The following is a 119,982-nucleotide window of genomic DNA, read 5'->3' on the forward strand; positions in this document are numbered from 1 at the left end:
GGGAAAAAATAGAATAAAATAATGCAGGGCTAGTTTAAGTAATGTTAATACATTTAATTGAATAGATAAAGAAAAATATTTAAATGTTGGTGATGTAACGTTAGTTTGCTGTATTATTTGAGAAAACCTGTTCTGCTAGAGAGCACAAAACAGGATGGATGAATCCCATAGGTTGTGTTAAGTACAGATAACAGAGTGCAGAGTAAGCAAGTAGCTTGTGGGACACAGGCAGAATTTATAAGATATGCTAAGTATAGTTACTAAGTAACTCTGTAACCTGAAAGCTATAAAGCTAGACAGACTCAACGAAATATATGATGGAACAAACAAGAGTGTTATTTATAGATGGAAGGGGATAGAAAGATCAAATCACGATCATTCTACCCCTGGACTGACAACCCTGTCACCATTTCATCAGGCATCCTTGGTCATATTCTGGACTCAAATACGGTCTACCTAAGAATTGCTGATAGTATTTATAGCTGTCGGCAGGAATTGGCAAGCTACAGCAATGACCAGGCATATTTTCACTGCTTCTCTTTACAGAGCAACTATGTATCATTGGCCCCCAGGTACCTTCTGTCTGTTGACCTTGCTCAATGTCAGTCTGTACCCCAGTTATTAATGGCGAAGGCTGATGTAGCAGAGAATGAGAAGGAAGGAGAGAGAGAGAAAACATGAAGATTGCATAATTTGGGATTTGTGTAGTATGGTGTTTCCTGTTAGCACCCTATCCTAAGTGTGTAATGTATCCTTTTTCCTCTTGCTTTAAAGGGATATGTGATTTGAGAATCTCCTTTTGATCTATGAGCCTGTCTGTCCCATGACTTCTGGGATAGCTTGGCTTGTAGTGTACTTGGAGGCCACCATTGCACCAAGGTAATAACCCATGACAACTTCTTCTAGAGAAACTTAAAAAAATAAGAACACAGGACTGTATAGTGTAAGCTGAAGTAATATGAGGAGGGTAAAGAAAGACTCACAAATTTGTAAGTTTTTCTTTAATGTTTATTATATTTTAAAGCATTTAAACTATCAAGAAGAGAGAAGAGTAAGAGGCTTTAAAAATACTTCTAGATAACTAGCAGAAAATGCATGTATAGTTCTACTTTACATGAATGTTTTTATTACTGCTATACAATTTCTGAAACATTCCCTGTAAATTAATTCCTATTTTAAAAACACTAAGAATTCAACTACTTTAAAGATCTATGAGATAAAAGATTTGGTTAAATGAAATATCCCTTTGGAATGAAAGTAATTTCCCCCTAATTTCTCTTTTATAATTTATTTTCTTTAACAGGTCACTGTATTGCTATGTATTACAGAAAATGTTGATTTAGAAACTTGTCAAGGTCATACAAATGGCCAACAGACACATGGAAAAATGCTCAATATCACTAATTATCAGAGAAATGCAAATCAAAACTATAATTTGTTATCACCTCACACCATTCAGAATGGCCATTATTAAAAAGTCCACAAATGATAAATGCTGGAGAGGCTGTGGAGGAAAGGAAACACTCTGACACTGTTAGTGGGAATGTAGTTTGGTGCAGCCATTATGGAAAACAGTATGGAGATTCCTTAAAAAACTAAAAATACGCTTACCATATGATCCAACAATCCCACTTCTGGGTATATATCTGGAGGGAACTCTAATTTGAAAAGATACATGCACCCCATTGTTCATAGTGCACTATATACAATAGCCAAGACATGGAAACAACCTAAATGTCCATTGGCAGATGACTGGATAAAGAAGCTATGGTATGTTTATACAATGGAATACTACTCAGCCATTAAAAATTCAATTTGCAGGAACACGGATGGATCTGGAGATCATCACTCTAAGTGAAGTAAGCAAGAAAGAGAAAGAAAAATTCCTCATGATATCATGCCTGTGTGGAATCTAAAAAAAAGAAGAAAAGAAAAAAGATGGTAATGAACTTATCTACAAAACAGACACAAACTCAGACACAGTAAACAAAGTTATGGTTACCAGGGGGAAAGTGGGTGGGAAGGGATAAATTGGGAATTCAAGATGTGCAAATATTAACTACTATATATAAAATAGATTAAAAAACCAAATTTCTTCTGTATAGCACAGGGAACTATATTCAATATCTTGTAACCTATAATGAAAAAGACTATGAAAATTATATGTATGACTGAAACATTATGCTGTTCATCAGAAATTGACACATTGTAACTGACTATACTTGAATTAAAAAAAAAACAACTTGTCAGGTAAGTGAAATGCCTATAACAGCATGTAGGGTTTTCTCTAAGAAAACCACCATACTTACATAAGAAATGAAATTGTTTATGAGGCAAATACTTCCTGGAGCTTACTCTGTGGTTTTATTAAAAGAGTAGGAAGTTTTGTGGTGTTCCTCATTGAAACTAATAGCCTCAATACTTTATACTGTTTTTTAATTTGTTTGTTTTTATAGCTTAATTCTTACTTTGAAGTTGAGTATTCTCTCCCTCCAAAATTTGAAATGTTAAAAACAACTAGAAGAAGAAAGTGCATTCTGTGATGAATCAAAATAAAACCTATATTCAAAGGGAGATTGATAATATAATAGCATTAAGTGCTGCTTATTTTTTAATGATCTGTTTGGGATTTTAAATATTTATATCATTTTGTAACATATACACAAAACCAGTAGAAACAAAGTACTATTATAAAGAAATCCACTATTCTAGATATTTGGACCGTAAAAATACTAAAAATTATTTTTGTAACTTTATACCAAACTACCATAATGATGGATTTAGTTGTATACATTCTTTAAAACATGTGACATATTATTGTACCCAATGCAAATATTGCAATGTTTAGAATATTTAGAATTAAATTTCTAAATTCCAAAAAATTAAGTTTCAAATGAATATGAAAAGACAATCCTTGTATATATGCTCAAAAATAAAGATATTGAAACCAAATCATAGTTAACATGGTAAATCTGTTTCAGATTATAAATCAGTGCATCCAAGAGAAATCATTGGAGTTGCCTTACTTTCTCCATTCCTGGTATTCTCCGGGCATTTGTGTCAAATAACTTAGGAATGTGCAGAATTAGTATTCACTGGCTACTCACTGGTTGTTCAGAATTTCCTCTGATTTGAATCATCTCTGCATTTTTTTCCTCCCATCCATTTTTAGGTCAGATGTACAATAAATCAAAGCATGTTGATCCTAGTGAAATTTAACAGAGAAAAACAGCTTTGGCTACAGAAACTTGAAAAGCTTTACTGAAGGGGAAAAAATTGGACATTTTCTCATCCTGGAGAGAAACTAGATTCTAACTTAAATTTCCAACTGTAATAGTTTTGCTATTTCTCTAAAGGCTGAACCTTGCATATAGTAAGACTTACCTTAAGCCAAAATACGTAGTTTCATATTTGTAGCACAGTAATACTGCTATGTAAGTTAACTAATTCAGGAAAACTGGAAATCATATTACAAAGAAGCAACTCTCACATCTATATCCAAGTCTAGGCTGCTAGTTGCTGAAAACAGATACTATATTCATACTAGGGTCGGGGAACACATGATTCTGTATATATGTATATATACACATGCACATATGCATATATAGCAATAGTAAAATTTGGAAAATTTTTGCTGAGTATATAGGAAGAAGACCTTTGTATTCAAAATATTGAATACGGACTTGTAGTATACATTCATAAAGCAAGTTAATTATTTTCTTCCACTGACCTTTCTTTGAGGCTGGTTCTCCCCCTGTGGCTGGATACAAACTTAAGCAGTCTTCATGCTTTTTCTGGTTATTTTTATTTATTAGAAACAGTTATTTGATTGTTTAAGCTCCAGTCTTGGTTTAACAATCAAAATATGAGGTCAAAATTTAATTTCAGCCTTCAAGTTAAGGAATATCTCCTTACGTGGTCTCCAGGCCACTTGCAGGCCTGAAGCTAACACTTCCGGAGGTAGAGAAAGGAGGACACAGTCTGCTGCTTCTCTCTTTCCATTGGGGATGCTCCAGCTCCATCTCCTTCAGGCCTACGGACCCTCCCAAGGCTCAAGTGTGGAGGCTGGGGGGATTTAATGGAAGCCACTTACAGGAAAAGTTCTTACTAAATTGGTACTGTCTTCATGACCTAGCACTGACACATTTTGGACTTGGCAGATATTTAAAACTGACTCTTTCTGGTGAGCATTTTCATGGGTTCTTCCAAAACCCACTGTACTCTCCCTGTGGGTTCCCATGACAAGAGCTGATGTGTTTCTGTTCCTGTTGGTCCTTGGCTTTATTTATTTATGTGGCTTACTTCTTCAGAGGACTATTCACCCCCTCTTGGCCATACTTTTGGACATAAACTAAAAAGACCCCACTCTGGCTTTCTTAAGTGAGTGGCCCACATTTGGTTCATGGAAAATCTCATTGTTTGCCCCAAAAGACTCTGGGAGCAGTAATTTACTGCTGGAACTCAGGAAAACCAGATATCCTATTACTAAGTGGTCACTTTACCCCTTTTGTGTCTGCTTTCTGAGCAACTAGCCAGCCATTCCAAATGGGAAGTAAACTCTCCCACGTCTCCCAGAACTTAAGTTCTCCCAGTGGTCTCCTTAAAGCCTCCTTTCTTGATTTAGGTAAAGGGGGACTAGCCTCTACCTCTCTTCCCTGAGGGGAAGGGTGATATTGCATCACAACAACAGTAAACTCTGAAAACTCTCTCCTCCAATCTGTAATTCCTCATCATTTGAGAACTTTGAAGTGGGTTAAGTAATTCAGAGCCTTACAACCAATTATCCTCTACTTCTTGTATAAGCCCTACGGGGTGGTTGTCATCTTCACTTGGGAATGTTGTATTTACTCTCTTGAGGTCCTAGCCAAAACTCCCACAGGTACTGTTGTACACTTCAATGAGAAATATATAAGTATATATACACACCCTGTAAAATAGTTCAATTTTTAAATTAAACTTTTTATTTTGAGATAACTGTAGATTCTCATGCAGTTGTAAGAAATAATAGAGATTGCATGTACCATTTACCTGTTTCTCCTAGTGGTAACAATTTGCAAAACTGTAATTCAGTATCACAACCAGGATATTGACATTGATAGAACACTTCTATCTCCACAAGGATCCTTCATGTAGCCCTTTAATAGCCACACCCACTTCCCTCACACTCCCACCTCCTCCCTTAACCCTTGGAAACCACTAACCGGTTTTCCATTTCCATTATTTTGTCATTTCAAGAATATTATACAAATGGAATAATACAGTATGTAACCTTTGGGGATAATTTTTTTACACTTAGCATGATTCTCTGGAAAATCAGCCAGATTGTTGCCTGTATCAATAGTTTATTCCTTTTTTATTGTTGAGCAGTATTGCATGATATGGATATACCGTAATTTGCTTAACCATTTATGTCCAATGACAAGTCTGATGATATGACCAATGAAGGACATATAGTTTTTTTTCCAGTTTTTGCTATTATTAATAAAGCTACTGTAAACATTCCTGTGCAGATTTTTGTGAATATAAGTCTTCATTTCTTTGGGATAAATGCCTGGGGTGCAATTACTGTGTCATATGGTAATTGCATGTTTAGTTTTTTTTTTTAAACTGTTTTCCAGAGCATTTGTATCATTTTATACTCCCACCAGGAATGTATAAGTGGTCTGGTTTCTCCACATCCTTGCTGGCATTTGATAGTGTTATTATTTATTATTTTACCTATTCTGATATTTTATTTACATACACACATACACACACATAGTGTGGCTTACATACCAATGTGATGAGAAAAAACACTGCAGACATATTTCTTATTTTGAAGTGAAAAAACTTTCTAATACTAAAACTATCTCATTGTGGTTTTAATTTGCATTTCCCTAATGAATAATGATGTTGAATGTAATTTCATGTTTATTTGCCATCTACATATCTCTTTTTGGTCTCTTCATGTCTCTTTCCCATGTATTAACTGCACTATTTGCTTTTTACTGTTGAGTTTTGAGAGTTCTTTATATAGTCTAGATATTAGTCCTTTGTTAGTATGTGGTTTTCAAATATTTTATTTCAATTGGCAGCTTGTCTTTTTGTCCTTTTAGAAGAGTCTTTCACTGAGTGAAAGTTTTAATTTTGATGAAGTCTGAGTTTTATTTTTATGGATCGTACTTTTGGTGTAAAGTAATAGTTAACATTTTTGTCTGTGTGGAAATAAATACATCATCTTTTTCCCTCACTTCCCATGTCGAAATCATTGGCAGTTCCTGTAAGAAACAACTCTATAATAATAATCTAAATATATCTACTTTTCCCTGTTTTTACAGCTACCTCTTTTCTGTTTGTCTTTCAGACACAAGTGCCTTTTTACTCTTGGCCCCAGCATCTGCAGGTCCCTCCTCCAATGCTGGTAGCTTTTCCTTAATAGGTCTCTCCACAGTCAACTGTTCTAAGGTGACTTCACTGATGACCCTATTCAAAGAATCTTATGTTTCTTCTATCACTTTCTGTTATTACTCTTTTTCATAATTATTTTATTTTGCACTTGACTAGCTGAAGTTATTTACTTCACTTGCCCCCACTCAAAGGTAATCTATCAGGGCAGTGGCCTTGACTGTCATATTCATCACATCTCAAACACCCAGCACATAGGGATCACTCAATTAATATTTATTAAATGTTTAATATTTCTATTTTCTGCTCAACAAGCAAATTGCCTTTTGAATATTCAACTCCTGCTAGTGGATGCAGTATGTCCTCAAAAAGGACTATTTATAATATTGCTATTGAATTAGAAAAACAAAGAAAAGTGAGTTCTAGTTTCTGATAAATTCAACTCATGTTACCACTAAGTCATGTTTTTTATTCCTGGTGCATGAAGCACACAAACGATGTAGGACAAAATATATCTCAAACATATCTTGATTCTAACTGCAAGAGAGGATACCATTATTGTGTTTCCAAGTTCCAGAAACCGTGGAAATTTTTATCCTTTGACTTCACCAGTAATTCTATGATTTAACATAAGCAAGTCTGAACAGATCTTTACTGCTTAGTGTCTTGTTCTGTTAAAAGAATATAAAGCAAGCTTACCTCATCAAGATGCTATGTAAAAGTTTCTATTTATTCCAAGTACTGTAGGATTTTTGTGTCTATATTTGTGTGGAACAGCACATTTATTACATGGTGGTATCAAAAGACTTTGTGCCACAAAGGATGCAACATTCTTAGAGATACTAGGGGATTATATTACATATGTTCGATTAATTTGGGGGATTGTGTTGCAGATAAATCTAAAGATAAAATTGGAATTTAGCTAGACTGAAAAATTGTCTTAGATTATTTTAAATTGTGTTTTTAGAATACAACTCAGATATCTCAGGATAGCCTCAGTGAACTATACCTTATAAACTTAAAAGTTTATAAAGTTTATGTGTGTGTGTATATTAGAACATTGAAGACATTCTTTATTTTGAAATGAAAAAAACTTTTTGATATTATTAGTATTCATTTACTTGAGACCCCGTGGAACTCAACACAATAATAAAACACAAGAATAGGGAAAAAAAATCATCAACTTATCCAAGATGTAACTCGGATTCTTAAATAATTCTAAAAGAAAATGAAATTTGAAATATACTATATAGTTTCATAAGATACATTGTGTATAGAGTTTTTAAAAGAATTTTAAAATGTCAAAACAGTCTTATAGTTACCTTAATATAACTAGGAGTATTTTAATAGAATTCAGTAAAATAAAAAATATAATTTAATTTATAAAATTAGAATTTTTATTTATAAATATAAAGTAGGCTTTTGAAATTCTGGAGCCATGAAAATGAACTAGCTTTATGACTTGGATAAAATCACCTAACCATTTTGTATCCCAGGTTCCTCAACTGCAATTCAAAGGGCATGAAATAATTCAGTGGTTCTCAGACATTTTAGTCAAGGACCCCTTTATCCTCTTAAAAACTGGGAACCTCAAAGAGCTCAATTTATGTTTGTGAGGATTATATCAATCATTATTTACAAGGTTAGAAATTAAAACCGAGAAAAACTTAAGAAATTCATTCATTTAAAAATAACTATCCCACTATACGTTAGCATAAACAATATGTTTTATGAAAATAACTGTATTTTCCAAAACAAAAGATTCTTTTGAAAAGATTGGCATTGTTTTACATTTTTAAAAAATCTGTTTAATGTTTGGCTTAATAAAGAATGGCCAGATTCTCATATTTTTTTCCTGCATTCACTTCGCTGTGTTATGTTGTTTTGGTTGAGGTATATGAAGAAAATCTGGTCTCGTGCAGATATCTGGAAAGGAATGTAAGCCTTTAAAACTTCAATATTCTTTTCAGATAATTATGGATATTCTTCTTCATACTACATGGAAACTTGACATGTGGTAATTTTTTAAAGCCTAGTTGCTATGTGAAATCTGAAATCATAGCAATGAATTTTTCATATCAAGAAGTTTGCCTTTTGTTAAAGTTTCATACCTTTTTGGGGATTGGCTTGACAAAACTAATAAATGTTATGCCACCCTTTAGTATACCACTGAAGAATGATGTGATAAGAGTTTTTTTCCTTTATCTTTATTTGACTACTTTTCATTAATGAATATTCTTTCATTGTCTTGAAAATATTTATTTTTGGTGAATTTTCTCAAGGCTAGATGATAGATAGTTAAATAGATATCACAGATTTCATAGTAAATAGATACCTTAGTAAAACGACGAACACTGAATATCATTAAGTTAGTTAGAAATTCTGTGAGTCTCTTCAAACTGAAAGATAGAAGTAGATTGGTGGGGGAGGGGAGAAGGTAGAACATTATTATTAATATATTATTCTCAGGGTTATATTTTCAGATGCCTATGGACCTATATTGAATATCCTAGTGTGAACATCTCTGATGGGCAGGACAAAGAGGAAAGAATAAGAAGACATTGCCTAGATTTATAATAATAGTAGAAAATGAAACTTGTGTATTTGAGAGCCGTATGACTCATGGATAATTAGTATGTTTGCCTTGATTGGGCAGAGGAATAAGTAATGTTGCTAGCAAAAGGATGCATGTGTTTTAAAACAGATTCTGGGAGGATTTGAATGGCTGTATGTAGAAGACAGATGGATAGCTGATTAGCATAAAGTATTGCTTTAAATATATTCCTCCATCAAAAGTGTTAGAAGTCGATCTGAAATTTGCCTCCAGCAGTCAGTCTGGGAAAGGAGAGGAAATGTGAAAATGTGATTATTTAATATTCAAAGAGGATTGCTCTGCAAATCTGGAAAATACAAAGATTCTCTATCAAAAGTTTGCCTTTTGTTAAATTTCATGTAATCTGTGAGGCAGTGGTTTAAAAAGCATCAGTTTGTTCTGATAGCATTATCTCATTGTACATACTCACTGATTAAACCTTTTATTCACCAATAAAATGTTCCCTATCATTAATTTTCGTCAGAACAATATACTACAAATGGTAGCTTGTAGATTCTGCTCTGTCATGCTTAACATATTGCATTATTCAATTGCTTTGGTATTCTCAGTATTAATCTTAGACTCTTAAATAATATCTTCTGGGTATTATGTCATTTCTATCCATATTGTACTTAATAAATCATAGCAATTTGAACTAGATAATTAAATGAAGGTTGAATACTATGGACTAGAATATTCGAAGGGCACTACTTTTTGTTGACCAACCTTATTTAGAAGGTTTCATGGATGTTTTTCTTGGTTAAAAATAAATGTTCAACATAACCACTTTTTCCTATGACTCACATTTTAGAAATAATAAGATCTTCATTATTAATATATTGAATAATATTCTTTAAATCATAGTTAAATATCTCTACTAAAATGTGTTGGAACTTGTCAAAAATGTTCCTAATACAGTTTTTTAATTATATATATATAATTTTTTCAGAATTTTGTGACTTTTTATTCAATATTTCATGTTCTTTTCTAACTTATGGAAAAGTGGGTCAGTATACAAATGTTCTGAGCATATTAATGTTTTTCAATTGTTTTTCACGCCCTGGCAATAAATGTGTTTGGCCCTGTGCACTTTATTTTTTCCCAAGACATCTTGTTAACCCCTTCCGGATACTGGAGTTTTTTTGTTGTTTTTTGTTTTTTCAGTAAGAGTAGGCCTACCTTACTGCCTTAAAGTGTATTATTAGGAACAATATATATCAACTTTGAAGACTCTAAACTGGTAGTGGTAACCTATCCTTGAGCTAGATCAATAGAAATGTTTTTCCTTTTTTTACATTTTATTTGTCTTCTGTCTCTGGTCAATATCTTTTAATACATCTGTGACATGAAGTAAATTGATCTGTAACATGTTTCTCAATTTATGTAGCTGATTTCATACATTTTAAACACTGTAATCAATCTTTCTAGTAGTTGCAATTTTTCCCTACTCAGGGAAAATGTTGGTGGAAAGTTATAGCCATATAAATATGGCTTTTATACCCTTCTAGCATTAATTTTATGTGCAACATTTAATTTTTTTCTAATATGCTTAAGAAAATGTAGAGGATTAGAAATTAATAAAAACTGATTAATTTAATTTTACTTTACAGTAAATTTAAGTCATTAAATTGTTTTGTATTTTTGATGATTTATTCTTTTTATGTTAATGTTACAGTTTTTCTAAATTTTCTATATTACGTTCACAGTGAAAAATCAGACTTTATTTTATTTTGCTATATGATATGTAAAATATAAGGTCCTAAACAACTGAAAGGAAATGTGCAAAATATAACCTCAATTATCTTGGAGTGGTGAGACTTAAGAATTTTAAGAACAGATAAACAAGATTATACTGTATAGCACAGGGAAATATACACAAAATGTTATGGTAGCTCACAGAGAAAAAAATGTGACAATGAGTGTATATATGTCCATGTATGACTGAAAAATTGTGCTGAATGCTGGAATTTGACACAACATTGTAAAATGATTATAAATCAATAAAAAATGTTTAAAAAAATAAGAAAAAAAGAATTTTAAGAACATATAACTATTCTGGATGAATAAGGGGGAAATGTCTTTTAAATTTAATTTTATATATGCAAGTCTTATGTCGAAATAATCAGAGAAAGTATCCTGAACTGTTTTATTTTACTTAGTGGTGTAGAAATATACAGAAGGAAATCAGATGAAGATTACACTTGTGGAATTGAGATAAAGAAACGAAAATACTCTAAAATTCTTTCCTACTTTATCTGGTGAATATTGCAGTTCATTACTTTATATCTTTTCAGTGATTATTTTGCTGAAGACACAGATCTCACTTCTGAGAGTAGGTAAATAAACATAGTCAAAGACCAAAGGTATTTTTGCGTTAATGTGGCTTATTCCAATGCTTCAGGAATTAGCTTGTTTAAAAGTAATTTATCAAGTACATGAGAAGTCATAACTTCAGTATGGCATTTCAGAAGTTCTACCTAAATATTTTAGTTAGGTATTTCTTTTTATAAGAAATATACCTCTTCAGTTTTGATCATTTTGACCCCAATGTTTTGGCCCTGAGGAAATATTAAATACAATTATTATAATTGGAGTACACAACTTGTGAACCAACTTAGACAATTTTCCAACCAGTCAGTACTTTCAACATTACACTACAAGCCAGTTAGTTCCTCCATCAATTTTCTATGTAACTTAGTTAACATTTCCAGTTTTCTCATTTTTAGTTTCACTTTCACTGAAGTTACTCTCACATTTTATAATCAATATTTTTAATTCATCTAAATTGATTTTTTTCCTAAATAAAATGAACCATAATTTTACTGTGAACTTTCCTTTTGTAACTGTTACAGCCATGCCATTTTTTTCTAGCCTAAATTTTATTTGATTTTTCTATATAAATGATTATTTTTGAAAAGATTATCTTGGAAAGAGTCACTCAATGCCTCTTCTCATAAGACATGAAGAAATATAAGAGACCCATGGAGAACTGTCTTCCAACAATAAGGCAAGAGGCCGAGAGGCTGCAGCTGTTCTGGTAAATTGACTGCTAAACTTTGGAATTAAGGGTGGCATCAATTCTTCCTTTTTTTTTTTTTTTTTTTTTTCTTGTCTATTTCTGTTTCCCAGAGGGGAGGGTATAGCTTAGTGGTAGAGCACATACTTAGCATGCATGAGGTCCAGGGTTTAATACTCAATACCTCCATTAAAAAAATAAATAAAAACCTAATTACCTCTCCCCTCAAATTATAAAAAACAAAAAAACAAAAAAACCCCTCTTTCCTTCTGTGTGTCCCTTCACTACTGTTTCTTGCATCTAGCATAATGCCCCAGCACCTAATACACTGCCTGGCATAGAGAAAGCCCTTATTTTTTTGAAAGACTAAACGAAGGAATTCAGTTTCCTTTCGCTGCAGCAGCAAATTACCACAAACCCAGCAGCATAAAACAACACAGATGTATTATCTTACATTTCTGTTTCAGAAGCCCAGCATGGGTCTCACGGGGCTAAAATCCTGGTGTTAATAATGCTGACTTCCTTTCTGGGGGCTGTAGGAGAGAATCTATCTTCTTGGCTTTTCTAGCTGCTTGAGGTCACCAGCATTGTTTGGTTCATGGCTCCCTTTTCTCCATCTTCAAAGCCAGCAACATAGCATCTCTCTGATCCCGCTTTCCTTGTCACGTCTCTTTCTCACTCTCTCCTTTTTTGGCTGACTTCCACTTTTAAGGACCCTTGTGCTTACATTGGGCCCACATGGATAATCCAGGGTAATTAATGTCAGCTGATTAGCATCCTTAATTCTATATGCAGCCTTCATTCCCAGTTCCCATGTAACATAAGATGGCAGCAGGTTCCAGGGATTAAGTTGTGGACATTTTTGAGGGGGGTCCATGTTATGCCTAAATCCTGCAGAACAATGCCTATTTTGGCCAGTCAGATCTAGCTAGGGGGCAAGGTAGCAGCAGAGAAATTTAACTGAAGAAACCACTTAGAAGGATGTTATAAACAGGGCAAGCTTGCTGTCTTTTGCTTATCTAGTGAACCCAGTCATTGCATTGTGATTTTAAAAATACCACTAAACTAAATGATGCATAAATATATTAAAATGATTATCCCTTGTGTTAGGATTATGGATTACTTAAGTGTTTTTTTTTAATGTTTTCTTGTATTTACAAAGTTCTCCACAATAAGTGAGTTTTGCGTTTATAATGAAAATAATTTTTCAGAATTGCCAATCTCCACAGACTGCGAAAGTTACAAACACACAGAAAAGAAATAAGTGAAATCGCACATATAAAATTGCTATAAATGACAAAGGCTAAATACATATAATGACCACAAACTCAACATAAGTTTGCCAATAAACATATTAAGAACACTGTGGATCACATTTCAAAATATGGTAAGATTATCAAGTCATCCTGCTCTTACACTTGGCACAAGTTATTCATAGCATCCTATTTCTTTTCTGAATTTCTAGTAAATGTACCATGTAGAGGCATTAAAATGACTTAAAAAATTAGATGGAGTAAGTAAGAATTATTTCTTCTGATAAAGAAATTGGTGAACAATGGGTTAAAACATGGTCAGAGGACAAGAATAAACTTGGCAAGCACTGGGCTTCCTAGTGCTTGTCTCTGTCTTAGGTTGAGTTGTGAAGGGATCAAGAAGTAACCAGGTTCGGCTTCTAAAGATGCTCTCAGCTAGACTCTGGCTGCAGGTTATGGTTACTGAAAGCCCGCACATGCAAGTTTTGAGCCATTCCAGATGAAGCAAGGAATGTACCCCACTGGCTGATGAGACTCGGGTTTTGATGATTGATCCAGTACTTGGAGTGCCAGGGATAGGTGCCTGGAACATGGAAAACTGGTTTTATGCCTCAGTTTCCCTGTTCAGCACTCCTTCCCCGGACTAAGACTAGAGTTCTACCCAGAACCTCAGCCTGTCCCAGATGGACTGGATCACCAATGCTATGCCAGCACCAACCCTAGAGCACTGATTCAAATCTGTCCAGGACAGCTGAAGTCACGCCGTGGAGGGTATAATTTTCCAGAACCACTATGCTTTTCTTAAATATGGCTATAAGTTTTTTTCATTTTCAAAGTCATATAATTACATGACAGAACCTTAGAAAATTTAGGAAATAAGGACAAATTCAATACACAATACCCCAACCCCAACACAATCTTCTCATGGAGTTTGGTATAGTTATTCCTAGAAAGTTTTGTATGGGTAGTCATTTTTATAAGCAGGTAGAGCAAAGTTCCCAGCTTGAGAATAAACTGCTTACCACATAACTCAGATACACTTAGCATGTCCCTAAGTCCTGCTGAGACCTGCCAGGAGACAGAATTGGGAGGAGGACTCTCAGATGGGATTCCTTCCAGCCTCATTGACCCATAGATGAGTTCTAGGGAGAGGGGACAGCAACTAAATATCAAAAACCCTTCTCACCAACCAACCAACCAACCAACCAACAAACAAATGGAAGCCAGATCTCATTACTGTTTGAGGCCCAGGTGTTACTTTATCACTAAAGTGAGAGAAGAGTGATTCTCACAGCTTCAGCAGTGAACGCAGTGGAACTTCTACATTAAGGGCTTGGGGACAGCTTCCTAGGACACTAATATGGAGGAGGAGGAAGAGAAGAAGCAAGATCTGATAAATGAGATGACTGAGTTCTTGAGCACACAGGTGATAACTTCTGAGAATGTGCAGAGATGGGCCTTTTGAAGAAGGACAGCCGGCCTCACAGTTGAAGATAGAGGAGAGGACTGTTACTGCGAACTTGTTATTCTGCCTCCAGACTGGAATGGCTTGAAGGAACTCGGGTCCATTTTGGAGGCTTTGGAGGAAAATGATATGCCAGTGCATTGTGCATGTGCTCCAACGACTGCTTTGTCCCCTAGAATTCATGGATATATTTGAGACAGTGGTGCAGACGTGATTAGAAGTCTGCCCTGTAGGCTCCTGGAAGGCTGGGACTGTGCCTACCTCATTTTCTATCCCAGCCCTTTGCACAGTGCTGCACACAGGAAGTGCTCAGTAAACATGTGCTCAATAAATGCCAAATAAATGCCAAATGAGGCCTGGTGCATTTAGTTACATGTGGAACACTCAGAGGTTATCACTGATTTGGGGAAACCAGTGAATGCTCTGTGACGAGGCTAAAACTAAAGAGATCCAGTGGACTGCTTTAAGCTCCTCAGAGGGTGGGAACTGATCTAACGGCCACAAATCACTTGTGTCCTTGGTGCAGATAATCTGCACAACTGTGATGGAATACCGTGGCTGGACGTGGTGGTTTTGCTCTGAGAACATTAAAAGAAGACTCTTTGTACAGTTAGAAACCTGAGAACCAGGTGCTGATGACCCAAGCAGGATGTCCACTGCCAGGAGGGAGGGTTTGTGGGATGAATGCTCTCTGATATGTCTGCCACCGCCGCTGTGTCTGTGTCCCTGGGGTGAGCTGCGGCCACCCCTTGCCTCCCCGGGAGACCGTCCAAGACCAGCAGATGATCTTGAGCTTCATGAGGTTAAGAAACTGACTTGAAAGCAGAAGAAACAGAAATGACCACCACATAAGACTACTTCATGCAGATTCTACGACTGAGGTTGTATGAGTCAGAGAAGTAAATTTAAACTCAAAATTTTAGCAGCTTAACGTAACAAAAATACTTAACTTCTAGGGAGTGCAAATTCATACACACTGTCTCAAGGGTAATTTGGTAATGTCATAATAATTCACCATGTGCCAGTCATTAAATGAATTTTCTCATTTGCTTTTCTCAATAGTCCTACATAGTCCTGCATCATGTACTAATATTAACTCCATCATGCAGATGGGGAACTGTGAGATGAAGTAAGTCATCCAAGAATGGACAGCCAGTGAGTAGCAGAGTGAGGCTTTACATGCAGGCAGCCAAGCTTTGGAAGCCAAGTTTTCAGTCCCTACACTGATCCATCTCTTTCTGTAGTGAGAGGTAAGGGCCCTCTGAATCCCTCTTCTGTGTTTTAGGAATTTGTTATAAGCACAAATAAGTATGTTTCTGAAAAGATTGGTGTTGCAACCCGGACTATAGTGGTGAAAGACTGTAAGCATCTAAAGTGAGGAAGCAGCGGGTGTGGGGGGAGGGTACAGCTCAGTGGTAGAGCACATGGTTAGCATGCACGAGGTTCTGGGTTCAATCCTCGGTACCTCCATTAAAATAAACAAACAAACAAACAAACAAGCAAACCTAATTATCTCCCTCTCCAAAAAAAAATTTAAAAGAAAAGAAAAAGAAAGTGAGCAGCAAATCTTAGATATTAAGCCTCTGCAGGTCCTACAGTCAGTAGATCTGATCACCTACCATGGGACTTTGTGCAAGTCACTGACCTGTTCCAAACCTCTTCTGTATTGGAACAGTAATGTGCCAACCTCACAGGAAATTAAAATAGGAAAATACTGCTTTCTGGATGGCTAAACTAAAGATGTGACTGCCTGCATTAAAATTAAAGTCCTTTAGAAAAATCTCCAAACTTATGATAATATAATTATATAAATAAAGCAGTGTTTTGCTACGAACATGATCAGTTCAATCTTCAGTGAATTATAGTTTGAGAAACCTAGAGGGAAATTGTAAAGAGTTAAATTTCTAAATCTGCAGCAGCTCTGATGAAACGATGGCTGTCCAGCCTGCCTCCCTCTGCTGTCTATCTGCATTTTTACATAAAGCAACAGTCTACGAAGGCAGAGGTTCTACAGGGTGTGTGGTGTGTGTCCACTAATACAAGGTCTACTGTTGTTTGACTTTAGTTCAAAGACGGAAGGTTACTTTTTTGGTTTCGATTCTAGAAATCATCCCATCTGGTTCTACACCACTTTGACATCCAGGTAATTGTTCATGTTCCACCACAAGGGTCGTAAAAGGAAGTACACAGCCTTGAGGCAGTGATGTTTCAGACCAAGGGCAGCTTTGAATCTCACCTCTCTCACACTGGCCCACCAAGTGAAATACTGAGTTCTCTGTGTACTGGTAAAACAAAATGAAGGACACTTCTTTAAACCTTTTATCTTTACTGGAACTAATTTTTACTATTATGTTGTCTTTCTTTTCAATTTAGAAAGGTAATAAGAGAAAGAATTATAGGGGGAACTATGTTTCTGTTTCAATGTTTTGAACAGAGTAATCTGTTGAGTCTGACATTTTTTTAGAAACCTTGCACATGATTTTTAAATAAAGTTTGCTGCTTCTTAAGGCTCATTTAAAGAAACTTCAAAATACAAAGAAATGTATGAAAATTATCTTGTGATTTCTACAATTCAGTGGGACTTATTTAAGATTAAAGTGCCAGTAATAATTTTTGCTGCCCAGCGGAAACACAGAACCTAGATCAGATGGTCCTGACTATGTATAACACTGACAGTAGCGTGTAGGAACAGGCACTGTATTCTGGAACATGCTGCTCCTGTTTTGAAATTTTGGACAACTTTCAAGAGAGGGTTTTTTTCTCCATAATCTTTCTGAGATAGAGTCAAACTTAAAAAAAGATGTTTTTTTCTTTTATTAAAGTACTGTTGATTTACAATGTTGTGTTAGTTTCTGGTGCACAGCATAGTGATTCAGTTATACATTTATTTATATATATATTCTTTTTCATTGTAAGTTATTACAAGATATTGAATATAGTTTCCTGTGCTATACAGTAGGACCTTGTTGTTTATCTATTTTATATATAGTATCAAAGTCTTTTTTGATCTCAGTCCGGATTTTATCCTTGGTGGGCCCCTGGTTTCTCACTGAAGATAGCCAGCAGCAGATGCAAAGGGGAGACATTGCACAAAGGCAAGAGCAGGCGGTGTTTGGTACCCAGGAAGAGACAGAGGAGTGATCAATATACAGTTAGGGGTTTTTGCACATCTAATTTTTGTTATTCAGGAAGTACTGCTTCTTAGAAGAAAAGTACCACAATTAGTCAGGATCCAGTCAGGAAAATAGGGCCCACACCAGGTAGTAAAATAGAATGTGATATAGGAACCTGTTACAAAGGTCCTGAAATCTGAGGCCAACATGAATTTTTGCACATAGTGTCTTTAACGTGAGGCTGTTTCTTTCATTTAGGGAAGAATGTAGTAAAAACAGAACTTTTTCAGTTATTTCTTTCTTAGGACTATTATTTTCCCTGTACATTTTTGAAAATATGTTTAACACAGTTATTCTAAAACCCTTTCCTTATTTACTTTTCCTACTAATGCAACTCATACTCTTTAAAATATATAAAATATATATATTTAAAAAATATAAAAATTAACAATGCAGATTTTAGAAATAAAAAATGTTGGGGCGGGGACTTTAAAATACCAATTATTCTATACCCAGAGATAATACTTTCAAATTTTTGGTTGAAAAATTTATAGAAAAATCTGTATAGTGTCATATAGCTTGTTACTAGCTTTTTTCCCCAGTGAACTTATTTTGTTTTTTCCCTACTTCATTAAATATTCTTCAGAAATTTTCCCTTTGGTGGGTTCAATATATTCCAATTCTAAATTTCTTTACCCTTTTATTGCTTTGGACATTGAGTTCATTTCCAGCTATGTTATTTCAAATAAAGCTAAAATGTAAAATTCTTATAAGCTTTTTCCTGCCTCTTTGATTATTTCCAAAACTAAAAGGAGTCCTACCTTCTTTTTGTCTCTTCTTAATTTGCAAGAGAAAAATCAGCTCTACTTGTGCCTTAAATGACATGGCTTCTTAAAAGTTAAAGAAAATTGTAACTTTAACATACAATTATATATAAAAATAATCAATTTCAGCAACCTCAGGCTTTCATGCCCCTTAATCCCCTCAATAGCCTCTTTGTTTTCTCTTTGTTTTCCTCTTAATGAACCTGATATTCTGCAGTATCATTGTTCAAGAAAAAGAATCTGATTTTTTCATATAGACTTTCTACTTTATTCAATACTCTAATTGGAGATAATATTATTTTCTACTATTTCAATAAACTATATTTCAGCTAAGTAATAAGCTTGGATATATATCCTTATACTTGATATTGTTTCTGTGGGAAAATGTATTCAGAGATCCAAATGCATATACATAAATGAACTTTAACAACACAATTTGCTTTTAAGTAAAGGACTTCTAGTATCTCAAAAAGTAAACCATATTAATTAACCTCATTTCATAATTCATATACTACCAAATAGCATTGTGCTTGAATATGTAATTCATCATCTGGTCAAATATGACAAAACATCTTTTCTAAGGAATATACGTGTCTGTGTGTGTGCATTAAATATTAGATATGGTAGATTCTTTGAAATCTAGGCATTGGAATTATTAGCATGACCCTTAAATTATATTGATCTCTAGAAGGAGACTATAAACTGTATCAGTGAAGGTCCTGAGCAAACTATATAAAATAGCATAGTCACCTCTGTTGTTACTGTCCTTTTGTCCTGCTTTATTTTCTTTTTATAACATTTATCACCTGGCTTATAATATATTTATATGTTTTATATTTTTTGTATGCCATCCTTCACTAGACTGTAAGCACCAGAACAGGACATTTCTTTCATTCTCTGTTTTATTCACAGGTACATAGTATGCGCTCAATAAATGTCTTATATGAGTAAATGACTATTATGTGAATAAACTGTAAGATTCTTTGTTTCCCGATTTGATACGATAAAAAAAAATATGACAAAATATTGAAAAATTTGTAAAGAAGCCCAAGTTTAAAAACTTGCAAGTGTCATATTTTTATTAGCCTTTAAAATATTGAATGTGTCACATCTTGAGCTAAATCTATACAAAAAAGAAATATGAATCTCAAAGCCTGTATAGAAAATACATATTTTTTCTTTCCAAGTGAACTAAAGAGTTTTGTTTTAAAAAATATGAGAGGGACATAATTCTTTAAACCAAGTAGCACTGCTAATGACTTTAGAAAGTGGTTGCCCTGAACTTCATTGAAAGTCACAAATATGTTTTTCATCTAATACAGACTTCACTTGCTTTATTCTTAATAAGTTAAACCTCCCACACCATAGAAATTATCCTTGGACAATGCATAACATGTAATTCAAAATTTCTGAAAATGAAGAATTCTCAACAATTCAAAGATAAACTGCTTAGTCTTGTTTTTTGGAGGAGCAAGGCTACAAAGAAATAATAATAAGATGACCAAGGTCAAACCTCGTCTGGCTCCCCACCCCCAACAATTCTTAGGCATTTGTCACAGTGTTTAACAGAAGTTCCCAAAGGTAAATGGGGGAATGGAATTAGAATAGATTCTAAACAAATATTTATTAAGATCCACAACTGTATTCATTGTTAGTAACTGGACCTCCAAAGCAGAGTAATGAATTTAAATACAAAATAACAGGAGTAACTTTTTAATATTCATAAAAAGAACTACAAGTTGGGTTGGAAACAGTAGAGAAAGAATCATCAAAATCAGTCAGTCTTACAACCGAAGACTTTGTTTCATGCATCCCTGAGAGGTGAGCTTGTTAATGTACCAATGCCTGCACATTTCTATTATCCCTCTTTTCTCTCTTTTTCACTCTACCCTTCCCCTTCCAGACCCCTTCCATCTCTCTCAACACAGCCACACCACACACCGATGCACATGCTTATCTGTTTTTGGTATGAAGCTATTGTCTTAATTTTATTGTTGGCAAGTTATCTTTACTAATGGATCTAGTTACAATTATTTCATTAGAACAATTACAACAATAGCTGCCTATTAGCACAGAAAGGCATAGGAATTAAAAAAGTAATTCCCTTTTCTTTTTCTAAAGTACATACCTCTTAACAAAAGCAATTATTTTTGCCATTTCCTGCAGATATCAGAATGTTCGTATCACTAAAGAAGTAAGATTTTTTGTTTAGTTTGGCCTCTGGAAACACAAGGAAAGATATTTATATCAAAGACCAAAAAACCACCAAGAAATTTTACTCAATAATACTAATGCTAGCAAATCTATCCTAAGAAAATATTCTAAAATATGGAAAATTTTGAATGCAATTATTGCTGTAGGCAAAAAAACAAACAAACAAACAAACAAAAAAACAACTCTGGCTAAATCTAGCAAATAGGAGAATTTGTTGGAAAGAGAAATCACAAATTTGATGGCACATTTGTAAAATAGCTTCAGGAATAGACAGGAGCTAAGGAACAACACTAGAATAGGTCCAAGGTACAGGAATTCCTAGAATCTCTTGTCAGTGTGCAACCACTGAAATTAGTCAGTTCCAACTACTTTTTCTTTCTTGATTTCAGTATGCTTAAGATTCAAAAAGAGAGAAGGCTGAATTAAATAAAATCAGAAATGAAAGGGGAGATATTACAACTGATATCACAGAAATAAAAATACTATGATAATTATATGTCAGCAAACTGGATAACCTAGAAGAAATGGATAAACTCCTAGAAACATGCAACCTACCAAGACTAAAACATGGTGAAACAGAAAATATAAACAGACTGATTAACTACTTAGGAGATTGAATTAGTAATCAAAAACTTCCCAATAAACAAATGTCAAAAAATTCACTGGTGAATTCTACCAAACATTCAAAGAATTAATATCAATCCTTCTCAAACTCATTTCATGAGGCCAGCATTACCTCAATATCAACATCAGACAGGATGACACAAGAAAAGAAAACTACAGGTCAATGTTATTGATGAACATAGATGCAAAAATCCTCAGAAAATATTAGCAAACTGAAAAATTCAACAATACATTTAAAGACTCATACATCGTGATCAAATAGGATTTTTTCCAGATGTGCAAAGATCATTCAACATCTGCAATGCAGTCAATGTGATATATACCAGATTAACAAAATGAAGGGTAAAATCATATGATCATCTCAATAGATGCAGAAAAAGCATCAATTTATTAAAAGAATCAATATTATTAAAATGTCTATACTACCCAAAGCAATCTGTAGATTCAATCTAATCCTTATCAAAATTCCAGTGACATTTTTCAGAGAAACAGAAGAAACAATCCTAAAATTTGTATGGAATCACAGAAAAACCTGAATAGCCAAAGCAATCTTGAAAAAGAAGAACAAAACAAGGGGCATCATGTACACTGATTTCAAACTATATTACGAAGCTACAGTAATCAAAATAGTATAGTACTAAGTGGGGATAAAACCAGACACATAAATCAATGGGACAAAATAGAGATCTCAGAGATAGACCAACACATATATGGACCATTGACTTATGACAAAGGAGCAAGGATATACAATGGGGAAAGCACAGTGTCTTCCGTAAGTGTTGTTGGGAAAACTGGACAATCATATGCAAAAGAATGAAACTTGACCATTATCTCATACCATCATAAAAATTAACTCAAAATGGGTTGACGACATGAACATAAGACCTGAAACCATAAAACTCCTAGAATAAAACATACTTGATAAACCCCTTGACATAGATCTTGGCAATAATTTTTTTAAAAAAAAATCTGGCATCAAAAGCAAAAGCAACAAAAGCAAAAATAAATAAGTGGAACTACATCACACTAAAAAGCTTCTACACAGCAAAGGAAACGATCAACAAAATGAAAAGGCAACCTACTGACAGGGAGAAAATAATTGCAAATCATCTACCTAATAAGAAGCTAATATCTAGAAAATATAAAGAACTCATACAACTCAACAGCAAAAAAAAAAAAAAAGAAAAAAAAATCTGATTAAAAAATAGGCAGAAGAGCTAAATTGACATTTTCCCAAAGAAGACATATAGATGGCCAATAGGTACATGAAAAGATGCTCCACATAGTTAATTATCAGGGAAATGCAAATCAAAACCACAATGAGATATCTCCTCACACCTGTTGGAATGGGTGTTATCAAAAGGCAAGCTATAACAAGTGTTACGAGGATGTGGAAAAAGGGGAACCCTCATGCACTGTTGGTAGCAATGTAAATTGATGTAGCCATTTTGGAAAACAGTTTGGAGTTTCCTCAAAAAACTAAAAATAGAACTAACATACAATATAGCAATTCCACTTCTGGGTATTTAGCTGAAGAAAATGAAAACACTAATTCAAAAAGATAAACAACTCTACCTTCATTGCAGCATTATTTACAATAGTTAACATGTGGGAACAACCCAACCATCCATTGATAGATGAATAGATAAAGAAGATGTTTATATATATATACACACATACATATAAATATTATTCTGCCACAGAAAAATGAAAAAAAGAAATCTTGCCATTTGCAACAACATGGATGGACCATTAGGGTATTATCCTAAGTGAAATAAGTCAAACAGAGAGAGAGAAACATTGGTATGATCTCTCTTATATGTGGAATCTAAAAAACAAAGAAACAAAACAGCTCATAGATGCAGAGAACAGATTGATGGTTGCCAGAGGTGAGGGATAGGGAGGGGAGAAATGGGTGAAGGGGGTCAAAAGGTAAAAAGAAATTGAAAAGAATTATTTGAGAAATAGCCAATAAAGTCTTCTTATTCTATTCGTAAAATTTCTTTATTTTTATCAAGAGGGACATTATTAATTTAGACTTCCTATAGGTATTTAGATGTAGAAGAACATGATTTATAGACTAATTCTTTAAAACATACTTTTATAACTTTGAAGTACACACAATAGCTAGAATCCATCTAGGAGAGGATCACAGAAGACCCATTGCTTCATTAATGGATTAAGCTGCTTTGTGATGACAATTTAAAATTTTCATTTTTTCAACAAATGATTATTGAATTTTTTCCTATGGCCAGTTTCAGAGGTAACTGCCAACATATAATTGTTTTATAGAGGTGGTTGAAAAGATAAATATTATAAAATGCTTTTTGGAGGCAGGTTTATATGCTTAATTTCTAAAGTATTTTTTTTTTAAAAAAAGGTAATATCAATATAAATTTAATTTCACTCTATGAATTATGATGGTTATGCAGTCTGAATTAGTAAAACCTCAGGTTCTCAAAAGTGTTACCGAGGTTATTCTTGGTACAGGAATACCTTGTTTTATATATTACACTTTGCTTTGTTGTGCTTCAAATATAACTGTGGCAAACCTGTGTCAAGCAAGTCTATTGGCAACAGCATTTGCTAACTTTGTTTCTCTGTGTCTCATTTTGGTAAATCTCGTAATATTTCAAACTTTCTCATTATTATTATACTTGTTATAGCGATCTATGATCAGTGATCTTTGATATTACTACGGTAATTGTTTGGAGCAGGGGGCACCATAAACCACACTCATAAAGATGGCAAACTTAATAAATGTGTATTCTGACTGTTCCACCGACTGTCCATTCCTTTGTCTCTCTTCCTCTCTACTGGCGTCCTTATTCCCTGAGACACAACAGCATTGAAACTAGGCCAATTAATAACCCTACAATCGCCTCTAAGTGTTCAAATGAAAGGAAGAGTCCACACTGCTCACTTTAAATAAAAAGCTAGAAGTGATTAAGCTTAGTTAGGAAGGCACGTAGAAAGCCAAGACAGGCCAAGAGCTAGGCCCCTTGCGCTATATGGTTAGCCACATTGTGAACACAAGGGAGGCTTTCTTGAAGGACTACTCCTGTGAACACACAAATGATAAGAAAGCTGATACGGAGAAAGTTTTAGTGGTCTGGATAGAAGATCAAACCAGCCACAACATTCCATTAAGCTACAGCCTAATCCAGAGCAAGACCCTAACTAGGCTGAGAGAGGTCAGGAAGCTGCAGAAGAAAAGGTTTGATGCAAGCAGAGGTTGGTTCACGATGTTTAAGGAAAGAGGCAGGCTGGCTGACTCTGGCTGGTTATCAACAAGGGGCAAAAAACACCACCCTTTTGAAAAACAGGACATTTTCTCTTATCCCGCAGCTGGCTCCTCGGTTCCAAGGACACAGCCACACAACAGGATGTTTTATGTTCCACGACTGCCGCATCAATCCCAAGGACGTACCCCTCTATCTCTTTCTTTGTTCTCTTTTTCCTGCGAAAGTTTCTATTTTAGGGCTGAGCTCCACGGGAGGAAAGAGCCAATAACAGAAGATGACTGGTATGAAGGGAAAATATTGCAAACCTTTATCAGTAAACAAAGAATGCTGAAGCCATCAAGTCATCAGTGGCTGCCGCCCCCCCCCCCCCCCCCCCCCCGCAAATGAAGACAAGCCTGCAGCCTGGCCTCCAGCCACCCATAATGGTGCAACCTGAGGGGACTCAGAATAAGAAAGGACAGGATACTGGTCCTAGATAGCTAGATGCTTGTCAAAGGAATGAATTCAATAAGCCCATACGCCCATACGTTTGCTCCCTCCCATACACAGAAAAACGCTAAATTCTTTAATTTGACATGTCTGGTTTTCTTCAGTTAATTAAAAATAATCTTTTAATGTTCCAACTATCTGGTCTTTGTTGTAAAACTCCTATATATCCTGGCTCCTCCCCTACCTCTTTGGAGCAGTCCCTCAGAGTGATCTGGGAGGCTGTTATCCAGGGCTCAAAGAGGTTTGGGCCCTCAGAAATGCCTGCCAAATAAAACACAACTCAACTTTTTGGCTGTGCGTTTATTTCAGTCAACACTGGCACCACTGGAATGAAGACAACGATAGCAGAGCCTTCAATAAAAAAGACTCCACACCCCGATTGAAGATAACCTCATTGTGTAGCCTGAATGTTGTCAGTGATCCTGCTGCTGCTCATCCTTCGGATGTTACTGATTACACTCCAAAATCGTGTGACACTTTAACTCAAGCAGCTCCACTTAAAAATAATAACTAAAATTATAAATTAAAATACACAATTGTTTCATGAGAAGAGGAAATGTTTTCAGACACTATGGTATCTATAAAATAGATTTTATCTAAACTGGCAATTGCATTTAAATATAAAAGGCATGAATCCTGCTATAAAAAGTAACATCAAAAGTACAATCTTGATTTCTTCTCATAAATTTTGGGATCTTGAATGCAAACAATGGTCATATGTTGCAGGAAATAGATCTTAGAAGTTAAGGTAAATTTGCTTTTCCAACTTCCTGACTGATTGCTGGACTGGAACACCTCTCCTCTCTCTCTCTCTCTCTCTCTCTCACACACACACACACAAGTAAAAACATTTTGGATACATTTAACTTAAAAATTTTAGAAAATGTGATAGGAAATTGTTAGTGGGTTAGCAATATACATTTCATGTCTTCAGAGATTCAAAGTGGGAAGACCCAATAGGCAGCTCTGTTCATTAAGAAAATAGTGGGTTGTGACTCGATGAGGTAAAAAGCTTTGATTTACCGCACTTAAGTTCCATTTAGGGATACTTGTACAGCTGTAAAGTGCCTTTTGTGGATGTAGTTAGTCTATTTGATTTGTTACCATTTCTCTATAGGAATAAAGATAACATAAAGGGAGTCTCTGAAGAGGTATTAGAGACTTCAGTACTAGCCAACCATCTTTCTAATTATCCTTTTTCTCTTCTCTGTATTTAGACCACTTAATTCATTTAGAGTCCCCACTGAAACTCCCGCACACCCTCTACTGTGAGCCATCTGTGGAAAGACTTCCTCTATACAACCCATTTTGCATGATATAATGAAAGGGCTGAGCAGAAGGGATTTGTTAGGCATAATTTACATCTACTGCATAGTCAAACCTTAATTATTTAGTGGCTGATTGTCCATTTAGGGGATTATAAAAAGCATTTTGTTTCTACTCTGTCTCGCTGTTGCTAACTGTTTAGCCATTTCACTAATTATTGGCATGTCTCTTAAGAGTGATCTGGGGATACAGTAAAGCTGAGAATCACATTGTGATCCATCATTTTGCTACTTCTTAGAAGATCTAATAAAATCTTTAATGACTCAGGGGATTGAAGCTTGTGTGTAAATCAGTGGACTTTGATGTTTTCATTATCCGTGTTATTCTCTGTCTCCTGAGAACAATTAAAAGTTTTCTTTCTATATGTTGAAAACCTTAAGAATAAGAACAGGTATCTTAGTGGGTATCTTAGTTTGTTCAGGCTGCTGTAACAAAATACCACAGACTGGGTGGCTTATGAAGGCTGGAAGCCTGGAAATTCTGGAGGCTGGAAGTCCAAGATCAGGGTGCCAGCTCTCTCTGGATTGGAGACATCTCTCATTGTATCCTCCTGTGGCAGAAGGGGCTAAGGAGCTCAGAAAGATCTCTTACAAAGGCACTAATTCCACTCATGACAGCTCCACCCTAATGACCTCATCAACTCCAAAATGCCCCTCCTACTAATACCATCACCTTTGTGGGATAGGATTTCAACATATGAGTTTTGTGGGAATGCAAACTTTCAGACCATAGCAACATAGTTATGCACATTTAAAATTTTAATGAGTATTGCTATATTGTCCTATAAGAAAGCTTTACCAATTTACACTTCCCATAAATGGTGTATGAGAGTGATTTTCCTCTCTAAACTTTTCCAAACAACACTATATTTTTTCCCAAGAAGACAGGTGAAATGATCTTTAACTGTTGAATCTTTCAGGTAATATATTTTTCAGAATACTTACATAAATGCACAAAGACATTTCCATTTAAAGGGATAAAATATATAGTAGAGAAGTTTGGGCAGGGGGAATGTTAGAGGGAGAGGAATATTAAATAAGGTAAATTTATTTTATTTTATTTTTTAAACTATGGAATGCATCACAAATTTACATGTCATCCCTGTGCAGGGGCTTATGCTAATCTTTTCTGTATCATTTCAATTTTAGTATATGTGCTGCCATTTCAGTGATAGAAAATGTTTCCTTAGAGATGCATTTTACGTTAAAATTTTCTTTCAGAAGTTGAAAAATCAAGTGAAGAACTATAATTTCACATTGTTACAAATATTTAATATGAATATATAAGCTTACATTAAGTTATACTGTCATTTTAATATAAAATGCCACTAGTAGTTAATTCAGTAAAAACCATCCAGTTATATAACAGGATTATAAACTAACTGGAAAATTAGATAAAGGCTACTTGCTATTTTGTAAAATGAGTGAAAGGAATATTTCACAAGCTCACCGATATTCATACTAACAGTAGCATTTTCTTTCACCATCTAGATGCTTTTTCTCTGAATCATTTCCTTATTATAATTGTTTATAACAGACGACATTTGGAAATGGTCAAAATATTCAGCAAGAGGGCAATGTAACTGAATACCATGGAGCCATTAAAATGGAGGTTTCAAAGAAATTTTAATGGCAAGGAAAAGACTCTATGATATAATGAACATAAAAGTCAGAACAAACTGGAAGTACAAGGTGACTTCAACTTAGTACGCCCATGCACGACTGGAAAGAGAGAAGCTAGAGAGCATGAAGGAGAGAGAGGTAGAAAGGAAGGAAAGAAGGAAGGCAGGCATCTATAAAGCCTAGAAAAAAGACTGGAAGGAAATCAAGTCGACAGAATGTTAACAAAATTATCTGTGAGCGATGGCATAGAATAATTTTAATTATCTAAATTTTTCTTTATTTTTGATATTTTCTATAATGTTAGTAATTTTTATTAACAAAATTCCCTCCCTATTTTCTGTGTATTTTTTACACCTATATTTATGCACACTCATCAGCATATACTACAGCACTTTGATCATGTCATCTCTTCCACAAAACTAGGATTTCCTTGAGGAAGAAAAGCTTTTTTATTTATCTTTATACTCCCAGCACATAGTGCTTGACAAATGTTTCTTAAATTTTAACCCTTCAGAAACAGTGAAAAAAACTCACAATGCAATGAACACCTGTCAGAGTACTCATTCCCTGGTTCAAGTGTTAACATTTGCCACATTTCTTTTATCTATCTATCTGTCTATCTATCTTTCTATATCATTGCTGAAGTCATGACATGTCACCCTCACAGAACACAAACACTCTTCTACACAAACACAATACCATTATCACAATGAAGAAATATAATACTATATAATAACATTCTATTCAAATTTCCCTAATTGCCTAAATAATATTTACAGCTTTTTTTTGTTTAATCCAGGACCCAAACAAGGATCAGGCATTGCATTTAGGTGATAGATTTCTCTAGCCTCTTTTACTCTAGGAATGTTCTGGTTTTTTTTCTTTGACTTTCATGACCAATATTTTTTAAGCATCCAGGATTGGTCCACAATTTCAATTATTCTGATTGTTTCTTCAAGATTAGAGGCAGTCAAAATATTTTCAACAGAAATATTTAAAAAGAGGATACGTCTTTCTCAAATACATCACATAAGAAGGCACATAATATCAATTTGTCCCATTATATTTGTTATTTTCTAATGTATGTTTTTACAGTTTTGTGACTCCTTCCAACTGCCGTCATGGCTGTATCTCACAAATTTGGATAAGCAAACTCATTTCATTCAGTTCTAAATCTCAACTTCCATTGTCACTTCTTTAACCTGTAAATTACAGAGATACGTGATTTGACATTCCAAACAAATTTTCTGGTTTTTAAAATTATTTTTTAGACTTCATATTTTGAAATAATTGGAATTACTGGAAATTTATCTAACAGTTTCAGAAACAAGGCTCCATACACCCATAGTTTTGAGCCCTTCCTTGCTATCTGGCACATCCAAGTATTTAAAGCTTGTACTTTCCCCTAATCTTAACCTGAAAATACACAGTATGCCAAGGATCTTGGCCCCTTTTATAATGGGATTTAAAAAACAAGATCTGGGCACTATGTGTTTTCTTCTTTGTGGTTTTAAATGAGTATAATGAGGCAGCCTAAGAGGGAGATGAGTGCCTGAATTTCTAAGTGAAAGCACAGGGTTCTGATTTGGACCAGCTCCGTTACTAGATGTTTAACCCAGGGGCATTTTCCTCTCTGAGACTTGGTTTCCTTATCTTTAAAATAATAGCAACAACAAAAACAATAACCATAACAAAGAAGTGAAGGATAATGGTATATGATTATTGTAATCTCATAGGTACTGCTCTAAATTCTTATATAGATACATTTAATTTTCACAATTGTTATTATATCCATTTTAAAGATGAAATAATGAGGATCATAATAAAATATTCACATCAAGAGGTTATGAGGATCAAATAAAATGAAATATGTGAAAGTCCTAGGTAAAAAGCACTATATATGTATATGATAGATATGTATGTGTATATTTATACAGTTGACCCTTGAAAGAAATGGATTTGAACTTAATCCACTTACATGTGGATTTTTTTTTTTCAGTAGTAAATACTACAGTACTACACGATCTGAGGTTGCTTGAATCTGGGTATGAGAAACTTCGGATTCAGAGAATAGCATATTTGGACGGCTAACAATAAATTATACAGATTTTGGACTTAACTGCTATGTTGTTCAAGGGTCAACTGTATATGATTACATATAATCAATTATTTATTGATTCAATCAGTGAATATCTATCTATTCAGTATCTACTAAGTACCATATGCTACATTTATGCTAAGTATAAAATAAAACAATATATGTGTTGTTTATTTACATACATATTCATATGTTTTTACCCCACAGAAAATTTCTTTTAAAGTGCTGCACAATAGAAATACAATGTAAGTCACATCTGTTATTTTAAATTTCCTAGTAGCCATAGTAAAAAGGCTTTATTAAAGGTGAAATTAGTTTTCATTATGTATTTTATTTTATGCAATGTGTCAAAAATATTATCATTCTTACATGTAAATGGGGAACAATTATTAATGATATATTTTACACTTTTTTATATTAAGTCACAAAATCCATTGTGTATTTTATTCCTTCTTTTTTTTTTTAACATTTTTTATTGATTTATAATCATTTTACAATGTTGTGTCAAATTCCAATGCATTGTGTATTTTATGCTTAGCATATCTCAATCACAACAAGCCACATCTCATCCGTTGAACATCTCAGGTCTAAAGTAATATACAGAAAACTGGTTGGGAGATGAGAGAGAGAGAGAGATTTACCTTTTACTATATATCCTTTCGTACTTTTGATTTTTACATTCTGTGTACCTGTTGCCTATGCAAAGAGATTTGAAAAAGTAAATTAATAAAGTAAAAACGTCATGTTTTTATCTATGGATGTGCGTGAATTCTTCCACGTCAATGATTTTCAAGTGGGGGTGATTCCTCCCCCAATCCAGGGGACATTTGGTAATGCTGGGGATACTTTGGGTAGGTGGGTGAGGACCACTGGCATCTAGTGAGTAGATGTCAAGAATGCTGTTATTTATCCTACAATGTATAGCCCAGCTCCCCCCAATCCACTAATTAAGAATTATATGACCCAAAATGTCAATAGTGCTGAAGTTGAGAAACTTTGTTCTTGTGTATGTTTTAAAATGTAAAAACTTCTTACTAGGTATTCTCATGGTCCTGGGTGTACAAAGAGGGATCGCACCCAGCACCTGCATCCTGATAGCTTACAGTCTAGTGAGGAAGAGAGATGTAAGTAAGTACTTGCAGGAATGTGCTAAGTTCTAGAGCAGAGTAGAAACAAAGCATTAAGCAAGAACTAAAATAACTGTAAACATACACCTGCACTGCAGTGTTCATAGCAGCACTATTTACAATAGCCAAGACATGGAAACAGCCTAAATGCCCATCAACAGATGACTGGATAAAGAAGATGTGGTGTATTTATACAATGGAATACTATTCAGCCATAAAAACTGACAACATAACACTATTTGCAGCAACATGGATGTTCCTTGAGAATGTCATTCTAAGTGAAGTAAGCCAGAAAAAGAAAGAAAAATACCATATGAGGTCGCTCATATGTGGAATCTAAAAAAAAAGGAACATAAATACAAAATAGAAATAGACTCATAGACATAGAATACAAACTTGTTGTTGCCAAGGGGGAGGGGGGTGAGAAGAGATAGACTGGGAGTTCAAAATTTGTAGATACTGACAGGCCTATGTAGAATAGATAAACAAGATTATACTGTATAGCACAAGGAAATATATACAAGATCTCGTGGTAGCTCACAGAGAAAAAAAATGTGACAATGAATATATGTATGATCATGTATAACTGAAAAATTGTGCTCTACACTGGAATTTGACACAACATTGTAAAATTACTATAACTCATTAAAAAATGTTAAAAAAAAAAAACTGTAAACATGCTCATTAACTAGAAATGAGAAAGCCACTTGTTTGAAACGTCAATTTGAATTGAATAGTTGGAATTGAAACATCAACTTCAGAAGTTATTTTTGACCAAATCCTCTAGGTTGAGAATGGAGCATTTTATTCAAAGGCTTTAATGTCCCTGTATGCCAATCTACTGTCAATAAAAGATGTCTGAGAGGAGCCCTTAATTTGGTAATAACATCTGTTACTCTATTTCTGTGCTTAGTAACACATTTTAGAACTTTAAATGGACTCTGACATATTTTAAAAAGAATGTGTAAGTCATGACTAATATCGTTGCTGAGAGAGATGGCTATATTTTATAAGAACAACAGTCCAAGGGATTACCATGTTTTGCATATTTTCTCCCACAAATGTCTCTGTTTTTCTGAGAGGCTCACGAGTTCAACCATATTTCATCACCAATCAACGAAACCAGAAAAAGCTCAGACTCTGAAATCTGTTGTCTTTGTTTAGGTTGTTTTAGAACCTCAGTGCTCTCATATTTTTGCTTTGGTTTAGTTTTTCACTGGTGAGCTCATGAGTACTGTACACATCTGTTTAAAGGTCAGAAGTAATCTCATGTCCTCACTGCAAGTTGCCTACACAGAGGAAGGCAGCTCAGGGCAGTGGTTGAAGCCCAAGCCCTTTGGCAGCTGGGAAGATCCAGGTTCAAGTCCTGGCCTCGCCTCTTATGGTGCAGCATATCACTTAACTCCACCAAACCTCAGTATCCTCACATAAAATGTCAATCTTGCAAGGGTTGCAGGATTGATTAAATGAGAGGACACATTAAGTTCATTTATCCTTGCTAGGAATTAATCAAGTGATGGGAACTGTTATTATCCAAATGGCGCAAAACAACAAGCAGACCTTTAAGCCACCGGTCAGAATAGAGCTCATGTGATTTCTCCACTAGAATTTATTTATGTATTTATGATCATCATTTTTCTTAGAAAACAAGTGATTCCTGATCTTTTTATTTGACATCTTAATTAAATGATGAAATTTGAGAACTGTTTTGGCACTCTCGGTTGAATTATTTCACATTTATATACATTATTCATTTCCTACCACATTTCACCACTGTGCTGTTAGAACACTGAACCAGCTCTTGTCTTATGATGTCTATGCCTCTTCCCGGCTAAGTTAACTTTGTCTACTTAAAACGCAACTTTTTTTTTGAAGATTTCCCTTGTGCCCTCATTATCTCACTAACCCTCACTAAATAGTAACCCAAATCTCTTTAGCAACAAGCCCATCCTCAACAGCTCAAGGAAATATGCTGCCGTTCTACAGACTTCATTTAGAGACAGAGACAAAGGCTTCTCTTTGATTGTTAGTTTCAACAAAGTGGTTGCAACGTTACTAAGGTAAAAAAAAATGCAGCTGCATTTTTTCATGCTTTCTAGAAAAGTTGAGATAAAATCTTATGATCAGACCACACATATTTTATAATTTAAATTTCAAAGAGGTTTTGTTTGATTCAGAAAGCCGAAATTGTAAATTTCATTTTGTTCCTACAAAAAGCTATATTGTAATCAATTATTTTCGTAGAAAATCTTACATTTCTCTTCTACTATGTCAAAATATCCACTGCATGCCTAACTAAAAGATGCAATTGTTTTCTTAATCTTTTAATGTGTTGATATTTTATACTACCCTACTTTAGTGATGGCAAAAACTTAATGAACGGATTAGAGATTAAAGTTAAATAACAAAGAATACAGGTAATTTCATTGCTTTTCTTTATTATGATCGATACTAATAATGATCATATGAATAGAGTAGAGCACAAATAAAAGGCAAACTAATTCTTTAATAGCCTAGTGACTTGAGACTGATAATTAAGGGTCTAATCCGTCAGGGGAGATGAGGAAAACTCCAAGGTTCGTAGGTTTTGCATAGAGAGGGAGGGCTTGGTTTCTGTCTTCCCCTTTGCCCCACAGAGGGAAGATGAGATCCAGGCTCCTTTCACTTGCCTTCCTTCTGTTTTTCCCTTTATTCCATGCCTGAGGGGAAAATTTCAGAGCTGGTATGTCCATTACACGTTCACCAGATTTCAAAAGAGGGATTTTTCTCCCCCAGTGGTAGAGCACGTACAGGAACAAGGAAAATCCAAATGGAGCAGGGGAACAATTTCAGGCTGAGTAAGCTCCATAGAAAAGAAGTATCACCGAAATGGGCGTGGGAAGAGACAAAGAGAGCATTCAAGGGGAAAGCGGCTGAAAACAACGAGGGGAGAACCATTGAATGTAGATGTTTAGAAATCACCATAGAAAATCTAAAGCATCAAGTGGATCATTTTATTTTTTTCCCAGAAGGATGCGCTGGAGTTGATTCTTCATTCTTCAGTTCGGAAAGCTGTGGGAGAAAACTGTTGGCCACGTACCCAGAAGCACTGGAGCTGCTGAGCAAGCTGCTCTTCAAAAGCGTCTGACTCAGCCTGTTACTCACCTTCACTTCTTAGCTGGTCTTGAATGTTAACCTCTTCTCTCATTCCTTTGGGTGACACACCAAAGTGGATGGTTACCTTACAAAGCTACAATTAAGACTACTGGAGGTAGAGGAGAGGCCCTGAGGGTTCTTTTAGTCTAGCACAAAGGAATTTACCAAATCAACTGCTGGCAAACACCAAGAGCCTGAGATTGTCCTGAGACAGTGTTTGTGATAAGGGAGCTGCAGGGAGAGGAAAGTTTGCAGCCCAGAGGGTGTACTCCTGCAGCCATTGTTCTGGGCATGAATAGCTGAAAACCGCCACACCTAGGAAAGCAGACTCAAGATCCCATTTAAAAGGCGCACTCCTATAAGGGCGGGAGGGTGCCCAAAGTGAAGAATATGGAAAAGCAAGAAGTGCAGGGCTTATTGATTTCTTTTTGACTTACCTATTTTACATAGGGCTTACCTTAGTTTGATGTTAGTCAACAGCCCAGATGGGAATGGGACTGGATGTGACACAGGAAAAATGGGGTGAGAGAGGATGGCCATGTCCCAGTTCCCAGGCAAGTGCAGGGTAGGCCCCACCAAATGAAGGTCCTTGGCTTCGCCCAGGAAAGAATTCAAGACGAGCCATAGAAGAGTGAAGGCGGCTCTATTCAGAGAGATGCACATTCCACAGAATGTGGGCTATCTCAAAAGGCAAGAGAAAGGCCAAGGAGATACACATTCCATGGGCAGAAGGAGGGTCGTCTCACTCAGAAGAGAGAGCAGCAGCCTCAGAGCATGGGATCGGTTGATTAATTGGTAAGATTTAGCTAGGTGGGGAAGAAGATAAAGGCAGTCATTGATTCATTCATTTATGCCTTCAAGAAATTATTTGTGGGGGGTGGGGGGTGGCTCAGTGGTAGTGTTAGAGCAGGCACATAGTTAGATATGAGCAGAGAAAGGGGGACACAGATCAAATGGCAGGGATTGGGCAGAAAGGAGGAGCACAAGCCAAATGCAGGAAACCATACATTATGTAAGCACCAGGGGGTCTCTGGGCAAAGAAAAGCAGGAAACTTTGAGCTGATAAGTGGTCATATATTTCGAGGTGATAAGTGGCCTGGAGACCGACAAAGAAAGGTGAGAAAAGGCAGGAATTTCCAGTGTACGAATGTAACCTTTTGCTCATTATGCCGTCATTTCAATAAAATTAGCCTTGCAGATTAGAAGTACCCATTATGCAGCGACACCATGACACTTCCTATCCAGACTAAATAAGGACAAAAATCCTTCCTCCCTTTGGGAAGGTGGAGTTGGGGTGATAATCAGGGAATATGACCCCAAACCCTTCCCTCCCCAATGAATATTCCGCCCATTCATTTTTACACCCTGCGTAACTAACTTGCCAAAGAAACACAGGGCATCTGTTCACCTGAGCCTGCCTGCTCTCCCCTTGAGAGTGAACTATCCATCCTTTAATAAATTCTCACTTTACTTTTTTAACCACTATGTCTTGTTTCTGAATTCTTTCTGAGACTGGGACCAGACAAGAACCTGGAACACCAGTTGCATCTACTGGCAACAGTAGAGTGCGTGCTTAGCAGGCATGAGGTCCTGAGTTCAATTCCCAGCACCTCCACCAAAATAAATAAGTTAATAAATAAAATATTTGAAGGAAAAAAAAACCCAGAAGTTATTTGTGAAGTCTCTACGCGCAGGCACTCTTCCAAACAGCAGGGTTTGTGGGGACAACAAAAGTGACAAGATTCTTGCCCTAATGGCGCTTACCTTCCCGAGTGTGGAGTCAGACAACAAACGTAGTAAAAGACAAAGATCATTTCCAATAGCAGTAGGTGCTACGAAGGAACGAGAAAAATTTAACGGGCTAGAGAGTGACTTAGGGGGAGGTTTGATGGCACGTGTTTTCAGTAGGGAGTGGAGAGACTTACCCGGGGATGTGATATTTGACTGAGATTTAGGTGTTGAAGAGCTGGCCCTGTGAAGAGCCACAGAAGGGACATTCTCTGAAGGGGGAGTAGCAAGTACAAGAGGCTTGTAAGAGCAATGAACTGGATACATTGGAAGGACGGTAACAACAACAATGAAAACACAGTGCCAAACACAGGGGCCAAAGAAAGTAAACAAAGGACAAAAAGTCCAAGACAAAGTCAGCAGGATAGGCCACACGGAAACAGTTTCTTTGAAATGCAAAGAGAATTTAAAAGGAAGATTAAAGTAGAGGACAATTTTGGTCTGGAGAAGATTCAGAAAAAGTCAGAATCCCTTACACCAGCACTGTTCTATGAGGGTCTAGAGGAAAGAGGGCAAGCCTGGGTATAGAGCCCCCATAAGGTAAAGACAAGAGCTAAAAACTGGGTGACACTCAGGGTCAGCAAACTTTGGTTTAGAAATTTGTGCTCCAGAAGAAAAGGCAAAACCCTTACTGCCACTGTTGGCAGTACGTAGGGAATCCCAGCGATCAACCCAAACTACAGTGTTGTCGGTGCCACAGTTGGTATCTGAAACCCAGAGGAAAATGGAGATGATTACCACAGATACAGCCATTAAGCAACAGCTAAAACTACATAGAGAAAATTTAATAGCCGAAGTGTTTTATATTTTTAATAAAGTAAAAATGTTAAAACTCCTGTGTGAGAACTTGAAAAATCATCAGAGCACAATTTAGTCCTTAGAGGTAATATTTCATTTGTTTTATGTTTCAAAGGCTTGACAACACTTTAATCTGGTCTGAATTCCTTTGTCTACCAATTTAAAAGGCAAAGAAAGTTCACTGCCTTCCCAAAGAAGCGGAGATTTTAATTAAGTTCACATTATTTGCTGGACTTCACATACACACTGGGTGAGATTTTTTTTTTTTAAGGTTAGTGAGCTCTTGAGGGTCTGTAACTTTTCCTGACCAGTTCTACTGCGGTCTGGATTGTGAAACTGTCTTGACTCAACATGCTCTGGGAGGGAAAAAACTGTTAGTCCTTTAATAATATTGAACAAACCTTGAGCTTAGACAAAGGGGAAGAAATGAAACAGAAAACATACTATCTGTTGAGTGTCCATGAAGTAGCCAACACAGCATTTTTCACGTCCCTGCACAACGTCACTTCGAGGTGGCATTGTCACCCCCAGATGCAATTCAGAGAGAAACTAGCAAAGGTCTGGGCTGTTAAATGGCTGAGAAGAATTTGTATAATGTCCATTGGTTCACAGTCTACATTGCCCACAGGACAACACAGTATCTCTTTATTTAGATGTTAACAGTGACAATACAAAGAATTTATTTACTAATGCTAGGAAAAAATTAGTAAATTCAGCATATAAATGGTTACCTTAATTGTAACACCCACCTCCTTTTCCAATGGAAAAGTTACCTGTTAGACATTTGCAGAGTTGGTGATGGAGAAAGAGAGGAGAATAAAATGGACGGCAGGTAGGCAGAGCCTGCATGGAAGCTGTGGAAACAGTATCCATCAGAGGGTGAGGAAAGGGAATTTCTTCCAATCCCTCTGGCCTGTTATTATTCAGGAATTCATACAGAAACCTAAGGTGGGCACCTCAAAATTTTCAGAAACCAGCCATCTGTTTTTCCTTTCTTCACGACAAAATAAGTACAGAAGTGTAGGAGTTCTTTCAGGTGACATTTTTGTTTATGGATGAATATTTTCCCTTGGCAGAAGATTGCTATGCTTGCTCTTAAGTATCTAACCACTTGAGATCAGAGAGCCTTGTGTTTACTCAGCAGGCTGAGTCTAACTGTTACTGAACCCGAGACTTCACTAAACCATGTCTAAACTTCTCTGCCCTACCCTCTTCTCAGAAGACAGCCTAGTGACCTAGTCTGGGACCAAATACAATTGAAAGTAGTAGAGAAAAGCCAACGTTCTTTTCATATTCCTTCATCTGAGCTTTAGAGGTCCTTTCTTGTACTTGTTTTTTTAATAATAATATTAATAGCCGTCATTTATCCAGAACTTCCTGTACAGCAGGTATTTGCTGTTATTGCATTATTTTATTTATTCATCAAACAATGATTGCCCTGAGGCAAGTATTAGTTATCTTCATTTTATAGTTGAAGAAACTGAGCCAAAAGAAGTAAGTGACTTGCCTTACGTGATAAGTACATAACTTCTTCAAAAAACGTTTCTGTTAATGAACAGCAGTTTTCAAGTAACTATTTTTACTATTTTCAAGAAGAGCAGTTTATGAACTAATACTTCCCCCTTTCTCTTTAATAAGTACTCTTTTGATCCCTTTCTCTCTCGAACAAATGAACAAAAGAGCCAGACCCAAATAAATGGTTTACAAAAATCATCCCCCTTAATTCTCATAACAATTTTAGAAAGCTTATAGAAGCTACGTAACTTGCCCAAATGGTCAAATTGACAGTAAACTACTAAGATGGATTTGAACCCAAGCTGTCTGAGCCTGGAGTTTGCGTTGATAATAGCCAAATTACGCCACTAAAACTTGCCTAGGTGATAAAATCATAACCAGGTCAGGTGTTCAGCTCAGTGGCCAGTGGTGGTTTCCCCTTAACTGTATTATTCTCCATTTGGTTTTTCAGCTTTTCAACAGGTTAGATCTATATATATTCAGCTGGTGCTAAAGTGTGAAAATCTACTTGTTAAATTCAGTCACTGAACTCAAATTAGACAAGTCCCTGATATCTACATTTCTATGGCTGCACAGCTGCAATTAACTGAAGTCTGATTCCAGCCTTCAGTTTAATACAGCTTTGTAGGTTAATGAAGTCTACTAAGATCTTTGCTTTGCCTTTGAGAAATGGCAAATTGAATGTCTGTACTGAAATTTATTGTGGAAGATAACTATTAGGATAATTCTGGTGAAAATAAGACTTTTCTATAATATAGTGGTTAAGGGCCTGCCTAGATCTGATCTTAATCACTTACTACCTGTATAGATTTAGGCAAGTTAATTAAACTCTCTAAGCCTCAGTTTTCTCTTCTTTTCTCTTATCAACGGGATAATAATGCCTGTATTACGAAGTTTGAGAAATATCAATATGTATTAAATGAATGGTTGATAATGTGGTTAGTGCAGGAACTTGAACATAGTAAGTGTCCAATTAATGTCAACTCTTATTATTTAACCTACATTGTGAAGACAGTTACTTTGACTCTTCCCCTGCCTATAAATTATATGCTGCTAACATAAGCTTTGAATGTGAGGGTTCAATAGGCAGGCAAATCTGAAGGAATAAGGATGTATTTTTTAACCTAGTGTTTATTTATTAGGTTTATTGTTTATAATTCTTCTTGATACTCTGCTCCTTATTAGTTCAATTAAAGTTTGAGTTGGCATTCATGACACAGTTTAGTTTGGAACAAACCATGGTAGATACTTAGTGAGTTATACAAAAAGAGAAAATCTTGGCTCTATTATTTGCAAATAAAAAGTAAGCAATCATAAACATTCTCAAGCTGTACTACAGAGTTACTGAGGTTTAGGGAGAGTCAAGTATCCAGAATGAGAGTTTCTCTTTGAAATACAGATCTTCCTGGACTTACCACGGGGTTACATCCAGATAAACATGAGTTGAAAATTCCGTACATCAAAAATGCATTTATAACACCTAACTTACTGAACATCATATAGCCTCATCTACCTTAAACGTGCTCAGAATGCTTATATTAGCCCACAGTTGGGTAAAATCATCTATGCAAAGCATGTTTTATAATAAAGTGTTGAATAGCTCATGTAACTTATTGAATGCTGTACTGAAAGTGAAAGATGGTCATTTTTCTGTGGTTGTGTAGGGACAGAATGGCTTTAAGTGTGTTGTTTGTTTACTGCGGTGATGGTGGGGCTGTGGTCCCTGCTACCCAGCATCATGAGATCGTACCTTATAAGCTAGCCTGGAAAAAGATCAAAGTTCAAAATTTGTGGTTTGTACCGAATGCATATCGCTTTCACACCACCTTAAAGTCGAAAAATCATTACATGGAACCATTGTAAGTCAGAGACGATCTATGTCAGCATTGTTAATACCACCGCTTTCTTTAAATACAGCAGCATTGTTCATAACTTTTCTTTTTTCAGCTTTATAACTTCCCAAAATATCGGATCTGTTTATTTGCTTTTCCTGAACATAGTATATGTTCATTTTTGCTGATTTAAGTAGAACAATTTATTTTTCATTCATAATCGTGTGTAAGATTGTTTAATATTCTGCAACTTCACGAGCCCTGCAGGCTAGAGTGAAGCTGTATAAAACACAGCAAAATCTCAGCATTCTCCAGTATTTGCAAAAAGAGAAATACAGTGTGATTGTGTGAGTTCCCTGACTGATTTTGTATTTGTATGATTTACTCTGGTCACCAAAGTACTTTTCAGAAAATTGTTGTTGCTCCAAATTCATCTCCAGACACTTACAAATTGTGTTGGTCACACTCTCTTGAGTTATTAATTCAGTCCATTTTCTGAGGGAGTCAAAAAGAAAATGTAATGGGAAAATGCATGTTTGTAGCAAAATAAAGTGTTCTAAAAAAAGTGAGCTTTCTTCGTTTTTATTAATATTTTCCATGAAAACCCATTTAATTTGCAGGGGAAAAAAACTGCAGTCCATTGTGTCCTGTGCATTTAATTACAGCCAACCATCTCACAAAGGTAAGCCACTGACCATCAAGAGAGCTAGATAAGAGAACTAGATAAGAGACTAGAGTCAGTGGAAAATATTTACGGAGAAGCTTGTACTAAATAATGAGGATCCAGAAATGAGTAAGACCCAGTGCCTCATTCAAGAGCTTACTTAAGGCCAGCAAAAATCCATCCAGCCACTTGAGAGAAATTCTTCATTATTAAAAAGTCAGTTTATTTTAAGTGATCAACTGGATGCTATGAAATTAGTGTACATTAAAGATCCGTTTACTCTTTGTCCTCTTTCTTTCTAAATATCAAAAATATTTTGAAAATAAAAGAATGCAGAAAATTATGAAACGCAAAATCATAGCTTTCAAAGATTGTTTTGTACCACAGTCAAAACTGAGAATCATGGCATTATTTATATTCTTAAAACGGATGTTACTGTTCAGTTTTTGTGTGGCTTTTCAGTGTTTAAACATTTTAAACACTTCAAAAGATCTATTTCTTAACAGGTTTCTTCCTTCTGCTTTAATTATTATATGCCCTGTTGAGCTAGTTAAGTTTCAAAGGTTAATATTGTTCAAAGTTATTGTTGATTCTTTGAAATAATTTACCTAAAACATTTCTGGAGAAAAGCATTCCACAAGACCTATGTGTTACATTAACAGCCACTCTCTGGCAGATCAAAACCTTACTAGTTAACATGTCTTATTTTAGGCTCCTAGATGGAACCCAGCATCTTCCATATCTTCCAGCCTGTTCTTAGACTCATCTGTGAGCTCCAACAGAACTGATGTTATGTGCCAAATACTGTTTTTCTAGTTGATCGACTGACCATATTTCATTTTTCTAATGACCATTTGATAGCAAAGAACATTTAGTCATACACAGAGACTTTTTACACTGAGTAGAGGTTTCTAAGCCTTCTAAAAATAAAGACTAGTCTAGAGTAGCATCATATTTTTAATGCTCTGAGTTTGTTTTATTATACAACTCAGCTATAACTACTGCCAATGAGCCTCTGTTTCAAAACTGTATCTATCTTTCAGTCCCCAAATGAGGGCATATGTCCTTCACAATGTAACTGCTTTATGGAAGAGGGAGAAAAAAAGAAATTCTTTCTGATTTCAGCTCCACCAGTAAATTTTGTTTCTAGTTTTCATAGCAATGTTATGCATAAATGTAAGCCTTTTGAGTCTTTGGGGTTCGTTGGGTATGTCAGAAAGCAACAGTAATGTACGTAGCTAATTTCTTGGACAAGAAACTGTTGCATTACCAGATTTTGGGAGTTGTTTTACAGAGGGTGAATACAATTTAACTGAAAAAGTTTGTAACGTTTTCATCAAATTAAATCATGGCTATTTTTGTTTTGCTTTCTGTTACTTTGTCTTCAGCAATATTCTAATACAGACAGACTTACAAGTGATATAATTGCAGCCTTACAAGTGATACAAAGGCATCTTCCTTATCCAAATTCCTACTCTCCTGGAACTCAGTTCAGAGGATGCCTGAAAGTCCATAATTCGTTTGTCCACTCCATGCTTTCTTTTGTCCCTGTTAAAATGTTAATAACTCCAGCCCTGTTGACACATTAAGTCTTATTAGGCAACAGGTACACTTGGGAATCTTTTGCTAGGAGTCTGGATACCTAAATTAATTGATTAAAAAAAATTTTTTCTTGCAACCAGACGAAAAACAAGACCGAGTCTGCTAATATTGTAAACAGAGATTCTGGGGAAATTAAGACATCTTTGCTTATAGCTGACCCTGTGTTTCTGGTAAAGTGATTGTTTTATTGACAGTACACTCCCAAGATATTTGGCATTTGGAAAATTCTTACAGTCACACTACAAGTAAGTATCTGTTTAAATTCTCTGTCAATAGAGCAATTTTACAGAACATATCTGTGGTAGCCAGCCTCAAAGATGGCGCCTAGTGATCTCCACCTCCTGGAATTCACACCCCTCCTGCACTGTACCAGGGCTAGGTTACTATGTGAGTAATAGCATATGGCAGAAGTGATGGTATGTCACTTCTGAGATTAGGTTATAAGAGTTTTGGTCATTCTCTTGCTCTCTTGGATCATTGGCAGTGGAGGAAGCCAATGCCATGTTGCGAATGGCCTTATGGAGAATTCTAAATGTTGAGAAACTAAGGCCTCCAGCCAACAGCCTCATCAGTGAGCTTGGAAGAAGAGCCTCCAGCCCAGTCAAGCCCTTAGATAACTGCAGTCCCATCACCACTCATTCATAAGAGACTGAGCCAGAACCACTCAGCTTAGGCACTCCCAGATTCCTGACTCCCAGAAGCTCTGTGAGATAATAAGTGCTTATTGTTTTAAGCCACCAAGTTGTGGGACAAAAGTCTGTTACATTGCTATAGACATTAACACAATTACCCATTCATCATTAGTCTCTAGAATCTATAGACTGAAATACCTGTGAAATATAATTTAGCATGAAATTCCTGCCAGATAAAAGAATACAAACTAGGTGTAGTAAACTCAAATGCTTACAAAGTCCAGGCAGGTAGTGCTGAACTGAGGACTGTTTCTCTAAGTCTAAGGATGGAAACAGCTATAGACATTTATTGCTATGTGGGAATTAAGGTTGCAATGTTGCCAGATCTTCTGATTTTTCAAGATGCGGTAAGGGGTTAGGGAGGGATAAACTGGGAGTCTAGGATTTGCAAATACTGACTACTATATATAAAATAAATAGACAACAAGGTCCTACTGTATAACACAGGGAACTATATACAATATCTTGTGATAGCCTATAATAAAAAAGAATATGAAAAGAATATTTATGTATAACTAAATCACTATGCTGTACACGAGAAATTAACACAATATTGTAAACCAACTATACTTCAATTTAAAAAAAATGTAGTATACATAGGTTGACCTTTTCCCAAGTTCCCAGATAATTAATCCAAGCTAATCATAGCAAGTCTATCCTCCTAGCAGTGAATGTTTCAGGAACAGGCATGTGACCCAATAATGGCCTATAAGGTGTGAGGGGATATCTCCTAGGAAGCTTCTAGGAAAGATTACTTGGCTCCTGAAAAAGAGGCACAGAAAGAACAAGTCTCTTTTCCTCTTCTGAGCAGGGGCTCTATCTACATGTAATGTCTTGTTATTTGCCGGCAGTCTGAAGATGAAGTCAACACTAAGATGATCAAGCAGAGAGATAAAGGGCCTGGCAGCTCAATGGCATGGTTAGGCACTGAAGCAACCAACCTGGAGGACTTGGTGCTTCCTATTGCACCAGATCATATAGTCCTTTAAAATACCTGATTTTAAGCCAATTTGAGTTGAGGTGTCTCTTACTTGTAGCCAAAGCTTTCTAACAGATATACAAGGGAAGCTGGTAATCCATTATTTTGTGGATGAGCTACTGATTTTTAAATAATGCATGAAGTTTAAATATTTTTAATACTTGAATCTCTACCAAATAAAATACATCTGGATGGCATGCCCATCTTGCTGGCTGCTAGTTTGTAATCTCTCTCTCTCTCTTTTTTAAAACTAATTAGTTAATTTTTAACAAAGTTTAGGATTTTGTGGGGGATTAATTTTATTTATTTATTTTTTATTATTATTAAAAAATTTTTTTTTAAATGGAGGTACTGGGGATTGAATCTAAGACTCATGCATACTAAGCATGCACTGTATCACCCGCCCCCTGTGATCTCTCTTCTAGACAATACACTACCATATTATAAAAATTTTAAAAAGCTCATTTGCATTTTTTTAAGATCTCATTTGTTCAATGACTGCCATTAAAAAAATAAGATTTTTTTGGTGGGGAGCAGTTTTAGATTTACAGCAAAATTGAGGGGGAAGGTACATGGACTTCCCATGTATCTTCTGCACCATTCATGCATAGCCTCCTCCATTATCAGCATCCCCACCAGAGTGATATATTTGTTACAGCTGATGAACCTACATCATCACAACATAATCACTGGAAACCCAGAGTTTACAGTACAGTTCAGTCTTGCTGTTATACATTCTGTGTGTTTGGACAAATGTATAATGACATGTATCCACCTTCAGAGTATCACACAAAGTATTTTTACTGCCCTAAAAATTCTCTATGCTTTGTCTGTTCATCCAGCCATCCCCTGGCCCATCTCAACCCTTGGCAACCGTTGATCTTTTTACTGTCTCAATAGTTTTGCTTTTTCCAGAATGTCATATGGTTGAAATCATAGTCTTTTTCAGCTTGGCATAATTCACTGAGTGATAAGCATTTAGGGTCCCCTTCATGTCTTTTCATGCTGAGTAATTCTTTTCAATGCTGAATAATATTCCATTGCTTACTGGCTGCCATTTAAAGGCCAATCACTATGGAATACATAATTCTTTCCATTGCAGAGTTTATAATGAAGAGGAGTCTGAAACAATGTGACTGTGATTGTGAAAATTCTGTGTGTACAGCATGCCAGGCTAACACACATTTCAAGAGCAGAATTTGGTTAGGGAAGATTTCAGTTTGAACAGGGCTTTAAAGGATATGGGAAATTTTGTCAGACTGTCAAGAGTTTTGGTAACTTTGTGTTTATTGCAAAGAGCCAAGTGTCATGTGATTGTAGAAACGTTAATGTAATCATAGTGTGGTATTTGAAGCAAGGGTGACATTGTTTTCCACTGAAATCTGCAATGGGCAAACATCTGAGTTATTGTTTTCAATTCTATGAGCTGCAGTTTACTGCCTTGATAATTGTCTTCACATACTTATATGATAGTCATTTGTTCTTTGTCCAGCACTTAACATACTATTTCTAGTTCTTACAACTTTGTAAACTAGAACTATCTCCACATTATAGACAGGCAAACTATATTTAAGAGAGGCTAGCAGTGATTGATGGATGACTGGGGAGCCAGGATCCCTAAATCCTATCTCCACGTCTGCCCGCAGGCCCCTCCCTCCCTTGCCCCAATCCTCAGGCAATAAGTTTCCCAGAGGGCATTTATGTGAGCAGGACAAGCCCAGGCAAACATAGGCTTTTACAATTAGCTGGGGCTTTTATCCCAAACTCCAAAGTAGTTTCCTAGTAGTATGCCAAAAGCCAAATAGCTGAAAAGCTTCTCTCTCTCCCTTTCAACCTCAACCCATGCCCCAATCTCACCTTTATGGTCCTTAAGATTGCAGTGATGAAGCAGGAAAAACACTAAGCAAAAGGAGGGAAAATAGTGCATTGATCATTTATGCTTATGCAGACTTCTTTATGTCTCATAAAATAATATTAATAAGGGAGTCTAGTAATGTGAATCAATTGCTTTTCTTTGGATTTGTCTGCTCCAAATCAGGGCATCTCTTTCCTGAAGATGGATAGAAGTAGGGGAGAAAGGAGTTGTTAGTGCCCTCTGCAGGCGAAGAAGATAATAAACAATTTAACAGGGATTTGAACTCAGGTCTGCTAGATTCTAGATTGACAACAGAATTTGGGATCAGTAGGAGGGTAGAACCAGAATTACAGCTAGATAAAAGTAGCTTTCCACCTAGAGGCAACTTCTGGCTCAGTAGATGGGAAGATTTTCCCAACAATTTGGATTTTCTAGAGATGGAGTGTGCTGGCTTCCAAGTAGGAATTTCCCCCATCAATAGTTTTCAAGAAATACCTGGAAGTCCGCTTGTCAGGATGCTCTGGGAAGGATTCCTGCAACTAACAGAAAGTCGGAGCTCTAAGTCTTTTTCAACACACAGATTCTGTGCATCCCAGATCCCTGGCAAGCAGTCCTAGCCAGGCTTTTCTTTCGATCTGTTTACACTTTTCTTCTTTGGCCACAGCCGACTTGCAACCGAGGGACTTGAAAACCACTCATGATCCTTAGGTAAACTCCTCAGGAGAAGTGTTCTAACTCAAAATAGTTAGTATTTCACTGGCTTTCAGGGACTAAGCTTGTTGGGAGGAGGAAAGAGAGAACGTATCAGAGAGGACTAGCGCTCAAGTGAGCAGAGCTCAGGCAGCCGCACATTTGTCATCCATCTTCAAGGGGAGCTGAGGTGCAGCAAGAGCAGAAGCATGACCGAAAGGGGAACCTGGACAAATTTCTTACTTTGTTGAGGTAGGTTTTCTTAATCTGAGGGGTTAAGAACTCAAAAGCAGTTACTGAGGCTGCTCTACCATAGTGAGTTGGCACGGACTGAGTACTAGGCTCACCAGTTTACATGCATTATCTTAGTAACCCCTCACAGAGATCCATCCTGCTAGCAGATCACTGTCCGCTTTTCCCCGATGTTGAGCCTCTGGCTTAGAGAAGTAATGGAGCTTGCCTAAGATCCCACAGTGAGTAGGTGTGAGAGCCAGATGAACCAGCGATTTCAAGGCTGAATTCACCTTTTTCTTTTCTTTTTTGGGGAGATATCTATAGTCCTCATATAGAGTATGTATCATTTGGATAAGCCTGGAAATGAATCTCTAGAATTAATTTCTATACAGGGATTATATCAAAGTTAGATGAATTTTTAGAAATAAGTGGAAACTGGGTGAGAGAGGGGGTATAGCTCAGTGGTAGAGTGCATGCTTAGCATGCACAAGGTTTTGGTTCAATCCCCAGTATCTCTATTAAAAATAGACAAATAAATAAATAAATCTAATTACCTCCCTCCCAAAAAAATTAATAAAGGGGAAAAAAGAAAACAAGACCAAGAAAAAAATCATTAAAAAAAAGGAAATCAAAAAAGATTCTGTTTTATAAAATTCAACTTTAAACAATGAGGAAAATAGAGCTCCAATGCCCCCTTATGAACAATACGAATATGATTAGTCAGGCAGAAATTTTATTTTGTCGTTGGACACCATATGTAAGGTCAGCAGCCCTTATACAGGATTCTATATGTAAACATAGAACAGCTCCTGTAGTTAGGGGTCCTCAGACATCTTCTTGGCGGAGGGCTGGCAAAGACGAGTGCGACCAATACAAAGCAGAGGGATAAATTTTACCTCCACTGCCAGAGACCTCCTGCCAACAGAGGCCCTCTGCCCAAATAACTGAACAATTCACCCAGCAGTTCATTACTTATTTTCTGAGTCTTTCTTTCACTGAACTTTTAACTAAATATTATATGTTCTTTTATTGTATTTTCCCCTGCTCAAGGCCTGATTATGTTTTATAATTTCAAATCCTCACAGTTCCTAGACAGGGACTTATATTATTGATATTACTTGATATATTTCTTCTTGTATATGAAAGAGCAATGCTCAGTGTTCTTTTAACTAATTTTTTTCCCTGGGAATTGTACAAGTAAATACTGTTCTTATGCCATATGTTTAAAACCTCTTAGCTTTTCCAAATGCAAGCAGTACCCAAATTGTGAATGGAACTTTTCCAAAAGTTAGTTGGTATACTGGTTTTTGGAACTCTAATATGCATCTTGGTTGCATTTCTGAATCGAACTACACAAGAGCTATACAGCCCATCATGTATGTGAAGTAAAATGATCTCCTAAACCACCATAAAACCAAATGTTCATATATAACAGAGTTGCCACAGGAAAGTACAGATGTGCAGGTGTGTCTGTGTCCCACCTCCATCCCCAAGACTGCACACCTTCCTTGCTGGGACGTGGGCAGGCAGACTCCCCTCATCACTTTCCAAGGTTTTAGGCTGAGAGGCTGGGGAGAGTTGAGCTCTTGGGCCCCGAATCACTGAGGTTGCAGAGGTGACAAGAGGGATTATGGGGGCCTTCTGGGGCTTTCTAAGTGTAGTGGGAAATGCCTGTAAGATGTCATTTGTTTCTTTCTGTTCCCTCTCCTTGCTCATTTGTTGCTGCTGAAGGGGTTGGAGGGCAAAGGAAAATCGAGGGGAGTTCTCACAGTTATAATAAGGTGTTATTGCCTCCCCCTTTCCTTTGGCTTTGATGTTGGTGACAGAGGGTCAGGAGACTCTGAGGAGGGAGCTTTGGCTAGGTAGTGCCTAATCGAGGCAGAAGGAAAGGATCTCTCCCTGCAAACACCCCCCACCTCCACACACACACACACACACACACACACACACACACACACACACACACACACACTGTGATGTGCCTGTAGTGGGAGGGAGAAATACATCTCAGGGATTGGATTGGGAATTGGAAATCTTAAACAGCTGCATCTTGGTAGCAGCAAGGAGGAATGAAAGAAGAGAAGGAAGAAGGAAAAGATTAGCAGAGGAGGGGAGTAGTATGTAAAGAGCAGTTCTGTTTAAGTCATACTCTGCCTGTAAAACAGAGGGCAAAACCCACATTGAGGTCCCTAACTTCACAGTCCAATTACATACCTGCCATTTTATCTTCTAAGAAAGGTACGCTTAAAAACTTGAAGCGATTAAAACCAGATGTGGAATTTTCTGTGGGTAACTCCACTTTGTATGTGTCAGCTTTACAGTATGTTAAATGTAAGCAGACCTTGGAAAATCTCTTAGGTGTCCAGAGAGCTGGAGGAGAGGCCAGGCTGCACCAGGGTCCCTCCTTTCTGGACCTCAGACCTGAATTATACGCTATCTTCTCTTCTACTTACTTCTTTCTCATTATTTCCCCCTCTCTGAGGTACAAAGGTGTGTGGGAATTGGGTCTGCTTACAGACCCCCAGGAAGCCATGGGTACAGGAGCCACGCAGGGAAGGGTTGCAGATGGGTCTAAGCAAGGCAGCCAGAATCCTAAGATGAGCCTTCCCTGGGCCATTAAGTGAACGGCAGAAGGTCTGAAGGAAAAGGGTGACTCCTCTTAGAATTGTCACCTATTATACCAAGAATCTGTGATCGGTGAACTCTATTGACCTACACTAAAATAAGGAAACAACCTCCTCCAGATAATGTATTTTACCTTCACTCTCTTCCCCAAGTAGTTTTTTTGGTGAGGGGTGGTGATAATTAGGTCTCTTCCTTCCTTCCTTCCTTCCTTCCTTCCTTCCTTCCTTCCTTCCTTCCTTCCTTTTCTTCCTTCCTTTCTTTCTTTCTTTCTTTCTTCTTTCTTTCTTTCTTTCTTTTCTTTCTTTCTTTCTTTTCTTTCTTTCTTTTTCTTTTCTTTTCTTTCTTTCTTTCTTTCTTTCTTTCTTTTTCTTTCCTTTCTTTCTTTCCTTTCTTTCTTTTTCTTTCTTTCTTTCTTTCTTTCTTTCTTTCTTTCTTTCTTTTTCTTTCCTTTCTTTCTTTCTTTCTTTTTCTTTCCTTTCTTTCTTTCTTTTTCTTTCCTTTCTTTCTTTCTTTTCTTTCTTTCTTTTTCTTTCTTTCTTTCCTTTCTTTCTTTCTTTTCTTTCTTTCTTTTTCTTTCTTTCTTTCTTTCTTTCTTTTTCTTTCCTTTCTTTCTTTCTTTTCTTTCTTTCTTTTTCCTTCTTTCTTTCTTTCTTTCTTTCTTTCTTTCTTTCTTCCTTCCTTCCTTCCTTCCTTCCTTCCTTCCTTCCTTCCTTTCTTTCTTTCTTTCTTTCTTTCTTTCTTTCTTTCTTTCTTTCTTTCTTTCTTTCTTTCTTTCTTTCTTTTCTTTCTTTCTTCCTTTCTTTCCTTTCTTTCCTTTCTTTCCTTTCTTTCTTTCTTGTTAGGGGAGGTATGGGAATTGAACCCAGGAACTCGTACATGCTTGCTCCACTGAATTATACGCTACCCCCCGCCCCAACCCAGGAGAGTTTTAATTATGCTTTTGGAACCAGAAAAGTATTAGTTAAAAAAAAATTAGTAGGTAAAATCATCTTGAGTAAAAACACCTTGATAAAGATTTGATAAATACACTCCTTGATTCCTAATATTATTCATTTGCCCATTCTCTCTGAAGTAAAATCAAATGTTTCACTAACTGGAGAGAAACATTTTAGAAACAGTAAGATGATTTGAAAACGTTACACGAAGATAGATTATTTGAGATGGGCGTAGGGAATTCACTCCTGTTCTAACTGAAATCCAGGTTTAAACAATAAACATTTAAGTCATGCTGAAGTTTCCTTCAGAGTACAGTATATTATCGTGCAGTAGTCCTTTTCCACACTGCAACATAATTATGCCAGCAAATAAAATATTACCTTCTTTATGGCCTTCCTTTTTCTTGTTTCACTTCAGTGGCATAGTCAGCAACAACTGAAAGGGGAAATCCTAAAATCTAGTTCTGTGATTTTTAAAAATTCTAAGCAACATTTTTTTTTTTTTTTTTTTTTTTTTGCGGGGGGTCACTAGGGAAGCTGTTGAAAGGGTTTTGCTAAGGTCGAGCCAACAGCTACGAAATTGCAGCAGGCAGAGTACAGTTTGGAGTGGCAAATGAATAGGCTTAACTCAAGTCCCTTGCCGGGCAGAAACGAGGCAGGTGTTAGAGGGATGGACTTTTTGGATAGGATGGAGACCCGAACGGATGAAGTCTTCTCTGGTTAGAAAGGAAATTTGGTATTAAGAGGGCCTCACTGAATCCCAATAATAACCAAACAACTGGTGGTGTTTCAGGACACCGGGTGGAAAGTGGGAGGCAGGAAGCAGAAAGGCTCAAGCTACTTTCCCTGGGTGGGTTCAGGAATTTAATTTCAGCAAATGTTTATCGGAGCCTAATAAGTGTTGGCCACGGTGTTAAGCACTGGGATATACAGCGGAACGAAACATGGTCTTGTCCTTGAGGAGCTCACAGCTCAGTAAAATGGCTGCAGCATTCCGCGTGGGCTTTGATAACTTTTACCCCGGGACTTATCAGAGGAGAGTTTCAACTAAATCCACCCCCACTTTTCTTCTAAAGATTTCAGAACAGAGGAAACGAGGGCGGCACGGGGCTGGTGGCAGGCTTGGCAGCCGCCAGACACGGGACTATGGTGATGTTGCCAGCTGGCAAGGGGCAGCCAAGACCGTCCCCCGCGTTGGCACCTTCGGGCTTGGCTCGGGCAGTGAAGCCGCGGCGGTGCCAGCAGCTGGTCTGGCCGGGCCGGACGGGCTGACAGCCCGGAGCCGGGCAGGGACCGAGCTGAGGTCCGGCCCTGGGACGACAATGCGTGCCTCGCGCCCGCAGCCAGGGGGCAGAGTTTCCGGGCTCGTGCCAATGCCGGCTACCTGGGGCTCGGGCCCCGCCACTGCCCGCCGGGTCTCCGCCTTCTCCTTCGCTGGTCCTCTCCACCAGCCCAGTCTCCGCGGAGCCCAAGATTTCCCCGCCCGCGACCACTCCCGAGGCGCAGGAGCAGAGGCGCGGCAGGGGACTCGCGGCGGGAGGCGAGCTGAGTAGAGGGAGGCGGTCCGCGCGCGGGGGACGGGAGGGGGCTCGAGTAGGGGATTCCAGGGACCCGCAGCCCCGCCCCCTCCTCTCCTCTACGCCCGCGGAGCCGGGGAGCATGGACCAAACCCCGCTGCTCTGGCACCATGACGCTCGCCCGCTTTGCGGTGGCTCTGATTTTCTGGGTGCTCCCCGGAGTGGTCAGCTTTGACCCGGTCCTCAGTTATCCCCTCCACCACCACCATCGCCATTCGCCCCCTCCGGGTCCCCAGTACCCCTATTACCTGCCTACCTTGCAGCGGCCACTGAGGACGCCTCCGCCTGCCCCTCTTCCGCGCGTCCTGCGCCCCCAGCCGGCGCTCCATGCCCCGCGCCTGCACGCCCTCCACGCGGGGCGCACGCCCGGGCCACACCCTGGGGGCTGCCCCGCTGGCGAGCCCTGGGTCAATGTGACAGACCTCGGGGCCCCTTGTCTGCACTGGGCAGAGGTGCCACCTTTCCTCGAGCGGTCGCCCCCGGCGGCCTGGGCTCAACTGCGAGGGCAGCACCACAACTTTTGCCGGAGCCCGGACGGCGCGGGCAGACCCTGGTGCTTCTATGGGAACGCCCAAGGCAAGGTGGACTGGGGCTACTGCGACTGCAGACACGGTGAGTGGCCTCGGGGCAGCGGCGGCGACTCGGAACTGGCGGGGAACAAGCTTGGTTAGGAGAGGGCGCTAGGTGTTGAAGAGGGGGAGTGAGAGGGTGTGGGGTTGCGGGTTTGCGTTGCTCAGTGTGGTGTTGGGCTCTGAGTTACCAGCCAAGTACATTCCTACCTTGACTCTAAATTAGCAAAGCCGCTTTGTGTGTGAAAGTTGTCCGGGGTGATAGTTTCTCGGCAAGTTGCTGCGCTCTGGCTTCCTGGATAAGGTCGTGTTTCTGGCCACTGTGTGTATGTGTGTTTGTGTGCGCGCGTGCGTTGCGAGTGTGTTCTCTGGATCAGCTTGCCTTGAGAATTTTACCATATTTATCCATATTTACGGAGAAGAAGTAAAGCAAAGGAGGGGATACTTTCTAATTACTTGTTTTGGAAAGGGAAATATTAAATCCAATATGACAACCAATAACCACCCTCCCCCCACCCCCGACCCCCGTAGACCCGATTTGGGAAAATGTGGTAAAATTTCTGTCTTAACTCCCACCATTGACATGTATTTGAAAAAGTCTGGCAAAATATCCGGGTGAAAATACAGCTGGTCAAAATGCTGTTCACGGTTCTTGGGCACAGTACGGTAAATATCAATAGTGAGTGAAGAAAAAAGAAAGGGAAAGAGATAGGAATAGTAACTATCATAGGGCAGGAGCAACTTGTTATAGTCAAGTGCAGTTCAGGAATGCCCCTATTCAGCTGTATACCTTATTTGTGGACAATCTGGGTTAGTTGGTAAAGAATAAAGTTGGTAAGATATTTTGGTTTTGTGATAATAAAAGTGTCACATTAATATATTTAAATGTAGGTGAATAATTTGCCTTTGAATCATGCTTCGTTTTGAGTTGTTGGGGTTTTGTTTAAAATTCGGGCTTTCTCCCCCTCTCCTTTTATAGCTATGGAAGAAAAACCTTATGACCTTCAAAGTTGGATTTCCCTTAATAAATTTTTTTTTTTGGCAGCTCTCCACCCAAGCTGTGGGGCAGAGGTTTCGTTAATCTTGACTCTGAGATATGTCCTGCTTTGTACCTTTTGGAGGTAATTTGGAGGTTAACTTTCACAGGGCCATTCTTTCCCTTCAGAAATTTTTATTTATCTGTGCCTTCAATTGCATTAGTGCTTTGAGTTAAAGGAAAGTGATGGGAAGGTTAAGATCAATTATCCTTCATCCTAGAGAATGAAGTCATCGCTCTACTTGTGTTTCACAGACAGAATGCCAATGTGGCTATAAAAAATTTGAGATAATAGCAAGCAGAGAGCCCTAGCATTGTTTCACTATTTACTGTAAGAGATAATTTGTAATAGAATCTCATGTTTGGCAAACATTGACAGTTTTTTCATTTTACTATTGTATTTCATATTTCCTATTATAATAGAAGTAAATGGAATTCAAAGTTAAAGCACTAGAGTGATCTATTGTGTTCTTTCTGATATGTAAGTGTTTTAACTTTATATTCCAGAGGAGAGTAGCTTGTCCTTTGATTCTCCCCAGCCTCTTGTATTGAAAAGAAATTTAAACCTAACAACAGCATGGACTGTTTGTGGATGTCTTTATGTTCATAGCTAATTGTCACTAGACAAAACTCCGAACACTGCTTAAGTGTGTGTACTTCCTGGAGTAAAGTGACTGAACACAAAAGAAGCAAAAGAAACCACCCAAGATGGGAGACAAATGCCTCCCCCTGCCAACAAATATAAAAACACAACAGCAACAACAACCAGGAAAGCAATCTGCTGGCTATGTAATAATTTAATTACTTTCATAGACTCAGTCTTGATAACCCATTCTGTCATTTATTCCTCATGTTCTGATTGGGCATAATTCATGCTTTCAAAATGACTGGCTATTCTGAACCATATAGCTTTCTTGGTTGTACATTTCCCTTAGGAGTGTGAACAAAGCTGTCATGGAGTGGTGAGAAGAATATGGAATTGTGCTTTAGAAAACACTGGTATCCGCTTTGGATCTGCCAGTAGCTACTCTGTGTTGAGTAAGACTCTTAACCCCCAGAGCTTTGGTTTCTTTATCTGGAGAAAGGCAGTTTTGGAATAGATTTATTGAAAAAACTTTCCCAGTTACCAAAACAACCTGGCCTGATAATAGCAGGTAGGATTTATTGAGCATTCACTCTGTGTTGGATGCTTAGCTAAACATTTTACATATTAGTCTTCTCATTTAATTCTCATAGCAACATTATAAGATAGTGGATATTTTTACTCCACAGCTTATTTTGTTCTTTAATTATATAAGCATGTAGAAATATCTGTGCTGTCTAATGGTCCTATTTTTGCAGCTTAAGGGCTAGTCTAAAAGGAAGGAGAAAGGAAATTATATTTGGTCCAGTGCACATGATTTCTAGTCTCTTATGATTTGAAATTATCTAGTTTTTTTTCTTTCTTTTCTTTTTCTTTTTTCTTTACGAGAAACAATTAGAACAAAAGGAAAGAAAATTTATTGTAATGAAATCCCTCCTTTAATAAACTGGAGACTAGAGTCATGTATCTGGTTACATTGAGAGAAATGAGGAAGTTGGTGCTCTTGAGGTGGAGAGTTGGTTGAAGGCTAGTGGAAGGGGTGGTAGGGGATCTCAGCTAAGCCAGGTGGGGCGTGGACACTCCAGTGGCTCAAATGTCTGAGAACGAGAAAGAGGATGCCTGGGCTCTGACTGTGTAAAACTTGCAAATTAGTAGTAAAGAATCATTCCAGGGATTGCAACACCCTGAATCAGCCCAGGGAACTAGTTCTCACAGTGAGCATTAGAACCACGTGGGGGCTTATTAAAATGCAGATTCCTGGGCTCCAGCCTCCCGAGACTCTGATTATATAAGCTTAGGAATCTGGCTCAGGAATGTGCATTTCTAATGAGCCGTCAAGATGATTAGTGCTGAAGACCCTTTGTCACAGTCAGGGAAAACCTTGGCATCAGAACCCACCTAAGCTGGGTAGTGGTGGGTGATCCTGTTGGCCGAGTCCACCATTCTGTGATCTAATCCTGCTAGGTTTAGGGTCAAGCATAAGTCAGCTATATGGTCAATTTTGTGTGGTTTTAGAAAATGGCCCCACTGGTTTTTATTTGACCAGTGTGGGATAATAACAACTGAGTTCACCAGGATATGATTATCAACTCAATGTGAGCCAGGTTTTATCACATTTCTACAGGAGGAATTAACAGACAACTGATTCCTCCCAACAATACCTTGTAATAATTTAGAGCTTCCTGACTGGAAAGGGAAATCACTTTTTCAGTCTCTGGTTGGCGTGGCTGGGCAACTTGCTTGACTGTGCTAGGAACTCCTCTTTGTTGCAAGTAGCCAAGTGGAACTCAGCCATAGGGGACTGAGGACTTATAGCTAAAGCAGGTATCTGCACGAGAACGCTTTAATGCTTGAGATTCTACCAGAAAGACTAATTCATAGATCTGATTTTTTGTCGTGTCATGCCTGTCTGTTCTCCTAAATCTCCTGATTCAAATAGAGATAGCGGGTTTGTGGGACGGATGCTACTGTTTACAGGCTATACTCTTTGAAGTCCATCTGGTGTTTGACGTGAATGTTAATTAAAAAGTTGGCTGAAAGCTGTCCCTTTAAAATTTTTTTGAATGCTGCATCTTGATTCGATGTAGCAGGTGTCGAAAAACATTTATTAGTGATAACAGATTTGATAAATTTCCTGGCTGGATTTTAAATATTGAGCTCAATCTGCTTTTCAGGCTAAGGCAATTATAAAATAGCTTTGACTTGGGGCATTTTCTGACTCTTTACTAGTGTGAAGGTTTTTTTAAAGAAGAAAATTAGATATCCAGTTACTATTGCCTTTTACAAGTGATTAACTTGAAATATATATACATACACACACACACACACACAGAGTCCATATATACATATATATATAGTCTTTGAGTGTGTGTGTGTGTGAAAGTAATCTTCGTAAACATAATTTGGTTTATAACTGTGAAGGCAAACCTAAATACCCAGCGATAAGGTACTACTCAGAGGTCCCTTCATTTGATGAATACTATGCAGCTCTTAAAGTGATAATTGCAAAGATTATATATTAAAAAAATGGAAAAATGCCTCTGACAATGTTTTTTGTAAAATTCTTATTTTTTATTGAAGTGTAGTTGGTTGACAACGTTAGTTTCAGGTGTACAGCAAAGTGATTGTTATACATATACGTTTATGTATTTATTTTTCAGATTCTTTTCCGTTACAGCTCATTACAGGACATTGAATATTGTTCCTTGTGCTATACAATAGGTCCTTGTTGTTTATCTGTGTTGTGTATAGTAATGTGTATCTATTAATCCCAAACTCCTAATCTTAGCCCTACCTCCCTTTTCCCCCCTGGTAACCACAGTTTGTTTTCTGTGTCCATGAGAGTCTGTTTCTGGTCTGTAAATAAAATTTATATCTTTTTTTTTTTTAGATTCCACATATAAGTGACATCATATGATATTTGTTTTTCTCTGTCTCATTTGCTTCACTTAATATGATAATCTCTAGGTCCATCCATGTTGCTGCAAATAACATTTCTTTTTTTATGGCTAAGTAATATTCCTTTGTGTATATATGTATACACACCACGTCTTCTTTATTCAGTCATCTGTCTATGACAATATTAAAGGAGAAAAGATGGATGCAAAATTTATATACATTACAACTAACTGTGAAAATAAAGATAGCTGTGAAAAATTTGGAAGAGAAAGCAAATGATAATTATGATTGTGGTATGAGTGCGGCTTGTTTTGTTAGGGTGGTTTTGATGGCAAAGAATAGAAAACTCAATTCAAAATAACTGAAGAAATAAGGTGATTTATTGTTCATATTACAAGAAATCAGTCTTCAGCATGGCACAGCTCTATTTTTCTGCAACTTTCTTGATTCCTTTATTCTCAAAGTGTGGCTTTTATCCTTAGGCTAATGGTTACTCTGGGTTTCATATGGAGCTAGAACAACTTGAAGAAGAGAGATAGGGCTCTCTCTTCATGTATGTCCCATTGAAATAGCAAGGAGACCTTCCCAGAATTCCCCTACAGATGTCCTCTCGCATTTCATCAGCCAAACCTGGATCACATGTTCCTGCTTGGCACTCTCTAGAAGGGAAAATACAATTACTACACTTGCCTAGATTAATGTTGACTTCTGAACACATGGGGATTCTCCTTGCAGGGAGAAGCAGGTGGTTATTGAGGAGAACCAACAGAGTCTGCTAAGAAGTGTGGTTGAGATTTGTCCTTATACAGGTATCCTCCACTTTTTGAAAGTTTGCTTTATGTCACCTCACTTTTACATAAGACCTCATTAGAACCTGTTTTTGTTAACCAAGAGAGATCCAAAGGGAATTTTTGCTTTTACGAAAAAAGGTGAAAACTGAAAAGAGCATTCAGTGTTTGTTTTGCAGTGAGCCATTACAGAAGCAGTGTGTACCCTGAGCAGTGAGAGTAGCACCGCCAAGCTTCTTCTCCAGGAACTACACGCAGCATCTCAGCATCAGTCCCCATAGCTTTGAATTGTGTCTGTGAACATCTGGCTTTATCTTGATTTATTTTGTGCATCTGTTAGCAGATGTGTCCTAAGGTTAATTGCTTCTTTGCTTTATGCCAGTTTGGCTTACAAAAGGTTTCATAGGAACACTCTCTTTCGGATAGCAGGGTAAAACCTATACTGGGGAGATGGCCAACAGGCACATGAAAAGATGCTCAATATTGCTAATTATTAGAGAAATGCAGATCAGAACTACAATGAGGTATCACTTCACACCAGTCAGAATGGCCATCATTAAAAAGTCTACAAATAAATGGTAGAGAGAGTGTGAAGAAGAGGGAAACTTCCTACACTGTTGGTGAGAATGTAAATTGGTGCAGCCACTATAGTGGACAGTATGGAGATTCCTTAAAAAATTAAAAATAAAGTTACCATAGTATCCTGCAATCCCACTCCTGGACATATATCTGGAGAACCTCCAAGTGGAAAAGATAGATGCACCTCAATGTTCATAGCAGCACTATTTGCAATAGCCAAGACATGGAGGCAACCTAAATGTCCATTGATAGATGACTGGATAAAGAAGATGTGGAGTGTGTGTGTGTGTATGTGTGTGTGTGTGTGTGTGTGTGTGTGTGTGTGTGTGTGTGTGTGTGTGATGAAATACTACTCAGCCATAAAAAAGAATGAAATAATGCCATTTGCAGCAACATGGATGGACCTAGAGATTATCATATTAAGTGAAGTAAGTCAGATAGAGAAAGATAAGTATATGCTATCACTTATATGTGGAATCTAAAAAAATGATAAAATGAACTTATTTACAGGACACAAATAGACTCACAGACATAGAAAACAAACTTACGGTTACAAAACAGGAAAGGGGGTAAGTAAGAGAGGTATAAATTAGGAATTTGGGATTAGCAGATACAAACTGCTATATATAAAATAGATAAACAACAAGGACCTACTGTATAGCACCAGGGGCTGTATTCAATACCTTGTAATAACCTAAATGGAAGATAATTTGAAAAAGAATATATATATGTATAACTGAATCACTTTGCTGTTCACCTGAAACTAGCACTATATTGTAAATTAACCATACTTCAATAAAAAAAGAAAAAAAATATGCATTGGGAAAACATAATGCAGTTAAAAATAGCTATAAGTACTTAAAAATTATGCTGTGAAATGCTTCATTCATTGTTTTAGCCATATGTAAATGAGTAACATTTAGACATTGATTTGATCAGTGAAACATATTTACTTGTTTTAAGATGCTATTTGCTGTTCTAGCAATTTATGTCTGAAACGAGTAATTCCATTGTTAAGAATATGAAAGTTAGTTCACTTGTTGGGTAAACATAGTTTAATTCTAATTTTTAACTTTTTACCCCCTGAATTAACCCATAAAGAAAGCAGTTCTCTGAAGCCTCCCCCTTCAGTCTGCATAGTTGACAGGCACTCAGTTGTGCACTATACGAACAATTGTAGGCTGCCTTCTAAATGGTTGACATGCTGTTGTTAAAAAATCAGAAAATGTTGACTTTTGCCTCTTTTGCATCTTATTTTTCCAGAGCAGTCTCCTTCTCTCACTCCTTCTCCTTCTTCCTACAAATCAGCGTAACAGTATTAATAAAAAATTTATTGTTTGCAAAGCACTGAGGTAATGAGGTTTTCCCCCCTACAAGCCACACATGTACATTCAGTCTCATACTTTTTATTAGGATCATCAGAGGGACACAAAGAGAGGGAAATGCTGATTCTTGTAGCAGGGCAAGGGTAGATATCATTAAACATTTACTTAGTTCATACTGGGAGCAGAATTTACAAAAATAAAAAAAGACATCACCTGTGTTGTCATCTGATTGAGGACACCCACTCTCTAGCTGAGATATCAGAAGAATATTAAGCATTTTTATTACCTTTCCTGTGATATGTACTCTGGGAGACAGAGAAGGAGGTTATCATTAAGTACAGTTTAATTTTGTCATTCAGTGCTGTACAATGAAATTACAATGTAATATCCATGCCATTTGTTTATGTGTGAATAGTTCAGAGACAAACAGTTTGTGAAATTTTCTGCTAGAGTTATTTATATGCAAGTATTGTTAGTATACCATAACTTAACTATGCATAGAGCCTTCTTCTTTTGCATAATATTGTATAATGTTCTAATCCCAGGATAATCGATGAGATTTATAAATTTCTAATAAGCCCAATGTAAATGTGTAGAATCACTTATTCAGAGGATACTTTCTCATTTTGAGCTAGACCAATTCATAATTTTTTTCTCAGTACTAAAGGTATCTACATGAATAATAAATGAACAGTTATATGAATTATAGATGTGAACTAATGGGGGCAAATATAGTTCAGTTGGATATCAGTTCAGGAGAAAGCTCCATATGTTAAAAGATGCTTTGATTTCATTTTGACATGGGATGGTTTGAATAAAATCTATAATTTCACAATGTTAAACTGGTTTCAGTTATGGGTAAATATAATCATAGACAAAAATAGAATACCTTAGTACTGTCACATACGGTATAGGAAAAAAATAACATCAAAATGAACATAGCCTCCCCTACTGTACTTGAAAAATTCAACTAACAGCTTCCCAATTCAGTTGTTTTTAGGAATTGCGAATTTTTTTTGCCATATTTTGTAATTAAAATAGGAAATGATCATTTATTTTCCCAGTGTTGCCTTTGGTATAAGATATAAGATTACATTTAAGTCCTTTGTCAAATATGTGTACTAAATTGTCCAACATGTAATGGCCTCTTTCTATTCTTCTAAATAGCTCATAAACTGAAATTTCTGCATCACTTTCAGCTTTAAGCATACTTTTTGTCAAGGATCGGAACAATAGCTTACTATCACCAGCACAGGCATTTCTGACTCCACCAGCATGATAGAAATGACTAAAATTAATTATTTTGTGCCTTTGTGAAGTTCCATAATCGATGAGAAAAGGTTTGTGTGATAACATCAATTTTCTTTTGCTCATTTATCAAATTGCAATTTTAAAAGATTTTAAAAATATTTATTATTAATTCTATTCAGAAAACACTGCTAGTATGGGCCTTTGTTTTTGCTGTTTTTCTTTCCTCTTCAAATGAGAGAATGCTATTCTGTAAGTGTATTTTAAGAAGTTAACTACATAGGCGTATCTTTTCATTTGGCTTATTTTGGAATGAGCTGTATTTAGAGAACAAAGATAGCTGACCTATGTTTCCTTTCCTAATACTTCTTTTAGGCCTCCTTGAAGTACGCTGTATAAAAAGGGAGGTTTTGCCAGCTGTCCAAGGAGGGGTAATACCATAATATCTCTATTAGTTTACTAGGTAAACTGTAATGAGTACCACAAACTGATGGCTTAAGCAACAGAAACTTACTATTTCACAGTTCTGGAGACTAGAAGTCCAAGATTAAAATGTCAGCAGAGCCATGCATACTCTGCAGGCACTCGGGAAGCGTCTGCTCCAGGGCCCTCTTCTAGCTTCTGATAGTTCCTTGGCTTGTGGGAGTGTAACTGCAGTCTTCAGATGGTGTTCTTCATATGTGTGTCTCTGTCCAAATCTGTCCTTTTTATAAGAACATAGTCATATTGGATTACAGCCTGCCCTAATGACCTCATCTTGACTTGATCATCTGCAAAGACCCTGTTTTGAAATAAAGTCAGATGTGTTCTTAGGCACTGGAAGTCAGTACCTCCACATCCTTCGGGGGAGTAGTATTTAACACGTCCCAACAGCCTTAAAAACCTAAACACCAAGGAGACTTGTGAAGAGAATTTTAATCTAGTCAGCTGTCCTCTAGACTACTTTGGATTGATTGAGACTGACAACGTGGTTAAAGAGTAGCCCTCTGGAATGTCTCTTTGTTTTGGGAATTCCTCTTTTTTAGCAGAGTTGTCCATAAAGTGAATTTCTGTAACAAAAATCTTTTGTTTCTTTTCCTTTATAAAACTGGAGGTATGTTTACATAGAAGAGAAATAATAGTAAACTAAAACGAGAGTAAGTTCAATGTTTTCGGCAGGGAATTAAGGTTGTAGAATTCTGAGTGTTGTGCATCGGCACACTTTGCCTTTAGGTAGTTGTAATACCAGCAGACTAGTACAGCTGACTGTTTTAAAAAAAATTTTTTTTGCAACAATTTGTTCCATGAACTCTAGGGGCTTCTCTCCATGACATGCCACCATGCATAGCTTTATCATTCCAGACTTTCTTCTATTACTGGGTTAGTCTGTAAATTTGTAATGCCTATTGTAGTTGACCTAAAACCTCTGTTTGAGACTTCAAATTTTAAATTATTGTTATTAGTACATTTCAAATATAGGAATCTGTAGAATAGAATATTTTCCATCAAATTGGCACATGAGAGGCTTGAAGACAGTGCAGCCTGGATTTACTGGGGTGTAGCTGGCAGATGTTAGCTGAGACTGTGAAGAACATTGCAAAGTGCTGGGCTGGAGCAGGAATGCGTGAGCGAAGGAGGATGGATCAGTTTTTCACAATAAGAGATTGTGACAATGGAACAATATTTGCCAAAGAATTTGGTGTAGAATGTATCTGAAGAACTTTATTGTTAGTGAGATAGCAGTAGAAATGAGTTTACCAGGCTATGACCTTATGACCTTTGTGGATTGCTTTATTGTTTCATCCCCCCTCCCCCCACATTGAGCTAAGGGTATTGCCTCTTGTAATTATACACCTACAAATTTGTGCAAATGTATAGTCTTCCTACAAATTTGTACAGCCCATGGGCCAAATACCCTGGAGGGTCAGCCTCAAATGTAGACCACCAGAAAGCCACTTCTCTCCTGCTGTGCAGTGTAGAGAAACTCTTCAAGTTTCTTAGCTTCAGCCTGGCTAGTTTGTCATCATGTAGTGTTTGGTAGATTAGCTGCAATATTTCAAGAAGAAAGGTTAAAACCAACATGGCAGAATGCATAAAGTGGTATCTGAAGTAGTAAAAGATGCTTATTACATCACAGGGTCTTTGCTAGGTTTAGAGACAAGAGGACAGTGGCAAGGGTGGCAGATGAGGAGATAGTTGGTCATGGCTCTGCAGCTGCTCAGTTGATTGGGTGCCTAGCTTCCTCATCCATGAATTGAAGGAAATGAATTACAGTTTTTAAGATTGCAACCATCGCAACCATTCTATGAGAATCAATGAAGCAAGAGCAAAGTAAAACCAAAACCAAACAAAAACTACTGCCTATCTTAAATATATGTAGTATGAATTGTGTGTTCATGTTTTATTGTTTTGGGCATATTATCAGGCTGATAATTTTTAAAAAGCTCTTTCAAAAATCACTAGAAGAATTGTGAACTTTGTGGAATTATGTACCAATAAGAAATACTCTGAGTTCAAGGTAGATGATTACTCAGAATATTTTAGAGATGTTTATGGCCTTAAGGAAAGGATAAACTATGTGGAGGAGCACTACTAGGGTGGGTGTGCTTTGGGGAGGCTGGGGTTGGGAATGGATTCTGACAGAGAATTCATTAGTCATTGACATGCAAATTGCTCTTCCCGAATTGCAAATATTTGTATTCATTTGTTAAAGGAAAATTGGATGAGCATTCTACATTTCTTGCCACATAGCAGATACAGCTAAATGAAGCCAGGCTTTCACAGCATGTTTGGAGCATCTGAGAAATGATGGTGGAACTGATAGCTGACCTGGAAACTATTTCTAGCGCTATCATTTTCACTATAATGATGTTATGGTAACAATTATACCTTATGCAGAGTTTTCTCCATCTCATTTGGAGATGCCTTATTCATTTCAATAATACACATGCATCATTTCTTCTTGACCAGTTCTTAGTGAGTTAGGCGTATTTTACATTTTATTATGATTATTTAACATGCATAAGTAGAGTTCCAGTTTGTTTTCTAGAACTTTCTTCCAGCCTTTTGACATGAATAATTTGGTGGTGGAGAGAGGATTAATAAACAGATAATAGATTAAATCTTATTTCAAATAACGTTTTTTTGAACTGACCAAATGAAATCCTTGAATTGAAATAGACTGCTGGCACTTGTAATGTGCATAATATTATGTGGGTCTCTATAGAAGACATTTGTGATTAAAAAATCCTTAAAGTTCAGGTAAACTCTTTAGACATATATTCTACAGTTAACACTTTTCACTGAGCTAAACAGGGCTTTCTCTTGCTTGGTCTGAATTAAAGAAGTTTAAAGGAGGAGGGACAGCTAAGTGGTTATAGCACATGCTTAGCATGAACAAGGTCCTAGGTTCAATCCCTGGTTCCTCCACCAAAAGAAATAACTAGATAAACCTAATTACCTTCCCCTTAAAAAATATAAAAAAAAGAAGTTTAGAATATATGAATGACATTTAGGTTGTCTGCCATATGAATGACCCAAGCCCATGTGCTCTCTAGAAAAATTAGGATTTGGCAGTGCAATGTTTGCCTTCATTTATTATTGCTTTTTGTTTGAATTAAATGACACTTTGTATTTTCATAAGAAATAGGATATGTTTTTCTTAAGTACTTACATTTTTTAAGGATGATGATGTGGAATATAATAGTGGTAGATGACTAGGCTAGTGCAAATGAAATTTGTGATGAATTGTGAATCTAATATTTTTTGAAAGTTATTGTAAAGCCATACATAATGAGTTTGAAATATGCTAAACATGCCAGAAATTTCTGGTAGAATTTAATTTCTCAATTTCTTTACATATGAAATAAAGGCCATTCTAAGTGACTTTTCACAAAATTTTGTGAAATTCTTAAGTAGTCCGAGTTTGACTCTATCTCTGCTGGTGTCCCACTTGCTGCCCCTCTGGACCCGCCCTGCAAACCAGTGCCAATGAGAAGAGACAGTAAGCCTTTGATCCACATTTTTAAAAAATGGAAATATATTTCACGGACAACATTATGTTAGTTTCAGATATACTGCATAGTGATTTGACATCTGCATGCATTATGAAATGATCACCACGATAAGCCTAAGTAACCACTTCGATCCACACTTAAGGGATAAGACTTAAAATATTATTTTTCCTAGGGGTGCTTGAATTTTAATTTTGACTCTTTTAAGACTGAAAAGAATGACTCAAATAGTGGACTGTGGAGCAGCTAAGTGGTGATGATATGTAAAGAGAAGTAAAGGTTCTTTCAGGGGCATTCGATTACACCAAAGCACTCTACTGAGTGGCGGTTTCCCTGAGACTAATATCAGGCAGTGTCTTTAAACACTTAACCCCTCTCTGAAATGATAGGTATAATCTTTAGAATTGTCATGACTATTGCTTGAGGCTAAAAGGGGGAAAGCATTTTATTCTTCATTAGTTGAAGAACCAGTCAGTTAGAAGGAAGGTATAATAACCAGTAACAGCTAATTTATAAGCAGAGCATTGAATTGTGTTTGTGTTTTTTATCTATGACCTCATGTGAAGATGGAGAGTGATGCATAAATGATAAGAACTTCCTTTGTGATGTGATCTTGTATTTGGGATGCAACATTAGACGTTAGTCATACTCTTACACTTTTCCCCTTTGAAAATTATAATTGGACTTTTTATTTGCCTAGATAAAACAAAGTATCATTAGCACTGATATCAGAATGTTAATTACCAAATAAAAAAAAAAGAGCCTGCTAAATCCTCATTGAAAGAAAGACACACTTTCTGTGATCGGTGGAGGCCAAATCTGGATCTGACTGGACCTCTCGCCACTTCAGTGGAAAAATCATGTTACCCAAGGACTGGTTCAGTGTATTCAAAGGATTATTTCCTATTAAAGGATTTTGGGATTCTTTTCCACTTCAGGGTCAGTACGACTTCGCGGTGGCAAAAACGAGTTTGAAGGCACAGTGGAAGTCTATGCAAATGGAGTTTGGGGCTTAGTCTGCAGCAGCCACTGGGATGATTCTGATGCATCGGTCATTTGTCACCAGCTGCAGCTGGGGTGAGTTCCCCCAACCTTGACCAAATCAGTCTGCTAATATCAGAGAGCAATGCTGTTTCCATCATTAAGGTGGAGAGGTTACATCTTCCTTCCTCATTCTCACTTCCCTCACTCTCTGCTCTGCAGAGTTGTAAAGGAAGAGCCCCTAATGGAAGGAGTGAGTTCTTTTACATATACGTGCACTTTACTACCCTTGCTGACTAAGAAATGGGCAGATGCTAAGTGGTCAAAAGTTAAAAGCATCTTTTGGTCTTTGACTTTAACAAAATAATTGTTTAGTGCTAGGAAGCAAGAATTGTAATTTCTCAGTAGCCCTTGCAGCCTGAGGTTGCTTGGAATTTTTCTACCTGTTGACTGAAAAAATAGTGCACAGTGTGAGATCTGGGAGTTAAGTAAGGTTTTGTTTAGGGCCAGATGAGAACCATGGTCTGGGAGACAGCCTCTCAGATAGCTCTGAGAAACTGCTCTGAGCAGGTGGTGGGGGGAGGTCGGTGTGCATATGATTTTAGTGAAGGGGGTACATGCAGTCAAGCACACATTCTGGCAGAAGGTTGCTGCTAGTCACGAGGAGCAGATGTCACCACTAATGATTTTAGTGCTTTTCTAGATATGAGAAGTTAGGAAAAATTAGGCTCATAAAATATCCTGAAAATACCTAACGATCTGAAGGCCTGTTCTTCCAGTTTTCCCAGAGCACCAGATGCCTCATTCCTGATCTCTGCCCTGACTCCTTTCGGGGTGTGTTGGAGGTCTGCGGCTGCGGTGGCTCATGACTTCATTCTTGTAGAACCAGATGACGAGTGACAATTTTCAGTTGGCAACCTTGAGCCACGCACACATTCCGTTTCTGTGTGTGTGCAGGAAGCGATGTTCACCTGTGCTCTTGTCCTGTGCCGGGTGAGGGGTGGTGCAGGTTTCTGCGCTGAGGAGATCCTGTGAGAGATGGCAGCTCCCCTCAGCTCCAGCAGCGTCCCCCATCCTGAGACGCCGCAGGCTTTTCCAAGACCCTAGACACTCTCCTTAAAACAGATCCATGTACGCTGACTTCCACTAGGCCCTACACCTTTGTGCCTCGTGCCAAGGGGCTTCACCACGAGCGGAAGTTTCCATTTTGGAACAAAAGGGCTTATTTTTGTTGTTATTCTTACTGTTCTGTTTTCGTGTCTCATTGATTTTTTTCTAAGTAGACATGCCATCTGTTTTTCCTGGCCTTTTATCACCAGAGATCTTTAGAAAGCATGGAAAATTCTTGTTATGAAAAATGCGGGTCAAAAATACTGAAAGAAAGATTTGCAATTTATAAATATTTTGGATTAATAATCAGTATCTAAAGTGATGACACAAATGAAAAGGTTAGTCAACTCCAGTCAAATCAGTAAGGATTTTAATTTGCCAGCTTCCTGTCTTCCCACTGGGAAAGTGGGAAATGAGTATTTAGAAAAGATAAACCTTGAGGGCATTAGTTTTGTTCAGACTTTTGATGCTATTAGAGCAGCAAATAGGGATAATGTACTTAATTAACTAATTTTTAAGAATGAGGTTTGGAATAAATCAGATAAAAGAAGGAGTAAGGCATATATAAAATAGACAAACAACAAGGACCTACTATAACAGGGGACTATATTCAATTTCCTTTAATAACTGATAGTGGAAAAGAATCTGAAAAAGAATATGTATGTATATCTGAATCACTTTGCTGTACACCTGAAACTAACACATCATTATAAATCAACTATACTTCAATAGAAAAAGGAGTAAGGCGGGAGCCTATAAAGTGTTGTGGTATTTAGGTTGTTAATTACTGATTTTTATCAATGAGTGTTTTGTCTGGCAAGCAGTCATTAGCAGGTGGGCAGGTCATGAGGTATGCTGGCTTGATGCCTTTTCTTTTGAGGGCCTGAAGACGGAACACATTTGTAGGCTGTACATATCTACTCGTGCTTGTATTACCTCTGAAAACCAGGGAAGAAAAAAGTTTCCTGTGAGAGTCTGACATAAGAAAACAAGAACACAGTGATGGAGATGTGAACCACAGCAGTAGGTTACTACTCTCTTGATTGATGGAAGAACCTAAACTATCTTTCTGCAAATATACACTTTAGATATAAGCCACTCTGATTGCTTCATTGCTTCTGTCATCTCTTAGTAACCCATTTAAAAAAAAAAAAAGAATTACACAATAAGAGCAAAATAACCCAGTTTTATTGCTGTTAAGACATATTCATATTTTAGATATTTCCCAAATAGTTACTGTTTGGTTAGTGGAAGCTGTTGCATGGAGATAATTCTAGAGATTACCATGTTATTCAGATAAACATTGAATCTTTTAACATTTAGTGCCAATTTGTGCATATCAGAGGTTAAAATACGTAGATTAGATGAGTTATTATTTTATTAATTGGTTTCAAAGTCTTTCTAGCAAATACTATATGGCAGGTTTTAAAAATGTGAATGGGTTGCCTCCATTGCTATTATCCTGATTAGATGTAGTAATAATAATCATTGTGAAAATGCTAGCCTAAAATATTGGAGAAGGAAAGAATCTTCAAGCCTCTAGACTTCTCTTTTTAAATATTAGGAGACAGTGCTTAGAGAGACTTTAGAGTGATCTGCAGCTGAGTTTAGACTGGAATTCAAGTCCCACTGGGCCACAGGACATGCTTCTTCCACAGAGCCACTCATGCTCCCTCTTTCTATCTGCAGTATTTGCCCATTTCTTCTAAAATCAGCCATAGATAGTAAAGGAACATGTCTACCATTAGTTATTCAAGATTAATTAAAAAGATTGCCATAGGTAATCAACCCAAGTTCTGATCTGATGTTTCGATATCCTTGGAACTTACATAGTCCATTATGTTTTTCTTTTTCTTCCATGTCCATCTTTATTTCTTCCATTTAAAAATCCTTGTGCTTTGATAACAATTCACCTACCTTTGATAAACCTAACCTCAGTCACTGTTCTTCCAGAGGAAGAGGAGTAGCAAAACAAATCCCGTTTTCTGGACTGGGCCTTATTCCCATTTATTGGAGCAATGTCCGTTGCCGAGGAGATGAAGAAAATATACTGCTTTGTGAAAAAGACATCTGGCAGGGTGGGGTGTGCCCTCAGAAGATGGCAGCTGCTGTCACGTGCAGCTTTTCCCAGGGTAAAAAGAAATATTTATTCTCTTGTTTTACTTTTGTTGTGTTTTCAGCATGATTCAGTTAAACCATTTCCTAAAAGAGTTTAAATATGGACATCAGTCTGAATCATCATAGTCTATCTGCAGTCTAATGAAATAGTCTTCAGTAGGAGTGCATCTAACAATTGGATTTCCATTTGACTTCACTTTTAACATATTTTCTGTTTTATCTAATTTGCTGACAGGAATAGTATATATGGTGTATAAAACACTTATTTTGGTAGTGGAGAATCATTATGGAATCAAGTTAAAAATCATTTTGAAGCCAAATATAAAATATGGCAACTGCAACTAAATATGTTCACTTTATAGAATGGAATAGAATTATGGTGCCAGGGTTCTCCTTTGAGTTGTAGGTAGCACATTCCACAAAACAAGTTGCTACCTTGGATAGGGGCTCCTTCTAAGCACTGTATACTAAGCATGAGGTGATTAAGGTACAGTTTCAGTGTACAAGTATGTGTATGTTCATATGAATGGAAGCTGAGGAGGGAACAGCTGCCTTTCAAAATGGCTGAGGGGTTTTCTGGGGACCATGGTTGTTTTAACATGTGACCACAACCTGATGCTACCACATTGTCACAGTATCCCTTTTTGCATTTTCCTTGGAGATGCCCCATGACCAGATGTCTCAGGTCTTAGAATGCCAGCAGCCAGCCCAGGGCAATGGTTTCTGTTTGAGTGTAAGTATCAGGGGAGCAAATGAAAAGCTCCTACCTCAAAACATAGAGACCTAGTTTAGGGTCATTCCAACAAATTGGTGGGAAGAACCAATGGAAGTGTTGCAGGATACAGTTCAGGTGTGAGCTTGGAGAGCTGCAGTCCTTTTGTGGGTGGGCAAGGTGTTAAATCTTGACGTCTTGTTAGTTTTTCCATTTTTTTTTTTTTTTAAATGGAGTTACTGGGGATTGAATTTAGGACCTTGTGCATGCTAAGCATGCGCTCTACCACTGACCCATACCCTCACCTCCAGTTTTTCCTTTTCTTCCTTTGCTTCTCCACCTTTGGGGAGTGCTACTTTTGGCAAGTACATGTTTACACATTGCTACTTCAGGAATGATGTGAATTGGGCTCAACAGCGCACTACTTTTTGTGGATTATTGCTTGTATTCTGTGTTCGGCCTAATTGATAAAAATGTGTTTTAACATTTTTCAAGTAGTGAAGTAAGTAAAATCTTGGAAACAATCTTTTTTTCCCAGGCTCTCTACCTACTTTTTAAAAAACTCCTTCTTTTCTCTATAATCTATCCACTTATTTATACTCTGGTTGCAAAGATAAATTTAAGGTTAGTTATAAGCATATATAAAATATAGAAGATTGAGATAAATTAGAAGTGAGAATGAGAAAAGATGCCTTTATGGTGAATTAAATGAGGATGTAAAAGCAAATAGCTCAGGTCAGCAAACACTGAGTCTACCTTAAGGCACAGCGGTAGACCTTTAATACATTCTTTCAGTTTGGAATTTACATTTAGTGACTTGGCATCTACTACTTTTCCAACACTTATCAAGTGGAAGATCACATATGAGTACTGGATGTAGGAAATAGCAATCTAAATGAAACTGTCTGGGAGTTCTATTTATTCATGAGTTAAACCTAAGTCAAACACTTTACTGATTTCTCTTTCAGATGATCTTTTTGTGTGTTTCTTGTGGGGACGTGAGATGTTGACTGAATTTTGTCATCGAGTGTCTCTATATTTTCACAATTCCTTATAAAACCAGTAGAAAAATTACCTGTTTGAAAATAAAGCATGACATTAAAAATGTAAGGTAATAGGTCATAACGTTTTTAGGTTGTAGGTGATTTTAAATTTCCTCTTAAAAATTTTTGTTTTTCTGTTTTCTCCAAGCTTACCATGGTGGTAGGGAAAGGGAGGCAGAGAAGAATATAATGATTTAAGAAACTTACACATTTTTTCCATAATTTTTTCTATATTTTCCAAGCTTCCTAAATGAAAATACACATAAAACATGCAAATTTAAGTTTCTTATCATAATTTAGCCATCAGTAATTACAAGAAGCTAATATACAATGTTGAGAATAGTTATGTTTATTGAAGCTTCGTTTACCCTTTTACAAGGAAGAAGTGCCGGTGGACTTATGTAAGAAAACTATATTACGAATATCAGAATATGAGTATCTGCAACCGTTTCACTGATCTAAGTCCCTGCTCAAGTGTGATATTTGATTATAAATATGAATATCCAAATACTGTTTATTGACAGCTGCTTGCACTGTGAGGAATTAGAAGCATAGTTCATGGGGATAAATGATTAGCATTTGGCAAATGGTGTGACTAAATTTCCTAATAGAGACCCTGCCTGCTCTCTACCTTTTACCATTTCACATCCTTTATTCTAGAAAAATTAGACTGCCTTGCTGTTTCCCAAACACATACAGCTTTGTGCTTCTGGGCTTTTGCTTATGCTGTTCACTTTGCCTGTCTGACTTCTGAAATCCCATCCATCATCTTGGCCCTCTTCGGCACCAGCTTCATCAGAATAGACTCCTTAACTAACCCCAATGGTGAGCAAGCACCCCTTGCTTCTGAACCCCTGCAGGGTCTTTCTGATGGTCTCTCTTCTGCACTCATGTTGTCCACGTCCTGAGGTGTGAACTTCTTGTGGGTGATGTCTGTGCGGTGCCCCTTTGAATGCCTTGCACACAGCCGATGTGACACCTTGCACACAGCCGATGCCTAGCCTAATACCTGTTTATTAAACAGAATCGAATTAATAGATATTGCTAATATTTTTCCTTGTTTGAGGTATCCTTTCTAGGCTTTTCCCTATCACCTGCCAATCTAGTCAGTCAACAAATATTTATTACATGCCTTATGTATGCTGGGTACCTGAGGTACACGGATGAAAGGGAAAGGCATTCCCTGTGTCCTCAATTCTAGGCTGGGGGGAGAGAGAGAGAGAGAGAGAGGGAGAGAGGGGGGGAGAGAGAGAGAGAGAGAGAGAGAGAGAGAGAGAGAAAGTCAGAAACTGATGAAGCTAGATCAGGGCATTGTAGGCATTAATAAGGACTTTGCAATGGGAAGCCTTGGGTGGTTCTTCACAGAGAAAATGAATCTAAACTGATTCACACCAAAATGAATTTCCAATATTGTTTTTTGAAGCTGCTGGCTGTGATGTCCACCAACTTGTTGTAATGTGTTAGATGTTAATTTTGACTTGATTTCTATGAAAGTAAAAATAGTTCTGCGTTGAAAACAAGTATGTTATAGACATAAGTGCCATTCTTAATAATTACATGTTGGTAATTCTCAAGTTACTGTACATAAAAAATCAATGTCACCACCACAATACCATAAAACATCAAATGGGTTTCCAATAGCTGGAGTTTTGAGTGTGGCTTTTCTGGTTTCTGAGGTTGCTGGGGAAAAGTGAATTTAGACTATTTCCTCTTGAGAGCTATTTGATGAGTGTAATTCAAGTTGGAGTATTTTAATTGGTCGAGATGACCATAAAATATATCAGACATACGCGGGTATGGCCATATCACAGAAGTGGATTGATGAATATTATTTAATGATGGAGAAAGGCAAAGAAATGGAATATAGCCGATCTTGTGGCTGAATGCTAATACGTAGGTTTAATTTCTTGTTACTGTCACACCGCGCAGGCCCCGCGTTCCCCGCCCTCCGCCTCGCTGGGGGCAGCAGCGCGCGTGAGGGCCGAGTGGAGCTCTACCACGCCGGCCAGTGGGGGACTGTCTGTGACGACCAGTGGGATGATGCGGACGCAGAAGTCATCTGCAGGCAGCTGGGGCTGAGGTTGGTTTTCCTTGTTCTTGTTTGCTTTTGCTTAAATTTCTGAGTTTATTATTTCCGTACGCCAAGGCAGGTGCTGTGTGTTTAAATTGCACATTTCTCTGAACAAATGGAAAAGGCCACCTTTTGATCTTTGTATGAGGCGTGTAGGCTCCCTGAAGAGAATGTCTGCTTACTCTTAAGTCTAATCCGTTTGTATCAGAATTCAGCTGATTTTCCACCCCTGAGAATCTAAGCTTTTTGCCACGTTTCATCAAGAACTTTTCCGTAACTCCCAGGAAATGACCGGCACTGGCAGCCGTCGCGACTTATCGAAGTCATATGATGAAACTGGTTGTTAGGTTTTAACTGAAGTTCTGTTCTTCTCCCCCAGATACTGCCTCAACTTTTGACCTTTGCTTCCTTATTTGTTAGGTGTGTGCTTAAACAAAGGATGTTTATTAATGTACAAAGGAAATAATTCCTGTACAGGATCCGGAAATGAAGCACGTGTGACAGCAACACGAAAATCAACATTCCATGCTGCCTCAGTTGTGACTATTTTGAATAGTATGTTGTAATTTTGTATCTTCTAAACCCTATCTTTAGTGATTCTGAACTTTGGTATAGCAAGCCTAGAAGTGTCTCTAAAATTGTATTAAAAAATCGTTTAAAAGTTGATATTTTACTTTAAATTTGAAAAAAATTATTTAGCACTTTCTGGGGGGTGGGGTGGGTTGATGGGGAGGCTTTTTGAGATAAAAGCTTCTCTGTCCATGTATCATTTTGTTCAATTAAGCATAATCTTTAGCCCTGAAGCATGATTTTTGAACCTTGAACCATTTATACTAATTTGTGTGTGTGTGTGTGTGTGTGTGTGTGTGTGTAGAGGTAATTAGGTTTATTTATTTTTAGAGGAGGTACTGGGGATCGAACTCTGGTCTCATGCATGCTAAGCACACACTCTACCACTTGAGCTATACCGTCCCCTCATTTATACTAATTTTTTGCAATTGTTTTTGCAACTGACCCCCCTCTTTTTCAAAACTGTGTTAATATTGAAGTATTTTAAAGTAAAATATAGACATTTTAAGATTTTACCTCTAAATACTTCAGTATGCATCTCTTAAAGATAAGAACATTGTCCTACATAGCCCAATTATCATTCTCACAACTAATAGAAGTGGTAATCATTCTTAAACTGTCTAATACCCTGTCATATTCAAATTCCCCTAGTTGTTACCACCATGTCCTCAACAGATGGTTTGTCTGAAGTAGGATTTAGTCCAGGACCTTGCAATGCATCTGCATGTGATGTCCCTGAAGTTTCTCTTAGTCTAGAACAGCCTCTTGTTTTCCATGACACTGACTTATTGAAGAGACTGAGCCAGTTGTTCTGGAGAATATCCTACCTCCTGAGTTTGTCTCATTTCTTCCTCTCAGTTTACTCCTCTGGTTCTTGCAACTCTTGAAATGGGAGACTTAGGTCCAAAAGCCTGGTTAAAGCAAATCAAGTATTTTGGCTAGAAATCATCACAGGTGATGTGCACTCGTCTTGCATCTCATCAGGAATCACAGAACAGCTCTGGTTTTCTCCGTTGGTAAGGATAAGATTAAGCACCGGGGTAAGGTGGCATCAGCCTAATCCTTAACCGTGAGGTTACATTTCCCCCTGTAACTGATTCTGGGACCCAACTGCTCTTTCATGGTTCATGAATGGGACAGGAACAAGCATGGAATGTCCTGTGTCCATGGGGCTTTTAATTACTGGTGGTGTATGATCTGACTGGTATGGTCATTTTCTTTGGGTGGGTCAGGAATAGGGCCAACCAGCTCTTTTTGAGAAAACTGTTATTCATTAAGTTTTGAGACTAGATTTTTAAAATGTTTTGACTAAGTCTCAGTTGTCAAGAACAATTTTTCTCAAATGTTTAGGTGTTGCTGTCAGAGTCGGCATAACATAAGATCATGAGCATGTGCCCTGTACTCAGAATGACCTGAATTTGAGTCCTATTTCCAGAGATGAGAAAAATTGCAGACTATCTCTTAGTTGCAGTTTCCTCGTCTATAACATATTTCCCGTTGTAGAGGGTTTAGTGTTTAGAAAGCAACTAGCACACATGGGAAGTATATAATATACATTGACTATCATAGAAAATTTAAATGACAATTTAATTATATCTATAGTTATAGCAGTGATTCTAAAAATTTTTGTTGTATTGTGGAGTTCTTTCTTGAGAGCCGAAGGTTTTCTTTTTCACTGATATAAACAGTTCTTAAACAAAGACCATGTTGACAAACAATTGTCTGTTACATGACAAGAGTGTGGAGCTAGAATCACAAGGAAGACTATAATAAGGTCAAACACATGTGGGGATTCAGTGCAGTGTTTACATCTTTCTCAAGCATTGGCTCATTGCTATCTTTTGTATGAGGAGATTCATGTTCAGAAAAGTGATTAAAAGGATAAATATCTCCAGATATACAAAGCAGCAAAGATCCTCCACAAGCCTATGTAATAACCAACAATCCAGCTTGGTGGAGATTTGTTTTTATTATAAATACTCTAGGCTCTGAGCTGACATTGTTCATTTGCTTTTCTTTCACTTGATGTTTATACTTCTTTTCTTTTAAGCTTGCAGGAAAGCAATATTCTGCAACTGCTCTTCCTCTTGAATTTGTTTTGCTCACTTAAAGTAACAGAACTTTCAGAGGAAATGTTCTTTAATGGCACACGGTTGATAGCAGACAGAATAATTGTTGCTTGTCTCAATTTATGATTTGTTCTTAAGCAAATTTCATCTCAGCTGTCCTTGCTGTGTTGAATTCCCAAAGGGAAACTACATCATGCCTCCCTGTAGTGGTGGTTACAGTTTCTCTGTGAGATGCTGTCTTTGTTGACCCTCATCTTCTAATGGTGTCTGTAGATTTGGGTAGCTGGCAAGCTTCCTAAAACACAAAAAGAATTACTGTATTGAAGATACCTAAATTTGATTAACTGGAACTCAGAGAAAGATGAGGAGCAGGAAGGAAGGCAGCCAGATGTTAGAAAATTGAACTTGAGAATACATATGTACAAAGTGATGTTTCAGGTGGAGACATTTGAATTGGCGTTCCTTTTGTACACTTAATATTGAAGCATTTCCTATGTTTTGCAAAACTCTTAAAAGTGTAGCTTGGAACTGTGACATCATATTTTATTATGTGGATATGCCATAACTTACATAGGAATTTACAATTTCTGGGCACTTTTTTCTTAGCCTTTTTTTTTTTTTTTTTTTTGGCTATAAAATTATCATATAGAGCCATATTATCGAGTGGTCAGAATAAAAATTCTTCTGGTTCAATTTTTTAAAAAAATGTTTCTTTCTTCTTTTTCTTTACTGTTTGTTAATTTTTAAAATACTTTATAAACATTGCCATAAAGATAATATGGTGGGTGGAATTATTGAGCAGAAAAGAGGCCTTATTTAACAAATGAGAAAGTTAGGCCTTCTGACGTTACTCAAAGCCCCCGAATCATACTGTGAATGAGGACCAGAATCTTGAGATTTATGGCCTCCAGTATAGGATTTTTTTCTATCATGTTACATGGTTTGCAAAATAGCCAGGTGTTAATAAGAATAAATACAGGGAAGAAGGGTATGGCTCAATTGTAGAGTGCCTGCTTAGCATGCACAAGGTCCTGAGTTCAATCCCCAGTAATTTCATTACAAATAAACAAACAAACAAACAAACCTAGTTACCTCCCCTGACAACAACAAAAGAATAACTATAAATATAGGGATGAAAGAAATAGGGAAGTTAAGAGAGAAAAGTTAATTGCAGGAAGAAAATGATGATGAACACGTTTTAGGTAAACTGTATTTGGGGTGCTACTGGCACCTCACTGAAGGTGCCCCAGGAGAAGGTAGGATAGCAATGTGCTTCTGAGTCAGCTCCGTAGGCAGACAGGCTTTACCAGCTAGTGGTGGTGTAATCCTGGACAAATTATTTTGCTTCTGGAACTCAGTTTCCTCATCTGTAAATTGGGACTAATAACTTGATGGGGTTGTAGGGAGGTTTAAAAGAGTGACTGCGCATAAAGTTGTTAGACCAGAGTCTGTTGATCATTAAAAATGAATTTTTTTGTCCATGTATTACATATGTCACAAACTGATATTTGCAGTCAAAGGATCAATCCTTTATAACCTAGCAAGTAATTATCCTGCACAATAGAATTGCCTAACTCTAGTCTGTGTCTATTCAAAGTAGTAGTTAAGCTGGGGGATTGAGTTAGTCAGATGGTACTATTTGCTCTTTTTCTGTGGAAAACAAACAAACTTTATATGAGTACAATCAGATTAGCTAAATAGGTTTAGGAATGTTTTGGATAAGGATCAGACAATGAATCAATTCCGTGTTTATTGGGGATTGCTGCTATGTATGTAGGTCAAATAGCTTTACAAAAAATAACCTAATAAGTCAGTGTATTAGATCAGAGCACCCCTATTCCACAAATTTCTCTTGTGGTCATAGGGTAAGAAAGTAGGCAACACCGGGATTATTACGGCAAATGAACTGCCAGGCCTGGTGTAAGAAGAATTTCCATAAAATGAGGACAGAGAACACACAGCTTTATCGAATTCACACAGCACTTGTTTGACTTTAACAACGCATGAGCTGTATGTTGCTTTCCCCAGTATTACACAGTTTCTCAGATGGCCGCGTCATCCGTTTCTTTGGTGTTCTCCTGAAAGCCAGTGCAGCCCAGGGCACTAGGGAGTACTCGTGACTGGCTGAAGGAATGTACGTATTTGTAAATATTATCTTCTTGATTCTAGTAAACTTAAAACTTAGCTAAAAACCTAGTTTGCATTACATTGTAGTTTCCTAGTTTATATTTCTTTCTTCGTTCTCAAATTTATTATACTAGTTTTTTCTGATTAGTTTATTTTAATTGAACATTTTTGTGATAATTAAAATAATGTTCATAAACAATGGAACATATGGAAATATATAATGAAGAAAATAAAAATACCCAAGCGGTGTTTTAAGACTGCATTATAACAGAGATAACTTTCCCCAAAGTCACTGTTTGGGGCTTCTACGCTCCTATCCTGTGTCCTCCCTTAAGGAAGGGACACTGTTCAGAGGGAGATAATCAACCTTTTCCTTTTTCCTAGGACCTCTATCATATCATCTTTAACATATTTGAAATACAATATATTTCAGTTACTCTGCCTGGCCCATCTCAGGTCACTCCCAGCTAATGAATGTTTTAGGGTTAGTTATTTTTTCGTGGTGAATAAAAAACCTTTAGTTTGTAATCTTTTAGCCTAAATATTTAGTGGAAATATATGAATGATATGTAAGAATGCATTCGTATTGTTTTAATTTGACCATTATAAGACTGAGCATCTTACCATGTGGTCCACAGCCATGGGTATTTCTTTTGTAAATAGCCTGGTCCTCTCCATTACCCTCTTTATTTTAATGTTGGTTGTTTTGTCATTTATTATAATAGTGATAAGTGATTATTATTTATCTCTAGGAGGTTTTTTTTTTTTTTTTTTTTGGATTGCTGTTACATTTTACAAATATTTTTACCAGCTTGTTGGTTTGACTTTTGACTCTATGGTGTATTTTGCTATACAGTAGTTTAAATGTATGTGAGAAAGTTTAACTTTTTTAGCCTTTGTTTTCTGACTTCTGTTTTTTTTTTAAATCTTGCTCAGGAAATCCTTCTTTTTACCAAGGTTATAAGAACTATGTTCTTATTATTTCATTCTATTAACTTTTTAGCCATCTTTCTTCCTCCCTGTCTCCCTCCTTCCCTTCTTTCCTTTCCTTCTCTTTATTTAGGTCTGTAAACCATCTGGAGTTTATTTTTTGTTTCTGTTATGAGTTTGGGGTTAAATTTTATATTCTCTCTTATAGGTCCCTGGTTTTTTAATAGCATCTAATCTTGGCTCAGTGAATTATACCCACTGAAATTTTCTTTAATAGATCGTTTTTCTTTCCTAGCGTTTATCTCGGGGCAAAGATCCAGGGAGGCTGTTAATCTGCCCTTCTCCTAAGCTTTCCTATCTGGCTTCCCCATGACCTACATTAGTCATCCTGTCTCCTCCTCCTCTGTTCTCCAACTTTCAGTGTTCTCTAAATCAGTTTCCATATTTGTTTTCATTAATCTCTTTCCTCTAGAGCAAGGGTCAACAAACTTTTTCTGTAAAGGGCCAGATCGTGAGTATTTTAGACTTTCCAGCTACTCAACTGTGCCTTTGTGTAGTGCAAAAGCTGCCACAGACAATAAGTTGGGAATGAGTGTGGCTTTGTTCCCATGAAACCTTATGTTTGGACAGTAAAATCTAACTTACATATGTGAAAATTACATTCTTGTTTTGGCTGTAAATTCTCAAGATAGTTATAATGTTATGAGAAAAGGGCAACTTAAGTAATGGGAAATAGATACAGTATCATTGAAAAACAAACTAAAAATAAAAATGTTCTAGTCTAAAAATTAAAAGGCTAAAAGAGGCTGAAAATGCAATTTCTGAAGTCATTAATCACTTTGACAGGCAGTTACAATCTTCAATGAAATCTGGAATTCTAGAATATGATACTTCTTTGACTAGTGGGAGAAGTAAATTTAGTACAATTAAATTTGAGTGAAGAGATATTTGGTGGTATTTTCAGAGAACTGAAAATAAGAGTGGCTTAAACAAGACAAGGGTTTATTTCTCTCTCAAGAGACCAGAGATAATCAGCTTATGGCTGGTATGGTGGTTCCACAGTCATCAGGGCCTCAGGCTCTTTCGTGCTTACTGTTCTTTCATTCTTAAGTGTGGTACCTTATGGACCAAGACAGCTTCTCAAGCTCCAGCCATCACCTCTGCCTTACAGTCAGCAGGAAGGAGGGAGTGGAACATAGATAATTCTTGGAAGTGATACATGACACTTTTACCTAAATACCTTAATTATCTAAAATGGGTACCGAGTTTCAGTTTGGGGTGATTTAAAAGTTCTGGAGATGGATGGTGGTGATGGTTGCACAACAGTGTGAATGTACTTAATGCCACTGAATTGTCCACTTAAAATGGTTAAAATGGTACATTTTATGTTATGCATATTTTAAAACAAACTATGTCAGCTGGAAGGAAGGGAGGGTGGGAAATGTGATCTTTATACTGGAGAGCCATTGTCTTCCTAAAAATCGGAGGTTCCATTACTAATGAAGAAAAGGAGAGTAAATATTGGAGAATAACTAGCAGCCTTTGAAAGATTTCTCATGGCCAGAAATATAAAGGGCAACAAACAAAAAACAAAAGAGAAATTGCACAAGTCGTATGTGACCTATGGAGTGAATTGATAAGGGGAAGTATGGATTAATCATGATTTTGGAAAGTATGGATTAATCATGATTTAACATTTGCTGGTAATAAAACATATGTTCTTATATTTGTTCAGTGGCATTGCCAAAGCATGGAGTCAGGCGTATTTTGGGGAAGGAACTGGCCCAGTAATGTTGGATGAAGTGCGCTGCACTGGCAATGAGCTTTCTATTGAGCAGTGTCCAAAGAGTTCCTGGGGAGAGCATAACTGCGGTCATAAAGAAGATGCTGGAGTGTCCTGTACCCCTCTAACAGGTAGGAGTTCCACCCCACTAATCTACTAACTCTTGACCCCAGCATTATTTGGGCTTACCTTCCCTTCTCCTCAGTTTAGGTAATATTACTGAATGAGCATACACATGAATCCCCCAAATAAAACTTTAAAATGCAATTGTACCTTAAAATGCTGTCTCCCTATTTCATAGATGTTTCTGAATTTTTGATTTAAGGCTACACTGTCCTCCTAAGCTAGATCAGAAAATATGATTTTATTGTAAGATATAGTACTAGTCAAAATCAATAGTCAAAATCAGTGTAATGATAAATTTGGGGTATTAGGTATTATAAAAGTTTAATCCATTTATCTGTTAACTTGCCTCGACTCTCAGAATGTATTTATAACTGGTAAAACTGTATGGATGGGATTATTGTTTAAAGCACTTCATTAAAGAACCAAGTTACCTTTGCTGTGCTCAATATTCAGACTATGCCAAACTGTGGCGTGCTTGTCAAGATACGTCATGTGTTACAAGACAGGCGTGTCTGAGTGCAAATGAGCATGTGTGAATGTACGTATGTTTTAGGGGAAGAAGAGGGAAAAGGACAGGCAAGAGAAGTTGGGTCATTACAAATTCATTGTTTCTACAGTAAAAAGAGCTTGAAGAAAAAAATTTGGGGGTTTAATCTTACTTTAGGAAAATCAAATGAAATACTTCTTAGGGTTTGTGAAATACCGAGGTTCTGCTTTTTCATTTACATAGTTCTATGTACACTGTTGTTTTTATTAGAATGACACATTTATATAAGATAGAAATATAAAATTTACACCAGATTTTAAGCCAGAGCACTTCATCTTCTTGAGCCTCCATTTCCTCCTCTTTCAAATGAAGATAGTCTTGTCCTGTCACTGTAATGATCAAATAAGGTAATGCTTTTGTAACAGTGCTTTGCAGACAGTAAAGTGTTACATTAATAAGTGTTTCTGTTGCTAGAAGACCTTCATTTACCTTAAGAGATCCCGGAGATTCATGAAAAGTATGACCTTAACACAGGATTATTCATACGTTTCATTTGGGGGCTTATTAGGTTATTTTGGGTGAAAATAGCTTTTAAATATACTTTTTGGGGAATAAATTTACTGTATTGTGTATCTGCTTCGAAGCTTTATATGGGGTTCTCTGGAAATTATTCATTGAATTCACAAGATTCAAATTCAGATCTGTATTATCAGTAAAAGAACAAGGGTGAAGCATGTATCCCAGTTTTTATAATTCATGAATGCCTAAGGAATAATACATGCATTGATATTATAAATCACTCTTTAAGCAGAACAGCTTATTCTGTCTTCATATTTCGGTGTTTTTTCCTTTACAATTAAAATTTTGAACTATTTCCCAGTTACTGTGTTTTTTTTACTCTTTAAATTTAAATGACTGGTATCACTCATACTTAAAAAGATTGAAGCTATAGGAAATTTCCTAACATTATTTAATCCAGGGAAATGTAAACAACTACCTTGAAATTATCAAAATATATTTTTCTACTTAGAAAGTAAGAGTACAAATAAAAAGGAAAGAATATTTGTTAGGATCAATATGTGTTATGACTTACTTCTGAAACACTCCAGTGATCTCGGATCATTGAGCACAGTTCTAATGTAAGTTTAACAAAAGGCACAGAGAGAGATCTGAGTAGGGTGATGTTTCTCTTGAAATTAAAATGTTGTTTTACCTTCTTTGGATAATTATTTGCTTAGTCTCTGTGTCTCCTTCTTGTCACAGATGGGGTCATCAGACTTACAGGTGGTAAAGGCAGCCATGAGGGTCGCCTGGAGGTGTATTACAGGGGACAGTGGGGGACTGTCTGTGATGATGGCTGGACTGAGCTGAATACATATGTGGTCTGCCGACAGCTGGGATTTAAGTAAGGTCCATTGTTATGAGGCAGCTAAATGCCAAGTTACATTTTTAAACGTCTCATTTTGTAATCCTTACTTATAATTTCTGTCATACTAAAAATACATACATGTTCTCTATCATTATCTACCTACTTAGCTTCATATCTACCTGTCTATATATGGAAGTTCAACAATTTAAAAAAAGCAACATTTTCTTTGATGATGAATAACCATATCTTGCTATTTATCTCATTTGCCTTTCCTACCACCACCCCTCTTCTTGGTTGGAGCCATGGATGACTTTTAGGTTCATTGTGTCTCTTCAAGTAAGACTGTATGCTTTGAATGCTCAGTTTTATTCTGATGCATCACTCCTACTGGATGTTGTTAGTACTGACATCACTGTGTCAGAAATCACAGAGAAGTCCAGTGTCAGATGCTTTGGTATTACATTATTTCCTTTCTCAGAATGGGCTGATAATTATCACTTTTATTTGAGAAAAACAGCTTTCTTGTCATGAGGTGACCTTTAGAACTCACCCTTGACCTCACTCTCTTAAAAACTGAGTATCACACTTTGGGCGCTATATTTCATGTCACACACAGTGCATTCTGGAGTAAAGACTTAAGTTGGTTGAAGTAACTGCAAATGATGCCTTTGAGCTAATATCTGAATGAAGTCCATGAATGCCCATTCTTTCTTGTTTTCCATATTTCTATGTCATGCTTGAAGTAATTGTCTCAAGCTTGAAAAAATGAGCAAAATTATGTCATTTCAGCCTGAGATAGAGCCAGTTGCAAATATTTACTAAACCTTAGAAATATACTTTCATTTGAGCTAGGTATGACTATGTTTAAACATATGTCTTAAAATATGTAAAAGTAATATAAAATGTTAGAGAAAGTTTGGAAAATAAAGAAAAAAACTACCCATAATTTTTCCATTCTTACACCACCATTGCTATAACTTGCGTGTATAACTTTATAACAGCTCTAGTGTGGATATATAATTTTTCCATCCATGCTTTTTACTTTTAGATTACTACAGTCATAAGTTTTAATAACATAATAACTATTGAATGTTTATATCATAATTTACTTAGTTAATATTTTCTGTTAAAAATAATGATATTATGAAGATATAGATGCATGTTATTGCACAATATTTTGAATTTGCATGGGCAGTGCAGTTATAATTATCGAGCCAAGGGGTATGACATACCAGGCAAATAAATATGGATGTTTATAATGAATAAGAATTACTTAATAAATACCGTTTCATCTGTGAGTGAATCTCTGTTAGTTTGAGAACTATATTCTGTTTTCACAAATTTAGAAAGATTCAAAAATACTTTTATTTACTATTTGCACATTTTTCCTTATTAATGAAAACAGTTGAGTAATACTGATTTTTCTCCATATTTTACTTATTTTGGTTCACAAATACATTCAGTTTTTCTTGCATATACAAAATATCAGAACTTAATGGTTCTAAAAATGTTCTCTATAATATTTGATAATAGTTCTAAACAATTGTGTAGAATTAGCTTGTGCTACATTTACATTTTAATTTACAGAGGAATTTCTGAAAAAAGAGTATACTCTTTTGGAATGAGAAAGAGGGTGAACTTTGGGTTTCTTTGTACAAATGAAATCTTGAAGTAAAATGACCTCTTGTTTTCTGTTGTATAGTTGATATGGACAGATGGTAATCAGATTGATGCATTTTGTGGAAACACGGTGTAAGTTGAAAGTGATAGCAATATGGGATTTAGGATAATTAATTTTCTAGCTAAGACTCGATTAATCAGCAAAATAGAAGTCTTAGGATGACTAATTAAAAATTGCATTGTTTTAATTTATTAAAATGTTCATCTTGCTTAATAAATGTAATAAATAAGTTCATGGGAAAACAATTAGGATAATTCATGGGGAAATGATTAGGAAAACTCATCTTTCAAATGGGAAGATCTCTTCCTATTCTTCATACAGAAATAATTTTAAAAATCCAGTGATGGAAGTGATTGATGTAATATGAGTAAGAGTTTAATTACATAGACTCGTAGAACTGAAAGACACTTTAATTATCTTTTGGCTCAGGGATTTCTGGAGGTTTGGATTTTACAGAACAAAAGAAAATAACATTGGGGGGAAGATGAATGAAGGTACAGACTGACTTAGTTATCAATATTTAATTTTGCAGATCTTTCCTATTTCTACTGCATATATATTTATTATAATACATTTAGGTTTTTTTTTTTTAAATAATGCAGTGTTACAAATAAAGTCAATTGGAACACAAATATAATTTATAAACATTTAAAAAATCAGATTTATTTAATCTTATGAAAAGCTAAGAACATTGTCATTAATCTGATTTTGATGAGCTAAAGTCATGGATTCATCATGGATTGGATACAGTGCTTGAGAAATCACTGAACTAACACACACTTTTTTTGGAAGAGAGGATACCAAAGAAGTCTAGAGAAGCTAGTGAAATCAAATGAGCTCAGAGGGCTCTTCAGAGAATGATATAAGACAAGTGTTCTCACTTTTTGGCCCACTGTGTTATTATCATAGTCAGGAATTTGAGGTTGATCTCTTTGTCTGCATTCTTTCTGGTGGGTTAAATTGTAGACAGAACACAAAAATAGATGAGGGAAAAAGGATTATTCATCCACTAGTTACCCATTCACTCAATCAAAAATTGTTAAGATGATCAAAATAAGTGATGGACCAAAAACTGCTCTGAGAACTGAGTTCTCAAGATAGGAGATAGGACAGATACCCTCTAAAGTCATGATGCTTACTTAAGTTGTTCCTTGTTCCTTGAAACAAGAGACAGCAGTTGTATGCACAGTGTTTATTTTATTGCCACAGATATGGCAAACAAGCCTCTGCAAACTACTTTGAAGAAAGCACAGGGCCCATATGGTTGGATGACGTCAGCTGCTCAGGAAAGGAAAGCAGTTTCCTTCAGTGTTCCCGGAGACCGTGGGGAAGGCATGACTGCAGCCACGGGGAAGATGTTGGTATTGCCTGCTCTCCCGATGGTGATGGACACAGACTCTCTCTGGGTGAGGACCTGCTACAACTTTAAAGCATTTCAGTAGCTACTGAGCCTCTATCCACTGGTCTGGAAAGTGGAGCATTTCTCATCTTTGGCTTTTTCTTAGTTTCTTAGTTTATTTTTTCTTAGTTTATTTCCCATAATAATCTAATTTTCAGTAATTTCCATGCAGAGAAAAATAATCTTTTGAGTCTTTCCACCAATGTTAAAAATATCTACTCCTAATTTTCTATAAGCCCAAGTTTCTCACTAAAAATGTTTATAATCACATGTACCTGAAAGATGGAATAAAGAAGCTGCAGTGTCTGTTCCCCCACTGATTAGTCACCTCTTCTGATTCTCATTTACCTTGAATTCTAATGAACTATTTGAGAAAAGATTAAAAAAAAATTTGGAAGAAATGATAGCTCTCTGTCCTACTGCCCATGATTCATTTCTTCTTCAGTCCTGAGTCTTTGTCTGACATTGGTTGCCAGCCATCCAGTGCTCCTGTCCTAACCTAGATCTTTCAGGTTTCCCAGTGGGCTCCTTAGCTGGATTTATTGGAGTAAGTAGCCCACTATCTTTTTAAGGTAACCTGTAACTGAAATACCATCAGCGTCCTTTATTACTTCCTAGTTCCAAATTTCTAGAGACTTACAGTTGGATAAAAGGTTAGCTCATCTAACAGTCTTGAATATTTATAGATAAAGATCTTTTTGTGAGCAGAGAGCAGCTACATATCCTTGACAGACTTAACATCTGATGAGGAGGGCAGAATAAATATGAATGAAAAATATAGAGGGAGATTTTCAAAAGACTTGCCAGGGCACTACCATAGCTCTGTTTTCTACCTATGCAAGTATTTTTTTGGTGCACAGATGTTAGAATAACCACAGGTGGGTCTTTTCACTCAGGCTTGAAATCAACCCCTTTTGTTTACTCCTGTTTTGAGACTGTGAAGCTGGACTCTTCATGTTATAAAATAATGGAATGTGTAGAATCCCACAGTATTAACTCTTTTGTATACTGAAATCAGTCAGAGTATATAGTTGATTCCTCGTGTACTCTAAACTGTGAGACCACAATGAGTCACTGCCCTGATCTAGCCTTGTGCCCAGTGGAAATGCAGCATTTCACCCCATCCCTTATAGGTCATGTTTCCAACTTTGTCTTTTTTCATGTGTTCTCCTCCCTTGCTCCTTTCTTCTTATGGAGGGTTTATAATCCTCCCAGGATTATGTGATGAATGGTTGCATGTGGTTTGGGGAGTTAGGGTTTATTTGCTAGAAACAGATCCTTTTAATGCCAGACATCAGGTGTTCGGATCATGGAATGATCTATGCAGGCACACTTGATAAATACTCTAGGTGATAAAGTATTACAAATACTACACAAAATACCATAATCTGAGTTCTCTGAAGACCTGTATCGTTAAATATATGCATATAGTTAGGACAACTAATCCTTTCAGTTCCCCTAAAAATCTTTTTATTTTTAGGATTATAGATATATTTTTAAAAAATTTAAAAAGCTGAGGGTGATCATTATTAATAAAATATGGGATCATTATTATGAATCTATTTGATCCTGATTTTGGGGTATATCTATTAACTACACATTTGTCCAAAGAACATGATATCTGAGCCAAATTATCCTTCTGGAATAGAATCAGATTACCAGTTATTCATCCAAAGAGATCATTACTTTCTCACTTATCAAAAAGGACTGTATAATTAAAAGAGAAGCTTAGAGAAGAAGATCGTGGAATTGTGATATAAACAATAGCATTTTAAAAACAACTGAGATTTTTTTAAATTTCTTTGGCACTGTGATAATGAGCTGTTGGACTATTACAGTCTTCAGCTATTTGAAGGGTAACTTGTAGACTTTAAATGTGAGTAAATTTTTCTCAAAATGAGTAATAGTTCAATAGATACTTCCTGTTTTTGGGTGTGTGGTAGATAGAATGCTCAAAAACAATACTGTAGGTCAGTAAAAGTAGTTTTAGTGAGAATGCAGTTAATGCCTATGTGAATTGGGGGAAATTTGTGGGATGGTAAATATGTGAATTTCTCATTTTAATATTGCATTAACTCTTAAGTTCAGAGTATTACATCTTAGCAGAGATTTCTTTCCCAGTGATATTGTCTCTTACTCAATTTTACAGCATAAAATTTGACTTTTTATTCACATTTATGCTAGATTTTATCTTTCTTCTAAGAAAAATATTATTTTCTTAATAATTATGTATTAAATCAATATTACAGAAAAATTAAAGAAAATTATTGTAATCAAAGTTTGAAATATATAATTAAAGATACTGTATAACCATAGGACTGTTTAGTTTTCCCATGAAGTTTGTATTTATTTAAGATTTTAGAAATAAAACACGTATATTATTATTGCCATAACAGAAAGAACTTAAACAGCGAGGTGGTATTGATAGGATGGCTTCTGTCATTCAGTTTCCCTTCAAGCATCGAAAATCCAATGAATTGATAAAATAAATGGCTAAAATTAGATTCAGAAATATTGTATGTATTGTTTTCACACAGTATGCATCTTAGGCTTTAAAAATACTTTATCATTCTTATTTTTATATGACATATGAAAAACTGCCCATAAAACAACTAGGATAGAATGTGCATATGAATTCTTAATTTTGCACCAAAGATCCAAAAAATGTAAAAATTGAGAACTTTAGGAATTTCCTCTGTTTAAATTTTTTTTGAGGATCACTTTTTCACCTTGCTCCACTTACAAAGATCCCTCAAATTTCAGATACAATAGTAAGAAATGTGAAGTTTCAAATATACTGTGTTTTGTGACATCCCTAAAACATCAAGAATTTTAGCTAAAGTAAGCAGTGCATAGAGTCAGCACTCTGCAAACATTTGCTGATTTTAACTTTTCCCCATTGATTCTACTATGATGCCTGTTCCACGAAGTGAGTGTAATCAGGGGCAGGAATTAGCCAGCAATTCTGCGGGCAACAAAGAAGAATCAAAGGCGTCAAAGTAGGACGTGTCCGTCTTGCCAACAGTATTTTCCTTCAGTGAAAAGAAAAGAATTTAGTGATTGCATGTGTTGGTTTAAACACATACTGAATCATACTTTGTTCATTAGCTGCTTCCTTCACCTGCTTAGTTCTGATAATTTCACCATGTTTGATTGTATTCCCTAAATCCTTATCAGTAAACCTTAGGGGCCTCAAAGCTGGAGACCCTTCTAGTAACTGGGTAATCTAAAGTGTGTATATTAGTTGGCTTCGGTTTCTGTGACAAAGTATCCACAGACTGGGCTGCTTAAACAATGAGTATTTGTTGTCTCACACTTCTGGAAGCTAGATGTCCAAAATCAAGTTGTCCACAGGGTGGGTTCCTTCTGAAGGCTGAGAGGGAAAGATCTGCTCCAGGCCTCTCTCCTTGGCTTGCAGATGGCCGTTTTCTTCCTATGTCTCTTCACATCATCTTCCTTCTGTATAGCTCCGTGTACAAATTGGATTAGGGCCCACTCGATATATTACCTCACAATTCAACCCATGATAGTATGCAAGTCATAGTGAGAGTTTTTAATTAAACAAAACCGTATTTATTGGTGTCGACAGAGATGTGTGAAAAACTCAGTGACAAATCACTTCATTTGCATAATTTAGATAAACCCCAATTTGCTAGAGATCAGTCTTAACTTTCACATCTTAGTAATTTTTTGGACTTAAGCCCTTCCTTTGGAATCAATCACAAATAGGACGCCTGAGATGGAAATTGTCCTTGTTGGTGCTTGCTTTTCTTTTCTTTTCTTTTTTTTTCTTTTTTCTTTTTTTGTCTTTCATCATTCAAGTTACTTGTACGTGCAGGTGTGTATCTAAAAATCCTAAAAATTCTTCCTAAAAATCCTAGTTTTGAAGTATAAATTTCTAGCTGTGTTCATGGATAAATGAGTAGATATAGAACAAAAACAACTCCAAGTTAATGTCTTTTATTGTCTAGAAGTTAGGGGTAGTAATACAATACACAGTTTTACAGTGCTATTTATTCGTTTATTCAGCAAACAGCTATTACTGTTCTCTATTATGCCAGGCGCTGTTCCAAGTGCTGGGAATACAAAGTTGAGCAAGGTCAGCACTCTGACCTCAAGGCTCCAAAAAATATTGCAAAAGTAGATACAGTTTTTTTTTAATGGATATTCTCTCTCTCTCTAACTGCTCAGCTGATTTTTAACTCAATTTAAAAAACAAGTAAGTGTTTTATAAAGTCCCTTAAGCTTTAGCATCAGTTTGCTTGCTTTGGCTTTTCTAATGCCTTTGAATCATGACTTAGGTTTTCCTATCAGACTGATGGATGGAGAAAATAAGAAAGAAGGACGAGTGGAGGTTTTTATCAATGGCCAGTGGGGAACAATTTGTGATGATGGCTGGACTGATAAGGATGCAGCTGTGATCTGTCGACAGCTTGGCTACAAGTAAGGGAAACCTAATTATTTGCAATCGTTACTTGATGAACGTTTCTGAGTTTTCACTCTTGTCCTTGCCAAAAATTAATAGGATTCAATGGAAAATGCTGGCAGCATGCTGACTTGATTCAGAATTATAAAGAAATATTAAGTAGTAAATATCTAAATTTTTCTATTTTCTCCTAAGAAGTATATACATTATGTTAGTCAAGAAATGTAGCTTTTGTCTAATAATAAACAGTCTGATAACACTTGACTATTCATAATACTCCTGTCAGCCAGAGGTGTTAACCTTTATTCTGTGATTTATGTTTCAACACAGTAGCCCTTTAAGGGATTCTGCAATTACTGAAATTACTGTTGGTTCTTGTCATTTGCAGTAATTATATCCTATAAAGTCACTGTGAACACTGAATTAGGAAATACTGAGCCATTGCTTCTAGAGCTGAGTTGAACCAAGGGATGTTCTGCCTTTTTGTTTTAGCTCTTGTGATTACAAGCAATTGTCCTTTTTGCAGTCTACTGGTGCCTTTTTTTTTTTTTTTTTTTAAATTTTGTGCCTTTTTGTTGATGAGTTCACTGTTTAAAATAACCCTCTGGCGTTTTGCTGAAGTGCTTTCTATCATTCCTGAATGAAGGAAGGCTGTGACTGCTTTACGGGGAAAATAAATGTGTTAGAAAGGCTTCATTCAGGCATGAGTTACAGTGCAGAAAAACATAGCACTAAATAAGCTGGGAAAAGGACCCTTATTTGCAGTTTGAGAGCTGAAGTCAAAAGGCAGTTGATCTCCTTCTGAGAACTCAACTGGGCAACTCTAGTGTTTTGAGACTTTACCCATGTCTGCAAATGACTATGAAAACTCTGATTTTGGAGTAGGAAATATATGGAACATGGTACAGTTTAGAGGATTATGAAATTTGAACTAATATACATAAATTGCCTAGCTCATAGTGTATTACTAATAGCAATTTGGATTTTAAAATGTATCCTTAATTATGCATCTATGTGTATCTTAAGTATTGATACATTTAACTGGTTATTCTTTTGCTGAAGACATCTTTTTTTAAAAAAGAATACATCTTTATTTTTGAAAGTATTTCTATTTTAATGAAAGTTCAAATGTTTTTTTCTAAAGTTTTAAGTCAAGGATTGTTTTTGGTTGCTGAGATACTACTTCAATGTACTGCTCAGTTTTGGACCTGGTTGCAGTTCTAATTGTCTTCTGGTCAATGTGTCCATTATTTGTTATATAGATTTTCAGTATTCAGAATTGGTGGTGTGTAGAGGGGAGGGAATAGCTCACTGGTAGATTATGTGCTTAAGGTGCACAATGTCCTGGGTTCCATCCCCTCTACTGCCACTAAATATATAAACAAACAAACAAACCTAATTACACCCCCCCAAATAAACATAAAATTTCTAAAAAATAAATAAATAGCCCCCAAAATTGGTGGTATGTGGGGTAGTGGACGAAGGTAGGAGAAGTCTGCATTAGATGCCTAGGTGAATTTAGTCAACAATTTAAGTTTCCTTTTTTGCTCACTGTATTTCTAACCTTGTTTCCTCCATTTGAAAAAAAAATTATTATTCTTACATTATATTCCCAGTGAATTTCCTTACCTAAAATCATTCATTAAAGTATATTGCTGCTCGAGACTGGTATTTTGGCTTACTTTTATTTTTATTTTTTTGATAGTGGTGATTTAGGACACCTGGTATTACCTTTGGAAACATGAAGGAAAATAGGAAAGGAAAGATCACATTTGATCCTTGACTTGTGTGTCTAAGTCATGCTTAAGGAGAGAAAAAGTCTGTAAGAATATTAATCAATGCATTTTCACTTTGTTTTCTTTATACATTTTTCGTTGCTTTTTTACTTATCATTTAGTCCATTTTATAATCAACTCAAATAGTGAATTTAGGTGAGAAACAACCTAGATTAAGTGGACAAAGTTTGTAGCAATTTTCAATAATATTTCTGTAACTATTATCAAGAAAAGCAAAGAAGATCTTACTTTGTACTTGCTTTTTAAAATAAAGCCTCTTAATAAATCAGTAATTTAATGTTACTATAACAAATTGAATAGTCATCTTTTACAATCTACAGTTTGCCATCAAATAGTATTTACGAGAATCATTTATATATTTGACCAGTCTAAATATGCTTAAATGTCTTTATAATTTCCCACTGAGGGGAAATGGAATTTTATATAAGAACAATTATGTTCAATATGTTTCATATATGTATATAAATATTTTACATATAAGAGTTAAATATAATTGTAAATAGGTATGTGATTAGAATGAGACTCTTTCTCTCCATGCCAGCTTTGAATTATTAAAAATCTTTAATAAAGCATTTGTTCGTAGAAATCAATCCAGAAAACTTTGAAGCTGTCAAAAGGCTTGTGCTTTATTAATAAGAATTCCAGAGGCCTGTCCCTCAGCCAGCCATATCACACTTGAGGATTAGTCCTTGGAAACACTGAGAATCAAAATAGCAGTAGAAAGCTTTCCCATAATGGGAGAAACAGAAATGAAGTAATGAATACCAGGAACGTGAATGGTAACTAATATAGATATATTTAGAGTGAACAGAAAGTAACAGGCACTCTTTAATGATCTATTACATAATGTCTGACAAAGTCTAGCATATGAGCACATTGTTTTTAGAGGGTTGAGAGAGAATGTGTTGATATCAGTAAACCTTGTTAAGACAGACTAAGTAGCCAGGATGGAAATTCCATTCTGTTTGAACTTTGTGTGAATCTATTAGCATATGTTTCAATATAACATTGTTCTTGAACTGTGTATTTTTTAGAGTAGTATCTTTTAGAAGAATTTTAAAAATAATGTACCTTATTGTTGTAGTAAAGACCTAAAATTAAGTATATTTAACTTCTATCTTACATTTAAATAGCTGCAAAGACATTAATTCTGGCATGTTTGTATATGACATTTAAAAATAGAACAGTTATATAATCTTTTAATTATATCCAATAAAATAGAAATATCATAGTGCTTTGATACTCTATCATTCATTTAAAAAATACATGAACAGGTTCTTCTTTGATGTTCACAAATTTTACATAGTTCCTTTTTCTCCTTGAAATTGTGTTTTAAATTATCTTTCCCCACATAATCCTAATGTTATTATGCTTTTAAAAATGTGTGTGTGTCTGAGTACACACATGAGGAGAGCAAGAGAGAGAAATTAATTCTTCTAACAAGTTCCTGTTAGGATTTGATGGTTTCTCGTACACAACTAATTAAAAACAACAACAAAAAATAAAATTTGATAAATAATTATTAAACATAGGGAAGAAAAGTTGACCAAAGCTCCCATTTCTTAGACTTAGATAGGTTGGGTTAAAGGAGGCTTCATTGCTATCATTTATTTTGAATTGTTCTTTTGGCCACTTTAGAGGCTTTTAAATCTGGGAGCAGTACCCTGTGATCAGATATGAGATGAGTGAAAGAGGTGCCTTTCTTTTGTGAAATGGGAAAAGGGAAATTTTGACAGAGAGGTTGATCTTGACTTTAGCAAGACCAGTTTTAGGAGAGAATACACATAGATTTTCTTGATCTGCATATCGGTTCCTGTAAAGCCCTTACATCCCTTGAAAAGTCATCATCTACTCCTAGGAGCCCTTGATACCCAGTTTAAAGACTAATGTATTAGAGCGTATTGTCTTGTGGAAATTCTCAGCTGTGAATTACTGCATGCGTGTAGCCCACCGAGAAGTCCTTTCCCTTTTCTGTACAGATGACAGAGTCCTTAATTATTTTTTAAAAAGTCAAAGAAAAATTTATTAGATTTCACTATATCATTGAGAATGTCTTTAATTATGCACTTTTGTTAATGTTCTCTATGTCATGTATCTAAAGTGATACATAGTCTATACATTGATTGGTAAATTGCTAAGAAATCATCCTTTTGTTTTATTTAATGAGTCTAATTTTATTTTCTACCAGTTTACTTCCACCCGTCATCTACTTTTATGCTATTTATCATGCTGTATTGTCTGTTTTTTGTGTAACCTTCCGTTTTTTTGATTTGCAAGCAATCTAATTTTCTATTTTCTTTTCTTCCTTTCTCTAGTGGTTTGGAATTTCAGCATTCTTATTGTTTTACTAGGAATTCTCTTTAAATTTTTAGCAAACACGCTGGCATATTTTCTTATCAATTTCAAAAACTTCCCCTTTCTGAAAAATATCAAGACATTTAGCATGCTGTTAGTTACTTTCTACCTCTGCTCATTCTCACTCCCCAAGCTGATGGGAATCATCTAGGATTAGTTTCAAGATGCTATTAATTTTTAATTTTCTTCAAATTATGCCTATTTGAATTTCAGGTTGCTTTACATTTACATGTACATATCAGCAATTATTTGCATTGTAAAAAAGATTAATAAAATAGCACTCTCTGGCAATTCCAATTAAAAAAAGGAGAGAATACAGGTAGACATTAGAGAAAAGGCATATAAGCACAAATACACAGTAGGTTAAAAAAATTGTAGAATACTGTGAACTACTTTTAGTTAATGGATTTGGAAATCTAGATGAAATGAACAATTATCTCGGAAACTACATTTTCAACAAAAATATACTTATAAAAATTGATACAAAAGATAGGAAGCCCAAATAGATTAATGACCACAGAAGAAATGACTCTGACTTTTTGCTGGAGAGTTTTGACCAATCTTTAAGACAGATGGTTTCGAGTTATATAAATTATTGTAGAGCAAAAAAAGAAAAAAAGATGAAAATCTTTCCATTCATTTTATGAGGCTAATATAACTTTGTTTCAAGACTAGACAAGATAGGTACACATATGCAAAAGAAAACTATCCCAATCTCATGAATCTACAATAAAAATTCTAGGTGGGTATGGTACAGCTCAGTGACAGAGTGCTTGCCTAGTATGCATGAGGTCCTGGGTTCAGTGCCCAGTACCTCCATTAAATATATAAATAATAAACCTAATTACCCCACTACCACTAAAATTTAAACAAAATATTAGCAAATTTAATTCAGCAGTGTATTTAGATAACAATACCACAAACAGAGTCTATTGCAAGTATAGAAGAATGTTTTGAGCTGAGGCATTCAGTAGACGTATTTCAGTGTGTTGTTTATAAATGAAAACAAATACGAGCATCTTAATAATTTTGAAAAGATACAATAAAAATCAGCACTCCATCATCACATCCCTTAGGAAGCTGAGAATAAAATAAAACTACTTTGACTTTATATCACAGACAAACATCAAATAGGAATAAAATAAGTGTACCTGCTATTACTGCAATGACTCAATATTGTCTGGAGCTCCAATTTCATGAATCATTAAGAATTGAGGTATTGGTATTAAAGAGAAAGCCAAAATTGTTATATGAATAATATGATTGTTCACCTAGGAAACCCCAGAGAATCAACTGGAAAGACACTAGAGCTAATGTTTATTAATGTAACAATATAAAATATAAATGTTTTTAAAAAAGCAATAGTGTTCCTATATGTAATGCAGAAAATAAAAAGAAAAAAAATCTCATTTATAGAAGATTCAAAATTAAAAAAAAATTAGGAATAAACTTCACAAGAATTGAGGTCTATGTGAAAAAAAAAACTAAATCTTTCCTAAAGCTAGAAGACTTCGTAAATGATACACCACAACCCTGAATGGGAAGACAAAATAGAAATTAATCTATACATTGAATGAATGCTATCCTCATAGAGATCTTTTGTTTTTCTTGGTGTGTGTGTTGGCTGGGGAGGGTGACTTGACCTCCAAATTCACCTGAAATCAAATTCATGTGATGTTGGCGCAGAAGTAGGCAAAGACATCAATGATGCCAACTACAGCGGTGGTTAACAGTCTCGGTTGTTCATTGAAATCATTTTGGGATTTAAAAAATATTATCCATGTCTAGCCCCACTCCCACTTTACTTGAGGTCGTAATGCTACTTTAATTGACATCAGGTGGGGGTCAGGTTTTGCTTTATTTTAAAAGCTCCCAAGGTAATTCTAACGTGTAGCTAATTACTAAACTATAAAGACCAAGAAATGGCTTGGGTACTTATATGCATGGTAAATAAGTAGATTAAAAAGCCCTTTAAATCAGTAGGAAGAGTTACTGGGACAACTACTTTGGGGACCAAAATAAAGCTAGATCCTTTATTAACACTAAACAGAAATATATACCAGACAGATGAGAACTCTGATAGACAAAGTAAAACAGAAAACACCTTTTTAAAAATTGTTACATTTTAATTATAACATTTCAGATGTATAATTTGCTTTCCAAAGATGTGCCCTGTATTTAACAGTATATATCCAGAACACTAAAAAATGTTTATACCTGTTGAATAAAAATTCCACTTCTGGGAAGAAATCTCAGCTGTCCACCAAGATTTTATATAAGGATGTATATAATTATAAGAAATCTAAAATTTTAAAAGTCAGTGTGCAACAGTAGGGAAATAAATTCTATTTTTTCTACATTAAAGTTTGATGCAGAACCACCTGCATAAGAATCACCTGGGGCTTGTTAAATACTAGATCTAAGACCTACTTAGTTTGAAATCCACTAATTTGTACAAAGAATTTTTTTAACCATTAAAAATTATAATTAGTATTTTCCCCATAAATGTGTACCTAAATATTAGCAGTGGGTTGGGATTTTTTTATACTTTTATTTTGCAAATTTGATAAAATGAGCTTTTATTACCTATAAAGCTATTAAAAGAGTTTTGTATAAAAAAGGATTTACTTTAAGAGTACCTTTAGAGTCACCTGTTGGGGACAGAGATCTTGCATGACCGAGCATTTCTGATGGGTTAAATCTTATTTTTACTTGTAATTATGTCATAGTAGCAGTTACCAATACAGAAGAAATGACAGGGTGTACTTTTGAATTTATTTATTTTTTGTTTTGTTTTTCTTTTGGAGGGGGAGGTAATTAGGTTTACTTACTTATTTACTTTTAGAGGAGGTACTGAGGATTGAACCCAGGCCCTTGTGTATGCTAAGCATGCACTCTACCACTCTCCCATAACGAGGTATATTTTTGAAATGAATGTGCTGCCAACTACAAGCATGTGAGGCCAAGTCTCATTGCTGAAAGGGGATTATTCAAGCAAATTCCTCAGATAATCCATATCAATAAACTACTTTGCCTGAGTTCCTTGCATAACTGTAAGGAAAGTATACTAACCTTATCTTCATTAAGTAGAATCTATTTTGATGTTAGAAGTCTGGTCCAAATTGTCAGTTTTAATAAGACAGTTTCTTTGATTTAAAACTTGTCTTTTGCCTGTTTTTCTATCGGGTTGTTGGTTTTTTTATTTTTTAAATGAAATTTGATAATTATTTGTATATTATATGCTATTCCCCTCTATTAGAGAATGTCTTCACCAGCAAATATATATGTAAATATGTATTGCAAATATACTCATCAACTTTTATATTTGTCTTTTCACTTTCCTTTGGGTGGTTTTTAGCAAAGTGGCATTCTTAATTACATTTTTTTTTGAAATTTATCAGTCTTTTAATTTAAGGTATTCCATCTATGTTTTGTTTAATAAATCTTTCCCTAACTAGGTTATAAGGACAATTTTCCTATAATCCAAATCTTAAAACCTTGCCATTCGTAATTACGCATTAACTGATCAGGAACTGAGTTTCGAATATGGTATTAGTTTGAAATATCTCATTAAAAAGCTTTTGTTTTTAGATATCTAAAGAGAAGCAATATATTATTTTAAAAAACAGAAAAAAAAAGCTTTTACCAAAAGTAAATAATTTATTAATGATTTCTGGTTTTCTCTTCCTCAGTTAAAAATTTTACTTTTTTACTTCTAAAACAGGCTTTAAGTAAGTAATTACTTCTAAGAGAGTATTACGCTCTGCAAGGGAGTAGAAAATTTTGAGACAATTTTTTTCCTGCTTAAACTAGGGTTCAAGACTACATGAATTTTTTGTTTGTTTCTTATTTTTCTGTTTAAACATTTTTTATTAAAATTTTTTATTGAAGTGTAGTCAGTTTACAATGTTGTATTAATTTCTGATGTACAGCATAGTGATTGAATTGTAACACATATATTTTCCTTTTCATATTCTTTTTCATTATAGACTATTACAAGGTACTGAATATAGTTCTCTGTGCTGTACAGTGGGACCTTGCTGGTTCATCTATTTTATATACAGTATCTGCAAATCCTGAACTCCCAATTTATCCCTCCACCCCCTCTTACTGTGACTTTTTCACATGCCATTAAATATGACATTCTAAGCAGAAGCTAAGATGTAATCAAGAGGCTGTGGGGTATGAAAACAAAGAATGTGTAGTTGTTATCTCTCTTTAGCTTTTCTTGACAGTCATGAAATAAATGTTTTTTTAAGCACATATAGATATAATTTCAATGTATAAAAGTTAAGAAATAATAGAATGAGAATATATGCTGTGATTTATTCAAATGTATGATTGACTTGGTTCTCCACATCCTCAAGAATGCTCTGTTTCCAGGGGTCCTGCCAGAGCGAGGACCATGGCTTATTTTGGGGAAGGAAAAGGACCCATCCATGTGGATAATGTGAAGTGCACAGGAAATGAGAGGTCCCTGGCTGACTGTATCAAACAAGATATCGGAAGACACAACTGCCGCCACAGTGAAGATGCAGGAGTTATTTGTGATTATTTTGGCAAGAAAGCATCAGGTAACAATAATAAAGGTAAGCCTTCTGGGGCCTCTACAAGTCAAAGAACATTAATCCTCACTTTATTATTATAAACAGTATTTTGATAACAAATATCCCCTTTCGTAAGAATATATTCAGACCCTTGTTCCTCCTGCTGGTTATTTAGAGGCAGTGGCTCTTGACAAAAACTTGCCTGGGTGAGACTTACAGGGAGAGCAGGGTTCAGGGCAAAGAGTGAATTTACAGGATTTTGTAATCTCTGGGATTGCCCCCTTTTGACATTTTCAGTCATTTCTAAACCTTCCATCTTTGAATATAATAAAACTGTCAAACTTTTTAGTATCCTTGAAGATTCAGAATTGATATTTATTTACATCATGAAAAGAAAGAAAGTAATGAAAATTTAAAGATGAATCATAGAAAGGCACTTCTGCTCTTATTAGTATCATAAACAACAGGGATAATTTTTAAAATTCATTGCAAAAGAAATTATTTTTTGTAGGTTTTATTCTCAGATTTTATAAGGAAAATGAGAAGTAATCTTGGATATAATATAGTAATGAATGTTTCATACTTATATAAATAGTGGAGTTAAAAGCAATGAGTTCAATTTTTATAAAACAAATAAATACTGCTTTAAACGAAAAGGGAAAAAACTAGCTATTTGGAAAAGTCTATGGTTATATTTTACGAAAAGAACAATCACTTATGTGGATTGAAAGTTCACAATTTTGATATATAAGATTTTCTTAAAATCAAATGCATCTATATCTGAGCATTCTTTTTCTGTCATCTTTTAACAACCATTAAAGACAATGCAATAAATAAGTTGGATGTTGTTAATATGATTCTTCACCATCTGAGTGTCTTTTGAGTGTAGAGAAGAATACTTCCAACCCTTTATGCTTTCTGCTTTGTTTTATATTTAAATATTTATATGTATATTAAATAGCTATATAATAAATTTGACTTTGTAAGTCAGTTTTTTCTAAGTATTGATTGTAACTTAATTTATTAAATGTCCTTCAATAATTTAAACTACAGTCACAAAGTGAGCATAACTAATTTTTTGGGCTATGTAAAATTCCTTAAGCAGTAGAGAAACATAAAGATTCAATCATTGTACATTTTTTTTTTACCGTATTTCTATGTTAACCTATTTTAAAGTATGAAATGCCGAGTTTATTCTCACATTATTAATACACTTGTTTTCCTAGAGTTGTAGCAATACGTGATATCTTTCCATGGTCCTAATGTTTCCATTTGTCAAATAAAAAGATTTCATCTTAGACCAGCTGAATTACTGAATTGGCTTATTAACTCGTTGATTTTGGGTGGAGGCTTAACACCTAGTAACTTCTATGAAGTGATTCAAACTCAAGCCATTGGTTATTGGTCATCTGCCTTAAATACAGTCTGCCACTTACACTGGCTTAGTCAAGCCTTTCCATATATCAATATGCTCTATGAGTAAATGTAAATTTATCTCAGAATTCCACCCTGGGAATATACTCTGCTCCTCTGAGTTACATTTGTTTATGGCTTGGAAGAGTGCTGTCTGTGAATTCAGAGCGTCATTGCCTCTGGTAGCCCTCTTGTTTTGTTTTGCATTTCTGAACTCCTGGACAGTCTGTATAATCAGCAGAGGAGGAGGTGTGGGTACCCACAAGGATGATGTACTGGACGGGGCCCCACCATTCAGCAGCCTGTTAAACCTCTTCAGAGCTGATTGTGGAAAACCTCAGAAAGTTCCTTGTCTACTTGCAGGTCATCATTACCTTGGTTAAATGAAAAAACCAGTTTTAATTTTTTTTGTAAGGATTTGAAGAGAGAAGGCATTTTAAACTTGAGGAAGAAGTAACAGGGGATTGTGTTGCTTGTCTTTACCCCACTGTGAGCAGTATGCAAGTTTGATTAAAAACCTCTTTCTGCTTCAGAGTCCCTGTTGTCTGTTTGTGGTTTGAGATTATTGCATCGTCGGCAGAAGCGGATCATTGGTGGGAAAAATTCTTTAAGGTAAAATCTTCTTCAGAGGAGATTTTCTGTATTACAGTTATTCATATACATACCAGGTTATGAACTGGGGGGCTTTCTACTATTAAATAAGGTATTTTACTTATTTTATTTCCTAAATTAAATACAGATTACACTGATAATTTCACCATCCTTGGCTTATGTTTGCTTTATATAGACCCTGTTCTTCAAATCACTGTTCCCTGATTTATGAGATGGATGGGTTGCTGAAAAGTTGTGTGTCAGAAACAAACTAATTTAACAGGATGTCTGAAAAAAATGTTTAAGTACAAAATTCATTTAGTTTAGAATGTAGTTCTCTTGGACTTGACTTATTTTAATGTAATTTTTAATTTATTGAATTTACTAATGGAAAACAAGCACTTTGCTTATTAAATACTTCTTCAGGCTGCTTAGGTGAGGTTGAGTGAGGAGGGAAGATCTGCTTCAAACCATGAAATATCAAGAAGACAGAAATTGTCTCCAAGGAGGTCGAAGATGGGTGGGGTGCATACAGATGCTATAAGCAAATCTTCCGGGGGGTCTGCTCAAAGTTGTAGGGGCATCCTTCTCAAAGCAGGAAGGGGTCCTGCACCCTTGAGTTCTTTTTATACTCCTTTCCTCCCACCTGCAAGCCTTCCGAGTCATTGTTTTAGTGGATGCTTTTCTGCCTTTTACTGATGTGTGGCTTCCTTTTGGCTTAGGGGTGGTTGGCCTTGGCAAGTGTCCCTGCGGCTGAGGTCATCCCATGCAGATGGCAGGCTGCTCTGCGGGGCCACGCTCCTGAGTAGCTGCTGGGTCCTTACGGCAGCACACTGCTTCAAGAGGTACGTGCCCACCTTTCCAGACGACTCAGTTTGGCTCTTATTTACCAGTTCTTCCAGCCCCTTCCTGCGCTCCAGCATGATAGACACTTGGGGTGTCAAAGCCAGGCTATAGGCTTTTCTGTCTGTGCCGGCCACACTGTGGGAACGAGGGAGGGAACAGAAGGAGCCACGAGAGCTCTTGGGAGGCCACTTGGGACCCTGGTGTTAAAGCAAAGTCTAGATTTAGGGAGAAGAGAAGATAGGTTTTTGGAGGAGAGGCTATGTTAGTGCTTCCTCCCAAGAGCATATCTGAGGATGAAATCACCTCCTCCCAGAATCAGAAGAGACCTCAGGTGATTTGATTATGAATGCTGAAGAATCGGGAGTTGAATTTTAGTGTTTTGATTTTTAGTGTTTTGATTTGAGTTTTGCATCCTTTAAATCTTCTTGATGTTTTAGATTTCTCTGTTCATACCTTCTAGAGAGTCAGGTTGCATCTTGAGTATTTCCGTTTGCCCCAAACATTTTATTAGTCCAGTCTGAAGTCTTCCTGGTTCAGAGGGGATGCCACGCAGAGAAAGTGTGTCAGTTACACAGCTCCTAGTGGCATCACCTGCTCTAGAATCTGCTGTCCTTTCTCCTGTACTGTCATTTTTTGTGGGCCCTGGCTAATGGCCACTTCCTCAGCTTGAATTTAAAAATATATACCAGTGCTTGGGAAATATTGATAATTATTGAAGCTATCTATCAAATGGAGAGAACTGTGCTCCATTCTGGGTGCCGTCCATGAAAAAGTGACGAGATGCACCAAGGAAGGCAAGCAGAAAGGAGAGATTGTGTGGAACCAGATTAAATTCACTACCTGTTGCTTCAAATACCACAGATGCTAATGGGACGATAATTTTTGTTTTAACATAGGAAAGAAGTCTGTTGTTTACTTTTTATTTCTTTAGCATTGGGACAGTTCAAAGATGGAATGGGCTATATGTGGGAGGAAGAGTGGGCTCTGTTATGGGGTCTGTTCAGGCAGAGAGGCTGCATGTAGATAACGTGTAATGTTGAGCACGTGGTGAGGAAGCATGAAGCGTAGTTGAGGGATGGCAGGTATTAGTTAGGACAGTGGACCTGGAATTTGTGTAGTGGACTTGCACTAAAGAGGAAAGGAGAGATCTGGAATGCCAGGGTAGTGAATCTTTGTTTCCTTTCCTAGGCCTTGGGAAACCACTAAAGGTTTTTGAGCCTTGAACTATGATCAAAGAGGAGTTTTAGGAGATGAGTCATTTGGAGATGTAGGGGATAGATCTGAGGGGGGAAAGCAAGGTCATTAATTTAGGGGTCTGTGAACGAGCTTCAAATTATATGAAAAATATTTGCATGCATGCTTATATGCCTTTTCCTGGAGCGACTCAAAGTGATCCACGTTACCAAGCAATTAAGACTCACTGTGGGAGGAATAGGAGGGAGACTGGGTATAAGGCTGTTGCAATAATGATGAAAGGTAGAAAAGAGAAGGAGGGAAGGAAGGGAGAGACACTGATAGAAATCATAGGACTTGGTACTGGGTAACCAGAGCCTTGGATCCGGCCATCAAGACCTAGGTTGCAGTGCTAGTTCCTCCAACTGGTAATTGTTTAACTTTGTGGAAGTTATTTTAACATCTTGGAGCCTCAGCTTTCTCATTGGTAGAGTGAAGGCAATAATGTTCCACAGAGAGGAACAAATGATTTGCAAAGTATGTGGAAGTATTTTATAAACTGTAACATTCAAAACAAATGTTGGGGTTCAAAAAAAGGAATCAAATATTACTATTAGCAAAGATAGGGAATGCAGGATGATTTTATTCCACCTACTAGTGGGTACGAATAAGGTAGGAAACTGCAGAGAAACAGAAGCCTGTCTTGGGCTTAGAATTTTTGTGAAATAATTCAGTACATTCAATTTAGATTATCTTCCTCTTGTTCAAGACTCCTTGTCTTTCGAGTAATTCTTTCCCTTCTAAAAGTTAGAGACTTAGGGGTTCAAGGCTTAAAGTATTAAAGTAAGGAAATTGCCCAAGAACTCCACTTGAGGTTGAAAACTTTGATCTGACTTTTGAGTTAAGGTCTTTTTTTTTTTTAAAGGTGCATTTTTGGGTTTGCTTGTTTACATGTCATTATTCCTCCCTTGTCCAGCTCCTTCTAGATTATTGCTTAAAGTCAGTAATCGTCTCATTTGTGTTTGCAAACCAAGTGTCTAGTATCTTACTTGGCACATAGTAGACCCTCCTAAATGGTTGCTGCATGATTAGAGTGCGGGCTCAGTTGCCAGATAGTGGATATATTTAAGAATGTTGAACTCTGCAGAGGATGGTGGTATTTGAAACCTAGCTCAACAGATAACTCCTTCCATATGTCATTCTGAATTTCTTACCATTGTCTGCACAGTACAAAATACAGACAGTTGATTAAAAAGCAGAGAGCAGATGATGATATGCAGCGTTTTGGTGTGCTTTGGATAGAGTGCGAGACTTTTTTAATGTGAGTAGGGAGATAATTGTTTTCCAGGTATGTTATATACCCATCTGACTTAGTCTGTAACCTTTACCAGATTTCATAGACTTGTTTTGAAGTGCCTAAGTAGGCTACAACTCACATCTTTATTGCAGTAAGTTTATTGAAAGCCATAAAGACAGTTAGTTACCAGTGATTAGAACAAGCTCCAAATTTTGTCTTCTGGGTTCAGGGACTTTAGATTAAAACAACCCTCCTTTAATCAATCATCAGAAACTCTGGAATTTGCAAAACTAGATAGATTTCCTCTGGAACTGTAGACACTGTAGTGCAGAAGCAGTGAAGTCAGGTTCTGAGAGGTTACCTTTCTTTTAGATTTCTCGGGAGTCTAACTTAAGGCCCACTGGTAGGGGATTTAGATTTCATATTTTGAAATTAGCTCTCTCACTCCCTTTTTCTTTCTATTTGTATGTCTACTGCTTTAACTACTGGACTTCAATGCATACAATAGTTTCTTGTTCATCGGGATTGCTTTGGTGCCTAATTCTTGCAGCGATGATACAGACCAGTCCTCCTGAACAGCCATTTCTGAATAATAAGGTGTAGATTCCTGTCACCCTCTGTGTTGTTTTAGTCTGTGGGATAACAATTTTTTAGGTTTATTTGTTTTCCCTTTGTAGAGTAGTCACTCTTTTATGTAATCCTATCAGAATAATGTAGGTATGACAGCCTGGGGAGGATGAGATCAGAACACAGTTGGTCACACCCACTGTCTTGTTACAGTCATCGTCTATAGAGTACTCTCTTTCTAGGATGAGGGTACTTTATTGGAAGGCTCACGGAGTTCTAGGAATCCAGCTCTATGTTCATAGCTTTCATATACTCCGAGGTGTCCAAAGCATTCTTTTATGCCAACTTTTTTTTTTTTTTAACTTTAGGGCTAAACTTTAATAGAATGTGAAAGTTTGAACTATTACACATTAAACAAACAAAACCTAAAAATGACTGATTGGTTCAAAACGGTTTTATGGAAAAACTAATCTGTAACAAAAACTTGGCATTGAGTGTAAAGGCTCCACTGTTGGAGCAAAGCCTACAGAGGTTCCCAGGGGATAGGGCAGGGCAGGAGAGGGGACCAGACATTTACAATAGCAGGCATTTTCTCTTCCTCTTCTTGACGGGAGGTGGGCAGCAAACCTCTCGAAAGCTTCATCAAACACTGTCTTGGGGCCTCGCTGCATGAGTGCCGAGCCCTCCAGGTTTTTTTACAGCACCGATCTCCTTGGCCATGGCTGAACCCTGCGGGTAGGTGATGGGGTTAGTTTCTTCTCCTTCAGTTTCTCAGTCGTGCTTTTAGCATCCCTAAATTCAGGCTTCATCCCCACCAGGATGATAGGAGTGTTGGGACAGTGGTGTCACACTTCAGGATACCACTCTGCATAACCATTTTCAAATGTTGTAGGACCCAGAAGAGAAAAGCAAGTTAAGAAAACATCTGTGGGTAGGAGAAGGGACACAGTCAGTCATTGTCTTCTTGTCCAGCTGTGTCCCATAAGCCTGGGTTCTCCGGCTTTCCATTTACCATAACATTGGCAGACTAGTTGTCAAAGACAGTGGGAATATATTCTCCAGGAAATGGTAGAGGTAGAGGTAGTTGGTGAATCACCATTTAAAGGCCTTCTCCCTCATTTTTCACATTTTTCTTAGTGTTAATGTAATACAGACTTTGGAATACAATATCTCATTGGCAATTTGAGGTGGAAACTTGGATAAATTTTTTTTTTTTTTGTAGTTGCTCTGTAAATCTTGCACAATATAAATTGCTCACTTTGGCTATTTTCTACTCTAAATCATGACTACAAGTACCATAAAATGACCCTCTCTCTATGGTGGTAGGGCAATATAATTCACAGAAAAATTCCTGAATGTTAAACTAATTTCTTTTAATTGCTTATTCTAATAACAAACACCATTTTGGAGGGCATAATGTACCTGAAACAAGGACTCTTTTATTTCTGTAATTCTTCTGCAAATTTGGTCAAGAATATAGTTTTACCTAATTTTATCTTTTTGACTTTTAGCCTAGAAACACCAGAGCAGCTGGAAATTGTCAGAGACTGTTCCTCTTAAAATTGGAAATATCTAGATTATTAGACATTATAATTAGAAGGATGAGCCACAGAGGTAATGGGACTTACTTTTTAAGAACAAAATGTGCCAGGTAATCTACATATGTTGCACCATGACCTGGTAGATGGTAGAGTTCTTCGGAACATGGTCTTCGGTGATTTATGCATCATGACACCACTCATGCTAAAATCATTTCCCAAACACACACTACATATATATAATGTACAGTGCAAGGTTCTGCAGAGGTCACTGCTCCCTAAGCAACTGGAACCACTTACACAAGCAATTTCAGTCAACTGCTTTTTGAGTTTCATCCAGGCAACAGAGAAAAACAGATTCTAGTTGTAGCAGATGTGCACTGGCTGATGTAAAATACTGTCTTTTTGTAGAGATGAATCTATGTAGAGAAATCATATAGAGATAATGACCCTGCACCTGAATTAACTCTTCTATTTTTAATTCTAGAAATGTTTTGTTGTTGTTTATTTTAACTCTAAACTCTCAGAGAAGTTAGGATAGTGGATTTTACTAACTGCTGTGTCTCAAATCCTCCTTGCTCAACCTTGTCTGGGAATTTCATCCAATTTTTATCTGAGGGGGAGTTGAAGGCATTTCAGCAAAGCAAACAACTGAATGGTATGTCAGCCAGAACCTGAAATGTTTGTTTTAGAAGAATTTTTGAATATAATAAAGGCTATCAAAACAACACAAGCTCAACTAGAAAGACCCTAAAATACATTGAAAAAGAGGATTCCTTGATATGTTTTCCTGAGAACCCTAGAACCTTAGTAAGTGCTTTCAAGTCCACAGCCATACGGGGAACCTCACCCAAAGTCTTATCCTTGAAGTGAATAATCACACCCACTAGGAGAGGTGACACTAGAAGACAAATACTTGGTTAGCAAACTCATCCTGTCTTGCTCTTCAAATTCCAAGCGTAAATCTAGTCTGAGAACAACTGGAGTGAAAGGATTGTGGGAATCACTGCTTAGGTTTAGCTGGTCCATTTCCTTAACTCCGGACAACTTTAAAAGTCTAGATACTAATAAGGAAGTTCATTTGACAAGAATGGTGCATTTTTCTTTCTTGTCAGGCAAATATTTTACTTTTATTCTCAGTTTAATATCAACTTCTGATTGGTGGGCATATTAATATGGGGGTATACTAAAAAAATAACTGCTGAAATCTGCTTGATCTGAGAATGCAGTATATGTATGGAATGTGTATGGTGTTTGCATTTTTACAATCTATTTGTAGTCTCTCAGGATGCTCACTTCACCCTGTGAAATTCCAGGCATGACGGGGCAGGAGTTATGCCCGTGCCTTTGAGTCTTTGGTTCAGTGGTTCTCAAGCCTGACTGTGAATTTGAATCACCTATGGCCCTACGTCAGCCCTATTAATTTAATACTCTCAGAGTTTGTGTGGCTTGGACATTTGTACCCTTAAAAGTAGTACAGGTGATTCTGATGAACAGCCAGCATTGTTGAGAACGTTAGATCTCTATGGGGACTTTTTTTTTTTTTAAATACAAACTTTTGTGATGGTGTTGTTATAACTTGGTGAGGAAGTGTCTTTTAGTTAAGTTAGGGATGAGAGTGTATGTATGTGGACATACATGTCTTCCAAAAGAAGTCATCTAATATACATTCCTTAGGAGCTTTCTCTGTGCCAAGCAGTTTGCTTGGTGCTGAGGATACAAAAGTGAGGACAACACAGTCCTTACACTGGAGGAGCATTTAAGTGGGGAGACCTGACATCTTAACAAGTCCTAGAAACTTTTATAAATGCTATGACGGTGCTACTGGGAGTGTCCAAAAGAAGGACTGGCCAGTGTTCAGGCACGGCAGGAAGAGCCTCCCAGGAGATCAAAGAGACTTAAAAAATAAAATCAGTTTTTGCCAGATTAGGAAGGGGGTGGTAATACTGCCAATAGTTTGAATAAGGACAGGTTTGTGAGACACTTCTTCAAGCCACTAAAATGACATAAAATGACAGGAGCACAGAGACCAGGGTGGTATCAGAGAGGTGGACAAGGGCCATTCTTCGATGGATTTGTATATCATTTAAGGAGTTCAAACTTTAAGGATGGCTTGAAAAAGTTAAACCTTGAAGAAGCAAGGCCATTGAGCAGACTGTTACAGTAATCCAAGCATGAAGTGACATATTAAGGCAAGATTGTCCAAGACTTTAAAACTGGCATATTTAAGAAAATAAATTTCATTGCTGTGGTAACGTCCTATTTCTTTGTTCACTGGCTAAAGACCCAATATTTAGATAATGTAGGAAATATTTATACAGCCAGTTTAGATGCAAGGATTATTTTAGCTAAATGTCACAGCTTTTTCAAAGAATGGAAAATATTTTTGCAGTAAACCTTTTTTTTTTTTTAGCTAAACAGTAATGTAATATCTCCAAGGATATAAAAAGTTAACATATAAAGGGAACGTCTCATAACTCAAGCTTAGTTATAAGCAATCTAAGAGTCTGCATTAAAGAAACATAATAAAATAGGATGCCCAGCTAATGCCAAACTATTTCTCTAGGCCAGTGCTGTCTAGTAGAAATATGATGTGAGCCACAAATACAAATCATGTATGTTAACTGTAAATTTTCTAGTAGCTACCTTAAAAGATAAAAAAAACCAAATGGATGAAATTAATTTTAATGATATATTTAACTCAGTATATCCAAAATGTTATCATTGCAAAATATAATATAGAAATTGAGGTATTTGATATTCTTATCTGTTTAGTTATCTATAAAATATATTTTATATTCTTTTTTCATACTGAGTATTCAAAACTGTGTGTAGTTAAGAAAATCACTTTTTATGTTGCAGTGTTGCCAGAGCCCCACATAGGGCTGTTAGAACTTACAACTTCCAGTAATATTATAGGAGTAAATGAAAGGTTTTATTTAGACTAGGCAGTCACTAGAAAATTTCAGCTTTTGAATACCACTTCTCTAAATTCACATTCAAGTACAGGCCTTATATCCAGTAGAAGACACTGAAGTTTTGATTAAAAAAAAATTAAGATGAGAGCTGTTACATGTATGTTTGTCCCTTTCAACAGTCGGATGCTAGCAGAAAGTAGGTGGTGAGTTGATGAAAACAGAGTCGGAGTTTTGGCAGATAAAAGGAAGGACTAAGTGTTTGCAAAACAGTGATTGTGGACTCCAAGCCTGGTAAGAAGGGTGTGAGAGTGAGATTGAAATGGAACAACTGGTGGGGTGGAAAGACTGAAGTCCAATGAGGCTGAAGAACCGTAGAGTTGAAAACTGTAAAGATAAGAGGTAGTCAGTCAAGTTTGAGATGCTTGAAATTGAGACTTTATAGATTTGTAGTATTTGCTGAATATTAGCTCTAGGTGGGGGGCTGAATGAATACACTCCCTGTAGCTCAGGAAGTTAGGGAGCTGAAAGGGAGAAGTGTTGGGAATTAAGTCATTGAGAATGTTTTAAGTAGTGGTAGAGTGGGCTTGCTCCCTTAGCAAGGGGCTGTACTCTTCAGGGAGAAAGAGGAAGTGATCAGGAGGTGGGCTGCATTATGCATTCTAGGTTGGTGGTTCTCAGCTGGGGACAATTTGCATCCTACGGGACATCTGTCAATGTCTGGAGACATGTTTGGGGTGTGTGTGTGTGTATGCGAGTGTGCACGCTACTGGCATCTAGTGGATAGAGGCCAGGGATGCTTCTAAACATCCTGCAGTGCACCAGACAGTCCCCTACCACCAAGAGTAATCTGGTTTCTGATGTCAGTAGTGCTGAGGTTGAGAAACTGCTCTAGGCAGATGTATCAGAATCAAGGTATATTGGTTGAAAAACTGGCTGAGAACTCTCAGTTAAGTAAATATTGTGTTGCTATTTTAATTGAATAGTTCCCATGGAGAAAAGACACATACATTAAAAATATACATTCATCCATTCATTCATTCACTAAATCAACAAATGTGTGCTGCATTCCTGCGTAACTGGCATCACCATTCTAGGTATTTAAGAACAAGAAATACAATAAATAGTAAGTTAGGTAGTTTGTTAGAAAGTAGTGTTTTAAAAAAAAGTTAAAGTAGATCAGATTAAGGATATTGGGAATACTGGGGAATGGTAGGATAAACAAGGGTGGGTTGCAATTTCAAATGAGTGTCAAAGTAGGGCTCGTGGAGGTGATGTCCCAACGAAGATTTAAGGGATGAAAACACATTGGGAATATATGTTTCCCTGAAGATAGAGTTTTGGTTTGCATTCAGTTCACAGGAAAGGGGAGTCAGGTGGATTGTGCTAAGTGCTTTGTGGGGGATACAGTTAGATCAGACGTGGTTTCTGCCCTCATGGAACTTCATGATGAACTAACAACCTTGGAAATGACAGAAAAATGACGACAGCAAATACAGGGTAATTTTGCCCTGTATTTGTTCCTGTTTTGATCCTTTTTCATGGTGGGGAAATGACAGGTTAATGATTACCCTTTACTTTTCATTCATTTTCCACATTTGCTGCTTCTCAGAAAAGAATTAGACAGTAGGTAACCTGGATTAGTGAAATGAAGGAAAAAAAAGATGACAGTGGGTTTAGAGGATGAGGCCGAGAGCAGAGAAATGGAAAGAAAGGTTAAACTTATAAAAGGGGTTAATGATTTGGAAGAGAGCCTTCCAAGTATCTCTGTTAACCTTCCTGGCTGACAGTGACCGATTTTCAGCCTCTGAAACAAGCCTCCCGTTTGCTCTTTCTGCCCCTCAGGTACGGCAACAGCACTAGGAACTATGCTGTCCGGGTTGGGGATTATCATACTCTGGTGCCAGAGGAGTTTGAAGAAGAGATCGGAGTTCAGCAGATTGTGATTCACCGGGCGTATCGACCGGACAGCAGTGACTACGACATCGCCCTGGTTAGATTGCAAGGACCAGAAGAGCAGTGTGCCAGGTTCAGCAGCCACGTTTTGCCGGCCTGTTTGCCACTCTGGAGAGAGAGGCCACAGAAAACAGCCTCCAATTGTTACATAACAGGATGGGGAGACACAGGTAACATAAATAACACAAAGGAACAAAGATCTGGGCACCTTTCAGTGTCCTGGGTTATCCACATATTTGGGTGTCCAATGGATAGCAAAATCTTAAAGGGATTTAGGCTTAGTTTGGAAATTCTGCCTAGTGAGATGCATACATGGAATTTGGATTTGTATCCTGAGGGTACTGTGGTTCCCATTAGAACTCAGGCCCTACCCCTACCAGCAGCCTGGCTGTCACATTTTAAAAAGGTTTCCCAGATGACTTTGATGTAGCTATCCCAACAAAGGAGCTTTGGGTTTTTTGGTAATGGAGCTCTTTATCGAACTAAATCTTATGGAGAATTCCTAAATAATGAATAGACAAAAGCAGAGCTGCTGAGGTTTAAGTGGAGGAATCCAACCCACTTGGGTTTTCTCCTTCACAACCCCCCACCATCCCTGAGCAGGAGTATAGTGTTCAGCTCACGTGTGTCAGGCAACTTCAGCTGGAATCTGATTCACTTTATTGTGTCTGTATAGGACGAGCCTACTCAAGAACTCTACAACAAGCAGCCATCCCCTTACTTCCGAAGAGGTTTTGCGCACACCGTTATAAGGGCCGGTTCACAGGAAGGATGCTCTGTGCTGGAAACCTCCATGAACACAAACGCGTGGACAGCTGCCAGGGAGACAGCGGAGGACCACTCATGTGTGAACGTTCAGGAGAGAGCTGGGTTGTGTATGGGGTGACCTCCTGGGGGTATGGCTGTGGAGTCAAGGACTCCCCTGGTGTTTACACAAAAGTGTCAGCCTTTGTACCTTGGATAAAAAGTGTCACCAAACTGTAAATCCTTCAAGGAAACCTCAGTAATATTTGAAGAGTCTGTTGGAGAGTTTTCAACATTAGCAGTCAGAGATACCAACTAATGGGAACTGAGCTCCATGTCTGTGTTGTGATAAGTTATGTACCCTTTGCTGCTTTTGAGAATTTGTGAACATTTTGGTTACAGATACCTCAGTGTAGTACCAATTACCCTGAAAGTAGCATTGTTGCCTACACAAATTAGTTTCAAAGGAGACTAAACCCATTATTCTCATTTGAGTCTTGTCTCTGTCTCTTTCTCAGCATCTCCCACACATTATTGTATACTGATTGTACAGTAAGGCTGTTTTTACATCTGTGAATTGAGAACTCCTTCATAATGGAATCGATATATATTCATATTAAGAGCTCACATTTGATTAAAAAAATACTCTTACTACACTCAAAATAAGAGGGACTGTTTTCCTGTTTAATTTTTGAGCTCAGTTTTTTTTTCAAGAGGCTGACAAGAAATCTACACACTGGGTTTCTCTAGCCTTTGTCAAGTGAGGAAATCAAGGGCCAAAAAGGTAAAGGAATTCCATTATAAACCTAGACTAGAACAGGATCAGTGTCACAAAACATTCCTGAATGAAACCCTTGTACCAAGCACTATAGCAAACAGAGAACATTCTAGCCACCTTCTATGTTGCTGGTAAAATTTAGAAAAATTCTGTTAACAAGATAAAAGAATAATGCCTTCAAGTTGTTAAATACACAGCCTAACTTACCCACCTTATTTGCCAGCATCATTTGCTGATTACTTTTAATCACTTCAAATTTTATAGCTTCGTAAAGCAAGTATTTCCTTAGCAGCTGCCATTTTCCAGACTATGATATAAGAGTGCCATCTATTGCAACTTTCGGGTAACTGACTTCAACCTGCAGATTTCCCAAGACTATTCTGGTACAGTCCCATCTAATAAAAATACACCTTTAAAAATGTTTTACCTGCCTGGATAGTGGGGAAAGCTCTAAAATAACTTAATTCATATAATGCGCTAGGCAATGCATTGGGTGGCTATGTACCTCATTGACAATTTGCCAAGATTTTATACTACCCCTGGTTTGCAAAAGCTTAAGAGGTCAAGGTGAGGCAGCTGATGGAAGGCTTTGAATCCAAACTCCGGAACAGGAAGGAGCCCCAATGCCGACAGCGGTGTTCCCCCAACTCCCTCACAACAGTTCTGTCCTAAGGGAAATTGTGCACCTCTACAGGGCCATTCTTGGTAGCAGTGCAGTCTGCCCAAATATAGAAGATAAGCCCCTTGGGATACTTGAGTAATCCTCCTCAGAGGTGAGAATGATTGCTAGTATCTTATGTCCGTCCCAAAATCCCAGATAATTTCAAACAATTTTTGTATATCCAAATTATAGATGCGTAAAAATAGGTGAAGAGGTGAGTGCAAACTAACATTAAGACGGGTTACACAATCCTCTTAAATGGCTAATCCACCATGGAGGAACTTCACCTCTTTCCTTTCTGCAAATTGTGTCCTTTTTGTAAATTTATAGCTTTATAAAAAACTGGTGCTAACCTAAAAGTGCTTTATAGGTTACCTGTTACAGAACTGCAATACTATGCCAGGTAAAATAGCATGAAAATGTTTGTAAAAGCTCATGAATCTGATTAAGGATAAACTTTAAGAATTTGCATCTAGACTTATTGAGGGGTGCACACTTGCACAAGAGCTTGGGAAAAATGTGCAATACAAGTGAGAAAATTTATTTTATTGAGTCTTTCTCATGGGCCACCCTTCTAATTAAATTACAGTGCTGGTATAGGCAATGTTCATATTGAAATGTTAACTAGACCCAAGATTGGCAAACTTAAAGGACAGGTAATTAACAGGCAGCCTGCAGTTTGCTCAACCTTAAAGTAGAATACTGGTCCGTAAAATATGCCTTCATTATAGCCAATTTTTTCTTGTGAAATATTTAAGTGTGACTTTTAAAGATACTAGTGTTCAGTGAACATTTGTGTAAATAAAATGCATAGCTTTTCACCTTGCATAGTTCCCTTAATTGTCTGTGTGGTATAAAATGACTGTGCTCTCTCCCTTAGGGGTAAGGTTTTTATGTGTAAGTGTTTTCCCCTAATGCTGAAATACCTTACAACAATATTCATGCTACTTCCAGAGTAGAACAGAAGGTAGTCTGTCCACTATTTCTAACTATCTTTGCACTTATTAATCATTCAGTCAGGGAACACTGATTATCTGTACAAATCAAGCATTTTTTTATTTAGTTATGACAAGGAAGCACTCATTTATTCTACACTTTAAATACCATATTACTTACAAATAATATTCAGGACTATACTGAAAATAGTTTCCAGAACATTACTCGCCACACTTGATCCCCAAGCTGCTGAGATTTAAAATCGTTTGGCAGTGCACCGCAGGATGCTAAATAAGACTTCACCCATGCTGTTTTGGATTTCTTGATACCTGCAAAAGAAAAACCAGCTTTGTAAAACTGTTTTGTGTACTTAACTCACGGTGCTGAGATCTTAGCAGCTATTTCAGTTACCTTCTATTTAGTTGGACATTTACTCTTTCAAATTACAAAATGGGCCAATTTTGGCCTTTCAAATCCTTTAGCACTACGGGTTTCAGGTTAGCTAAGAAATATGAACAGAAAAAAATAAAAAGGGAACGTACCTTGTTATGTCTTCCATCTCTCACAGGAACAATTAGTTCAGGTTCCTAGAAACATGTGAACAACAGTTAGATGTATGCCCAATAATCCAGCAACCTCCAGGTTTTAAAAGTGAAGAATGTTACTTGTGCAAGTCAGAATCTGATACCAATTAAATGGTGACAGCTTTGCCAATAAACAAGAATATGCTCTTCCATGGCTAGGAAGGGAGACTGCCACAGCTGACAGGTCCCAAAGACACATGGAGATCCATAATCCCAGGAACTATCAGCAAGCACAAATGCAGATACTACTCACCACCTGGATCAAACTGGCGGGTCATCAGGGCACGGTGTTACTATTAAATAGTGGCGGAGGAGATTCAAGATGGTCACATGACACCGACAGCAGAGCTAACGACTTCTACACCAGAGGCATCAGCTGCATTTAACCCTTGCCCGAGGGCCCACGGCCCACGCGCGCTAGGCTTCCGACTCAGCTCCCCGGGCTGCACGTGGCTGCCGAGCGAACTAAGGGACGTCTCAGTCTACTCAGGCTTTCCAAAACTGACCTCGACCTACCACTACAAGATTGCTGAATCTCCTGCATCTTAAACTAAGACAAAAAGTTCCGTCCCAAGTATTTTAGCGCACAAAACAAGAACGCGTACCTTAACCTAAACTAGACGCTCTCCGGCTGTAAAAGACCGAGCCCTTCTGCACACGCTCTCTTATAGAGCTGATGACGCTATTCCGGGGAAGCGCCGCGAGGAGCGCGGCCAACGCGCTTTCTCTCTCCGCCCCGCCTCCCCAACCCCAAGCTCGCCGCGTCCCACCCACATCTGTGGGCCACTGCCTTCCTGGTGGCCCCGCCCCTTCCTCCGCCTCTTCACCTCCCCCGCCTATCCTCTTGCTCTGTGCTGCTCACCTGGCCTCCGATTCCGACGCATGCGCACACAGAGCCGCCAGAAAGTTCTCGCGAGACCAGGAAATCCTCACGAGGGCGGGCGCCCGCTGACTGAAGAAAGTGGAACGGGTGTGCTGTTTCCTGTTTACTTCGGGGTAGTTACCTTAGAGGTCACCATTGTTACCGAAACACCAGGTTCGATAGTTCTCTGCTTCTTACCCTTTTGGTAGGTTAATTTATATGGAACTAGCTGTTTTTTTTTTTTTTTGCCTCTCTGCTAAAAAACTCCGTATCCTTCGTCTTCCTTTGAAATTGCTGTTCTGAAGCGCAGGTGTCCAATGGTCTGCAGTCAGTTTTTGTTTTATTTTATTTTTTTTTGTTTATTTTTGGTTTGGGGGAGTCTAGTCTCTTAGGGAAAGCCTCGCCGACTTTTGTAAACACAAGAATAGGAAAAGGAAAGGATGTTAGACCCGACGAGTGTGTGGGAGACCCATTTCCGTGCGTCTGTACGCTTTTCCGTGTTGCCCTGTGATCCCAGTTTGTGGTCGGCGGGTAGCCGCTCCTGAGCTTCCGTCGGCTCTTGAAAGCCAGCGCCTGCCTGCTCTTACCTCCCCTGCCGTGCGTTTCTCAGAGTGCAGTTAAAGAAATGGTAGCGCTGCCGCTTGTGAAGGGGAATTACAGATGTGTAGGAACATTTTTAGCCTTAGGCATGTGCTCATTAAATGCCACTTCTTTTATTTTTTACTTTACCATTTTATTTTCCTCCGGTGTGAAAACAAAAAAAGAGGATCTGGGTAACACTTTTATTTAGTGGACCATTTGGGGCACTACGTTGCAGCAGTTGTAAGGGGTAATGTTTTCAAGAGGTCTGGTGAATAAAGTGCTACAGTAGAGATCCACGAAGCTTCATAGAATCACTACATACTTTTCTGGTGGAAAGAATTTAATTAGTAAGGGCAAAAGTTGCTGTTATGGTTAGGGTTGGAATGGACAAGTTTGTGGGACAAATTTTAATTTGATAGCATTAAAGCTTTTTCTAAGGCTGACCTTATCTTACCATATCTTACTTTTTCTTACTTCACCTTACTTCACTGTCTTCATCTAACTAGTGAATGGAAAGGACTATTCAGTAACAAGGCTTAAATACCAAATCACTGTGAGAAGTTTTGCCAAATTAGATTTTATTTAGAATCTCTAACTGACCATCTGTGTTATTTTGCTGAGGCTGGTATACAAAATACCACAGAGTGACTGGCTTAGACAACAAATTTATTTTCTCACTGTTCTGAAGATTAGAAGTCTAAGATCAAGCTGCCTATAGTTTTGTTTCTTTAGAGAACTCTCCTTGGCCTGTGGATGACCCTGTTTCTTCACATCCTCTTCCCTCCGTGTCTTTCTTTATCTTAATACCTTCTAATAAGGACACCAGTCATATTAGTTTAGAGCCTGTCCTAATGACCTCATTTAACCTTAATTATCTTTTTAAAGACCTTGTCTCCAAATATAGTCATATTATCAGTACTGGGGTTTAGGACTTCATAATAAATTTTGGGGGACTCAATTGCAGCTCATACCAGCCACTTATCCCAAGCTATTAAGATTTACTGAAGATTTAAAATCAATGTTTCCATTGGATTAAAGTGCTAAAACACTGCATGAAAGAGAGGGAGCGAGCGAGAACCCTCATATTTTTGTTTATGCCCTTTTCTCCATCTTGAATGTCTTCCCACATATTTCCCATCTATTTTTTCCAATCCCATTTTTCTTCCTAAAGTTGACAAAACAGTTATATTAGGTGTACAACATAATGATCTCATACTATTGTGAAATGATCATCATAGTAAGTCTAGTTAACCTCCATCCTCATACATAGTTACATTTTTTTTCTTAGGAGAACTTTTAAGATTTACGTTTTTAGCAGTTTTCAAATATGCAATACAGAATTATTAACTATAGCCACTATGTTGTACGCTATATCCCCAGGACTTATTTATTTTATAACTGGCATATTGTACTATGAGTTTATTGGTTGTCTTGTTTCTCATTTTAGAGGAAGAGTTTTCAGCTTTCCACCATTAAGTATGATGTGAGCTGTGGGCTTGATATACATGCATGGTATTCATTATGTTGAGGTACATTTCCTCTATACCCGCTTTGTTGAGAAGTTTTTTTTTTTTATCATTAGTGGATGTTGAATTTTCATCTGTTTTCATCTGTCAGAATCCTACTCAGCTTTAAATACTTTGCATTTTTAAATATCTCTTGTTCTATGAAACTTTTCATTACACCAACTGAATTTGATTTCTCCCTTTTTGTGACACTATACTACTTAACCAGCATTTTTCTTGTGGTACTTTATCATATTATAAACTCCTCGTGGTGAGGACTGCGTCTAACGCTTATTTGAGGTGCCTAACTAAGCAGGGTGACTCACATTAAATGGGCACTAAATTACACTGTCAAATGCTTTGAGGTACTCAGTATGTTTTTCAGTAATTGAGTAAGTTTTATATTTATTTTCAAAAGACGGTTCTTTCCTGGAGGTGGAGTTTAATCCCTCTTCCCTCCCCCAACATTGTCTTGCATATGGGCTGTGCTTAGTTACTTGCTTTCAAAGGGTAGGGTAAGGCAAGAGGGGAAAGCATAACTTTCCACTGGAGAAATCTTGCAAGCACTACCTGGGCCGGGTAAGAAATACCAGCGTGAGTGGTAAGTCGTGTTGATAGTGTGTACCCCGATAAGATGCGGTGAGAAGAGTACTTCACCTCCTTCTGTGTTATTCTTCCTCAAAGCCCTAACCCCAGTCTAACGATGAGAGAAAATCAGACAAAATCAAACTGATGGACGCTCTACAAATTTCCTAACCTGTCCGGAAAACTGTCATGGTCATGAAAAACAAAAGTCTGTGAAACTGCCACAGCATAGGAGATGAGACGTAATGACTGCATGTGATGTGGTATCCTGGCTGTATCCTCAGGCAGAAAAAGGACTTTAATGAAAAACTAGAGAAATCTGAATAAAGTGTGGAATTTAGTTAACAGCAGTGTGCCAATGTTGGTTTGTTAGTTGTGACAGAGGTACATGATATTGTAAGATGTTAACAATAGGGGAAATTGGAAGAGGGATGTGTGGGAACTCCCTGTTCCATTTTTGCAACTTTTCTGTAAATCTAAAACTATTTAAAAGTAAAACTTAATAAAAGCAATCGTACCTTTACAGTCTATTATGTTTTCATTTTAAGAAGTAGTGCTTTAATGATGATTTCTGTCTGTTAGTGTGAAATTTGTGGCTGTGACGGCCATATTTCTAAGTTTGGAGGAATTTGAGATCATACCTAATGAATTTAACCACTGTTTAAGCCAAATCTTGAAGGCTTAGAATAATGTAGTAATAGAAGAAGTATAAATTGTAAATAAAGGTTTAAGTATTTTCAAGGTAGAATGTGAGGTGAAGCTGTTAGACTGATAAAATGATGGACAGTATTTCATTTGTGCATTTGATACATAACTGAAACAGTTTGTTCTTAAAAGCTCATTCTTCAAACTCTGCTACTTCTCCCTACTCTATTTCCTTTTTTCTTGTAGGGTTTTAGTATAGACTCGATGGTAATCATCAGGGAAACAAAATTTACATAACTGCACATCTCTCATGTGACTGTTGAGATAAGTGGGAGGATATATGATCAGGAAATGTCCTGTGGGCTTATTTTCATCTTAAAATACTTAGGGTACTTAAACTTGCAGTTGGTGTGTACTAGCAATGTGATAACCACTGCTGAGAAAATTGTAATAAAAGTGTAGTGTTTAGGTGAGAGGAGATAAGAAGTTCTCCCCTATCTGTACTAGAATATTCTTTTCAGTTCTGAACACTTTTTTCAGTTTAACATTTACAAGACTCTAGCAAATGTTTGTTGAGCAGACATGACCCTTGCCTCAATACTACAATGGAATCAAGTCACTTACAGTCAGTTATATCAGAGTTTTTCCAAATTATTCAAAGCTCAAAACCTTGGAGTTATTTTTGATTTCTTCAATCCTTCACTTCCAATTTTTAGTGTGTTTCTTTATTATTCAGTGTATTTATTATCGACTGCTATGTATCAAATTAGCT

At 36.8% G+C, this 119,982-nt stretch overlaps 1 protein-coding gene, 2 long non-coding RNA genes and 2 other non-coding genes across 7 annotated transcripts; 1 reads left to right on the forward strand and 4 right to left on the reverse strand.

Moving 5' to 3' along the window:
• Positions 1-970: 970 nt before the first annotated feature.
• LOC141573462 (uncharacterized) lies at positions 971-52,700 on the reverse strand. Its single transcript, XR_012499219.1, has 3 exons — positions 52,571-52,700; positions 3,108-3,205; positions 971-1,912 (listed from the first exon to the last, which is right to left on the reverse strand). It is a non-coding gene; the product is annotated as an uncharacterized LOC141573462 (long non-coding RNA).
• LOC123616198 (U6 spliceosomal RNA) lies at positions 27,611-27,714 on the reverse strand. The gene has a single exon (XR_006724096.1). It is a non-coding gene; the product is annotated as a U6 spliceosomal RNA (small nuclear RNA).
• On the forward strand, positions 51,887-114,341 carry PRSS12 (serine protease 12). Of its 2 annotated transcripts, none has more exons than XM_074341666.1 (13): positions 51,887-52,926; positions 66,271-66,409; positions 69,377-69,555; positions 73,226-73,376; positions 80,799-80,977; positions 82,723-82,864; positions 85,719-85,915; positions 90,210-90,351; positions 98,869-99,074; positions 100,979-101,057; positions 101,759-101,881; positions 111,218-111,498; positions 112,060-114,341. In XM_074341666.1, exons 1-13 carry the CDS (start codon positions 52,425-52,427, stop codon positions 112,212-112,214), a joined length of 2,475 nt encoding a protein of 824 aa, XP_074197767.1. In that variant the 5' UTR covers positions 51,887-52,424; the 3' UTR covers positions 112,215-114,341. The 2 variants fall into 2 exon arrangements, with proteins under 2 accessions (XP_074197767.1, XP_074197762.1); XM_074341661.1 differs by having other exon boundaries at positions 51,929-52,926; positions 112,005-114,341.
• LOC105067136 (uncharacterized) lies at positions 105,359-115,700 on the reverse strand. 2 transcript variants are annotated; one of them, XR_012499216.1, is made up of 4 exons: positions 115,285-115,700; positions 114,990-115,034; positions 114,628-114,776; positions 105,359-105,648 (listed from the first exon to the last, which is right to left on the reverse strand). It is a non-coding gene; the product is annotated as an uncharacterized LOC105067136 (long non-coding RNA). The 2 variants fall into 2 exon arrangements; XR_835118.3 differs by lacking the exon at positions 105,359-105,648 and having other exon boundaries at positions 114,542-114,776; positions 115,285-115,692.
• On the reverse strand, positions 115,104-115,234 carry LOC123616200 (small nucleolar RNA SNORA24). The gene has a single exon (XR_006724097.1). It is a non-coding gene; the product is annotated as a small nucleolar RNA SNORA24 (small nucleolar RNA).
• Positions 115,701-119,982: the final 4,282 nt, after the last annotated feature.

This window comes from Camelus bactrianus, chromosome 2, assembly GCF_048773025.1.
Source record: "Camelus bactrianus isolate YW-2024 breed Bactrian camel chromosome 2, ASM4877302v1, whole genome shotgun sequence".
Taxonomy (NCBI): domain Eukaryota; kingdom Metazoa; phylum Chordata; class Mammalia; order Artiodactyla; family Camelidae; genus Camelus; species Camelus bactrianus.

Excerpts from the sequence above, each read along its gene's own strand:
- PRSS12 (XM_074341661.1), top strand. The coding sequence starts at position 52,425 with ATGACGCTCGCCCGCTTTGCGGTGGCTCTGATTTTCTGGGTGCTCCCC. Across the intron at positions 80,978-82,722 it reads GTCCTGTACCCCTCTAACAG|ATGGGGTCATCAGACTTACA; the intron begins GTAGGAGTTCCA and ends TTCTTGTCACAG. Across the intron at positions 111,499-112,004 it reads AACAGGATGGGGAGACACAG|GACGAGCCTACTCAAGAACT; the intron begins GTAACATAAATA and ends GTGTCTGTATAG.